The sequence below is a fragment of the Hoplias malabaricus genome, chromosome X1 (genome assembly GCF_029633855.1).
Source record: "Hoplias malabaricus isolate fHopMal1 chromosome X1, fHopMal1.hap1, whole genome shotgun sequence".
Taxonomy (NCBI): domain Eukaryota; kingdom Metazoa; phylum Chordata; class Actinopteri; order Characiformes; family Erythrinidae; genus Hoplias; species Hoplias malabaricus.
This window is the reverse complement of record NC_089818.1, coordinates 17,689,003-17,830,423: the sequence shown is the minus strand read 5'-3', so window position 1 is coordinate 17,830,423 and position 141,421 is coordinate 17,689,003. Positions and strand designations below refer to the sequence as shown.

The 141,421-nt window shown below is 40.7% G+C and overlaps 13 protein-coding genes across 16 annotated transcripts; 5 read left to right on the top strand and 8 right to left on the bottom strand.

Annotated features, from left to right (window-relative positions):
• Positions 1-43,467: 43,467 nt before the first annotated feature.
• Positions 43,468-46,654, top strand: LOC136675474 (uncharacterized). Its single transcript, XM_066652023.1, has 6 exons — positions 43,468-43,564; positions 44,419-44,447; positions 44,606-44,669; positions 45,393-45,527; positions 45,989-46,092; positions 46,286-46,654. The coding sequence occupies exons 1-6, from the start codon at positions 43,468-43,470 to the stop codon at positions 46,652-46,654; spliced, it is 798 nt and encodes a 265-aa protein (XP_066508120.1).
• Positions 46,655-48,307: 1,653 nt separating this feature from the next.
• Positions 48,308-51,922, bottom strand: LOC136675782 (splicing factor 3A subunit 2-like). Its single transcript, XM_066652531.1, has 8 exons — positions 51,847-51,922; positions 50,755-51,008; positions 50,466-50,512; positions 50,256-50,365; positions 50,110-50,159; positions 49,854-49,994; positions 49,642-49,710; positions 48,308-49,248 (listed from the first exon to the last, which is right to left on the bottom strand). Exons 2-8 carry the CDS (start codon positions 50,950-50,952, stop codon positions 48,955-48,957), a joined length of 909 nt encoding a protein of 302 aa, XP_066508628.1. The 5' UTR covers positions 50,953-51,008; positions 51,847-51,922; the 3' UTR covers positions 48,308-48,954.
• A 261-nt stretch (positions 51,923-52,183) lies between these two features.
• On the top strand, positions 52,184-57,417 carry LOC136675854 (pleckstrin homology domain-containing family J member 1). The gene is made up of 6 exons (XM_066652632.1): positions 52,184-52,708; positions 52,827-52,894; positions 53,735-53,801; positions 54,780-54,870; positions 54,962-55,025; positions 55,592-57,417. Exons 1-6 carry the CDS (start codon positions 52,615-52,617, stop codon positions 55,676-55,678), a joined length of 471 nt encoding a protein of 156 aa, XP_066508729.1. The 5' UTR covers positions 52,184-52,614; the 3' UTR covers positions 55,679-57,417.
• A 4,834-nt stretch (positions 57,418-62,251) lies between these two features.
• On the bottom strand, positions 62,252-64,274 carry LOC136675896 (tubulin polyglutamylase complex subunit 1-like). Its single transcript, XM_066652696.1, has 2 exons — positions 63,782-64,274; positions 62,252-63,420 (listed from the first exon to the last, which is right to left on the bottom strand). Exons 1-2 carry the CDS (start codon positions 64,114-64,116, stop codon positions 62,874-62,876), a joined length of 882 nt encoding a protein of 293 aa, XP_066508793.1. The 5' UTR covers positions 64,117-64,274; the 3' UTR covers positions 62,252-62,873.
• A 2,130-nt stretch (positions 64,275-66,404) lies between these two features.
• LOC136675800 (inositol-3-phosphate synthase 1-A-like) lies at positions 66,405-73,863 on the bottom strand. Its single transcript, XM_066652557.1, has 11 exons — positions 73,702-73,863; positions 73,011-73,134; positions 72,696-72,857; positions 71,920-72,049; positions 71,183-71,376; positions 70,811-70,960; positions 69,108-69,323; positions 68,426-68,590; positions 68,195-68,308; positions 67,160-67,377; positions 66,405-66,891 (listed from the first exon to the last, which is right to left on the bottom strand). Exons 2-11 carry the CDS (start codon positions 73,125-73,127, stop codon positions 66,693-66,695), a joined length of 1,665 nt encoding a protein of 554 aa, XP_066508654.1. The 5' UTR covers positions 73,128-73,134; positions 73,702-73,863; the 3' UTR covers positions 66,405-66,692.
• Positions 73,864-76,065: 2,202 nt separating this feature from the next.
• On the top strand, positions 76,066-78,337 carry LOC136675511 (ankyrin repeat domain-containing protein 34B-like). Its single transcript, XM_066652068.1, has 2 exons — positions 76,066-76,470; positions 77,360-78,337. The coding sequence occupies exons 1-2, from the start codon at positions 76,066-76,068 to the stop codon at positions 78,335-78,337; spliced, it is 1,383 nt and encodes a 460-aa protein (XP_066508165.1).
• A 2,149-nt stretch (positions 78,338-80,486) lies between these two features.
• LOC136675829 (uncharacterized) lies at positions 80,487-83,009 on the bottom strand. Of its 2 annotated transcripts, none has more exons than XM_066652596.1 (2): positions 82,583-83,009; positions 80,487-82,090 (listed from the first exon to the last, which is right to left on the bottom strand). In XM_066652596.1, the coding sequence occupies exons 1-2, from the start codon at positions 82,860-82,862 to the stop codon at positions 81,111-81,113; spliced, it is 1,260 nt and encodes a 419-aa protein (XP_066508693.1). In that variant the 5' UTR covers positions 82,863-83,009; the 3' UTR covers positions 80,487-81,110. The 2 variants fall into 2 exon arrangements, with proteins under 2 accessions (XP_066508693.1, XP_066508694.1); XM_066652597.1 differs by having other exon boundaries at positions 80,487-82,087.
• Positions 83,010-83,843: 834 nt separating this feature from the next.
• On the bottom strand, positions 83,844-87,577 carry LOC136675894 (zinc finger protein 287-like). The gene is made up of 5 exons (XM_066652694.1): positions 87,055-87,577; positions 85,510-85,571; positions 85,352-85,421; positions 85,195-85,263; positions 83,844-85,018 (listed from the first exon to the last, which is right to left on the bottom strand). The coding sequence occupies exons 1-5, from the start codon at positions 87,332-87,334 to the stop codon at positions 84,447-84,449; spliced, it is 1,053 nt and encodes a 350-aa protein (XP_066508791.1). The 5' UTR covers positions 87,335-87,577; the 3' UTR covers positions 83,844-84,446.
• Positions 87,578-88,332: 755 nt separating this feature from the next.
• On the top strand, positions 88,333-106,701 carry LOC136675605 (uncharacterized). 3 transcript variants are annotated; one of them, XM_066652244.1, is made up of 6 exons: positions 88,333-88,446; positions 100,527-100,582; positions 102,106-102,310; positions 104,027-104,169; positions 104,309-104,393; positions 104,775-106,701. In XM_066652244.1, the coding sequence occupies exons 3-6, from the start codon at positions 102,136-102,138 to the stop codon at positions 105,836-105,838; spliced, it is 1,467 nt and encodes a 488-aa protein (XP_066508341.1). In that variant the 5' UTR covers positions 88,333-88,446; positions 100,527-100,582; positions 102,106-102,135; the 3' UTR covers positions 105,839-106,701. The 3 variants fall into 3 exon arrangements, with proteins under 3 accessions (XP_066508341.1, XP_066508342.1, XP_066508340.1); XM_066652245.1 differs by lacking the exon at positions 88,333-88,446 and having other exon boundaries at positions 100,426-100,582; XM_066652243.1 differs by lacking the exons at positions 88,333-88,446; positions 100,527-100,582 and having other exon boundaries at positions 101,793-102,310.
• On the bottom strand, positions 88,761-98,594 carry LOC136675473 (rho GTPase-activating protein 30-like). Its single transcript, XM_066652022.1, has 13 exons — positions 98,332-98,594; positions 97,867-97,969; positions 97,511-97,655; positions 96,691-96,773; positions 96,488-96,595; positions 95,879-96,009; positions 95,618-95,783; positions 95,413-95,510; positions 95,166-95,237; positions 94,045-94,740; positions 92,710-92,876; positions 91,954-92,592; positions 88,761-90,709 (listed from the first exon to the last, which is right to left on the bottom strand). Exons 1-13 carry the CDS (start codon positions 98,417-98,419, stop codon positions 89,186-89,188), a joined length of 4,020 nt encoding a protein of 1,339 aa, XP_066508119.1. The 5' UTR covers positions 98,420-98,594; the 3' UTR covers positions 88,761-89,185.
• Positions 106,702-108,030: 1,329 nt separating the features above from the next.
• On the top strand, positions 108,031-110,301 carry LOC136675607 (uncharacterized). The gene is made up of 2 exons (XM_066652247.1): positions 108,031-108,437; positions 109,048-110,301. Exons 1-2 carry the CDS (start codon positions 108,176-108,178, stop codon positions 110,199-110,201), a joined length of 1,416 nt encoding a protein of 471 aa, XP_066508344.1. The 5' UTR covers positions 108,031-108,175; the 3' UTR covers positions 110,202-110,301.
• Positions 110,302-110,362: 61 nt separating this feature from the next.
• On the bottom strand, positions 110,363-127,862 carry LOC136675604 (nectin-4-like). The gene is made up of 11 exons (XM_066652241.1): positions 127,403-127,862; positions 123,713-123,907; positions 122,688-122,855; positions 121,471-121,749; positions 120,811-120,928; positions 116,746-116,897; positions 115,401-115,572; positions 115,217-115,292; positions 113,309-113,371; positions 112,538-112,726; positions 110,363-112,274 (listed from the first exon to the last, which is right to left on the bottom strand). The coding sequence occupies exons 1-11, from the start codon at positions 127,446-127,448 to the stop codon at positions 112,017-112,019; spliced, it is 1,716 nt and encodes a 571-aa protein (XP_066508338.1). The 5' UTR covers positions 127,449-127,862; the 3' UTR covers positions 110,363-112,016.
• Positions 127,863-130,054: 2,192 nt separating this feature from the next.
• On the bottom strand, positions 130,055-140,699 carry LOC136675608 (polymeric immunoglobulin receptor-like). Its single transcript, XM_066652248.1, has 7 exons — positions 140,594-140,699; positions 140,140-140,454; positions 139,734-140,042; positions 134,396-134,487; positions 132,768-132,797; positions 132,286-132,312; positions 130,055-130,446 (listed from the first exon to the last, which is right to left on the bottom strand). The coding sequence occupies exons 1-7, from the start codon at positions 140,625-140,627 to the stop codon at positions 130,381-130,383; spliced, it is 873 nt and encodes a 290-aa protein (XP_066508345.1). The 5' UTR covers positions 140,628-140,699; the 3' UTR covers positions 130,055-130,380.
• Positions 140,700-141,421: the final 722 nt, after the last annotated feature.

The window sequence follows — 141,421 nt, the reverse complement described above, 5'->3', positions numbered from 1 at the left end:
CATATAGAGCGACATGCTAGCTCTAGACACCCCTACTTTACTGGTCAGTCTTATAGATGTAAAGTTAAAGACAGTAGTTCCGATTGTGCTGTTCACTCTATAGATTAAAGGGGATTAACAAAGTATGCAGAGCAACAGTGGACTACAATGTTTAATGGTAAAACTACAAGGAAATTATGTTAAGTGCAGCTGATAGAATGGTGAGTGCATATACTAAAGCGTTTTGTAGTTTTTTTTTTAAGGAATGGCTGACCTACTTAAGGGCGGCACGGTAGCGATAGCTAGTGATGCAGTTACACAGCTCCAGGGACCTGGAGGTTGTGGGTTCGAGTCCCACTCCGGGTGACTGTCTGTGAGGACTGTGGTGTGTTCTCCCTGTGTCTGCGTGGGTTTCCTCCGGGTGACTGTCTGTGAGGAGTGTGGTGTGTTCTCCCTGTGTCTGCGTGGGTTTCCTCCGGGTGACTGTCTTTGAGGAGTGTGGTGTGTTTTCCCTGTGTCCGCGTGCATTTCCTCCGGGTGCTCCGGATTCTTCCGACCGTCCCGCCCTTAAGTAAGTCAGCCATTCCTTAAAAAAAACTACAAAACGCTTTAGTATATGCACTCACCATTCTATCAGCTACACCTTACATAATTTCCTTGTAGTTTTACCATTAGACATTAGTTTTACCATTAAACATTGTAGTCCACACGTTGGTAGGTGGATTGGCGACTCAAAAGTGTCCGTAGGTGTGATTGTGTCAGTGAATTTGTGTGTGTATGTGTCACCGTGCGAAGGACTGGCGCCCCCTCCAGGTTGTCTGCCTGCCTTGCGCCCAATGATTCTGGGTAGGCTCTGGAATCACCGCGACCCTGAACTGGATAAGTGTTGGGGGCAGCCATCCCCAGTGCCCAGGAACCATTTGTGGGTTCAGTGCTTTGCTCAAGGGCACTTCAGCCATGGATGTTTCTGCTGCTTTTGGGGATCGAACCAGCAAACTTCTGGTACCAAGACCAAGAACATAACTGTCCACAGAACATAACAGACACACACACCAAAATAGGCTATTAAGTATTGCACAGTACAATTATGTTGTTTTTAATTATTGTGTATTTACAAAGTTATAAGTTTAGTAACTAGTTATTGTTTAGAATATTTTGGGAACAAACTGTGTGATGTTACTTTTAAAGTCTGAATTAAAAGTATGGTATAGCTGTTCTCACACACTCACACACACAAACTCTACACACACACACACGTGTGGACAGTTATACACAGCCAATGTGTGTATATCAGTGAGTGGAAAGGCCTGGTTTGGGAATGATAGCAGTATATCTGGTCATTTTTAAGGAATGATATACACCTGCTTTGGGTGGCATTTTTGCTGCTTTCATTGTGGCACAGTGTGGTCAAAAATACTCCCACCCCTAATCCAGTCGCAGGCCAAGTTTCCTGCTTTTAGCAACAGTTCTGTCCAGCACTAAATTCCTTTCTCTGCACTTTGGGCTCTAAATTTGTCTCCATTAGTCCTCAGGATTCAGTGCTTTTCCGGGAATGCCTGGAATCCTGTATCCTGTATTGCCAGGCTCAGCTCTGTGTTGTACTAATCCATCTGACTGACCAAGGCATCACAGCACTGTCATTGATTGATCTACCTTATTTATTTCAGGGAAGTTGACTCATGTCCTCTTTTGGGGGGGTAGGAACCCCAATCAGCTAATTTGGCTTCGTGGTTTCCATACACACTGTCCATTCTCTCAGCTCCATGGACCATACAGCTGAACTTTGTAGCGCTACAGTTACAGACTTCTTGATGAGCCCCCTTTTAACCTGTTCTTCAATGGTCGGGTCCATCAGAGATGGGTCACTCTCAGCGCTTAAAACACAGAAGCAATGCTGTTGATAAAATATATATACGACACAGTGGACCAGTGAGAATTGGAACTAGACCTTGGGAGAACATAAGAAAGAACCACAGACCAGGTGTACTGTGGGAAGAAGACAAGCCAATGGAAACCATGTGAATTTCAACCTAAAGAGCACATTAGGCAGGTGGTCTTATTGTTTTGGCTCCTGGGTGTATAAAGTCCATGGAAATTGGTGACAGAGACACATCTACAGATGAGGTTTAAAAACACTGGAACACTCCTTTATCTGATGACCAAGCTGGACCAAGAGTCACTGGACTGGGTTTAGTGTCCAGACATCTGGCTTAAACTCAAGGATAATAAGCAAAAAAGGGGTTTAGTTTGTATAAAGGTCCAAATGGAGCGTGTCCTAAAGCCTGGCCAGACGAGAATCTTTGGGGAGGTCATTTGCCTGGACACAGTAGCACCGAGGGGACAGCATGACTAACCAGTGGTGCAGCCGTTAATTTAAAGGTGTTATTTTTGATTTCCTTTGTGTGAAAATCTCCCAGACTGTAAGAAATGTGTCCACCACATATATGGTTGTCCAACTGTCCCCAGCAGTGTTCTGTCACTCAGTGGGTAATTGGACTTCCAGGGAGATGAGTATTCCCAAAACTTAATTCGCAGTTCAATGAAAATAGACCTCTGAAGGTGTGTGGTGTCACTGGGAAGTCAGAGACATGCCCGTGTAAGATACTCTTGTTCGAAGTCTGTCTGGAGCACCCTGTGATCAAAAACATGCTCCAGATAAGATACACTTTTTTGCCTCAGAAAATAAGAATAATGTTGTGTAAATATTTCAAGTAAATTAAGAAATGCGAGTCTTTAACCAACAGCACAATTTCAAACTGTAGACTAAACCAGAGCACCATAACCTCTACATTGAACAAGGTTCTGGGGTTGGGTGGGGCATTTTGGAGAGGTTATCCATGTTATTCAGTGTGCAGCAGTGTTTTTCACTAAAAGACCATTTTTAGGATCCATACAATGTGTAAAAATATAACATTGTGAGGTGTTTTTATGCATTTGTATTATTTTTATCTAGAAAACAAAAACAATCATCAGTGAGCCAATCAGCACTTCATATACACTCAAGAGGACCAATGAGGTTCTGCTTTTTTGTAGTGTTGCCCAGTGACTGCAGGAAAAGGAGCATAGAAGAGAACCACCCGGTCTCACACCTCCTTGTGATATAGTCCCATAGATAGGAGACTGCAATTTGTGACATAGTCACATATTTTCGACATTTTATGCGACAATATCACAAATATAAGTTTGTAATTACCACACAAACACTCATATCAGTGCCCCGTGTTATACGACAGTAACACAAAAACTCCTCCTCATTAAGGCGTCATTACTATTCGTTAATACCACCATCTTATTTTTATTTACAATAAAAATAACGTTACTAATTCATTATTTGCTAAAATATCGAAATGTCCTTTTCAGTATTAACCTTTTGAAAATTAGTCAAAATAACGCTAAGTGAAAGAAATGTTCTCGTTAGAGTTAAAGCTAAAGTAGCACATCAATAATAAGCATTGCTTTGGAGAAATAGTATAATAAAATACTTTATAACTTTGTTGGAATAAGAACCTTTGTTATGTAATTCACATTATGCCCATTTCTATGTTATGAGTAATGACACCTGTAATGAGTTAGAGTTTTCGTGTTATTGTTTCATAGTGTTTCTATGGTAATAACCCATACACTTATGATTGTGATAATGTCGCATAAAATGTCGAAAATATGCGACTATGTCACAAACTGCAGTCTCCTATATATGTCACTATATCACGAGGAGGTGTGAGATCGGGTTGAAAAGTTGAAAACTTTATATTTATGCTGTCAGTGAAAAATCCTGACTGCTGCAGTTTACAGCACTGTTTCTGTTCTCTTTACACTAGAAAAGTCTTTCTGGAGATAAATTACAAAGTTTATTAAGTTAAAGGGTTTAAACTGGCTTCAGAAGCAGAAATGTATCTCCTGCATCATTTAAGGTGGAATGAAGAATAAGAAGCGCTCTGCTCTGTGTAAATACTGTCACTTACCACTGACATTTTTGCTAATGCAGCATTTTAAGGAGGACCTGAAAATTTGACAGAGATACTGGTGAATTTCAAGCTAAACTCCTCCAACAAACAGCTAAAAGCTTGGGACAGTAAACCGTGTAGTAGAAATAGTAGCTGAGCTATAAGTGTCGACAGCCTTGTGAACTACACACTGCAATACTGTCTTCTACAAGAGATAGTGGATTAAAAGCCAGAAATACACTGACAGAAGCAGACAAAGACACTGTGCTGCATGTGTGTGTGTTTATATCTGTGTGATTGAAGCCCCAGCCAGAACACATACACACACACACACACACAGCTCAGCTGCAATCGGACTGAAACTGAAATCCAATTACACTGTTAACACTGAAACACAACTCCCACCAGCACACAGCTGCCCACCTCTCACAGCTCCCAACACACACACACACACACACACACACACTCCAGCCTTTCATCACAAACATATTCTCACTATAGCAGTGACAGTGTGGACAGTTTATTAGAAACCCCTATTTCATACCTGGTGTGTACTCCTTCTTTTCAATGTCAGAACATTGCTGTGAGGATTTGATGGCATACATCCAAAGTGTATTAAGTGATGTCAGGTACTAATGGATGATTAGTTCTATACAAATGCCACATCAGCTCTGACCATTCTGGGGAGTTTTACACCCTGTTAACTCATGTTTAGCTTTGAGCAAGTGACCTTAGGCTCATGTGCAGTTGCTTCAGAGTTCACTGCTTGTATGGACTAAGCTCTCTAAACACATGTAATGTAACCTGGCTTACACACACACACACACACACACACACACACACACACACACTCTACATCCCCAGTGCCATGACCCAGTCTAGTATAAGCGACTGTAATGACAAATTTATGGCAGTGTTAGTGAAAACTTTATATGAGCCACAGCAGCCAGGGGAAATAAACACAGCATTTTCCATCACTGCTGGGAGGATGCCAAGCTCAGGGCCAACATCTGCTGTGTGTGTGTCCCATTTGGCACCCTGTACCTGGCACCTCGAACCACAATATGCTACAGTAGACCTGATATCTGCTGGGACAGATCTGAGAACTGTACCTTGTAGGTGATAACAAACATTAAACATGTAAGAAAACAACTACAGTGGGGAAACTAAAAGTTACTGCATTAAAGGTGGCATATTCTCCCCATTTTCCCACAATGAACCGAGTTAACACAGTTCTGGGTCTTAATGAAACATGTAAGACCTGCTTTGGTCAAAGTACCACAAGGATCAATAACCACAGCAGCTTTTCATTGTTCACCCTGACCCTAAGCACACAGCAGTTAGAAGTGAGAAGCAGAAGCTCTGGGTTATAGCCATTTTAACTCAGTTCTCTTCTGTATTTTCTCATTGCTCTTATTTCTCCATTTGCATTGTGATAGTTTGGCTAGATTTAACCTGGTATTCGAGTTCTCACATAAACAGAGGCTGCGGGCTGTGATTGGAGAAACTCAGATGAGTGGGCAGGACAGTTCTAAAAGGTCAGATATCTATGGAGAAAGCAGAGCTAATTCAGAATAACACATGTTATGCCATGTTTTCTGACTTTTGGCAGCCAACAGAATTGACAGACTGGGTGGGCTTGTTTCATTATATTCTTGTTTTTACACAAGTCTCAAGTCCAAGTCGAGTCGATCAACACGTGAGTCTTATCTCTGGCTATGAGTGAGAAATAAATATAAAATGCAGGAAAAGAGTTTCATAGCGCATGCATCATAGGGGACCCAGGAGGATTAAGGAAAATCGGTAGCAGGCGTATCAGTTATGGTCTGCAGACATAGTTGTCTGTCCGCCCCAGCGAGGCTTTGTATGCAGGCACGCAGTTGAATGTATTGAGGCAGAAAAACAGCTCTCTCTCTCTCTCTCTCTCTCTCTCTCTCTCTCTCTCTCTCTCTCTCTCTCTCAGGCAGATACAGCATACAGAGCTGCCAAGCCAGAGGCAGAAAACTGTGTATTCCACAGTATTCGAATCCCTACTGGAGCGTAATGCTGCCAATCAATCACCCACGACAGGCCAATGATGGAGCGATCATGGGCATTTGTTCATGGGTGGGAGAGAGAGAGAGAGGGAGAGAGAGAGAAATGGGCTTCTCACAAGTGGACAGCTGAAATAGCCACCCTCCGTCTCTGTCATCTACTCAGGCTCGGAGGGAGAAAGGCATTATAGGAAACGTCCTCAGTGGAGACAGATGGCATTGAGGCAGTACCAAGGACAACCTGCAAGGTGGCGCTGGCAGTTTTCTGTGATCACTACCGCAACGCATCAATCAAAACATAGCACTGTTGTCATTTCCAGTTGTCCCCATTCTTTTGGCTTGTACGTTTAACACCACTTGAAAACCCCAGCTGCCCCTCAGTGCAGGTCTAAAGTTATGAAGATTAAATTATAGTCACATTTACATACAATAAACATTGATTTGACTTTGAGGTTGTTAAAGGAACACTATGTAGTATTTATCCATTCAAATTACAGCTTCAAAATCATTGCGATGTTTCACTGAACTGTACTGTAGAGAATAGAGCCTCTGTCTAAGCCACTTTGGATTCACCACTGCAGAAACTGCACTATGTAACTTTGGGAGGAAGGCAGGAAACCACACCATCGCCTTTGATTTAGAAGAGGATCAAAAATACCAAATCTTACATAGTGTTCCTTTAAATAGCTATCAAACCTAGAACACAGTGCACGCAGGGACCAACACATGAGCCTGAGGTCACCCTGCCCAGGGCTAAGCATTGTTTAGGGTGCTATAAAGCCCCGCAGAGTAGCCAAGCTTCTCCAGTACTTAGGAATGAGTTGGAGTTGGAGTTCAACATCAGTATTCTCACGAATGGCTGACTGCTATCAAGTCCTCACAGCAATGTTTCCAAACATATTCTAAAGCCTTCCTAGAAGTCTAGAAGCTGTTAGTGCAGCGAAAGAGAGGCCATCTCCCATTTAATACCCCCTCGTTTCTGAAGTGACTCAGTTTTTGTTTAATTCTGAGTTTATAAAAAAAACAGGTTAGAAATTGTATAAATATAAATCCCATGAGATTTTATTACTGCAGCGACAATATGACAAATGACAGAAGGCTGAGGAACCGAATTGGGGTCTTGCTCTAAAAACCCCAGAGGCTTAGAGAACTTTGGGGTCTAATGAACTCTGGTAATGAAGTGATTAAAGCTCTTTATTGAATCAGGGTGATTAACTGGCGGCGGCTGCATTGACTCAGTCGTTATTGACGGGCTCTTGATATTTTTGACCACCTAATGAAGGCCATCAATCATAAATCGGAAAAGGGCCCAAATTTCTCCAGCAGCTCGGCCCAGTATGCCTGCTCCAGTCTGAGTGCAATTACTTACCGGCCACACACACACACACTCACACACACACACATACAACTGCCATGGGCTACACTGATAGTGTGTAACCCTCTGGGATGGAATCAGGCTTTTTATTTTCGGTAATTGGCACTGGATGATTGGCTTTGATTGAGGTGGATGCCTGGGGAAGCGAGTGTGTGTGTGTGTGTGTGTGTGTGTGTGTGTGTGTTCACTGGGGATTAACGTGGTGTGCAGGGCTGCCTCTTGGCCCTCTCTGGTCCTTGTTGTATTCCCACTGGAGTATCCCTCTGTACCTTTAGAGACTCACATCCCCACTAGAGGTGGACGATATGACGATATGTTATTGCTATCGTGATATGGAATTGGTTGGTACTTCCACATTGACTATTGACTTTGGAGGTGTGGAAAAAAAAAAAGTTATTTTGGAGCATTTCCATTGGTCCGTCTGAGCAACAGCACATGATGTGTTCAAATGGTGTAGAAAAATGGAAATAGGGAAAAGAATGAAGAGATATGGGTTGCTATAGTCACTGAAGATATGCAAAGATCTTCAAAGACCTTCGCTCATTGGCTGTGGGTGCTTTTGGGAGGGGCCTTGAAAAGCGTGTGTGGTTTGTCCCGAGGCTAAGCCCAGCTCTCTGTAAGTGTGTAATTCTCATGTTTAACTGTAAACATTAGTGTGGGCTCTGTTAGATCGTGCTGCATTAATGAGTTCAAAAGCCAAAGGAACCACAAGCATCTCCTGCAGTCACATAGCAACACTGCACATCTCCTAGCTACAGGGCCTACATCTCTCTCTCTCTCTCTCTCTCTCTCTCAACCAGTCTCTCTCTGTTATTCTTCTCATTTCTTTCAATTTCTATCTCATTCTTTTTACTTTTCTCATCTCTCTCTTTTTCTTCCCTCCATTTTTCTCTCTCTCTTTTTTATATTTTTATATTTGTTTCTATATTCTTTCTCTTTTATATCTCACCTCCTTTCTTTCCCTCACTCCAGCCCTTCCCTATTTCTTTCACTCATTTTCAATCGTATTTGTCTCTATTTTCTTCTCTATCTCTCACTCTGCATTTCCATTTGAGTGGGTTTCTTTTACATAACTTATTTACAGCACATTAGTCTCTTGCGTAACTTTGAGATGCAATGAAAAGTATTTCAATGTGCCTCAGTGTGCAGCAGGAACTGTGTCACAAACTGGACTTCAGAAAGACCACTGTCCTGAAATGTCCATCATTCATTCATTCATTCATTCATTCATTCATTCATTAATTCATTCATTCATTCCATGTATCTTTCAGAAGTGCTCAGATCTCAGATCAGGCTTGTGAGGGGGAACACACCCTGGACAGACACCATCACAGAGCATCACACACTCACTCACACAGGTGTGGACAGTTTCACACAGCCAGTCCACCTACCACCACGTGTGTTTGGACTGTGGGAGGAAACCCGGGAGCCCAGAGGAAACCCATGGAAACACTGAGAGAACACACCGGACGACAATCTCTTTGATCTCAAAGCAAAGATGGAACCTGGGACCAACAGTCCCAGAAAACATTATTATTTCTTTTACACAATTAACCAATTAAAATAATTCAGCTCCTACGTATCTTCTAGCTATGCCTTGAACAATCTGTCGCAATAAGGTCATGGATGATATAACATTAAGGCCTCTTCTACTGTGTTCTGTTGGCATTCTCATGTTCTGCCCACATTAGTAATTCCAGCTCTGAGCTCTAATCACTCACTGTGGGAATCTGAGCGGAGGTCTCCAAAGTGTACTGCTATCTCCTTCTCCTTTAGTGAACAGCCGTGTTCCAAAAACCATTGCCCTAATGTCCACTTCTCATCCCAATAGTAGCAGAATTTCAAGAATTCATAGCAAGGTTATTGTTCTATTCTAATATTCATACCTTAAACATGTGGATTATATTGAATTACCTCAGGGTAAAGAAAAGGATTTTGAAATGAACAGTTCTTTTTTCTCATGGAGTAAAGCAGCCTAAACTGGAACTCCTTATATGGGCATGTTCCTGACTACAAGGGTTTGTCATAGAGGGGTGTAGTTTGATGAAAGATGACTCCACACCTCCGTAGCCCTAACGCTGATGGCATCTCACTGACTGAATCACTGCGGAGCTAATGAAGATAAGAAATGTCCTGTGCCTATTTTTGGTGATGGCTGTGATGCTGGGTTGTATGATGTTGATGTTGGAAGCTATGGGTCATTAGCACAGATCAGTGTGTGTGTGTGTGTGTGAGTGTGTATGTGCTGCAAAAGTGACTGTAGGCTCTCCGCCTGCAGCTCCGCTCCACTGAGCGTCCTAATGACTGTTTACTTACAGGCAGAGCCACGACAGACGGCCATGCGCACACACACACACACACACATACACACACACACACACACACACGCACATCATTCACACATAGAGCACAGTGACATCAGACAAACACAGGCGGTCTCCACCAAAATACGTGGAACAAAACGTTCCAGTACACACAAACACACAGCACTGACACATCACACAAACACACACACAAACACAGCTGACACTTTTGGAACACACATTCATGCAGTCCTTCTGTCCCTGGGTCCTTCCACTCTCTGTTCCCCTGTCTGAGTTTGTCTTTGTTTTCTGCACGAACAACTTTATTCCTCTGAAAAGACTAGATGTCAGAACACTGCTGTGAGGATCTGTTTGCATTCAAGCAGAGATAAGGTACCTGTGTTGTATTATCTCACGGTTACTGGACGGAGCGCAGTCTTTTCAGAGAACACTGCTCCACTGCCTAATGCTGCGAGGTGTCTTTTGTAACACATAAATATGATTCAAAATTCAACCATCCTCCCTCTTCACTGTTATGTCATTTTATGGTAAGTGCTGCATAGTATTAACAATGACAAATGTAATTTTAGGGTGGCGCAGTGGCGCAGCAGGTAGTGTCACAGTCACACAGAGGTTGCGGGTTCAAGTCCCGCTCCGGATGACTGTCTGTGAAGAGTTTGGTGTGTTTTCCCTGTGTCCACGTGGGTTTCCTCCGGTTGGTAGGTGGATTGGTGGCTCCAAAGCCGTGTGATGTGTGAGTGTGTGTCGCCCTTTGAAGGTGTTCCCGTCTTGTGCCCAATGATTCTGGGTAGACTCCAGACCCACCACGACGCTGAACTGGATAAGTGGTTGCAGATAATGATTGAATTAATGAATTGAATTATTGTCACTTTAAAATATATATATTTAATACACAGTGTTAACAATCATTCATTCATTGTCTGTAAGCGCTTATCCAGTTCAGGGTCGCGGTGGGTCCAGAGCCTACCTGGAATCATTGGGTGCAAGGCGGGAATACACCCTGGAGGGGGCGCCTGTCCTTCACAGGGCAGCACACACACACACACACACACACGGACACTTTTGATTCGCCATTCCACCTACCAACGTGTGTTTTTGGACTGTGGGAAGAAACTGGAGCACCCGGAAGAAACCCATGCGGACACAGGGAGAACACACCAACTCCTCAAAGACAGTCACCCGGAGCGGGAATCAAACCCACAACCTGCAGGTCCCTGGAGCTGTGTGACTGCGACACTAACCTGCTGCACCACCGTGCCTCCCGTGTTAACAATCACCATCTTTAAATCATTTAAACCAAACTTCACACACATATATTTCGATACAACCTTATCCCCAAAAACATTACAAATTGATTTGTGTGTGTGTGTGTGTGTGTGTGTGTGTGTGTGTCTTTGTCACCTCAGGTACCATTTTTAGTTTTCATTTTCTAATTAGGGAATGCACCCTCACACACACACATCTATATCTATCTATAAATATATGTTGGGTTTTTTTTTTCAATCACTCACAGAACATTAGGGGGCACTGGCTCCAAAACATAAATGCATAGTGTCACGCTTTGGAATCAGCTGTGCAACACACACACACACACACACACACACTTTCTCCTCACCCATGTAAACACTCTCTTTCTCCGGGGTACAGTGAAGAAAGGAGCCGTGGGCTCCACTCTGTAATCGGGCCGTCACGCTCTGGAGTGCGATTAATAAGCAGCTCGTCCGAGATGACGCTCCAAATGAGATTCTACCAAACAGCATGAGAGGAGAGAGAGAAAAATTATAATGAAATCCAATATGGAGCCGGCGTGTGGGGGAGCAGTGTCAGGACGGATTACTGTTTCTCTTCCATCAGCGCCTCTAAGGTGAACAGCAGCCAAGCTCTGTGTATATGTGTGTATGTGTGTGTTTGTGTGTGTGAAAAGACAGCGCTGTAATTTCCACAGGTGATGGTGTTCTAGATAACAACACACATCCCTCACAGCTCTGTGTGTGTTTATCGACTCCTGAGTCTACAGACTGCAGGAGACAACAGAGGCCTGTGTCCCTGAGCCACGGCCCGGATACGGAAAGGTTCTGTGAATCCCTGCTTCAGGAACAGCGCTCTGACTCTACAGATAAAGCACTTCAGCACTAGAGAAAATAGTATTACACCATTGCAGAAGGCCCCTTGTAAAATGGACAGTTACTGACCTAAAAACAGTGTCCAAACAGGATACGTGGCCCCATCATTCACTCGCCTGTACCCAATGTGCCCAGACACTGCTGTAATGCCTGAACTAGAAGCATTGTCAAGTCTGAAAATATATGGTATTTACAGCAGGTTTCCAACAGATGTTAGAATACTTCTGTGAGGATTTGAAGGCATTCCACCACATGAGCATCAGCGAGGTCAGGTAAAGGTAAGGCTGGATATATTCTGGGTGCAATTAACTTGCTGTTACTGCAGCGAAAGGATACAGACCGTATACAGATACAGATAAAAATATACTTTTGTATCTCCATGTAGTGGAAAACTAACCACACACACCACAGTGCAGTGAAGTCCAGAACTGTTGCTGACACTCTGTTTCTGCAGATACATTTCTGCTCCACACTAATGCACAGGGTGGGTCAGGAGATGCAGGCAGGGGCTGGACGCTGCTTATGCTCTGAATGCTGTGAATGCTGATGAAGCGAAAGAGGTCACATTCAGAGGCAGAACTGTGCTACGCTGCAAACAGCTGCTGTAAAAAAAAATCAATACTGTTCTAATGCTGCTGTTACAATAAACATTTTTGGGGGGTGGGGGTGAATAAACACATATCAAAACACCCACACATACATTCTCACAAACACACAATCCAGCAGACTGAAAATCTAAAGGTGAGCTGTTGATCGTGTGTGTGTGTGTGTGTGTGTGTGTGTGTGTGTGTGTGTAGGTATGTGTAGGCACATAAACACATATCAAATACACCCACACATACACACTGAAATATACAGTAGTGCATATTGACTGCTAAAGCCTTCACTTGAAACATAAATGTCAGCCATAAAGTTCTAAATTACCTTGCATTCACTCATTTGTTCTTCTAGATTTAAAAAAGGCTCCCAGGTTTAACTGAAGCTGGTAACTATAGCAACATACATTTCAGCAGTTTTACAGCAATTCCTTCGGTAAAAGAGTTTACTGCTGTTTTCTATTTCTAACACATGGATGGATGAATGAATGAATTAATTAATTCATTAATTATTCATTCATTATCTGTAACCCTTATCCAGTTCAGGGTCGTGGTGGGTCCAGAGCTTACCTGGAATCATTGGGCGCAAGGCAGGAACACACCCTGGAGGGGGCACCAGTCCTTCACAGGGCAACACACACACATTCACACATTCACTCACACGGACACTTTTTGAGTCGCCAATCCACCTACCAACATGTGTTTTTGGACTGTGGTAGGAAACCGGAGCACCCCCACGCAGACACAGGGAGAACACACCAAATCCTCACAGACAGTCACCCGGAGGAAACCCACGCAGACACAGGGAGAACACACCAACTCCTCACAGGCAGTCACCCGGAGGAAACCCACGCAGACACAGGGAGAACACACCACACTCCTCACAGACAGTCACCCGGAGGAAACCCACGCAGACACAGGGAGAACACACCACACTCCTCACAGACAGTCACCCGGAGCGGAATCGAACCCACAACCTCCAGGACCCTGGAGCTGTGTGACTGCGACACTACCTGCTGCGCCACCATGCCGCCATGAATTAATTAATTAATGCATATTCTTAGTTAGTGATATATCCCTAACGCTAACCCAAACCCTAACATTCAGAATGTGGTTTTAAATTCCACAGTCTGTTCCTAATTATAGTAATCGTTATTCTGGTAATTCAAGCCTTCAGTTCAGCTCCCACCGACAATAACATTCAATCTGGACAATTTTCTATTGGATAATTTAAGAATTGTTTTTAAATATTTTTTCCAACCATAATTTTGCAGTTTAACAAGATTTTTAACAGTAAATAATGATTCTGCTTAATATAAATAAAAGATCAAAGCATAATTTAGGTCTTCATAAACTGGGCTGAAAGCTTAAATAATCAGAAATACAACAAAAATAGGTGTTTTTTTGCAGGTTTATTATCAAAGTAAACTCAGACCTCATCTGGTCACACTGGGGACGTTTCAGTTACCTGTAAATGGATCCTGGCCAAATATGAAGCAGATGTTAGAGCTAGGTGTAAACAAGATAAACGGTATGAAGCTATACACACACACTCACACACACACACTCAAAGAGTCATAAAAAAATAATCCATCATCATGACAGGGTGCAAATTTATCTTGCTCCCAACCTCACACAGTGTCCCACAAGACCAGAGTGTAACTCACCTCACACCTGACTAACATAACAGAGTGTGTGTGTGTGTGTGTGTGTGTGTGTGTGTGTGTGTGTGTGTGGAATAAGATGCCTATGGCATAGATAAAACCAGTTGACTGAGGCGTTTTCAGCTATGTAACATCACCTTTGCTTTATTACACAACTAATTCTCTTTAATACGTATAGACTATCTATAAGTAATAACAGTAATACGTATGATCTATAAACTCAGTACATGTATGGGCTTAGAAATTACACACACACATTGGCCCTGGCTCCAGACAGATCTGGGTTCTCTGTACGCCTGTGTGAGAAAGATAAAAATGTGGATGACCGGCTATTTATCAGTGTTAGTGTGTGTGTGTGTGTGTGTGTGTGGCTGCCAGTTGCCAATTAATCATGCTTCTGCTCCTGAGATGACTGATCTGACTTAGTGTGAGTGCAAAGGAGAGAGTGAGATAAGCAGTGTGTGTGTGTGTGTGTGTGTAAGTGAAAGTAAGTGTAAGGGAGGGAGGGAGAGAGAGAGAGAGAGAGAGAGAGAGAGAGAGAGAGAGAGAGAGAGAGAGAGAGAGAGAGAGTGTGAGAGTGAGAGAGAGAGAGAGAGAGAGAGAGAGAGAGTGAGAGTGAGAGAGAGAGAGAGAGAGAGAGAGAGAGAGAGAGAGAGAGACTATTAAACTCAGCAAGTTTCATAGTGACGTTCTGACAGTTCTGGATTGAGAACAGAAAGAGCAGCAGTCCGTTGTAGAGCTCAGACGAGACTCGAGAGAAGCATCAGAGTGAAATTCTGAGCTGCAGAAACTTCTAAAAGATATGCAGCATGTCTACCCTTGTCTTGGTTTCCAAACTTTCTGGAAATCAATACAACAACACCAGCAGAGGGGTATGGATAAATACACAGGCTTTAGAAGCAAGTACACACACACACACACACACGGGTAAACGTAACCTTATGTTGTTAATTCTTTGAAACACTCACAACAAACTGTAACAAGAAATGACAAAAAAGTGGAATAACAACTTAATAAAGGACCTAGCCCCTCTATAAACCCCTTATAAACCAGCACCTACTCCTACACAGCTTTGAAGAATCTGCCATGAACAAGGTGACTTTGAGATGGGCTGATTTTTGAGTGTTTTGAGAAACAAACTGAACTTTGGAGATGTGGGGATGTCTCCTGAAAATAATGGCAGCTATAAAAAGGCGCAGGATAGACACTGAATACTGGAGAATGTGAGAACTGTCCGCTGGAAGTGTTTTCAGATTTTTTTTCCTACTTCTAATATGACTTTAACTTTTAATGGCAAAAGAAATCCGTGAAGGGTGGTCTCTGAGTTTTACACTGTGCTATACACAGTCTATATGGGACATATGTAGGACACCTGCTATTGTATTAAACCGTGTGTGTGTGTGTGTGTGTGTAGTCCTAATTGTCTGTCTCAGGAAACACACTCATATCCCATCTCTCTTTGATCTCAAGTCTTCAGTAGCTTCACCCATGGGGTGCAGCACACAGCTGCCTGGGTGTGGGAGTGTGTGTGTGTGTGTGTGTGTGTGTGTGTGTGTGTGTGTGTGTGTGTGTGTGTGTGTGTGAGTGTGTGTGTGTGTGTGTGTGTGAGAGAGAGAGAGAGAGAGAGAGAGAGGGGGGAGGGGGAGGGTAGATTTGGGGGGGCTGAGACATTTCTATTCATCTGCTCATCCTCTGGGTCCTCTCTCTCATGCTAGATCTCCACACTGTTTACTTAGTACAGACAAGATAACTCTGTTTTCTTTCTTCCTGTCATTTTGAGCTGGGCATAATTAGGCCAGAGCTGCGTGTACACTTTCATTACGGCTTTACGTCTCATTTACTGCTCTTCTGACTGTTCTGACTATATATCAGATCTGTATAATTCAACTGCCTTAAAGGAGAACCAGCTTTTCCTCTCCACTGCCATTCTGATGCCTGTGTTATTGTACCAGTACTCCAAGAGCACTTTTATTAAAACCTACATTTATTAGAACCTAAAACCTCGAGAACACAGGACCTTGGGGAAAATGGCCAGCCCTGGGAACCACGGTTCTATGAATATATCAGTTCTCCCTTAAATAATGAGTGCATCTTTTAAGGTGGAGCAGTATGTTTGAGTACGTTTTTATTCACTGTTAACTCTTAAGGTTAGCACTTTAACTTTCACGGAAAGTTTGGAATCAGTTCCACCTTAATGTAATCCGTCTGAAACAACAAAAACAAGTAAATATTACCCATGTATGGAGAAGCTATAGTGCAACACCTTCATCTGTTTTCATGCTGTTCAACGTTAAGAGGTTGAACCTTGAATATCACATTTAATGATCAAACATCTGTGTTTGAGGGCGGCACGGTGGCGCAGCAGGTAGTGTCACAGTCACACAGCTCCAGGTTGTGGGTTTGATTCCCGCTCCGGGTGACTGTCTGTGAGGAGTGTGGTGTGTTCTCCCTGTGTCTGTGTGGGTTTCCTCTGGGTGACTGTCTGTGAGGAGTGTGGTGTGTTCTCCCTGTGGCTGCGTGGGTTTCCTCCGGGTGACTGTCTGTGAAGAGTTGGTGTGTTCTCCCTGTGTCTGCGTGGGTTTCCTCCGGGTGACTGTCTGTGAGGAGTGTGGTGTGTTCTCCCTGTGTCTGCGTGGGTTTCTTCTGGGTGACTGTCTGTGAGGAGTGTGGTGTGTTTTCTCCCTGTGTCTGCGTGGGTCTCCTCCGGGTGCTCCGGTTTCCTCCCACCGTCCAAAAACACACGTTGCTAGGTTGATTGGCGACTCAAAAGTGTTGGTATGTGTGAGTGTGTGTGTTGCCCTGTGAAGGACTGGCGCCTCCTCCAGGGTGTATTCCCGCCTTGCGCTCAATTATTCCAGGTAGGCTCTGGACCCACCGCGACCCTGAACTGGATAAGGGTTACAGATAATGGATGGATGGATGGACATCTGTGTTTGATGTCTGACCTTTCTAATGTTCTCAAGGCTGAATGCCATCATATACTCACAGAAACGTTCCACCATGTAAACCTTTGCCAGAAGAGTAGCAGCTGCCACAGCAGTAAAGGAGGACAAGCGATGTGTATAGTACACTCAGTAACCCTGGTAACATTACACAACAAGTTGTGGCTAGAACATTAGAACCGTATTTCAGCCTCGGAGCTAGCCTACAACCACCAGTAGTCTACTTATTAAATCCATTCCCATAAACTATTCTAAACCCTTCATAACCCAATATGACTAAGGGCTCAAAAAATAAAATAAAGAAATAAAAATCACACAAACAAAGGATGTCAATCACAGAAGCCGCCCACTCCCTGTTTACTTTCACTTAGCAATCACCCACCCACTTACTAGCACGTTCACAGCCCTAAAGCAGTGTGTGTTTATGTGTGTGTGCCCAGGGTAACTGAGAGAGCTGTCGAGTTGGTGCGGGGGATTTGTCTCACTCTTATCATCCCTCCCACACACACACACACACACACACACAGATAAGAGGAGTGGGCTTAGACACACATCAGACACACTATTTAACAATCACTCGCGGCGAGCATCAGGCCCAGCCCAGAGATCAAACCCCAGCTCATCGCAGCACATGGAAAATCATTTTGCTGCCCCCGCTGCTGCCGCTCTGGGAGACGATGAAGGATTTCTCAATGTCAGTCCATCTGTAATTACCAGAGTGTGTTAGACAAGAGACAGCCCTCGCCACTTACAGCACACTTCTCTTAGAAATGATCATCTGTGAAGGTATATAATGTGTGTCATATGTTCGACAGGAGGACTGTGTCGCCAATAGCTTGTAAAGCAGGTGGAGTAGAGTAGTGGATAACCACCGCCCTCAGTGAAGCAGACAGGGGTTTGATTCTCCACCCAGGAGTCTAACTCTGAAACACGACCAAACTGTGAGTCGTTCTGGATAACGCCTGACATACATGTGTCCACAAAGGCAGGAATCTATACAACATCAGAATCACAAGCTGTAAGAACACCGGTGAACCCAGGACCCTAAATATTACCTTATGAATGCTTTCATATCATTCTTTATTTATCCTTTTGAAATATAAAAAGTACTGGGTTCTCAAAACACAGGACAGGATAGAACATTTCTGCTCCACCTTAAATGATGCATCTGACAGGTTGTTGGGTGTGGCTATGAGGGCTGGGTTGGTGGGAGTGGCTGTGGCTTGGCGAGTATGGTTGTGACTTGCAGGGTGTGGTTATGCTATTAAGTGGGTGTGGCTAAATAAGTTGTGAGTGTGGCTATGGTTGCTGGAGTGGTGGGTGTGGCTATGTTGGATGTTGGATGTGGTTATGTAGGATTGTGGGTGTGGTTACCAAGGATGGGTTGCTTGTGTGGTCATGTGGCTTGGAAGATGAAATCGTGAGGGTTTGTGCATGAGGTTCGTTGGAGGGTATGGCTATGGTTATATGGGTTAGTGGGCATGGCTATGATTGTTGGATGGGTTGTGAGTCTTCTTGAGGTTGTCAATGGGTGGGAAGCCTCAGCCTCATGCTCCACCCACAAGTAAACGACAGGCGTGACATTTCCAGTGTGTTAACCTGATCTCACTGTCAGTGATTTGGCCTGGCTCTGCTACTGGTCCGGCATGAATCATAAAGGCTGACCCGTACTACATGTCATGCCAAATTAGAAGACTTGTGATTGGTCCTTTTTTACGTGTCTGTCAAATTTAATTTCCTGAAGGAGCAGACCGTTCTTGGCCATGTTAATGCAAGAATAGTGGGTGGGTGAGGTTGATCTGGTAGTTATGGTTATGAAGGCAGGATTGGTGGGTGTGGTTATGTGGGTGGGTGGGTGTGGTTATGAAGGCTGTATTGGTGGGTGTGGTTATGTGGGTGGGTGGGTGTGGTTAAGTGGGTTGGTGGGTGTGGTTATGAAGGCTGTATTGATGGGTGTGGTTATGTGGGTGGGTGGGTGTGGTTATATGGGTTGGTGGGTGTGGTTATGAAGGCTGTATTGGTGGGTGTGGTTATGTGGGTTGGTGGGTGTGGTTATGAAGGCAGGATTTGTGGGTGTGGTTATGTGGGTTGGTGGGTGTGGTTATGAAGGCTGTATTGGTGGGTGTGGCTGTGTGGGTTGGTGGGTGTGGTTATGAAGGCTATATTGGTGGGTGTGGTTGTGTGGGTTGGTGGGTGTGGTTATGAAGGCTGTATTGGTGGGTGTGGTTATGTGGGTTGGTGGGTGTGGTTATGAAGGCAGGATTTGTGGCTGTGGTTATGAAGACTGTATTGGTGGGTGTGGTTATGAAGGCAGGATTTGTGGCTGTGGTTATGAAGGCTGTATTGGTGGGTGTGGTTATGTGGGTTGGTCGGTTATGAAGGCTGTTGGTTGAGGACTTTAGAGCAAAGTAACACTCCCAAACCTACAATACATTGTGAGCCAAATGCAATATCACAGGAGTTGCGTGTACTTGCAGCTAACAGACAGCACACTGAGGCCTAGCCTCTGCTGCACAGTGGGCTTTCAGAAGCACACAGCTCCAGCAGATGTACTACAGTCTGAGTGATTTTTCTTTTTTAGCTTTCACCACAAAAGAGGTAGCATTGTGAAAGCGCTTTTTTTTTTCAATCACAAGTCAAGACTTCACTGCACTCCACCGGTGGCAAAACTGAAAAGCTGCTTTCAAATAGGTGCAATTATCTGCAATCAGCAGCCTGCGGCCCACTCGCTGAATGGAAGACTTACGGAAAAACTCCATACTGGGGAGGGGGCAAGTATAAAAGAGAGGACAGAAGAAATGGAGGGGAGACCGTGGGAAGGAAAGTGAAAAAAAGCAAGAGGTGAAAAAAAAGAGAGAGAGAGAGAGAGAGAGAGAGAGAGAGAGAGAGAAGGAAGCCCTATTTGGACAGTATTAGTTTTACACAAGGAGGAGGGGTAATATAATTTGTAATATTTATGGCCAATTCTCAGGGGAAAAAGAAATCTTGCTATAAATGACAGGGATGGGAGTGGCCCCTGGGTTTACACACTGCCTCACACCTCAAAACAGATTACAACCCATCTGTTTCTCTGCTTCATCAGGACACCACAGAGCAGGTGGTATTAGGGTGGTAGTTCATTCTCAGATTTGTGGTGGTCCCGACCTTGAAGACAAGGGTGAAAGCAGTGAACAAAGTGGACTCTGTCAATATGTATGTTCAGAGGAGCTGAGAGAATGGACGACGAGTGAAGAAACAAGGCGGTTCATGATGTTATGGCTGATCTGAGGTTGACCAGAGGCTTGACTGACCTGAGGATGTGTGTATTTCTTAACGAAGGTAAAGGGCGCTAGAATAACAACTGAACACAGAGTTGATAAAAATGACTAACATGGTGCATTCGGAGAGGACCTATTTCCTTAAGGAACTTTGGTAATAATTACACAACTCTTCATGTAAAACTAATGCCCTTTAAATAGAGCTTAGAGAGAGAGAGAGAGAGAGAGAGAGAGACATGATCCTATAAGTAAGAAGAGAGGCAGATGGAGGCTGAGAGGGCAGATACTGTAATAGTGTGATAAAGTGCTGCGGTGTGGAGTGGAATATTAAAGTGAGCATCAGTGACCTCTCAGAATAAATCTGCTCTCCTCCGCATCACTGACCCGCCCCTAATGCAAATACCTCAGTCATTGATTGGTCAGTGACAAACCAAACACAGGAAACATAACCCTCCTACCTTTCACACTCAGAGTGGGTCAGTGTTAGATCTGCAGTGACCAATCAGAGACCGGAGAAAATAGAACTCTCTCTCTCCCCTGTTCTCATTCTCTCTAATTCTCCTCGGTCTCTAATTTTTTCTCTATTTTACTTTTTTCATTCTCCTCACTTCTCTCTTTCCTAACTCACCTCTTTACTTGCACCTTTTCTTTTTCCTATTCTTCCCTCTTTCCACCTTCTACCTTTCTGCCCTTTCTCTCTCTCTCTCGCTCACTCTCTCTCACTCGCTCTCTCTCGCTCTCTCTCTCTCTCTCTCGCTCACTCTCTCTCTCTTGCTCTCTCTCTCTCTCTCGCTCTCTTTCACTCGCTCTCACTCTCTCTCTCTCTCTCTCTCTCTCTCTCTCTCTCTTTCTCTCTCTCTCTCTCTCTTTCTATCATGGATAATGTCAGTTTTAATGGTCTCTGGACGTCAGCTGTGGCTCTGCTGACATTTCAAAGGCTTTCTACTTTACTCGTATTCTCTCACTCCTGAACACTCTGTTAGTGGACCTGCAAACAAATGGTTCACCAGTGTGTGTGTGTGTGTGTGTGTGTGTGTGTGTGTGTTTTCAGGAACAGAAATATTTTTGAATTTTGAAGCCAGAGAAAAACTTTGCAAACTTTTGCACCAATCATGAGCCAGACAGGACATGGCTTACAACATTAACGTACAAACCCCATTTCCAGAAATTTAAAAATGCAATAAAACAAGAATCGGTCATGTTTAATTCTCTTAAAACATTTAACAACAAAAGCACAAAATTGTTTCCAGTGTTTTTACTGTCTGTGAGGAGTGTGTTATGTTCTTCCTGTGTCCACGTGGGTTTCCTCCGGGTGCTCCGGTTTCCTCCCACAGTCCAAAAACACATGTTGGTGGATGGATTGCTGACTAAAAAGTGTTCATAGGTGTGAGTGTGTGACTGAATGTGTGAGTGTGTGTTGCCCTGTGAAGGACTGGCGCCCCCTCCAGGGTGTATTCCCGCCTTGCGCCCAGTGATTCCAGGTAGGCTCTGGACCCACCGCGACCCTGAACTGGATAAGCAGTTACAGACTACGAATTAATTGAATTTATTATTATTATTACACAGATATTAATCACCATCTTACTGTATTAATTACTTATAGTATTGTATACATATAAATACATTTTTAATCTGACTCCTTCAAGTTGCTCCAAAACGTTGGGATGGAGCAAAAGAAGAGTGAATAAAAGTTATAAAAAGAACATTCACCAAAAGCTCAGACCTTGAAAGAAAAAAAAACACAACACTGCTCATCACTTTATGTCAAACATCACGAGAGAACTGTCAGAACGTCATATTGTAAAATACTTCAGGACACCCGGAGCAATACCAGTCCATGAAGGGTAAGGCTGGACACCAGACCCACTGTGACCTGAACTGAATAACAGTCACAGACAATGGACACCAATGTTAAATAAGTGTGACCTTCGAGCCCTCAGATGGCACTGCATAAGAAACTGTCTCCCTACAGTGATAAATAACCACATGGGCTTGGGAGTGCTTCAAGAAACTGTTGTTATTTAACAGAGTCCGCCACTGCATCAGTAACACAACATGACACTCCTGTTACGCAAGTAGAAAGCCATGCATTAATCCTGTGCATAACGAGTTCTCTGAGCCCAAGCTCATCTTAGATGGACCAGAAAACAGTAGAAACGTGTGCTGTGGTCAGAAGAGTCCATGTTTCAGCTTTTTTTCATATAAAATGTATGTCGAGATTTCTGTGCTAATGACAAATGTGACCATCCTTCTGTCAGCAATAGCATAGTCATATCATCACTGTCCAATGAAAAACCTGCGTTTGAACACAGCAGCTGCCCTTGTGTGAGCCCTTGGGTTTCACCATGAATCGATCAATAGAAATGCTCCAAAGTTTCTTGGAATAAAATGTTTTTCGATGTGTTGTCATCGAACTCCATTAGAAGTGAAGAAGGCTTTTTTCCCTTCTCTTGTACAGTTGTTATTTTGGAGAAAGATGTGTTTCACTGGACAGTGATGATATGCGGGAGTCGTGTTGTTCAGTGAAGAAATAAAACATCACTGTTGCCACACTAACGCTGTTAGAAGCCTGAAGGGAACTAGCTGAGCTGAGGGTTATTCACTTATTTTTGAGTTTGCATGTTTCACAGACAGAGCTGAAGGTCGGGCTCTAACAGCCTCTGTCTCTCAGAGTCAACGCTTCGGAACGAAAGTGTTTAAGGTGGTGATGTATGTATAAACAGATCCATACGGGACGTGAGTTTGTGGAGAGGCAGGTGGAGCAGAGATAAGCGTCTCGTTCTCCTCCCGCTAAGCTCAGAGAGATTGTGGTGTCAGGAGAGACGCATCCGTATCTTTACCCCCATCACACACTCCAGCTGATAGAGGAATGCCCAGCAGACACACACTTTCTTTCTCTCTCCCTCTACATCGTTTATTCACTCGCTCTCACCTCTTTCACCTTCATCTTTCTCACCCTTTTCTTTCAATTTGCTTCTGCTTACTCTATCTCTCTAACCACCCTCTTTCAACCCACTCCGCCTCCCTTATTCTTATTCTCCCACTCTTTTGCTGACTCTCTCTCATTCCCTTTCCCCCAATATTTCACCGTCACTCTCCCTCCTCCTTTCTCTCGCTCTGTGAAACGAAAAAATGCACAGGGAAGTACATGTGATGGCGCATACACACTATATGCATGAGATCCAGTACAGCCTTCATCAGAACACACTCACAGAACACTTATTCAGCTGCAGAAACACACTCCATAAAAACCCCTCTAGCTTTTGGCCTTGAGCTGTCAATCAAACCACAACAAATTTCATCTACAGCTTAAACACGAAGCCAAAGACTGAAGCTGTTAAAGTGAAGACTCAAGAAAGGGCTCAGAACAGTAAACAAAACATGATTTAAAACTCTTTCCCAGGTGAGAGGAACAGGGCTTATATTCCCTAAAGAGGAGAACCCTTATAAACGCTCAAAATCATCACTGTCCACATTTTTACAACAGAACTGGAGAACCAGGAGAAGTGACACTAGTGTGTTTGTGTGTCTGCTGTAATCATTTCCTGCTCTTTGTATGTGTTATTCAAAATATGATAAAGGACTAAACACAGCAGTAGGATTCTCCACCTTTCAGCACCTGTTCCTTTAAATGATAATGAGCTGCCCACTGTTCACCAGGTTCTGTTTTTTTAACCGTTTTTGCTTGGTTCTCTTTCTTTTCTGTTCTTGTTTTCTCCATTTTTGCTCAGTGTTCGTTCTGATGGTTCGTTCTCAGATTAACCTCGTCTTTGTGTCCTCACGTAACCATGGGTCCAGCACTGTGATTGGTGAGACTCAGAGGGGGCGGGGCAATTCTAAAGTCTCAGCCCTTGACGTCAGAAGCAGAGCAGAATCGTGAGCAGAGTAGGTCAGGGTTTTGTTTGTAACGCTGAGGGATGAAGACCACCTGGGTTGGACTAGTGCTCTCACCCAGTGGGTGTTTGTTGTTAGTGCACTTCCTAAAGGATTTCGCTAATGGTCCCAAAAGTTCAGAAGAGTGCGAGAACAGGGCTCGGTTTGGCTTCACCTCTGCTAATAAATGAGCCTGCTGGCGGCTACAGCTTAGCTGGTTTATAACAGCAGACTCCATTAACTTTAACACCACACATCAGATCTCTCAGCAACGGTAAATGAAGGACCATTTCCTCCCTCTCTCTCTTTATTCCCACAGGGAACTCTTTTATACCCCTCGCTTCAGTAATCAATAGCCCATTTCACCCTTCACTGCTATTTGTACGCTATTGATAAACCCCGCAGCTTCAGTCCAGCTGTCACTCAAAGTCCAGTCCCAGGAAGTATTCTGTGACGAGAGCTAACATGGACGATGCTGAACCATAGTCTAATCTCAAGTAAAGGTAAGATTCCTTCACTGGCTCAGTTTCACATCTGTGTTGGGATCCAGCTCATGAGCCCATGGTTGTCAAGCTAGCTTGGGTCCTGTTTACACTTGACATTAACACCTGACCCCATGATTTAATCATAGTGATAGCATCATCGTCCAGTCAAGGCCCAGAGTGTTCATACTTGACACCTTTTGAAATGCTTCTGCGTCAGGATACGGATCCAATCTGCTTTTCCCCCCATTCAATATTCAAATTAGGTCTTGTTCTCCCCAGCAGATTGGCCTCCATATTTTCAGCAAACATAAGAGTGGGAACTATAAGAGGATGAGGGTGAAGATGCAAATGCAAACAAGCCATGTATGTGGACAAGCTGTTTTGTGTTTACATGGTGAGTCTTGATTGGATGAGGATCAGATCATGGTGAGTGAATGCCCTCCTCCAAAATGTACATAGTGCAATTTCCGCAGATCTGAGCCCAAAGGAGCAACAACTGAGGCTGTGAACAGCATCAAAGCACCTTGCACTAATACAGTGAATAATCACTCAATCACTGTGTCTACAACCTTTTGGATTTAGTGAAATATCATGGAGATTACACAAGTACACAAACGTAAAAACCACAGCCGATTTAATGAACAACTGAAGAGCACCACATTCGCATCACTGACCGAGAGCTGAACTGATGGAGGTCACGGCACCAGCGGGTCGCCGCAGCTACCACAGAAACATCAAAGGCCAGTGAAGACGAAGCGTGTTGTATTAGAGCTTCACGTACTGATACGAGAGCAACACTCCAGTCTAATGAGCTCCCCATAAAGGGATTATAGCGGCTTTATAGAATAACATGCTGATTAACTCAGTCCGAAGCCAAAGTCACACTAAGGTCATGCACAAAAAGGAGAAAAAATGACTTGAACGCTCATGTACTAAGTCGCTGATGTTTTGGAAGCAGCTGGATAAGCGGTTACAGATAATGGATGGATGGATGGATGGGCACAGCTCTGGAAGTTGGGTTTGTTTTTTCTGAACTCACTGCAGAATTTCCTGTCGACACTGAAGTAATGGTTCTATACAGAAGCGTCTCAGTTTGGTCAAATTACACATTGTGTCGATCTCTAAGTCAAAATAATGAACGCAGCATTTTTCTGATTTGTATGACAAATAAATGTGCGTTGCTTTATTACAAGGTCCACATGTACTAGTACTGTAATAAGAGTGGTTCTGATTTTATACTTTGCACTTTGCAATCCTAATATAAATTCTGCTGACAATCCAGAAACATTACCTTTAACTGATGTTAAAAAACCCCTATCATTGGGAGACTGTGAGTTTGAACCTAGTGATGCCTCAGGCAGCCAAGGCTGGGAGTCTGAGACAGCGTAATTGGCTTCACTCTCTCTGGGTGGGCAGGATGGCATCACTCAGCAGAATGCCAACAGCCATCTGTTACCTAACACACAGAACTGAGCAATTTGTGTTCTCCTCCAAGTGTGTTCAGCCGTCCAGTTTGTCCAAAAGCCTGTGGTGGCAGGAGGAAGCATGGGGTAGACTTAACATCCCCATCCAAATGATGTAGACCTAGCAAACAAATGGAATTAAAAATCAGTCCCCCCTCCATTAAATAAGGTAATGTTTAACTGATGCCTGGAATTCAACACGCAGATGTGTGTTTTTATGAAGCGCTCTTAACAGATGTTCTTTCAAAAGCCCTGAAGCTGAGAGAGTGTTCTCTCTGGCTGAACAATGATAAGCCTCGGTCTCTGGCTGAGAGAATGGGCTGGAGAGGGGCGGAGCTTTGGACAGGTAGGAGAGAAGGAAATGAGGTTCTTATCAACAGAGACAGAGCGCAATAGAGAGAGAGAGAGAGAGAGTGAGCCCCTCTTCACAACACCACACTCAGCACTCGGTGTACAGTACACAAACAGCTCCAAGCCTCTTCACAAATAACAACCCCTTCACCTGCCAAGCCCACCATCTCACTGCCAGCCTGGCGCCAGCCTCGCCTTCATAGAGAGACAGAGAGAGAGAGAGAGAGACAGAGAGAGAGAGAGAGAGAGATAGACAGAGACAGACAGACAGCTCTCCAGATTTTTTTTTATTGTTATTATTAAACTGCATAAACCAAAAGCATTCCATATCAGCTTCAATCTACTCATATAGTTAATATTTCTCTTCTTGAAACTGTTGTAAGAAAATCATAAGTATTTTTTATATTTTAAAGTAACTCTAGCCAGTATTTTTACCTTCAACTCACAGCTTCAGTATCATGGTGATGCTCCACTGACCTGTAACAGAGAGAATAGAGCCTCTGTCATTGCTGGCTCAGCACTGAAGAAACTGGGGAGGTTCGGATGCGGCTGCATCATCCAGAGTGTGTCTAACATTATTGGTGGGGGTTGTGGTGACTTTGTGATGTCACAAACAATGGAAAGTGGTTGGGGGCTCTAGAAAAGCACTGTATAAGTGTAAGCATCATCCATTCATTGTTCATTATATACAGCACACAATTTTCACACTGAAAAAAATGATATATATATATATATGTACACACACACAGTGGAACCTCTGCCTACGAACTTGATCCGTTCCGTGACGTGGTTTGTAAGTGGAAAAGTTTGTTTCTCAAGTCAATTTTCCCCATTTAAAATCATGGAAAAGCAATTAATGCGTTCCAGCCCCCACCCCGAAAGTCACCTTTTTGCACTGATATGTGTTTACAACACTCTCAAATTAGTAAAAAAATACATGTAGCGTTACTAAAAATAAAAGAGAAATACAGTGGAAACAGTAATAAAAAAGAAATAATAAAGTTTAAAGTGGTTACACATCGCTACCTTGAAGACGTGACGACTGGCTGGAGGAGTAACACAGGCACTGACTGTATGACGGGAGGTGGGGGGTGGGTGGAATAACGGAGAGTAGGTGGTGAATGTGGGGAGATGAAGCGTAGATACGGCTTAACTTAGCACGAATTTCGATGTCTGCTATTTACACTAATGCTAAATTGCTAAAGCTACAATTTGCTAATCTTAAAAGCTCACTCAAGTCTGGGCGCTGGGAGACTCGCCTATTGGGGTCAGTGGCCATTCCCAGTCGCCAGCTCGGCGCAGGCTCTGGTTCGTTTCTAGAGTCATGGTTCACTGGTGGAGGCAAAAAATATTCAAATGCCCGGTTCGTATCTTGGAAAGTTCGTTAGTAGAGGTTCCACTGTATATATACAATGCATTCTGTTTCACCTTCAGATCCATTCTTTCCTGAAGCAGCCCTAACCTCTTTTGCCCCTAACTCCAGCATTTCAAAGACTCAAAAGTGGTTAGGGTCCCAGAGCCGACATCTGGGTTGCTGATTACGTAGAGCCAGCCCTGTGTATCGTGTGTGTGTGATGATGCATGTTCTCAGCTAGATTTAGCTGCTTTGAAACTTTGATCATATCCCTGTCCCCCAAGCTGAAGTCCATTCACACAGGGAAGGTGGCCACAGCTGTGCTCTCGGACACTCTCTGATGATCCCCCTGATTGAGTTCTGGGTTCCAGTTGGCTCTCAGCTTCACAAGAGCGGATGTGGTGAAAATGAGCTCTGACGTATTTCTCTCCTAACATCATCTGGCGATTTGGAGGTACACGGGGGCTCATGGTTAATGTTATTGCTGATGACAGAGAAGCTCATCTACAGGCTGCTGACTTTTGCTGTGGCCCTGAGTCTCTTTGGTCCAGATGCAATTTAAAGAAGTTGCAGAGGAAACACTGGCCACAAAGGAACAAACTGCGTTTGAGAGAGTGAGTTTTTCTCAGGCTTTAGTGGGCTGGCTGCTGCAGGAACGTCATTTTCAAACCAGTCACGTTTCTCCCTCACTCACACACACACACACACACACACACACGCTCCTCCGCCCCCCCACTGAGTTAGCACAGGATTTCTCAACCACTGCTGGGAACTTTCGGATCTTAGCACAACGGTCTCCATCTCTCTGGGCCTGCTGTATTTTCCCTTGCTCTGTTTGCCTGCCGTCAGATTCTGTCTCTCATCGCTGTGATAATTTCCTTCTCCAGCTCACGGATTGCAAAGCATCAAGCTCATAACTCTTTATGATGTAACGTTAGCATCCTTCAGCGCAGGATTAATCTCCCAAGTCTGCAGCGGCTAAAAGAAAGAGAAAGCTGTCATTTTGTCACCCGTGGGGGAGGTAACTACTTCTACGCCAAGCCAGGCAATGTCTGGAAGTATGCATATATTTATATTATGCACTTATGCATATTTCATTGCATAACTTCAAGTCTATTTTAACCCTTAGGCTTTTGAGGCTGCAGAACAGGGCCTGGACACTAGAGGGAGCTAGTATGTTGAGCAATGTATGTAAAATGTACCGGGAAACATGGTAGCGTCGATAGAGATTTGCACAACGTCTGAAATGGCTCACTATTCCCTATAGTGCTCACTATATAGTTCATTGTTAAAGGAGACTGAATCCAGAAGAGTAGTGAATAGTTTCGGACACTGCCTCATGCAGGTTTTTAACCAAACAATGCAGTAGATTATTGGTATACACTAATATAGATGAATTGTATACTACAGGGTGGGCCATTTATATTTATACCACTTTTCAAGATGGGTGGGGACCATGGCGGCCATTTTGAAGTCGGCCATTTTGGATCCAACTTTTGTTTTTTCAATGGGAAGAGGGTCATGTGACACATCAAACATATTGATGTGTCACATGACCCTGTTCCCATTGAAAAAACAAAAGTTGGATCCAAAATGGCTGACTTCAAAATGGCCGCCATGGTCACCACCCATCTTGAAAAGTTTCCCCCCTCTCATATACTAATGTGCCACAAACAGGAAGTTAATATCACCAACCATTACCATTTTATAAAGGTGTATCCATATAAATGGCCCACACTGTACTTTTTTTGCAGTGCACTGTGGGATTGTTTGACTGCGCTGAAAATTTTCCACTATTTTTCAGACACTACTACAAAATGGAAGAACCCCAAAATAATTTACTATATAGTGAATAGGGCACAGTTTCAGACGCAGTGTTGCTTTTTTTCGCGATAGCTGCTAGACAAGGGAATAAGGCCTAACAAAACTTCTTTTAACTCGGAGCATTCAGAATTATAGCCGAACAAAAGCCATCCATCCACAAGTTTTCCTTGTCCATTGTTCCTTTGCCTGTCTCCCATAAATATGCAGACCGTCTGGAAGGTCTTAACTGTTAATGCCAGAATGTTCTCACATTTACACACAGCTGGTATTTACAGCCCCTGCTCTGTGTTGATATATGGAAGTGGCATTAGCCAAAGCTCAGAGCAAAACAAAACTGCACAATCCTCCAGCCGCCATTTCTGAGGCAGAATCAACCTGACACCTGTTCCTTTCAGAGCCATCTTTACTTCACTGCTAATGACAGTGATTACTGAGCTCCAGTCTGCTCCCATCACACCAGCCGTCGCACGCAAAACACACACACACACAAGCACATACCCCAACCCGAACAAAAGTCACCTCACTGATGCCAAACCCATCAGCTCAGACCAGGAGCCTCACACTGGGTGAAAGCTGCCTTTAAAGCAACGATGTGCACAGCAAGACGTTATCTGGGTAAAACTGCTCCAAATGCCTGTGTCTGAATGCTGATAACACAGACTGGTCCCCTCCTGAAGTTCTCTTCTCCACTCCAAGTGATAGGAAATGACACCAGAATTTTAAAAAAAGATATATACCAAAAATAAACCATTTTTGTTCTTGATATTGCCAGGTTTTTTAAATTTTATGTGAAAACCTGTAATGTTGGGATCAGACTATAGGATATTTTTGTCTTTCATGAAGGTCACAGTGTCAGATTCGTCAAGAACTGTGTCATAAATTCATGTTTTATTTTGGACAGGCGACTGGCAACATTACATCTTAGATGTTGACTAATCGCCACGTTCTTGCATGAAAAAGAAGAATTAACTTCAAATTATTTAACTATAGCTTTACACCTTTATAAAATCCACTCGAGTAAATGTTGAGCTCTATCATTTTATATCATTATATGTAATTTTATTTACTCTTCACCCCAAATATTTATCATCTCCAGTTCTCCATCATCCAGCTTACCTCTGCCCAAGTGCCACCAACCGTGTCAGCAGATACTGCAGGATAAATGCCCAGATCTGTTACATCAGCTGACAGATGCCTGCTCTAGCTAGCACCACAAGGAGTAGAAAAGCCATCCCAACCTCCAAGTGAGGCCAGTAATGATTGGTAAGACTCTGATCCAATCGGGGTTCTCTTGGTGATGGAGCTAATGCTTAGACCAGGACACCATTCAGGAGCTCCTGCTAGCTTGTATAAAAGAGCAGCCTTTTTGAACATTCTATTCTGATGCAACTGAGCTTCAGATTGCACAAATGAAACCTAACCTTAACATTACCTGGACATTTCAACCTTAAAAATGAATGAAAACAGACAGACAGACACACACCTACACACACACCATAGATCCTTCAGGCAATGGAATGACTCATAGTAGCAGCTGGAGCTTATGAAGACAAACTGAAGCATCTTTCTCTCTCTCTCTCAACATGCATCTCTCTCAAACTTCTTCTTGAACTTCTACTGCTTTATTATTCAGGTGTGGCTGGAAGGGGTCCAGTGAGGTTTCCATGACACTGAATACAGACCCCAATCTCTCAGTCCAAACCCATGATGAAGCACATCTCTGCAGGAAGTAATTGGGGTTAGCAGAGTCCCTCGCTCTCCTCCGAGGATCATGTGTGCGCCAGCTTTAACGGACCAGTAGATATTAATGTAGATATTAAACTACGACAGGCCCGACCTAATGAACGGCTGCGAGGAGAATGGAGGCTGTTCGGCTCGGCTTAGTCCCCTGTCACCTCATTAATCTCCCGCTCATTCTACCACATCCCCACAATCAAACCCATAAGCCTGAGTGGGAGGCCTTGATTTTTTTTAATAGAGTCACTGTTTGTTTCCTGATGGCTGTGGTGGAAAGCAGGAACAGAGCTATGCTATGTTTTTTAAATAAAAATCTTAATAACAATGCCATTGTGAAGTACAGCTCATTATAAAAACAGCACTGTCACTTTTTAATCAGGGACAGAGATGCGTGAAATAAAAGGAACGGCAAGAAATTAGCTACAATAATATTGGAGGTGTGGGTTGCTTTTTTCCCATCTTTACAAAGAGCTGTTCCCAGATAGCAATAAATATTTGGCCCAAATCTACAGCTCCCTTATGGAAGCACACATTTGGCCTTGTCACTGTTGGGTCTGGCTGCCTCAACTCAGCCAAAGGTCCACTTTATATGGGCCAGATGTCAGGATGTGTTGCGGACCACATATGGGCCAAATCAACCGGCCCAAATCTGGGCCCCAGACCGGCCCAAACAGCACATGCTCTAATGTCAAGCCCGGCTCATGACAGCTTGAGCAAGGCACCTAACCCACTCCTGCGCCATTGGTGCTGGGATGTCTGCCTGGCACTCCGGGTGAGTGTGTGTGTGTGTGTGGGCACTGCCCCAATGCACTTGTGTCTGTGTGTGTGTGCTGATTGCCACAGATGGGTTAATTGCAGAGGCAAACTGTTGTTGTACTGCTGCACAAAAACAATAAAAGCATGTTTAAGTTTACACTTTAATGTGTTACTCATTACTCAAGTCTCTAACCTAAGTTACATAGTGCAGTTTCTGCAGTGCTGAGGTTTGATTCTCTATATTATGGGTCCGTGAAACGGTTTAAGGCAACAATTAGGGTAAACTTTTGTGATACTTTAACTTTCACCAGATTTTGCTTCTCAGCAGATTTGTTTCTTTTTCCTGTTTTTTTTCCCCTTTTTTTTTTTTTCTTGAGGCACATCTCCATCTAACTGCTCTAAACCGCAACACAAACACAACCATACACACATACACGCTTTGGTCTGCAAAAGCCTCAAAAGTCACTTCAGAAGGCGCCCTGCTGGGTGAGGTTGCCATGGTTACATTTATGCACAGCTTGGGTTGCCAACACCTCTATGAAAATTTAAACAGAGAAGCAGCCTAGAGAAACTTTCTTCCTTTTTTCTGGGACGCACCCCCCAAAGGAAAGAGATTTGGAGAGTGGGCTCATGTAGCCCTTGTCTTTTCCTCTGTCTGTAGATCTAAAGTCTGTTCTCTGAACTTACGAATCTTTTTGGCCCATGATGTGCATCTCTGTATGTGTGTGTGTGTGTGTGTGTGTGTGTGAGGGCTGATGGACAGGCTGTTGCAGTGGATCAGACATGTGAACACACTGTAGCCTGAGGGTTGAGTCCAAACATGCATGCGCTCCATCTGAAACACACACACACACACACACACACACAAACAAACTCTCACAGACACACACATCATACTGTGGACAGGAAACCTCCAGAGGCGCAGTTATATAATCAAGGAGCCGTGGTCGGCTGATTTTTGGGTCTCGCTGTGGCTTTGTGTTTCATTTGGACAAAACTCTCCAATACAACAAGCATAGGGTGCCTCAAAGGTTGATGCTGTTTAAATTGAGGTCATCGTTATAAAAAACTTGGGTAGACATCTTTAAAATTCTGGGCAGAATAGGATACAGAATCCAGACGTGGAAAATACATTATATTTTGTTTACAATAATGAAATATCATTGATTTACAAAGAAAACTATGCATAATCTACATAATTATTAAACACTCTTTAGCCCTTTAAACAGCATGACATTTTCTCAATAGATGGACGAATAGGAATGCTCCAAAATAAAATTATTTATATATATATTTCTCGATATAAAGAGTTATCTAATTAGCACCATGATTTCCATACAGAACTATTTGTGTGCTGTGCTTAAATGTTTCTTTAGACATGTTTCTAAACAGAACCTATTGTAATTAAAGGAACACTACAATCAAGAACCCTTGAAGAACCATCTTTATTAAGATTAAACATAACTGAATGTGAAGCCGGCCTGTCTCTACTGGAGTCCAGAATGAATTGCTGTTTTCCCTGCTCAACTGCAGCTAATTACACATGGTAATTAACAGATGAGTTGAATTAGATGTGTTTAAGCAGGGAAATTACTTAAATGTGCTGGATACTGGCCTTCCATCCAACCACGACCAGAATTGATGACCTCTGTCCTGATCAGACTCCCTGCCCGAAACAAGCACAACGGAGTTCTGATCTGTTGATGAAACTTGAGCCATTTCTTTAGTATATCCAGGTCATCTGGACAGCTGCAGTGATACGTTTACTTCCTGACAGACAGGAACAGCACAACATTTAAAATACTCTGCAGTTACAAGAAGTCATATGTATGGGCGGGTGCAGATATGTTTTAAAACAAGATGATGAGCAACATATGTGTGACATCACAACCATAAATTAAGATATTTTGCATCTACTTCACATCTACATTGCCTGTGGAGTGGGGTGACCAGACGTCCTCTTTTACCCGGACATGTCCTCTTTTTTAGACTTAAAAAAATGTCCAGGCGGAATTTCACAAACGTCCGGGATTTTGTTTTTCTAGAGCTTACATAGAACTTCGAGAAGTTTCGTTCACAAACTAGTCCCGCCCTCCCCTACTCCGATTGGTTCACTTGAGTGTGAAGGGGGCGTGGTGAAGTAGCCTAAAATCTTCTGATTGGACGGTCTGACTGTAGAGCTACCGTTATTGGTCGATAACCTTCTCTGTAAACATTTAATTGGTCAGTCTGCACGTCAGTAGTCCTTGTTTACGTCAGGCAAAGCTCATGTACCTACCCTCATCTCGAGCAGCTATGCTGAAACGTAAATGTAAGCTCTCGGATGAATTAAAAAAGAAATGCCCATGTTTTGTGTAGCAAATAAAGGTGTAAAGGACCTAAAAGCACACATAGGTTCAGCTAAGAATACAACGGCAGCGAGGGGCAAAATCACCACCACCTCCTACTGTGGTCACCCTACTGTGGAGTGAATGATATAGTTTGATATGGTATCACAAACTTTAGCATCCACAATGCAAAGTTCTTTAGGAAATGAGTCTTTTCTTACACTGAATATCACCACTTTCTTACAAAAGCTGGCCTAAGAGCTTCCAAATATATCTAAAAGCCTTTTCTTTCACTTTGTCATCTCCCATTCAGCGCAGTCCTGCTGGAAGGTCAGCTATTGCTCGACCCACAGCGGTCTACCTGAGGGACTGCAGTGTTTACAAGTAATGTCTGCACTCAAGACTTGACCTTATGCTAACGCTCCCTCTCTGCGTTTATGGGTATTGTTGATAGCACTGTGCTGTTATTCATGTCTCTGTAAGATCCCTCTGAAAACATTCCGAGACCAGGCTTGTTTGTACACAGCAGTCGGGTCTCTGATCTTTCCAGAAGAATTCTCTCAGAGTTACCTAATAAGCCTCCTGCTACCACCGTGTGAAGAGAGATGAAGTGGTTTTGCGCTGCTGTGGCTCAGTACAGGGTGTTTCCTCCAGATATAAAGCACACCAACAAATCTATTATTAATTCAGTGGTGTAACTAGGATCTTATGGGCTCCACTGAAGAAAAACACATTTTAAAATGGTTCTGTGGCCTAACCTTCAGAAAACCTTATTTATACATAAATGACACCTTGTATCAACAGATTACAGTATTAAGGCAACACGTAATTCCAATCTGATATGTTGCGTGGTGCTGGAGTTAGGGGCTTTTAGGTAGGATTCCTAGACAAATCTGCAGAACATAAGGCCAAAATGTACAGACATCCATCCATTATCTGTAAGCGCTTATCCAATTCAGGGTCACGGTGGGTCCAGAGCCTACCTGCAATCATTGGGCGCAAGGCGGGAATACACCCTGGAGGGGCGCCAATCCTTCACAGGGCAACACACACACTCACACCTACGGTCACTTTTGAATCGCCAATCCACCTACCAACGTGTGTTTTTGGACTGTGGGAGGAAACCGGAGCACCCGGAGGAAACCCACATGGACACAGGGAGAACACATCAACTCCTCACAGACAGTCACCCGGAGGAAACCCACGCGGACACAGGGAGAACACACCAACTCCTCACAGACAGTCACCCGGAGGAAACCCACGCGGACACAGGGAGAACACACCAACTCCTCACAGACAGTCACCCGGAGGAAACCCACGCGGACACAGAGAGAACACACCACACTCCTCACAGACAGTCACCCGGAGGAAACCCACGCAGACACAGAGCGATCACACCACACTCCTCACAGACAGTCACCCGGAGGAAACCCACGTGGACACAGGGAGAACACACCAACTCCTCACAGACAGTCACCCGGAGGAAACCCACGCGGACACAGAGAGAACACACCACACTCCTCACAGACAGTCACCCGGAGGAAACCCACGCAGACACAGAGAGATCACACCACACTCCTCACAGACAGTCACCCGGAGGAAACCCACATGGACACAGGGAGAACACACCAACTCCTCACAGAGGACTCAAACCCGCAACCTCCAGGTCCCTGGAGCTGTGTGACTGCGACACTACCTGCTGCGCCACTGTGCCGCCCAATGTAAAGACAGTATTTATTAAATTGTTACATATTGACTTGGCCTTTCATAATCTCAAAGTCCTGCACCCCTAATATTTAATACCTTATTATGTTGTGCCTTAGCATCAATTACTATTAAACAGCTCGGTTAAACTGCAATAAATACATAGGAAAAGGTCGACTCCAGCTGAAGCTCTGTCTATTATTGCAATTATAGAAAAGTGTTTAATTATTTTAAATGCTCTGGAGCAGCTGCCCATGAGTTTAATGTCACCATACCCATAGCCAGTTGTGGGGTGAAAGGGTATAAATCCTTCAGTACTGGGCTGTGGACAATGGAAGTGCATTCCCTGACCGAATTAACCACATTAGAGAAATGTTAAAGCATGGTATGAGATATATTCATCTCATCCAACATTCATCCAACATCAATATCCAACCTCTGAATACAATCAAAGCCTCACAAAATTCTAGACAGATTCTGTTACGGCTGCATAGTGGAACAAACTACATATTAGGGGGACGAAATGTTGGATGAGTAGTGTATACTTAGTAGCACTTCTTGCAGGCCACTGGCAAGCATTACTACTTAAATGAGACACACACTGTAATAATGACTGTGACTGCTGTGATTAAAGAAAGAAATAGTTCAACAGAAAATCTCACCCAGGGCCAAATGATCAAAGAAAACACATTAGCTTTTTGGCACAGTGCAATGCCAGAAGTACCCAGGAGACACAGCATTATTATAGGGTTACGCCGTGGAAGCAGGATGCATGCTTATGGAATACAAATACAAAATAAAGAAAAAAAAAGTTTGTGAACAAGTATAAACAATTATCTCTGTGTGATTTAAGACACACATACTGCAGCTGTTTTTTTGTGAATTAAATTAATATATGACCACCTACCAGGACTGAAACAGGTGCAGCACATTACACATCAAACAGCTAATATGTGTGTGTGTGTGTGTGTGTGTGTTTGCTATAATTCTGGCCAGAAGGTAGGTGGGAAGAGCTAAACAAGAAAATCTTGTCATCTTTCGCTGGAAATATGAATAATGAACTGGATTAACACACATCTACACACAGTCATGCTCGTATACACCTACCTTGTTACCTGCTGTCTGCTATTCAGTCACATGTGATTAGCCTAGCAACACAGCTCCAGTAGCATCTTTCATTCAGCAAAGCAAAACCATCACTGATGAACCAAATTATTCCACATCTGCTCACAAGGGAAACAATCATTCAGTGATTCACAAACTCATAATTAGCAGCTCAACTTCAGCATGCGTTTCTCACAGTAACAGAATGCTAACAATTAGCAGCAGTCATTCTACGCTAGTATTTTCAGGCAGCTTCTTATATTACTTAGCTTCTTATATACTCACCTAGAGCAGCCATCTAGTTCCCCAGTTTCCCCAATTGTAAATAGTATATTTTAAGTATTAAATATTGTCTTCCAACATCTTAAACTGGTATGGTTATCAACCAGCATAATCCTTCTAGGTGATTAGCTAAATTATCACAAAACTAGCATAACGCACACACATAAATAGAGCTATAAACTTAATTTTTATTGTTATTGCACAACAAAATACAATACTGTGCCTCTGATTTAATTTAAACATGGCAGTGAGCACAAACACATGGCAGTGGAAGAAAAGTTTGGGGTTAGATGCTAAAGCACACCACCACCAATTTTCCTGGGGGGACCACTCCGATCCCAAGCCCACTTTTCTAACCACAGTCACCCCTTAAACCAACTTCCATTTTCTGTTGGTTTTATTGGAAAAATATTTACCATTAGTGAGCTCTTCTTAGAACTATGAGAAGATGAACATAAAAAAACTATTACTTACATTCCCTTTAAATGTCCTTTCCTGGGCAAAGTTGGTTATGATCCACAAAGCTAGTTCAAACAGCTGACTGACAAAAGGTTAGCTGGAGATCTGTGACGGACCATGATGCAAGAGCAGCTCACTCTGAGACTTTCGGAGATTTTCTCACTGCTGCATTAGAGAGGGTAAGACCACTTTCTGCTGTACTTTGATGTTATAGGGCACATCAAGATATTAAAGAGGGGTTGACCTTGTCCGCCCCTGGCCAGCAGCCTAGTAAGAGAAAAACCATTTTGGAGGAAAGAAGGATAGACCACCCCTGTCTACACTCTGTATACTTGACCTTGACAGTGAACCCTTTAATTACAGTATCCTCCCCTTAGGCAAGGTCTGCTTGACCCATACTCACCGTCCCATTGATGCTTAGCTAGTGCTGGGTATGTAGAGCATGCGGATGCCCGAAGCTACATTAGCCTAATTTCTTAGCCAGTGCTGTGCCCTCACGGCCAGCTACAGCAGGGACATGTAGTCCTAAGACTCTGCAACAAACTTGGATGTATTTCAGGTCACCTACAGCTTTGGCTTTAGTACAGAACAATCTTTTGTCCTCTGACACCTCACTAGCCTGAATTACATAACAAAGAGTTTGTAATGAGGATTCAGCAAACTGTACATATCATTAATACAGCAAAAACATACACTGAATTAGCAACCCACTTTGAAGTAATATGGTCCTGCCTAGTTAGTCACCTAGGGTGACCAGACGTCATCCCTTCGCCGGACATGTCCCCTTTTCAGGACCTCAGGATTTCAAAATCTCCAAAACTGTCTGGGATTTACCGTTACTTACTTTCTGACGAGTTAATCAAGTTACATCTGTGCAGTTTGTCTGTTTAACATTACCTTTAGAAGAAAACAGGCCAACTCTCCAGATCATGAATTATAGCTCTCACATACAGCATGCTTTATCATCCAGAACATATGAAAATATGAAATATAAGTATTTTCACATAATGTCTGGATCCCAGTGATGCTCTGATCATTTATCAAGTTTATGTCTGGTTGGTAAAAGGGGCGGCACGGTGTATTATCTGTAACCGCTTATCCAGTTCAGGGTCACGGTGGGTCCAGAGCCTACCTGGAATCATTGGGCGCAAGGCGGGAACACACCCTGGAGGGGGCGCCAGTCCTTCACAGGGCAACACAGACACACACATTCATACCTACGGACACTTTTGAGTCACCAATCCACCTACCAACTTGTGTTTTTGGACTATGGGAAGAAACCAGAGCACCTGGAGGAAACCCACGCAGACACAGGTAGAACACACCAACTCCTCACAGACAGTCACCCAGAGCGGGAATTGAACCCAGAACCTCCAGGTCCCTGGAGCTGTGTGACTGCGACACTAACCTGCTGCACCACCGTGCCGCCTTGATAAGAATATTATTTTATGAATTTTGCTTAGGGACAAATATTGAATGGAAAGGAATCTGTCCAAAAAGGCATTTGTTATTTATCTTGTTAATGAGTATCTGTTAATATATTATAGTTGCATGGTTATGGAATCATTTGTGCTGCCCCATGTGTCCTCTTTTTTGAAAACTCAAATATGGTCACATATAATGATATATTTTGTGTGTTGCCATTCTGAGTCATGAGCACATAATGTGTATGCCGGCTAACAACAAAGCCTGTGTATGTTGCCTTGGAGAGTGGTATATGGGTCAATCAGAATGACCATGCTGGGAGACTAATAAAATCAGCCTTAACCAGCGTGTAATTTGATCCCAGTACAAAAGTCTATGTGTTACTTGTGGCATGTTTGTGACCAAATAAAAACTGAGGTTTCAAATGGTTTCACGCTGCTAGACTTTACAACTAAACCACTGACAATGGAACAAAGTGCAGCTGCAAAGGTCACTGAATTCACTTAGACATGTCCACCCCTGATCCCCCACCAAAAAAAAAGAAGAAGAAAAAAATTACTCCTGGCTCTCATCCCCCAGGGCTCATTTAATAAGAACAGACAGCTGAAAGCTCTCAGGCCGAGGAAGCTCGGCTACGCTGCCGGCTGCTCTCACCTTCCCAGCCTTCGTCCATCAATGAAATCATGCATGAAGGGTAGACACTGCTTTCTAGTTTTTATTTTATTCTTTTGGATATTTGGTTTGTGATGCAATAACTGCCAAGGGAAACAGTAGTAATACTCTCTTCATTTCAGCAGGGAATAGTCAACATTAATATCGAGATTGAGACCCAGAGCAATGTAGCCATGATTCATTGCTTACATGGTTTTGTTTCCAGAGATATCCACAGCAATAAAATCACATTTGCAGTCAAGGCCAAACAGAGTAGACAGTTTACTGGGGGTTTAAACATTTTTACCACTGGGTATTCATATCCTTTCTCTCTACATTTTCACTGCTCACCCAGATTTGTGCCACAACCGTTTATAATTAAACAGCAGGATGTTTCTGCCCTCTGGTGGTGATAATGTGCACTGCATATAAGAAATAATAGAATATAAACAACTCTATTAATGCTGTTGATGAAGTCAAGAGCCAGAGTGGTACATTTGTTTTAAATGTCTGAAAATCTTAGCAATATTTTATTTAAAAAGTATTTCCTTTCAATCAAATGTCCCCAGTATCCCATTTTATTAATTTAATAAGTAAAGTTGAGTTTCAGGACGGCACGGTGGCGCAGCAGGTAGTGTTGCACTCACACAGCTCCAGGGACCTGGAGGTTGTGGGTTCGATTCCTGCTCTGGGTGACTGTCTGTGAGGAGTGTGGTGTGTTCTCCCTGTGTCTGCGTGGGTTTCCTCCGGGTGACTGTCTGTGAGGAGTGTGGTGTGTTCTCCCTGTGTCTGCGTGGGTTTCCTCCGGGTGACTGTCTGTGAGAAGTGTGGTGTGTTCTCCCTGTGTCTGCGTGGTTTTCCTCCGGGTGACTGTCTGTGAGGAGTGTGGTGTGTTTTCCCTGTGTCTGTGTGGGTTTCCTCCGGGTGACTGTCTGTGAGAAGTGTGGTGTGTTCTCCCTGTGTCTGCGTGGGTTTCCTCCGGGTGACTGTCTGTGAGGAGTGTGGTGTGTTCTCCCTGTGTCTGCGTGGGTTTCCTCCGGGTGACTGTCTGTGAGGAGTGTGGTGTGTTCTCCCTGTGTCTGCGTGGGTTTCCTCCGGGTGCTCCGGTTTCCTCCTACAGTCCAAAAACACACGTTGGTAGGTGGATTGGCGACTCAAAAGTGTCCGTAGATGTGAGTGTGTGTTGCCCTGTGAACGACTGGTGCCCTCTCCAGGGTGTATTCCCCCCTTGCGCCCAAGGATTCCAGGTAGGCTCTGGACCCACCGCGACCCTGAACTGGATAAGGGTTACAGATAATGAATGAATGAGTTTGGTTTTAGGGGTGCACAGGGGCACTATAGGTAGTGTCACTGACATACACGTGGCTGCAGGATCAATACCCACCTCGAGTCACTATCTGTGAGGAGTTTGGTGTGTTCCCCCTGTGTCTGCATAGGTTCCCTCCGGGTGCATCGGTTTCTTACCCAAGTCCAAAAGCACATTAGTGCAGAGATGAAGGGACTCAGGTGCAAGGTGGAGTTTAATAAGATACACAATCACAAATAAGACTAAACTGAGTGTAAACATAAATAAACAAAGAACTAACCACTAAACAGAGACTGAGAAGACTCTAGAAACTAACAGAGCTAAGCAAGAAACAGGCATAAAGGGGACACAAACAAGGAGCCATGGCAAGAGATCAGAAGAAACACCTATGAACAACCGTCACATGACACAGAAGGGGGTGTGGCAAGAGATCACATGAGGAGTCACATGCCCATGTGCAGACATAAACAAACACAGATACAGGGTGCGAGACAAAACAAGACCAAGCACAACATTTTAGAAAGTAAAAACAAAGAGACAAAGCATTACAGGCTTCAAGTGTCCACAGTTGTGAGTGAATGGGTGAGTGATTCAGTGAGTGAGTGATGCCCTGTGAAGGACTGGCACCCTGTGCATTGCGTGTTCCTGCAGTCTTGTATGCCACAGGGTCTGACAGCAACAATATACAATACTCAAAACACCATCACTTTTTCTAACAGAGCCAGAATTCCTAATATGGGCATCAGCATATCTTCATTAATTTCAGGGAAATCCAGGGATATATTTCTATTTAAAGTGGGACAATATTCTTCATGGCATCTTTCTGAAATCATTCTCCTTGTTATATCATGTGACAGAAATAAAAAAAATAAGAAATAATATAATAAATGAAAACGCTAAGACTACAATTGGACGATCTGAGATAAATATGGGTCCGGCTTATGTAGTTTATTTGTATCTGACTGACATTGCTGCTGACATCAGCTGGTTATTCTGGCCAATCTGACCATGGCATCATGTTTTTTCAGCTAAGCTCTGCGGTGGGATTTACCCACCTCCTGCAATAGCCTTCAGGCTTTTTCATCCCATTTGCACCTGTTCTTAGCAGTCAGGCCACAGCCTGTGTGCCGCATGCCTGCTGTGTGTGTGTGTGTGTGTTTGTTTTACACAAAGACCACCACATCAGAACCCTGGATGAGGCTTCCTCCTCACTGACCCCTCCTCGTGTCCAGGCAGGTAAGTCTCACTATTGGCAAGTCAGAGGTCGTGATGTGGTGGAACAGATAAATGCTTAGGCCCCTGTGTGTGCCTCTGGATGTCGATGGGATCTTTAGTACAATAGAGAATGGACTTAAAAAAACACAGCATTGTTTCAGAACACAGCATTGTTTTATTTGATCGCAGCATGTAACATCTGTTGACAAAGGTTTGTTATGAAAATGTGAGATTTTTATGCCGTGTTTTCTGATTAATATTTATTACAAATTTGCACAGCAATTACTTACACTGATACAATAGCATGGGGTATTGAGCTAACATTGCATCAGACTTGACTTGACATTTCCCTAAACCCTGTTTGGCTGCTCATGCCTGATCCATTCACTTGTTATAGTCACGTTTCTCCTGATACTGTGTGAATTATTCTAAAATTGTAAAGATTTAATTGGAGCATTAAAGGACAGGTTGATATTTAGATTTTCCTTGAATTTTATTTTTTTTCCCCCGAGGTCTGACTGGATTATGTCAGTCTCTATATCAGTGTTTACACGTTATGTCAAACTACGTTTTCCATTAAATGGGTCATTTAACGGCTAAATACATTGTGTGTTTTGAGGTGGCGACAATTAAAAAGTCACTTCTTCCACAATATAACAAAAATTAATAAATATGCTGTAAAACATAACTGCTTGCCTCCTACTTTGCCACAATAATAGATCAAGGGTTTAAGACCGGTTTTAAGAAAATCTTCAGTTTCTTGTGTATCGAAGGTAGGAAGGAACGAGGAATATGACTCTAACTATAAGCACAAAAGTCTTTGAGGGAATAACTGAAGGCAGACCATTAGATTTCTTTATTCCTAGCTGACTAATGCAGAAGACAACAACTTCTTTTTACATGTCTGGGGCAGGATGGACGAGAGTACATTTGAGACATTTGATGAGGAGCTTGGGACGTCAGTTCAGGATGTTCCTCCCCAGAAACTTCACAGACATTCTTGCCGGACAGGTACAGGTGCACCTCTTTGACACCAGTCTTCAAAATGTCAATCAGCCATCTTTATTTTTTATTTTTTTTTTGGAAGGAAACCTGTGTAGTTGTCTTGAGGGAAGACATAGACAGAAAAGACCATCTCAATCTCAGTTGTTCTGAAAATCTGATTTCTTATACATTAGAATTTGTGGAATACCACAAGATGTGAAATGTATTTAATTTCTGGACATATTCTGAAGTATATTACAAAATATTTCCTAATATTTTGTTAATTGATGGAATTATACTAGATATTGTACTACAACAATGATTTTTTAAAAAAAAATCATATTCAAGAAGAATAAAAGGAAGCTATTGGTTAAAAATACTGAAGGTTTACAGCAGTGGTGACATTTCAGGACCTGAAAGCACCTGTTTCTAATTTTAAACTAGACTGGTCATGACCAACATTAGTGACATACTGAAGCATAGTCACACAGCAATGGTAACAGGACACCAGCTAACAAAACAAACTCAAGTTTCAAAAAAAAAAAAAAAAAAAAAACTAGCTTAACCTAGCATGACAAAGTCTAGCTTTAGCTAGCATAACAGTTATCTTTCATAAACACCACAGATTTTAGCTTCAGTTAGCACAATACCTTACAGTCAGCTCTGTCCCTCACTCCACCTTGTACAGTTTACGCTCATTTGTTTGGCCACCTCTGGTCAAATAACGTTTTTTTGAATTTAAGTGAAATTTGTGAAAACATCCTCTACAGGAGATACTTAAATATGGACCTTTTTCTAAAATTGTATTGCACACTTGTACAGATTATTTTTTGTTTTGTGTACTATCATATCACTAAGGTGTAACATCTCTTGTTATGCAGAGGTGTATGCTCAAAGAAGATTAAGAGAGGTGAGGTTTGATGTCACAATATTTGCATTTATATCATAAAAAACATATATTGGCAATTTGACTCTTTATAGCTGTCTGTGCACTCTAATTATTTGTAATATCATAAGAGTGAAGTTTGTAAGTGTATGTGAGTGTTAATCATTTTTAATGATTTATAGGAAGCAACAATCGTTCAGCAAGTCCCAATGTCCGTACCCCAAGAGACGCCCTTCTCAAGAGACAGTAGGTGTTTCTAGGGTATAATGTTCATATTTATGATTTAACTGCATATTCAATGACTGAAAGAATACTCCAGTCATTTTAAAGTGTAGTATGAACCTATCTATGCACAGCTCATATGTCCTCATTGCTCCCTAGCAGCTCAACACTGTCATAGCATTTTACACACAGTAAAGGTTCATTTATGCTCAACGTTAAGGAGCCTTCTGTCCGTACTCTGCGTTCATTTCGTACATAATTTGCATGTTTTCGGAAAACTTACGGATGCAGACGGGACGGAGCACACCACTGGAGACCGTGGGGGCAGTGCAAGTTGCTAATAGTGATGCTAATCGCTCTGCCTCACTCACAGGCGCACTGTGTGAGTTCTCATGCAAACCAAGTTATCGAATGTCCGTCATCCTCACAGACCACTGCCGTTTAGAACTCTGCCTTTTTGTTGTTTTTTAATTAAATATAGAACTATAAGCTCCTCTGCCATTGCCATGTTTGATTTTTACTCCAAACTGCCCTTTAATGGATGTGTTGCTCAACAACCATGTCAACGGAGCTGACGAAAGGAAGTATGTGGGCAGTGGCGGTTTCCGTACGCAGAGGGAGTATAAATGCCTTAAGTCTACAATGTTGAACCTGATAAAGTTACAGACAAAATATTATATTCATCTCTATAATAATTGATATAGCAAACTTATTATTAGCAATACTCTACTTCATCTTCTATCACAGCATCACTGCGGAAAGGCTTGCCCCATCAGAATGTGTCCCAGATTGAGGTGCCATGGGAGGGAGTGACACTTAACCGCTGCCTCTTCATAGCCATCACCATCCTGGTCATTACCTCAGGCTGCCAACGACTAAATGGTCAGTGCATCTACTTTATTGTGGTGTATTGTATTGTTTTGTTATGGTCCTGTAAGGCAGTACACCTGGAGGGCTAGTTTGTTGATTTTTCTGCTTTCCAGTTACCAGGTCTGAATATCTGAAACATTTATGTACATTCTGTATAATAAATTAATAAGTTCTGATTAAATATTGAAAGTCTGTGAAATAATTTAGAAAAATGTTGACTTTTAGTTTACTGCCTCATTTGAACACAGCAGCTGACTTTCATATTCATTTTATGATGTATGGACCAATAGACTCCAAAGTTACTTGGAATACAATCTTTTTACACTGATTTCCATTGAAAGAAACGTTTTTATTCTTCTCCTGTAAAGTTACTCTTTTTAAAGATGCATGTTTTTCATTGGACAGCATAAGGATCTTTAAGTAATCAGTTCTATGGCATGTTTAAGTGTTAAGATTTCTGCTCTTTCCCTCAGAGGTTGTACGAGGTCATAAGGATGTAACTGAGGTAGATACTGTAGGAACGGTGCTTAACATGAGACACACTGCGGCCAGGAAGGCCTGGTTACCACCTCCTCAGGTCAGGAGCACCACCAGAATTCTTATCTGTCACAGTATGTTTGCTATAGGTTGGTGGGGGATACTGAGAAAAATGATGTAAATATGCTTTCTATATTAATACACAAATGTTAGTACACAAATTTGTTTTTGTGAAAACTACAGCGTAGATATGGGTGTGTACACAAAATTGATTATCTTTTTTTGTTTTTCAGTCCGAGGCCTCGCTGTGGGACACATTTTTCTGGTGGGTCAGTGACGATGATGAAGAAGAAAGCAGACGTGGCAAATCAAGGAAGACAAATCAAGAGAAATCTTTCAAAGGCCTCAGACACAAGGCCATCCCCAAAAGAAACCTGCTGAAGGGTAGAGATGATAGATTTAAAGCTCGGAGAGAAAAGGGCAGACGGAACAATGAAGAGAAGAAAGAAAGTGTGAAAGGACGAAGAGAGATGGAGAGGAGACTCAAACAGAAGAAGCTGGAGGAAGAGGAGCACGAGGTTGAGAAGGAGGAGGAAAAAGAAAAGATACAGAAGAGGTCAAAGGAGAACAAGAAAAAAGATGCAGGGGTGAAAAGAAAGTGATCAAAGGCAAGGTGCTGTAATATATAAACCAGCAGCAAAGAGGTGGAATGCCAATGAAAGCCTGGAAATTAGAGGGAACGTTTTGTAACACATTATCATTGTTTATAAGGTGATATCACACATGCATCAGCTTTTCACAATAACTATCTTTAACAGTCTATAAAGGCTTATTCCTACTGACACTTACGGGAAAGCCATTAATGATGTTTGTGTTTGTCATTTGTCATGAAAAGGCTATGGAAATGTTATATAGCTTAACTATTAATATCATATAGTAATATGTTAAGAGGAATTTTATCCCATTATAATGTGATGGCTATGACAGGTGCTATGAGTCTCTCAGGAATGGCTGTTACTCGGCTAAACAAAGCATCTATATTTTTGTGCTAAAGATGCAATGTGGGGTTTAACACCAGTTTAAAACTGAAATTTTAAGTCGCTTTGTTTTGAAACCTACCTACCTTTCACTACATGTCACTGCACCATTTAACATTAAAGCCATTCTAATTGACTTTACATCACACCAGAAATTTCAGTGTTGGTAAGATTTACCTCTTAGACACATTTTAGTTGAGATTTACAGCGAGACTAAACCATGATTGTGCACTGAAAATTACTTAGTTTTACCCCAGCCTTGAAAACCTTATTTCCCTGTAGTCTTTTTGTTTGTTTGGTGTTATTGGCCAGGTGGCGTTATTCGATTTCTTGCCTTCCTTCTTTTGTTGTTTCTCAGAGGACTGAGAGTTTGCCACAATCTTGGTTATTTGAAAAATGAACAATTTAAACAGATCACATGGCAATACATGTGTTTTTGGGAATACAGTGGAACCTCTGCCTACGAACTTGATCCATTCCGTGACCTGGTTCGTAAGTAGAGAAGTTCGTTTCTCGAGTCAATTGTCCCCATTTAAAATAATGGAAAAGCAATTAATGCGTTCCAGCCCCCACCCAGAAAGACACCCGTTTTGAACTGATATGTTTACAAAACTCTCAAATTAGTAAAAAAAAAAAATACATGTAGAATTACTAAAAATAAAAAAAGAAATAGTGGTAACAGTAATAAAAAAAGTTTTAAGTGGTTACATATCGCTACCTTGGAGACGTGACAACTGGCTGGAGGAGTAACAAAGGCACTGGCTGTATGACGGGAGGTGGGTGGAATAACCTCTGCTATTTACACTAATGCTAAATTGCTAAAACTACAATTTGCTAATCTTAAAAGCTCAGTCAAGTCTGGGCGCGCTGGGAGACTCTCCTATTGGGTTCAGTGGCCATTTCCAGCTGCCGGCTCGGGTTCGTTTCTAGAGTCATGGTTCGTTGGTGGAGGCAAAAAATATTCAAATGCCCGGTTCGCATCTTGTTAAGTTCGTTAGTAGAGGTTCCACTGTACATCTATTCAGAATGCATTGGAATATACTGTAGCATATTTCAAGCCTTTCTTTCAAATGTTTGTTGTTTTGTTTGAAATAAACTTTTTCAGTACTACGTGGCAGAAATGTCGTTAGTGTCAACAGATAAGCTTTTTCCTCATAAATCTTTCATTTTCACATCAAAAAGGACACCTTGTGTTGGAATGTAGGTAACTGCATTTCAACGTAACTGGCATGTAATTAAAATTTTAATTTCCACCTGACAGATACTTTATATGAAACAAATTTTCATCTTGTAATCATAAGTGACATCCACAAAAGTGGCAGGAACAAGGAAATGCTACTTTAAATTAACAGACCATTTTTATAAAACAACACACACTTTCATAAACAAAAATCATTTGATGTTTTAGATTTTAATAGAAAAAAAAAAACAACTAAAACAAAACTTGATGTTATGGTACGTATAGGCTGTGCTACCCTTGCAAAAGAAGGTATACAGTTAAAATGAAGTCATATCTGGATTTGTGTGGGGAAAACTAGACTAAAACTGGTGGAATTTACTGGACCACTTAAGTGTTTTAACACCCTCTCTCTCTGCTGCACCTGCAGGACACAGTTGATTATAACAGAGAAAAATATTGTTTGCTTCCCTGATCTTACTAAAAGAAAAACAACCATGTCCTTTTGAAACATTTATAATAAAATACAGGCAGGTGCTAAAGCAAGTGACCATCGCCCGTCAAATTGACATGTGACCATCAAATAAATTCCTTACAAGAAAGGCTGTAAAACATTACAAAAATATTAATAACCATGACATCATGTACCTCCTCTATGTACAAAATGAAATTGGTTTGTAAAATATCCTCAGATCACTGAACATATCAATTCCAATGTCAAAAAAAAACCCCATCTTCATTGTTGACTTCAGTTGCTGAGGGACATTCCTTCGGCAGGCATCGGTGGTCTCAGGTGGGGTGGAAGTGTGCCGGGAGGCGGCATGCCAGGGTTTTGGCTCATCTGTGGAGGCGCAGGGGCATTAGGGGGCAACGGGGGCATGCCTGGAATGCCTCCAGGAGGTGGAGGAGGCACAGATTCACTGGGAGGACAAGGTCCGAGGCCAGTCATCAGAGGAGGAGGACGCTTCACACCAACAGGGGGTGGCTGCCCACTGGGCTGCTGCATGAGCTTCTCCATCTTAAAGTGGAACTGCAGAAAAAACTGGAACAGAAAGGAAAATCAGTTTTTAGCTCTGTTGCTAACATTACACTTAACACTGTGTCAACATTTCATGATGCCTAGACCCAAAGGTTTAGGGTGGCAGAACATGAATGTCTGTTTGGTGTAAACCGCTCAAAATGTTTGGGAATTGTAGGATTAATGCATTGAGGAGAATGACCTAATTTTATTCTTCTAATTCACAACTTAAAAACAAATGAATTTTTATAAAATGAATGTACATTTAAATGTATCCAGATCTAATTGTACATTTTTATTACCAGGACAAACACATTGCCCAAATAAACAATATAAAATGTTTCTCAGTTGGCTTACAGTGTTGGTGCAGCCAGTGTAACCCTCAACATGAAATCAGAGTCTCCCTTAGGCTCTTACTTGTTTCGTTTCCCTGTTCCAGTGCGTCCAGAAGCGACTTTCTGATTTGTCTATCTCTCTGCTTGGAACCTGGCAGTGTGAGAAGACAGTTATTTTTAGAAATAAAAGGACTGCTGTGTGCTCTTTCAAACTGCAATAATGATCAGTGCAGAAGAGCTGTAGATCTAAACAGCACCCAAACAAATGCAAAAGGATACGTGTAAGTCCAATACCTTAAATGCTATTGTTTCATATGGCTCTGCTGCCAAGAGCAGATACTGCCAGCGACGGTCTGGAGGCTCAATACGCTGCTCATACGCAGACATGAAGCGATGTCTAGGTCCAATACCTTCTGCAATCTCAGGATAATCAATCTGAGGTACACAGATTACAGCATCAGGGGCAAGTACCTTCAATTTTGTTTTCAGCTTTATTATAAACGCTTAATTTAACGGGGAATTAAGGCAGACTTGGTGTTGATTGTGTTACCTGGAAAAGAAGGCTTTGTTGACCAGTTTCTGGGTCCCTCTGTTTTGTTACTGTGAATAATTAAAAAAGGAATAAATCACCAATATCTATTTACACCAACCAAAATCACACCATATTCAGCTTATTACAGCACACTGGGCTTGTACCTTTGTAACCTGGTCGCCCGATCTTTACAAATTTTTTGACTTCAACTTTAACTTTTTCAGGGGCTGGTTGGGCAGGGGCCTCTTTTGCTTCTTTCGCTGCTCGTCTTGCTCTGATTAAAAGAACAAAAGACAACTGTGAGTAAACTTTTGAGTAAGTTAAGAATTCATAGAAGGTACTATTCAGAAACCGGGTGTGTTTTGTACACTTACAAGTTAGTCTGATGCTTCTTTCCCTGTGTATGGGCAAGATAACTCCCCTGAAGAAGAAACAATTGAATTAATATGAGAAAGAGACTACATTCAAATTAATATTTATATTAGTAAGAAGCAGGCCAAGATACAGCGCATTTCTTTTGCTGGATATTTCAATAATTGTGTGTCTTATGATAAAGTATATTAAAAAAAAAACACATTCACCTTAACTTGGTTAAAAATAAATGCATATAGTAGTGGGCTGCTAAGCAACGGTACTTGCATAATGGCACTACTTTCATCTTACCTCGTTATTGTGAAGTGTGAGACACAGTTTGCATTCATATGAACCCAAGTGGTTTTTCATGAAGTATGGATCCTTGTTGATGTCTATTGTTTCCAGAGCCAGCTGCCGTAAACGTTCTCGCCGGTCACGGTTGCTCTCCGAGGCAGAGGCTACCCCTCCGCTGCCGGTTTTACCACCGGCTCTGTGTTGGAAATCCATCTTCACAATCCAGAGGACTCAGTGGCACTCCCTAAATATCCAAATGCGAAGCTGACCTGTTATAAACGACAGATATTTGAGTTAAAGCGTTACATTCTGAATTATTGTGACATTCCTTATTTATTAATTCAATTCTGAAAGAGAAAAAAAATACACAATATATAGAATGGTTTTGCTTAAATTGTGATTGCTGTAAACAAATTCATAATAACTTTTAGTAGTGTAATGCAGTGAGCAACAAACTATTATCCTTTCTAAATGTACTTCTGTTCTTTATTACTATGCCACCTGATTGTCGCAAAAGCTAGTCCTACTATTACCTCTTTAAAGGAAAGGTTCTCTCTACATAAGTTTGGGTTTAAGGTGGTCTGGACACGTCGGGGAAATGATAGTTGTTTTTTGTTCATCTAGTTATATGTGACTAATACTGTTAAAACTCCAAAACATCGAAGAGTGCACTGGTAAGTGTAAATATTCACTGAAATACCTTTCTACTGTTTGTAAACTTTTAGAAAATATTAATATTATGGTTGATATGCACACAAAACTCCTAAACACTTAAGCAGTTTTCTGATGTTTTTTTTTTATTATTATTTTTAGTAGCTAAAAAGGTTATGAGTTATAATTTCAAATTAAGCACATTTCTGTTGAAGTCTAACTCTGACACAGTGCTACATAAACGATGTAGCGGTGATTGGTTTGGCTAACATTAGCTCAGCAGCTAAAATAGACACAATTCATTCAACCGCAGCAGCTAATTCCCAAAGTTAGACTCCGGTTAAACACATTTAGAACCCCATATTTAAACATTGGACGTGTCCGCCATTATCAGCGTTACAGAAACAATTAAATATTATGTAAAAATGGGTTCATTTATCGGTTGTGTTTTGTTACCTTAACGTCCTCCTCACGCGTTTACCACCGCCACTGCCGCCCTGCGCATGCGCTCAATACATTCGTTTTCCTGTTAAAGTTTTTGGTACGAATATGCACTAATAATAATAATAATATAATATATCTCACTCATAACCCTTTACTTATCACTTAATATATATTTTTTATTAATAACTTTATAATTAAAGGGAATGCAAAATGTTTAACGTTATCTAAATATTAAATATATAGCACTAGGCATTAATAAAACAATGACAATATTTTAATATATATATTTGTATTTCTATACATTTCCAGATGTGTTTTTTTAATACAGTTCCTATTTTATTCTAGTACCTATTTTTTATTTGATTTTCGTGTTGTTGTGTTTTTCGAAGCGGCTTTTATTTTGAAAGTCCTCCTGGTTCGACTGCCTAGTGGCAGTGTGTATTCAGTGCTGTACTGAGGTACAGAGCGTTAACAGAGGTAACAGTGGAGCAGTAACGTGAAGGATTCAAGGTTTTAATTACTGTTCTTTAGTTGTTTGTTTGTTTGTTTGTTTTTATTTAGAAAGCAGGAGAAACAAACCGATTATGAAAGCAGTGTAAAATACCTTAATGGAGTGTCTTTTATTTTTAACTTATTGATAAAATAGTGCCGAGGTAGAATAGGAGGTCCATTTTAACCATCCCATCTTCAGTGTATTAAGAATGGTGACGGTAATAATAACTCACACAGAGAGCTAGAACACTTTCAGAAGGCGAGTGTTGTTATAAAGCGGATTTTAAAATGCGCTTTAATGAGAAAGAGCTGGTGTTCCTGAGTCGGCAGCCCTCAGAGAGAGCTGCGGAGATGGGGATGAAGGGACCCAAGAAAGGAGACGGTAAGACCCGTATCAACATCAATACACCGCTATTTATCACTCAAACTAGACACATACAGGATTGTTTAGAGCCTGCTTTGTCTGAGGCAAACTGTCAACTCTTCTTTTCCCCTGGCAGTCATGAAGAGGAGACTGGTGAAGCTCATAGTGAATTTCCTGTTTTACTTTCGCACAGATGAGGAGGAGGTGGGAATGCTTTTCTCTCAGTGTTTTTATCAATAGGTCAAACACTACAGACCCATAGAGAACAGAATATCCCTTAAGTTCAAACAAAAAACCTCTCCTTGCCCTTACAGCATTAAGAAAACAGGTAACACATAGTTTTGTGTTTAAAAACCCTGTCCCTGATTGTATGTCCTTTTAATAAGCCCCACCGCCCAAATTTGTAGCATTAGTAGTTCCACAGACTGTAGCCTGTAGGTTGCACTGCTTACATTAATAACCCCCTTTCACCCTGTTCTTCAATGGTCAGGACCCCCAAAGGACCTTCACAGAGCAGTGATGTAGTGATGTTGACAAGGTGGCAGTGTGTGTGTTGTGCTGGTACGAGTGGTTCAGACACAGCAGTGCTGCTGTAGATGTTAAGCACCTCAGTGGATTAGAATAGTCCACCAGCCAAAAATATCCAGCCAGCAACGTCCTGTGACCATTAATTTAAGACTAGATGATGATCATCAAAAAAGCAAAAACTGAGCTAGTCTCTAACTTTACATCTACAATATGGACCAACAAGGGCGGTGTGTGTAATAATGGCAGAGGAAGAGACACAGTGTTTAAAAACACAAGCAGCACTGCTGTAATTAGTGTCATTGCAGAAATGAAAATGATCCTCTACACAAACAATACAGACTCTGTGGTGGTTCTGTCCTGTGATAAAATGGAATTGAATACAAGTCTTAAAAATATAAAATGTTGCGTGTTCTTAATCATTTTGTTTGTAATATTTAGCTGAAGTATGCACGAGTTGCTGTAACATGATTGTTTGAACAGTTATATACCAATGCTTGCTTTTGTGCATATTTGCAGCCAATTGGAGCGCTGCTGCTGGAGGAGTGCCGTGTCGAGAGAGAAGATGATACTGTTTTCTCCATCGGTGAGCCTCATGACCCACTCAGCATCAACAATGGTTTATTTCATAACAAATCCCATAGGGCGCATATTAAAGGGTAATTCCACAGAGGACACTGATATTTCTATCTATATTTGTGTCTGATGCATCACAAGTGTTGTCTACTGAGGCACTATTCCAAGAGACGAAGGCTCTGAGTTATGTCTGAATCGAATGTTTGTATAAAATCCTGTGTGCTCTAGATTACTCTGTTTGGCTGAATTTGAAGGCAGCGTAGAGCTATCCTTTACTGCATGACATTCCTCGTTTTCCTGTGTGTAAACCTGGTCAGATGCACTCATGTAGTGTGGGCTGCAGCAATGTGTTGGGCCCGGTTAATGTTCTGTACAATTGTGAGTTAGATTTATATTACGTCTGACTAGAAATAGACAGAGTAATCAGATTTATGACTCCGTCACCTTCAATGGTTGTAATAATCCTGGCTGGCGAATATTAGCATATCAGTTTCCTGGCAATGTCATGATTTATTGCTGCCTTTGATACATGTCACAAACACATTTCAGTTACAGGTAACTTCATGTGAAACAATGTCTTCAAAGGCACTGACACATTAAACAACAGTGTATTGGGCAATAATTGACAGGTTTAGAACAACCACAGCGGATATGACTCTGCATGGATGAAGACACAAGTGTAATCTTTTAAAGCAGAATGGTTCGAGTAGCAAAGAACCCCCGTAAGGATCACAGCAGATGGTCACGTTTTGGGTTGTCCAAAATTCTGCAGACATATCGAATAATCAGTGGAATTACCCGTTAATTAGCTTTAGTGCTTTACATGGCAGACTGCACTGTGTCATCGAGTGTATAAAAAGCCACCTTGAATTCTCCACTTCCTCTTTTAGGCTAATCAGATAAACCTTTATCATTGAAACGCTGCAGCAAGATAAACATGAAACTATTGACCACATACGCATATGTACACTGTGTTTAATTCTGTTAGCTTTTCTAGAAGAGGCCGAGAGGAAATACCTGTTTGAATGCGACTCTAAAGAGCACTGCCTCGAGTGGGTTGATGCAATCAACAAAGCTAGGTTGGTACCGTAATGCTTTATACGTCGCATTATTAAAATGCAAAGCAATCATATTCCCATTCCAATTTAATATATTTTTTTTTTTTTGCAGCTATGAATTTATGCGCAAAAACCTCATCTTCTATCGTTCTGAGATCCATCGACTCACTGGGAAGGTAAAGGCCACATTCCTTAATTCAGAGGAGGAAGCATAATTTGCCCCATGTTTTTAATAAGTAGTGTTGCAGTCACACAGCTCCAGGGACCTGGAGGTTGTGGCTTTGATTCCCGCTCCGGGTGACTGTCTGTGAAGAGTTTGGTGTGTTCTCCCCGTGTCAGCGTGGGTTTCCTCCAGGTGCTCCGGTTTCCTCCCACAGTCCAAAAACACACATTGGTAGGTGGATTGGTGACTCAAAAGTCTCCGTAGGTGTGAATGTGTGTCTGTGTTGCCCTGTGAAGGACTGGCGCCTCCTCCAGGGTGTATTCCTGCCTTGTGCCCAATGATTCCAGGTAGGCTCTGGACCCACCGTGACCCTGAACTGGATAAGGGTTACAGATAATGAATGAATGAATGAATGAATGAATTTGATCCAAATAAATCAGTGAATATAGAATTAAATGTTAATAAAATAGCTTAGAATTGGCTCTGGAATGTACAGAATTACATTTACCTTCTGATGCTTTGGATCATATTACAACACTTTACCTTTTTTGTCTTTTTATATTTGCTCCTTCATGATAGGACCCACTGGAGCAGTATGGGATTTCAGAGGAGACTCGCTTTCAAGTCAACAGTGGATTTCCTCCTCTGCCCCCTCCCCCCATTTAACCCAGCTCAGTGAGTGTGAGCATAGATGACCCACCGCATGTGTGTAGAGCATTTTCAAGAAAACAGAAAACCTGCTGTTTTTCCTTCTTTCCTCATCCAGATATTTCCAAATGTAACGTTGCCACATCTTTAATTCCCATTTTACGGTCTGATTTACAGAATTTAAAAAGGCTCTATCACTGTGTATTCTTTTTTAAACGATTGTGTAATTGTATGTTGATATAGTTAGTAGGTTTTATACACAATGGCACTGTTATGAATATCAGCTGAGAATGAGCCAGTAGCATTTGAATGCAATTTCCCGTACTATGCGCTTTAACTGACACTGTGATGTGCTTCTTGTCAAGATTTCACACTTACAGACATCATCAATTACAGTTCTGTTTGACGGAGGCGATACTGGTCACTGCTTCTTAATATAGCAGAAGTAGGAAGCTTTCACATAACTAGTGTTGACTGCTTGTGGTTTCACTTCACACAAAAGTGCCTAGTGCACCCTTGTTTTGCATTCAGTGACATTTCAAACACCACTTCCCCACAACCCATGCCTAATGGCAGGCTTAGTTTTATGATATATGTTGCTTTAACGACAATATTTCAGCTGGACTAATATAATGACACTATGTCTGTTTACTGTAGTTTGTTAACCCAAGCTGAATGTCTATTAATTATGTCCTAATTTTGCACACGTTTCCTTTCTCTTTGAAATGTATCTTTTAAGAATATAATGCTATTAATATGTGTAATCACACTGCAAGCACAAGAAAATATGACGAATGTCCACACACTGTATTACACGCTTATGCTTAGATAAATTAAAGAACCGTGTGTGGATGCTGCTCATGTTTTCTTGCGTGTGTACATCTGTGTCCTGCACCCAATCAGACTCTGGTGGGGAGCATGCACACAGCTCTTTTGAAGACCATCAGTGGCTTATCTGAGTGTATACATTACACAGCCAGCTCAGCTTAGAACAGGCATTAAAAATGAAACTCAGAGCAACCATAGAGTCTCTCTCACATTTACTAACACATCCTGTCTCCAGGAGCTCTAAGAGCTGGGGCACAATCTATGACCAATTGTTCGTGGACACTCATTTTTGTCCAAAATGAAGAGTATTAAATAGATTTGCTCGTATTTCTAGGAAGGCTTTGGAGTAGATTTTGGAAATTTTCATGTGCATTCTGTCACATGAGCATTAGCAAAGTCAGGTAGTCTTTTAACAGTTATTATAATGATAAGGAGTGTCTACAAACTGGGAAAATATTATATAACACATTTCAGGTTCATGTAATTATAGGATTCTTTTCCCAAGTACATGGTTGTGCCCAAAGTTTTGCTTCTTTAGTTTTCCATCAATGGATAATGTCATGAAAGTCTTTCACTTAAAGCCTTTTGCTCAAGTCTTTTTGGGTGAGACCCATGTTATATTACTTCTGGGTGAGACCCAGTGCGAAACTGAGAAGCCAACTTTGCATACAAACATGCTGTGGCTACAGTAAGGGGGAAACGGTGGGAAACTGCGGTGGCAAAATCACCCTCTGAGAATAATCATGTGTGCGATATAACGGCACTTTTTATAATTTCTGTTGAAAAACAGACTTCAGGGTTACACTCTTTAATCATAATTCAGTTACTGTTACTCAACTTGAACCGTCCTTCTCAGAGAAGAGTCTTACAAACAGATGTTTCACAGCTGTAACCCTACAGCTGGATCTGTGCATGTTGTCACTGTTTATCTTTTTGTGTATGTTTAGTTTTCAAAATCTTCGTTTTATTTTTTTAAATAAAATTCCTTTCAAAAGTATTTTCTGAGATTTTGTTTCCATATTTACATTTATGCATTTGGCAGACGCTTTTATCCAAAGCGACTTACAAAAGAGGATCTAACATTCAAACTACAGCACAATTTATACAAAGTACCTTACATTGAGTGCAAAATGCCAGGACGTAATAAGTGCATTAAAGAAAGACTTTCAGTGTAAGAGATACTCTCGGAAGAGCTGGGTCTTCAAGGATTTCTTGAATGCGGAGAGGGTTTCTGTTGCTCTGATTGTGTTTGGAAGGAACGGAGAGGGCGGGCGCTAACGTGGTTTTAAGAGTCTATTGAGGTCGATGGGAGCAGAGCCAGTGAATACTCTGAAGGCCATCATTAGTGATTTATATTTGATGCGAGCAGCTAAGGGTAGCCAATGCAGCTCAACTAATAGGGGCGTGACGTGTGCTCTTTTAGGCTGGTTGAAGACCAGGCGTGCTGCAGCATTCTGGATCATCTGTAGTGGTCTCACAGCACAGGCCGGAAGACCTGCCAGGAGGGCGTTGCAATAGTCAAGACGGGAGATTACCAACGTCTGAACAAGGAGCTGTGTTATACATTTGTGTAATATACATTTCAAAATGGACGTCACATACAGCAGAAGCTGAATCATGTGACCACTGATTTCAGCATATGTACGTGTTTTAATATGTGGGTTTTATGGTTTATTTTGACTGCCTTTAAGCTTCTGCATTTGCTGTGGTTGATCAGTCACTCAAACCTTTTTACCCACAGCTGGACTTTGGACAGGAGTCCTCTAGGCAAGGACAAACAGTCACTAGACTGTGTTTTGAAGGGTCTTGGTTGCAGTGTGACTTCACACTTCTGTGCACTTACCAGTGATAGACATGAGGTTTTTGCTTACAGCAAATGTCTTATCAGAGAAGTGTGTTGTTCCGGATGCAGAACTGTAATTGTGCTGTGTGAAGTTCATTGGAAAGAACTTGGAAGTGTTTGCTTTTCTTAACAAGCACACACACCTTCTGTATACTAGGGCAAGTCTGGCTTTGCTGGAGCATGTTACGTTTCCTGAAGCACAAGGAGGTAGATGTCATTCATTGTGAGTAATTTGGCCAGCTCCTCTTTACATTGTCTGAATATTTCATGATCCATAGCAATGGTTAAAAAAGTACTTTCAGGATCATCCCACAGAACCCTGTTCCATTTCTTCACAGTCTGGGTTGGGGTTATAGTTGGTTCACACTTGGCATTTGGAGGTCTTTAACTCACATTTTGTCAGTAATAGGTTCAGCCATTCATCGAGACTATCAGCCTTTGGAAGCTCTGTGTATGTAAAGGTGCCTGTGTTCACTGTATTCTGGTGATTTCCTGTGCCCTGCGACCTTGAAAAACCACTAGGTTACAATGAGTAACTTTCTAAGGAAAGGGCTGTTCCAGACATTGTAAACAGTACAGCCTTTCTTCCTCTAAAGAACAGAAGCCAGACAGAACAAGCAGGTTTATATAAATAAAAAATCCAGGGGACACTGACCAGGATTATAATTGCTGGCCCACACTAGGGACAAAGCTACATTAACTTTAAGCCTGCAGTCTGGCCCCAGCTGCAACGAGGATGACTTGGTAATGAACACCCTGCTGAATTATTGACACACAGATCCTCATTAGGTTTAATAATGACTGGACTAGTGTGTCCTGCTGCCTCCAGCTCTGCGAGGCCCAGAGCATGCTGACCCACTGTCTACAAACAAACACAAGGTCCATGACAGGCCCTAATGTGAGGGGTGATGCAAGGGGCTCTGCCCAAATCTAAAGGGGCAATGTGTCATTTTTAACCACCAAAAGTATTTCTCAGAGTGATCTGTTGTTTAAAAGTGCTACTCACGAAGAAGAATCAAGTTTCTTTGTCGTCCCAGAAGAACCTGTTTATGCTTCACAGAGCGTGCCCCATAGGCTGAGGGTGTTTATATTTATAATACATTTAGTACAGAATCTCTGGAACAGTTCAAGTCATTTCAAAACATGAAAGAAGAAGAAAAGACTGACTTTTCAACACTACAAGTACTACAACAAGTACAACACTATACCAAAGGACAGCGGGAACTGGAGCTGAACACAGAGGTGGAACACAGGTGGAAAGGAACTGATTGGACGGTTAAAATGAGGTATCCACTGGTGTCTTTGTTTTTTTACTATTTTTATACTCTGGAAATTCTGGAACTACTTATCCCCCTGGACCCACTGTTATTGTGGTTGGAAGTGCTACCTAATTACATGTTTACAACTAACCAGTGCTAAATGCTGCTTGTTTTACTGGTGGTAGCATAAAAGATAATTACTGTTAAAGGAACAATAAGTAATTTACCTTACAGTTACAGCTTCAAAAACATTGTGATTCTTCACTGACCTGTAATAGGGAGAACAGAGCCTCTGTCACTGATTACACAAGCTGCGGGTGCACATTTGAATAAGTGTACAATGCTTTCTTAGTTTAATTATTATAAGGGCTGTGTGCAAACACATGGTCATACAGTACATTCTGGAAACACATAAAGCTAACCTCCAGCATCAGAAAGTAGATATGTGTGCTGTGACCTTAAGGGCTCCTCCTAGCAGTGGAACATTCCCTTTCCTCTCATTCTCACTTCTTCCTTTCTGTGTTGGTGGCACAAAAGCTGTCTGTCCTGACCCAAGACGCAAACCACTGCCCTTGTGAGACAAAGGGAGAAGAACAAAAGCCATTGAGTGGCATGTGGTTGTGGAAGGAAGTTCAATTAAAAAGCTTGATAAGCAATACCGTGGCCTTTGTGCTAATGAAACGGAGTTAAGGGCTACACGATCCAAATAATTCTTTCCTATTACATTTAATGCGTCCCATGTTGCTCTATTAAAAGAGCAGTACTGATAACCGCAGCAGCACATTAATTTAACTACTGGCTAAAGGCAAAGCCAAAAATAGGCAGAGCAATAGCAGAGCTCTGTGGCTGATTCTATTACAGACAATATTAGTGTGTCGCAGCTCCTCTCTCAAGGGCAAGATATGGATCAGGTTCGCTAAGTTGTTCTTCTCATTTCAGCAGCTTTTCAAAAATCAATAGCTAAACTCTCTATACATCAGGGAAATGAGGGGAAAGTTCTAATCAAAGACAACCAGCGCTTTATGAATCATTGTTCTTCTGGGTATAGCTGTATTGCTTACATGTTGGTTGGCTTGGTGTAACTTTAATGCCTCAGTGAGTTAAGGCTGAAGTGAAAATGAGTTCACCGCAGTGTCCAAGAAGTTTTAAAAACCGTTTGAAACTAAACTGAAAAGGAGCTTTGTGTTTGGTGTCACAGAGATTTTCATTTCAAGTATTGAAAACAGGATCAAGACCTTTCTGCTTTTCATTACACACTGATATTCTTTCTACAGGAACAAAGCACTTGGAGGTGAATGTATAAGTAGGTATTCCTTGGAAGTATTGCATACTGTAGCAAACTTTTCTCACAAACAAATCACTAATAAATTCACCCTGGTTTTTTATATAGAATTTTTCTGCACAATTTATTGTTAAAAGGTAAACAATCGTTCAGAGGGACATTTTAAAGCATTCAGCACTTTCACCAGACGTCTGGTTCCTATCCAAGTGAATCTCCGATCTGCAGCATTACCTTTCCCTTCCTATCGCCACCACTCTCAACGGTTCTGACTGAAAGTTACTTTAGAGTGGAGCATTTCACATCAAACCAATGTCAATGACTCTGTTTACATCCTAGGGATTTAATCATGCAGCTTCATTGCACCTGTGTGTGTATCTGTGTGTGCGTGCATGTGCAGTTGGACTTAAATAAAACAACCTTTGACACCCTCTGCTGGATAAAAGAAAAATGCATTGTCCTGTGTCATTAATGTTTCTTGTATGTCTTTGTTCAGATGTTTCACAAAGAATATGAATTATTCATTACACGCAGAACAATGGCACCTCATTGATATGTTTTTCACAACCCCAGGCAAATAGTTTACTCGACCCAATTCCAAAACTAATCCCAATTCATTAATCCCAAGAGTTATTGTTAGATATTGTTAGTTTCGCAGATTTAAAAAGCTGTTCACTCCATAGAATACATCCACAAACAAGCACACAACGTAGAGGATTTATGACTTTACCAAGTGTGGGAAATACACTGTGAGCAGCACTGCTACCATTCTTAGAGAACCACATGGTGTGTGAAAACTAAATCGAACGACTAAGATGCATATCACTGACAACATGGAGAGCTAATGAAGTGTTTGGTATGCATTATAATGCTGAGAACAGCTCAGATCATTCTGACAGTTTACCGTTATGAACATTTAAGCAGTAACACAATTTCTAAATTTAGATATTATACATCCATCTATTCATTATCTGTAAGCGCTTATCCAGTTCAGGGTCGCGGTGGGTCCAGAGCCTACCTGGAATCATTGGACGCAAGGCGGGAATACATCCTGGAGGGGGCGCCAGTCCTTCACAGGACATCACACACACTCACACATCAACGTGTGTTTTTGGACTGTGGGAGGAAACCGGAGCACCCGCAGGAAACCCACACAGACACAGGGAGAACACACCACACTTCTCACAGTCAGTCACCCGCAGGAAACCCACACAGACACAGGGAGAACACACCACACTTCTCACAGTCAGTCACCCGGAGGAAACCCACACAGACACAGGGAGAACACACCACACTTCTCACAGTCAGTCACCCGGAGGAAACCCACGCAGACACAGGGAGAACACACCACACTTCTCACAGACAGTCACCTGGAGGAAACCCACGCAGACACAGGGAGAACACACCACACTCCTCACAGACAGTCACCCGGAGGAAACCCACACAGACACAGGGAGAACACACCACACTCCTCACAGGCAGTCACCCGGAGGAAACCCACGCAGACACAGGGAGAACACACCACACTCCTCACAAACAGTCACCTGGAGCAGGACTCGAACCCACAACCTCCAGGCCCCAGAGATATTATGCAAATTAGATACATTCCTAGTGTGGTTAGCTATACTTGATTATTAGAGCCTGTTTCTGATTAATAGTAGTTTCTATTTTTTGCTGGATTCCTTTGTTCAGCTTTTACAGAATTAGATACACATTGCATTTCATGGAAAATTAATTCTAGAAAAGAAACCCCTTTCTAATATGGTATTTATCAGCTGTCAAATGTAGGTAAATGTAAATATTTTACTTACAACTGTAGCTACATTCTCAACATGAGCACTACATTTTAGTGACCATAATTTAAAGTAAACACCTAAAAGAAAACCCACAATGTCATCCAGGATCAATTCTCAAAAACATCTACAACATGATCTGTAATAGACATGGCCCTTTTGGCTTAGCTTCCAAAGACCTTTCCTCATTCAGTCTCCTTCTGACTCTGGCTCAATTGACCACTCGAACCCTGTCAATGAAAAGTGCAGCAGCAGCATCTTCAAACTCCTTAGCGTCCATGGTTGGTCCTTCCTGCTGCTCGCCAGTGCCACTCGCCTCTACCATGGTCTGTGCCAGCTTGGCTGGAGAGATCTTGGCACTGGCCTCCAGGAACCTTGCAGAATCAGCCCCATGCGAAGTTTCCAATGCCTCCTGGAGGGTGGACAGAACGGCACGACACAGGTCTCTCTCCGCTGGCCGCTCGGGGCGACTGGCCACTGCAGCATATAGGCACTGGGACTTGCGGATATAGTCTGCAAACGCTGCGCATGTTTGGACACCCTGCCGAAAAAGCTCAAAGGGCACAGCCTCGTGGTCGTGGCATCGGATTCGGCGGAGCAGGGGCGCGGCCGTGGTGCCGGACAGACCTCCCTCACTACACAAGCACCGCAGCATTTCACTGTAAAGACGGCCTCGGACACAACTGGGAACACGCCGACGGGAGCCACACTGACTCAGCAGGTCATAGGCCACACGGATGTTGTTGTTGAAAGCTGATCTGAAATAAAACAAGGACAAATTAAAGGCAATGTAGACAATTGCGTACTACTACAGTTTTCACAGAAAAAACAAACACATTTTCATTTGTGTTCACTCAAGAGCTCTCCATCTTTAAAGGTGGAATGTTATGTTTTAATAAGAGGCTCTCTCAAACATGGAATCAGTTCCACCTTAAGTAATGTAACTGTAACAGCCAAAATAAGTCAATATTATGTCCCTCAGGACACCCATTAATGCAGTGAGGGAGCTCATGAGCTGCTTTATGGCATCCCATATTATTATAGGACTGCCACAACGAGTGCACCGTACGTTCTTGGACATTATGTACTGGATGCAATGGTAAAGTTGTGTAAGTTTACCGCTGGGAGTGATGAGCCAGACTCAGATGCCACAGAGCTCTGTTAAGCTGCTGTTGCTCCTCCACCCTGTTCTCCTCCTGTTCTTCATCTCCTCCGTCTCCTCCTCCTCCAGGCAGCGGGCCGCCCTCACACTCCGTGCCCAAGTTAGTGAAGTGCTCGGCGAGAAAGGCTATGGGGTCCTCGGGCCTGGCCTCCAGGAGCTTTAACAGAGCGTCTCTGAGCAGCAGCCCGACCCCGCATTGAGAGAGAAACTCTCCGTCTTTATCCTCCTCCTTCACCGCTTTAGACTCACCTATGCCCACCGTTCCGACACCCGAGCGCCTTTTCTCCGCCATTACAGCATCCGCCCCTTAAATGTAAACCTTAATTAAGGATTAAATCTATCCACGAGCACGTTGTAAATAAAACAACGACATGCCAAGGTTTAAAATGTGAAGTAAGCCAGTTTGTTTTGTAGCATAACTGCTAAGATAGCGACTGCTGTTGCTATGGGAGCTGGAAGCAGGCGCATGCGCACACTGTTTGCACACGGGAGTCAAGCCAGCATCCACTTGGAAAAGCTTGGTCAAACTAGCCCCCCCTCATTGTTTTGGTAGAACTGCGTATTCTGAACATTACGGTAAGAGCTGTAGGGGAACGGATTTCAAAAGAAAAGCCAAAAGTCACTGACAAGAAATGAAATAAACTAATATATAAATAAATAATAAATAAATTAAAAAATGACATTGCTATTAAGTGGATGTAATGAAGATATCAGGACATGTCAATTCAACATAAATTATATTTAAATTATTATTTTTCTGTCATTTATATTCTAAATGTTATTAAGAGAAATCCTCCAGTTTGCACACACCATTTTCACTTCATAATAATAGTACAACACCTGATTGTCACACACGGCAAAATAAAGGTCCTTTGTATGGTCCCATCTCTGTAACTTTAATTCCAAATTTAGATAATTATTAAAAGGAAACTGTTCACAACAAATTCACTACAAAATGAAAGTACACCACCTGATTATGTCACTCAGAATGACTTATCTATAAATATAATTAAAAATTTAGATAAATATTAAAAGGAATGCTTCAGTTTGCACAGAACAATTTCACTTTATAATAATGATAGTTCATCACCTGATTTATTATAATGTTATAAAGATAGGAAAAACAAAGGGCTTTTACTTTGAAATGACACATAAGAATGACATAATATTAAGTGAGTGACATATTCAGGTGGTGTACTGTTATTATACAGTGAACCTGTTCTGTGCAAACTAACAGTTTCATAATAATGATCTAAATTTGGAATTAAAATAAAGATATAGAACAACTCAAAGAGCCTTTATTTTGAAATGACACACCAGAATGATGTGATATTGAGTGACAATCAAGTGTTGTATCATTATGAAGTGAAAATTCATCCATCCATCCATTACCTGTAACCGCTTATCCAATTCAGGGTCACGGTGAGTCCGGAGCCTACCTGGAATCATTGGGCGCAAGGCTGGAACCCTGGAGGGGGCGCCAGTCCTTCACAGGGCAACACACACACTCACTCACACACTCACACCTACGGTCACTATTGAGTCACCTACCTACCAACGTGTGTTTTTGGACTGTGGGAGGAAACCGGAGCACCCGGAGCAAACCCACGCGGACACAGGGAGAACGCACCAACTCCTCACAGACAGTCACCCGGAGTGGGAATTGAACCCTGGAGCTGTGTGACTGCGACACTACCTGCTGCGCCACCGTGCCACCCATGAAGTGAAAATGACGTGTGCAAACTAGGCTTTCTTTTAATAACATTTAGAATAAAAATTACATATAATTTAAAGATATTTTACATTGAAGTGACATGACCTGATATCTTCATTGCATTCTCTAAACAGCAAATTATTTTTAATTCATGTATTATTTATTTATATATTTACATATTCATTATATTAATTTCCTGTCAGTGACTTTTATTTTGAAATCCGTTCCTCTACAATGTCTTACCATAAGGTTCAGAATAGGCAGTTCTACAAAAACAATGAGGGGACTAGTTTGACCAAGCTTTTCCAAGTGGAGACTGGCTTGACTCCAGTGTGTAAAACAAGAGTTGGTTTAATACACATATAATTTTACCATGGTTTTAACACATTTTTGTATCTAAAAAGTTTATTTGTATTAGTATCCACTGTATCTGCAGTGAATCACCTTCTGTAACTGGATCATCATTATTTGAGTAAGTTCATGTTATTAATTACTGAACTTCATTTCAGGTGGCACAGTGACACAGCAGGTAGTGTCCCGGTCACACAGCTCCAAGGACTTGGAGGTTGTGGGTTCAAGCCCCACTCCTTTATTGAGTTAGGTGTGTTCTCCACATGGGTTTTCTCAGAGTGCCCCGGTTTCCCTCCCACGGTCAAAATTTACGTTGGTAGATGGATTCAAGTGTCCATATGTATGAGTGTGTATCCCTGTGAAGGACTGGCGCCCTTACAGGGTGTGTTCCTGCCTTGCGCTCAATGAATTCTGGGTAGGCTCCAGATGCACAGAGACCCTGAATTGGATAAGTGGTTACAGACAATGAATGAATGAATTTCAATAATTTCACATAAACAAGATGGGTCTTCATGACAGTTTGTAGTATTCATTTATTTAATAATTCATCAAACCTTATATAAAATAACACCACAGCCTTGAACACATAACAGTTTTTGTGAATACTGTAATTATTTTGAAAAAGTACAACCAACCAGTTTTTTCCTACACTGACACTTTTTTTGTCAAAAAAAAACAAAAAAACAAACAAAAAAAAAACAATACTCAATGTGCTTATAAAGTGCGCACGATCCTAAACCACCAAAACAGCAATAATTCAAGTCACTGCTTAAAAATAACCCTTAAAACATGAGAGACAAGTTTCATGCAATAGTTTTTATTTTTGTAATATTTTCAAGCTCATTCATCTCTTTATTCTGGGCACAGTGGTACCCGTTGGGTAAATGGATGTTCTTTGGGAGAGCAGTGTTATGGACCTTGTTCTCATGGTGATGAATGAAGCTTCTCTCCATCTTATACTCGAGCTGCATATGGTTCTGAGGAGGCAGTCCCAGGCATGCCCTGTTTGACCAAAGAATATGTAAACATTAATTTTAAAAACACTATATTGTAAAATATTCTACAATGTAGGCTATTCTGATATGTCTAGACAATCTTCCTATCTCCAAAAGGTACCTACAGGAGAAGGAAAACACCCTTCTTAATTTGAACAGGGATTGATAGAATAGGAAATGGTTTTGCCATATTGCACAGTATACTGCAGTAATGGTATAACTACAGCATGCGACATTGTTCATATTTTACAGCCCTATTATTAACTCGACTGTACCTCATGACATTCTCGATGCAGGCTCTCTGGCGGAAAAAGGCGTTTACTACCGGCGCCCCCTGTGGGACGAGTGGAGCCTTGCAGAGGAAACTGAGCAGGGACAGGACACTGTGGAAGGACTGGAAGGTCAGGTCATCTTTTGTGCAAAACGTGATTCTCTGACACAGCTCTGTGAGGATTACCAGGTCCAAGATTATGGGGCTGGCCAGCAGGGAGTCCTTTATTTAAATAAATAAATAAATTCAGATAATATTCAAATCAATTAAAAATAATATTTATATCACAATACAGGTTTCACAGAATAGCAACAATAACCTGTTTATCTGTCCCACTGTATTTTCAGTGCAATGCCGAATTACTTTTGTGCAGCCATTTTATAGAAATGTAGTAATACAAAATGAAAAAAAAAAACAAGGCGTGCAGACCTTAACCTGTCTATGAAGAATATAAACTGTATGTATAATTAATTATGTAACCATATATTTATTATGTTATTACATGTTATGTATTGAAGTTATACGTTTAGACACCTAGGGGATAAATTAAGATGCCATATTTAACTAGCAGTCCTCACCTCATACACAATATGGACTCATGCTGACACTCCACACACCAGGGTTATTTATTTATGACATTAAATAATTTTAAAGGGTGTATGTGATGCTGTGTCTTTTTAGAAACCAAAACATTTAATAAGCATCTCCGTTTTATTCACACAGGCTTTACATTATGTACAGATGGCCTTGACTACACACTTCTTGTGTCTTAAGATCAGAAGTGAAGCCAAATAGCACAGCTTTTTTCAAGCTGTAACATTTTTGTTCTAATCTTATTATGTTTAGTGGGTGTGCTGCTTTGTGATTGGTTGACTACAACTTTCTAAAGCTACAGAGTTCCAACTCAATTTGGGTTTTGATACCTTTGCTACCTTTGTATTTCTTTGCACCACCACACCCCCCAGTTCATTTACTTGTGAATAGATTTAGGCTGCTTGTCTCACCTTGGGTTTTTCTAAACAAGCAAGACAGAACTTACCTCACAGGTGTTGTGCAGAGCAATAGTGTTAGTGCCACCCATCATTATCTCCGATGTGTATTCATCCATTGCCCTTTTACTGTCTCCCACATATGGAACGTATTTAATCACCACCTGGAGTGAGACAAATTATACACAGCTCTATTAAAAACGTCAGCCAAGATGGCCGCCAAACAAGTGCATTAAATATTGACCAAAAACACTCCCAGTTAAGGACTCTGGTTTACTCACACAGTGGTCTGGTTTCTCTCCTGGCTTGTAGAGCACAGGATTGGATTGCACCATGTCATCCACCACATTGCTCTTGGAGATCTCTTTAGAGCGGAACTGCTGTGGTGCAGACAAGTTCATGCCATCGTTATTCCCAAGGTGATTGTAGCTCACGATGGAGGTTGGCTGCAGAGGTGGAGGGGCGTGGGAAAACAGTAAACGAGACTGCACACTCAAAAATACATCAAAAACTTTGACTCAAAAAAGTCCCAGCATCTACATTTTTGTTTTATTTCTTTTTTTTTTAATTCTCATAAATGGAATACAACAGCTGCTGTTTACATGGAGAGAAATTTCATAACAAACTGTGCAAATAAATGCTCCTAAATGAAATTATTTCTTGTTACATTAACTTACAATAAGTTTATTTTTCCCTTCTCCTGAAAAGTAAATTTTTTGAAGTTTTACTCCATCAGTTATTTCATACCTCCTCGTCTGTCTGTTTGAATAAACTATGAGAGAGACAATGCCAAACTGCAACATAATACTTTTGTTATAACTTAATGAATTCTAAGTTAAAAAGCTTTCTTCTACATGGACAAAAGTATTTTTACAAATATTTACTGTAGGTTTTCACATCTAAACAATGCTTTAATTATTATTTACATCCACATAGCAGGTTTAGATAAATCTAAATACTTACCTTGATACCAGCACTGACAAGGAAATCCACTAGAACAGACTTCAGTTTGGTCTGGCCTGATTTGAAGTCGTCTCCCCCAATGAAGACCCCCCCTTGAATGGCCAGATCCACGGCTCCAGAGACGAAGGTATTCTGAGGGGAGCCATTGATATAGGCACAGCCTTCCAGAATACTCGCCACAGCAAAGAGTGTTGATGGAGATACCTCTCCTCCAGTCTATGATGAAGAAATGAAGAAAGGAGTTTGATTGGATTGCATGTGATATATTATTTACAAATAATACAGCCATTAACAGTTAATTAAATATAACTGAATATTTCATTAACACTGGGCCTTGATAAATGTTAATAATTCACAATGCCACCGTCATTACAAAATGATAAGAACATTGTAAGAATATGTACTGTACATTAAAATAATTCATTCATTGTCTGTAAACGCTTATCGAACTCAGGGTTGCGGTGGGTCCAGAGCCCACCTGGAATCACTGGGTGCCAGTCCTTCACAGGGCGACACACACTCACACCTATGCAGACATTTGAGTCACCAATTCACCTATTAACAAAAGTTTTTGGATCATGGAAGGAAACCCGAGCACCCGGAGAAAACCCACGCTGACACAGGGAGAACACACCTCACAGACAGTCACCCAGAGTGGGGATTGAACCCCCAGATTGAATCCCAGGACCCTGGAGCCGTGTGACAGCGACACTATCTGCTGCGCCACCGTACCACCCAACAATAATTGAACATTTTTTAAATAGAAAAATTATTTAGATCCATTTCTATTGGCCGATATATCATGAAATATTCACACAATGTTAAGGGGAGCTGACATTTAAAAAATATATAATAAAATATACAAGAAAGTTTTTTTTTTTTTTTAAATCAGCATGTTTATACGTTATTGCGCTAGCACCACTGCAAGAAGAAGAGTCTGAGATGGAAAACTACTGATCTCGAAACTCAAACTAATAAAGGTGAGGCAGGGTGTGAGAATACATTTGCCTTCAGGCCTTATGTTCCCAATAACTAAACAAGGCCACTCCCAACTATTTTCAAATTGCTCCAAAATATGCTTTCTCTGAATAAACACATTTTCTCACTACATACTATTCTTTTGCACATAAAAAAACTGATACGATTTTTGACGTAGTGGAACTACACCGTGTCCAGTGTGTTTTTTTTTCTCAGCGTTCTGAAATCGTAGAAGATGCTGCAAGAGGAAGAATAAATTGATATACGGAGTTATTGAGAACAACACAAGGAGTTCAGAAGTGTTTCAGAAGGTCACTGAGGGAGTTTGAGACTGTTTCTGTGTGTTGTTTCTCTCATTAAAAGGGATTATATTTTCTTTAACCTCTTTAATCATTTTAGTTCTCAGCGTGTTGATTACGTTCTAAGCTTTCGTGTTCTGCTACGAACAAAATGAGCTGTTCATCCGTCCATCTTCCTGCTTATTTATTTGGTCTGTAACCATGTCAACGGTGCTCTGATTGGTCTGCCTAATTTTTATACATCTGTCAATCGCAGAAAATAGACTGTAACACTGCTCCGGTGAGTCTAGTTCCCATATGCTGCTTTCTAATTGCAAACATTAGCCTGCTGTATTGTGATTATTCAGATTTTTGTAATCTCTCTCTAAGCTCACTGGCTAAATGTCTCTGTGTGTGTGTATGTGGAAACAGTTGCCAGTTTGTTACCTGAATAGTATTGAGAAGGTTCCTGGCTGTGTCATTGACACCAGGTACAACATCACAAAATTTCTCTGTGTTTGCCGTCCACAGCACAATCACTTTTTCTACACCACTCTTCTCCTTGAAATCACAAATATCTCTGCGGATTTGCTCCACCTGGAAGAGACATTCATACAATCAAGTCAGTCTGTTAAAATCAGCTGCTCTTTATTTTATATCAAAAAATGTCATGGAAAATGCAATAGGATTACTGCAAATGCAAATAGAAAAAAAACTGTGAATTAGCTTCAATTACAATTTAATAATGCTTTTGTCTTCTCGGATTAAAACATGATTTTGGTAGTTTTTCTGCTCAATTATCTTATGCTTGTTTGCTACCTGCTCTGCCTTGGTGCCTCCGAGCACATTGTCAGCCCTGTGTTCCTGGTTAGCAGCAATGAACTCTGGGATGTAAATGGAGGGCCTTGGTTTGAGCTTGCTCATGTGTGGACGAAGCTTTTCCTGAAGACTCCAGTCCAGAACCTGAGCACGCTCCATAGCAGCACCAAGGTCCATGCAGGAGATGTCCCAACCTGAGAAACATGCACAAAACTAATTTGCACAGTGCCCTCCTATGCTGGAAGAACAAAGGCACAAATCCTGCCAAACATCACTCGTAATTATTAGTCAGTGTAAGCCCATATCGAAAAGAACGCAGCTTAATCCTAGAGGGCAAATTTGCTTTGGTTTTGTTCCAAGCTTCTCTAATAATTATGTCAGTTATTTTGATCTCCTAATGACATCAAGCAAAGGGGATCATTGAGGTGAAATGGTGTTGGAAAATTCCACTATATTCACAGCTTAAAGTCTGCACTAGTATTGGACTTGAATGGAAATTTCCACTGGTACGATCTCCTGATTCACTGAACAAACCAGTAAAACTGCTGTCTTGTTTATATACAAAAACAAACAGCATAAAAGCTGAAGCACATAACCTTCAGAGGCTGATGTTAAACATCTCCCGAATGTCATTATGTACTCTGTAGAATGCTATTTAGATCTACAGGTACTACTGTATTGGAAATAGAAAAGCGTTATTGCTGCACCCATGCTTCCGAAAATATTTTTCTATTTACCATCAAATACAATGTCATTGGGATGCACCATTGGCAGCAGATCTCTAAAAGGCACAAAGACCTCTCCATTGGGTCCTGATCCCAAGGATACTGTAGAAGCCTCAAGCAAGGAGCCAAAGTAATTGGCGCTCTGAAAGAAAGAAGGAAGAGTAGTGAGAAATACAACTGAGATATTTAGAGCATGAATATGCACTTTATAATCTCCCACATTTTCCAAAGCAGTTTACAATTCACATCTTGTGTCTGAGAGACATTATTTATAAAGGGATTAGCTTCAGATATTCATGGGAGTGTAGTAAAAGTGACATGGAGACAAAGGGATGCCAGTCAAAATCATATGTAAAAAAAATAATGCAATACAAAGGCAATGTGGACCCATATCGTTGAGTAAGATACAGGAGCAGGATACAGAAAAACTAAAGGATTTCTTTACAACGTTTGAACCACTACAGTCTCCATCAAGGGAAATAATAAATGAAGACCATATCATTTGAGTTGTGAGCTGTAAATTAAAAATTGAGCTTTGATTTAACAATGAACAGAAACGTCTTTTTTTCTGTCATCCCAGTGGTTCTCAAAATGCTGGTAGTCCCTAGGTGGAGCTCGGAGCTCCTAGGTGGGGCTCAGAGTACTTTTGTGCATTCATATCATGCGTGTCGGAGTGGGGTGGCTCGAAAATATTCTTAGCCTCAAAAAAGAAGCTTTACAGAAAACATACAATCACCAGTGCTTTATTCTATGACTATTTCATTAGAACTTGGATTAGTGTGCTTTACCTTGAGTCCGTTCTTTGTTCTCCAGGTCAGGCCAAGTTTATTGGCCAAAACAGCAGCTGTAACAGTGCTACCATTGTTACCCCCCCAACCAACCAGCATCACCCCCAGCTTGGGCACAGCTCTCTCCGTCCGGAATGTGAACTCAGTTGAGCAAGGCGTGACCTACTGGCACCAAGAGAAGAGAACAAAAGCCAAAATAATCACTAAAAAAGTTCTAAACAAACACATACATAGAGAGAGCAAAAAAATTATATGAAAAGGATTTTCTCGTGTATAAATCAGATTTGAGAGTGTGGTTAAGTGTCAGATGCTGACCGTGTATGTGTCTCCATCACTGGACACAGAGGTGGTGTGGTAGTTGTACTGAGACTCAATGTATTGCTCAGTGTACCGCACGTTCGAGCTGTTGATCTGAATTTTCTCAGGCATCATTCAGTGCCTGCAAAAATAAATAATATATTTTAAAAAATACATAGAGCAAATATGAAGCACACAGCCTGACAGAGTAGTGTTATCATCAACTTGCAATGCATTCTCATTATTTTAAATAAAATGTTTAATTATTATCAGAGCCCCTGAGAGGTCTGTGTAGATAAATACGTATTTTTTTAGAATTAAATTCTTGCCTACATCGAGATCCTACTGTAAATTGGAAACCTGTCTATCTATGGCCGAAAGGGGCATAGGTCCTAAGGTTTAGAGGCTTCAATATGCTTTTCAAACTGAAGCAATGCTATCCGCACTGATAAAGGGAGTTATTTACATAGCTAGGATTGATAGGTAATTTGTTAACGTAGGACCGACGTTCAGTGTGCGCCGTTACAATTCTAAAAGGCTACTCCTGCACACTAACGCCACATTTGTAAAAAAAATTATGAGGTAACTCTATCTCAAATTGAGCATATAATATTAAACTATTCTTACTGACTGTCGTCTTGTCGATATTATTATACCGACATTTTGTAAAGTCGGTGGAGTTCACCAAATGGGGAACAATGTTACTCACGTTATAAAAGTCTCCTGCCGTCAGCAGCGGTGCAAGCGTATGGTCTGAATCTCCAGCCAAAGAACTAAAAACACTCTTCTGTCTCTCGCAGCATAAAAACGCGTCGGAAAAAAAGTCTTAAGCGGTGTTTTGAAGCCGGTCTGTGTTTCTCGTTCTCGGGTTCTCAGCTGTAAGAATGCAGGTGTTTCCAAACGTTTTCGTCACTTTATTCATACGCTCACGTTCAGAGCGCGCCTAAGCCCCGCCCCCGAGCCAATCAGAAGCGAGATCTCGAAAATTCTCTTAAAGATGTACAGTCTGTGCACATGAGATAAGCACTTAAAGAGTTTATTACATAACAAAATATTAACTAGTACAGAAGGTGTCCCCAAATGTTCCAACATCTTTCAGGCAAATCAACCATGAACTCAAACAATCTGCTTTTGTTACCCTGCCTTTACAGCCAAGACACACTGATACACTCCCATCTTTGTTTCTACACTCACTGTCCATTCTCTCAGCTCTCGCTCACCATAAATGTGCACTTTGTACTTATAGCGTACAACTACAGAATGTAGCATACCCCTTGCTCTGCATACTTTGTTAGCTCGTTAGTGGTCAGGACCCCCAGAGGAGCACTACAGAGCAAGAAGGCTATTATTTTGGAGTTGGATTATTTTTAACGCTACACTGACAATGATACGTTGGTGGTGTGTTAGCGCGTGTTGCGTTGGTATGAGTGGATCAGACAAGTGCTCAGGACATTAAACACCTCAGAAATCAGGTTTCTACAGAGCACTTAAAGTGTGTGTGTGTGTGTGTGTAGTTTATTTAGAGAATTAACAATCTGTTCCCACAGTTAAACAAACCATTCCATCATTTTAACCCATTGATTTGAGGAAATAAACTGAGGAACAATTTGAGTCTCTAAATATGATTTTTACGACTTTACATTATAATGTCTCCATTGGTTCATATAAAAAAATTGGTTCAAAAAAAAAAAGAAAAAAAAAAACCTAGAATTTTCTAAAATGGCACCCTGCCAAAAAGGAATTTTCCACTGAAGCCTTTGTACAAGCTCCATATTTTTGTTTGTTTGTTCAATACATGACAGAAAATTATTAATTTTATTTATTTTACCTTAACTGTACACTTGCATACACACACACATTGCAGGGTCATTCCCCCCACCCTAAAACACACACAAACACACACACAAATGCTCCCTTGCGGAAACATCACAGCACAGAAAGACCCCAATAGCGAAGAGGATCTATTTGCTGCTGGTTTCATACTATATCCAAGTCAACAGGTCAGTTACAGTTCTTATTTATACTCAATGGGAAATGTAGCCTATGTAATTATCAAAGACAGTTTGCTTACTAATCCAAAGGGCATAGTATACGGCAAGGAATTAGAAGAAAAAGAGTTATTACTGAAGTAATTATACCAAAGTATCAGAGACAATGCTGTCAGCATGAACTGAAACATCAATGAAGCAAGACATTTTTAAATGAAGAAATACGCCATATTGTTTGGTGAACTGTTGAACAAATATGTCCCTGATTCTCTTTTGCGTGCCGACAATATTGTTTTCATGGAATTGACAACATTTCTCTGCATTTCTCTTCTTTTAGATTTCCATTTCATGCTTGTCTCATTAAAAACTGCATGAAGAACTGTATATTGTTTTTTAAAAATGGTACTCCCTTAAGTAGTGTTAATATTAAATTTTAATACAATTGTGGATATATGGAATATAACTGATGTATACAATTCCCTCAATCTGATATTTTCTCATGAAAATGTAGTGAAATAATATAAAATCATGTGCTATAACTGCATGGACAGAGCTCAGTCAGTTACCCAATATTTTAAATGCTGACCTGGCACCAATGACCTCTTTTTCCCTTTCAACTGAAGTGGCTCTCCTACTGAGATGAAGCAGTTTCAAAGCAGCCTGCAGTCAAGGTCAAGCTCTTTAATAGCAGTGCCTTGATGGCTTGACATTTTAAGCTTGAAATCATTATATGCTGCATTTAGAACAGAAACAACACTGATTTTTGCATCTAAATTAGAATAACTTTAGTATCTTTACTTGAATATAAAATGAGCAGATTCTGAATTTTCTCTGTTGAAGACGTGTACTATTTTAGACTTAGAAAATCAAATAATTCAAACAGAATCAGACCAGGGGTGTCCAAACCTTTCCATAACTGTACTGATATACTGCATAAATGTCTTTGAGGGGAAAAAGTTTGATATTCTGCTGATAGCTTCCCTTTTTCCTTCCTCTGAAAACTAACAACTAAAAAGAGATTAATTCTGAGTCAAGCTTCTTCAAATAAAAATAGACTTTAAAAAATCCCCATCACAGCTCCAGCTATGGCAGAAACACATGAGTATCTTGTGGATGGGAGCCCCCTCATAACGGCGGCCCAGCTGGGCAAGCTCCGTTTGGTCCGGTTGCTGGTGGAGGGAGGAGCACATGTTAACGAGCGTAACCAGCGAGGAGAGACCCCTCTGCTGGCTGCCTGCCGGGCCATGAGGGGTGACCAGTCTGGAAACACCATGCTGAGGCTTGTCCGCTTCCTCATCAAGAACCAGGCTGACCCAAACGTCCAAGACAAGGCTGGTCGTACTGCATTGATGTATGCTTGCATGGAGCGGGCTGGTGCAGAGGTGGCTGCAGCCCTCATCTCTGCCGGTGCTGATCCCAGCATGGAGGATTATGCGGGGGCATCAGCACTAGTGTACGCTATCAACTCCCAAGAACAGGATACCATACAGGTCAGTGCTTGAAGCTGGTATAGCTTGAAGCCAAGGAGCTACTAATCCTGCCCTTTAACACTAGATCCTTTGCCTAAAACTAGAGCTTAATTACAATACCCAGCTTGCCACTGCAGAAACGGCCCTATGGATGTGTGCTAAGTGAATTATTTTCTGCAAATATAGGGGGAGCCCAGGAGCAAAAATATCAAATCTTGCCTAGTATTGCTTTAAGCAAATACATCAAATGTGCACTGGGAATCCGTGTAGTATCAGTCAATCCTGGCTGCAAGTCTAGCCGCCTATCTACTGGTTAATTAATAACAAATGTAATATAAATGTAATGTCACTTTTCCACTGCAGGGTATTTGCTCTACTCACTTGGTACCTGGTAAGTTGTCCACTCCCGTGAAATGTAGCAGATGACATCACAGAACATTATACCAAAACAGGGACCACACGCTTTGGAAACTATGACAACGATAGCAGTAAAATTAGGTGCAGTTCACTCATCATGTATTCGCTTGTTGTTATTGTTTTTTGGGAAAGAACACATCAGATCAGACAGATCCATTCCTTGTTGCACTGTCCAGCTCTTGCTGGAGTCTTTTGTTGACCACCATGCCAAGAAGCCTTTCGACCTCTTTAAAAGTCCAACAGAGCTACTGTGTGAGTCTGATAAAAACTAATGTAATTGCTACTGTATCTTGGGCTGGACATCTACATCTAAGCCAGCTTGTGAACCGGAAGCATGCAGTGCCAAAAAATACTTCCAGGTACCAGATTTGCCTAATGGAAAAGCAAAAGAGCCAATCTGAGTCAAATAGGTACCATGCAGTGGAAAAGACTTCCATCAGTCATGAAACAAAATAATACAAAAACAATGATTCTCTTTACCAACTCTAAACAGGTGCTGCTGGATGCCTGCAGGGCCAAGGGCCAGGACATCATCATCATCGCTACTGATCTGAGCTCAGACGGCGCTACCGTGACCCGCCGCTACCTAAACGTTCCTCCCTCGCCAAACACTTCTCCCGTCTCCTGCATGTCACCCTCGGATATTGAACTGAAGACTAGCTCACCAAACTCAGAAGCAGAAGGAGAAAACATCTTCAATTTCAGGGCTTCAGGAAAGAGAGGAAGCAGGGTGGGATCTCCTTTGCCTCAAGAGTCAGAGATCATGAACCGCCAGCGGCTGCATTCCGAGCCTTGGTTGGCTATTCATAACTTGGCCCACCTCAGCCGCACTTACGAGGAAACAATGAGGCAAGAACCCATGCAAGAAAAAGAGGAAGAGGAAGGAAGAAACATGTTTCTTGTTAATCAGGGTGAGCAAACTGATGGTCCAAAGGCAGCAGGACACAAACAGACTTCTGGGAAAGTGATATCCAGAAGCTATGTAGAGAAGTATATCCTCGAGTGTCCAGCGATCCCAGAACGTCTGCAGAGTCGAAGAAACACTCTACCTGCTCTCACTGGACAGAACTTACTTCAGTTGCCCACACTTTCCTTTAATCTGTCCAGCTCAGACACTCGCTTAAATGACCAGCCAAACAGTCTAACTCTACCCCCGGTTCCCAACAGCAGGAATCTCCACCAGTGCTCTAGAAGCTCCAGCTCCCTCTCTCTAGTACCACCTGAATTTAACACCATGACAAAATGGAAGCCCCAGGAGCAGCTTAGTTTAAGAACCCAAGTTCGTAGCGGCAGCTTCTTGCCCCCTCTCCCAGGCACAAGCACACCCAGACGCTCCTGCACCGGAGAGCAAAGCGCTGCCCCAAGACCCGAAGAGCAAAAAGTCCACAAACAAGATGGTCAGAGGAGCCGAAGACCCCCCCGCCGTCACTCAATGCAGCTTGAACAGATGAGGCAGGAGGGCAGCATTTAGAGATTCTCTTCATCCTGTGAAATCTGTAGCTTAGGATTTTTCAAATCATAACAAGCATAACTTGGCATTAGTCAGTGTTAGGTTTTAGAGTCACTTCGTTCTTGGCAGCTTCAAATGACTGATAGCAGCGTCTCGCTTGTGTTAAGATGAATCTGCCACTTGTGGACTGGCAGGTGCCACTAAGTGGAGAGTGACTGCCGCTCATGATCAGATGGGGCATCTACTGACAATGAGTAGCTGCTAATTATGTGACGGACTGTTGGCTGCTAGCTCTCATTTAGAGATTTACCCTGCTCACTTTACAACATAATTAGCATTCCAACTTTGGAACAATTGTTTTCAACAATATAAAACCAATTTTGTGATTGGTACATGTCTGAAGGGTTCCGAAATAACATAGGTAATCAAATTTACCAGATAATTTATAGGAAGCTTTGCAGAATTAAACCATGTTAGATGAATGTTGAACAGAGCTGTAGATGATTTCTAAAACATACTGAATAATATCAAGTAATAATATCATCAGGGTGTATTTGCTATGATTAGCAATGATTAACATTTGACCACTTTATATAAATAAATAACTAGAATATATTATTTATCATTTGATAATGTCTTTTAGATACTGAATAAAACATTTAATATCTTCTGGTGTCTAGTGTATGATATTTCAGTCTAATATTTATTAAAATGACAAGCGATCCTTGAGCAAAAAAAAATGTTAAAGAAATATGGAGCTATTAGGGTCAAAAATTTTGTTCATTTGAAAAATCTGAAAATGAAAGTTCAAATCTTGAGATAAAAATACACGTGTATTCAAAATTAAAATAAGTGATAAGTGTAAGATGATTTTTTTTTCAGTTTAAATTCAATTTTGATTCAATTATTTCATTGTTTTGAATAAAAATTGTTTCATTTTTCATTTTCCTATATATATTGATATTTGAAAAGTTATATTTTTCAGTTGCAGATTTTATGTTTTCAGATTTGTTTTAGTTTCATATCCTTTTTTGGTCAGATCTTATTTTCACTATCAGATTCTTTTTTTTTTGTTTGTTTGTTTTCCAATTTTGGACTCTTGTTTTAAATCTGAATAAGCTCCTTATTCTCTAGGTTCTTATTGTGATGTTCTGTTCCACCTTAAATCATGCTTTAATTTAAAGTGGTTCAGTTGCTGTGCATTTTCCTTTATATTTCTTATGTTTACAGTTTTTTTATTTACATGTGCTTTTCTCAATGTTAAAACGCAAAGCTGCTGCAGTAATATTTAAGGTGGAATGGGAAATGTAATTAAGAAGCTGGGGGTTAAAGAAGTTAATTTCCCGATTGTTATCCACACACTGGAGCCAACAGCTTGTCCTGATGGAGCGGACGCCATCGCCAGCAAAGTGCATTGTAGTAAAAGAGCAATAAACTCTGTCAGATTGTGTAGTTCTACAGCCACTTTAGTTTCCCCCAAAGTCTCCAACTAGAGGATTCAGACAGCCAGGGTTTCTTACATCATAAATCTAATGAACCAATCCCGAGAGCTTGTGGGTTGAGCTTCCCAGTTAAGCTCAAATTGCAAAGGAGTGCTGGATGGTTGCATGGACATAGAGCTGCACGTACCAAATGAAAGAAAACATGTAGAGTTGCATCTGTCATTTAACCCATGACATGGCTCAAAGAATTAAAACATTGCAGTTTTCTTCCTACTTATTTTTTTAACACACCCAGAAGACATGGTGAGTCTGTGCCAACAAATGCACTGTGCACATCAGACAACATTCCAGCTCCAGACTGACCTCACAGTAATTTTCCTGCTGTAACATATCCTCTAGACAGGCCTGAACAAATGGGTTTTGGGTTAAAGAACTGTTTTCTAAAACAAATCATCCTACTGCATCTTTAATTTGTGATTTCCAAAGGCAAAACTTGGTGTTTCCCAGTATTATATTGTTCTTTTGAAATTAATAGAAAATACATTGACTCACAACTTACCATTTAAAGCAGAAGCCTGTGGGCATTTGCAAAAATCAGAGATTAATGTTTGGTGTGAAACCTGACACGTTGCAATCAATCATCAATGGATTTTAATAAATATGTAATAATAATATCTGAGGCCAAACTCTTATCTCAAAACTTTTACAGACCAGTGTTTCAAGCGTCATAAAGCTTTATTTATTAATTGTTGTAATAATTTCAAGCCACATTTATTTAAATAGCAAATTTGAAAGACAAGTGTGGACCAAAGTGCAGTACAAGAAAATAAAGGCCATCCAAAAATAGGACAAATACAAAACAAGACAAGAATGACAGGAGAAATCAACAGAGGCTGTACATCCTGAAACATTCAAATGTCTAGGAGAATAAGTAGGTTTTCAAACCTCATTTAAATTCCTTTAAATTGCAGCCAGGGAGTGCAGAAAAGTTAAAAGCAGTCGATTTCAAAATCTCAACACTCTGGAAATGGAAAGTGGACAAAGTTTAAAACACTTCAGGTAGTATAGTAGGTGTAGCACCACCGCCATCTACACAGAAGCCAAGGGTTTGGCTCCCTGCCAGGTACATACTTACACTACACCAATTACTACCTACAATTGAAATATGATGAGAATTGTAAGCCACTCTGGATAAGTGTTTCTGCCAAATTCTGTGTTTATATGACATCCACGGAGCCCGGAACAGAGCATTTTTTATCAAAAATGTCCGAAATGTTATTTATTTATGTCAAAGTGCCTGAAATCTCTCATTTTTTTCCACTTTACTGTTTTCAAAAATATTAGACTTAACGTTACCACCTCTGTCCACTGTGGAGACGCACATGCCTCAGGCAGTTATCCTGTCTAGAGAACATTTTACCACAGAGCTGGCAGTGGTATGGTTTCTCTCCAGTGTGGATTCGTTTGTGTGTTATTAGTCGTGTTCTCTGGGTAAAGCCTTTCCCACATTCTTCACAACGGAAAGGCTTTGACCCTGATTGGTTGGTGGCAACTCTCCCCCGCAGAGGAAGCAAGTTTGCTAGTGGGTGAGAGTTATTAGGTAAGTGTACATGCTGTCGTGGAACTGAACCAAACGAATGTCTGTGTTTTACATTGGAGTTTGGTGGCAAGCTGGAGGAGCTCTGACCTTGCTGTCTTTGTGGTGCCACGTGACTCAGAGTATTACCTAGCTGTCTATACTGAGCATTATTCGTAAGGACTGCACTTTCAAAACACACCTCCCTCTCCAGCCTTACATGTGCAGGACCAAAGGAGTCAATGGGTTTGCTGCTGATGCTCTCAGAGTTCTGAGGAACCTTCAACACCGGTTCTAAGCATGGTTCTGATGGAAGCTGCTGGAATTGCTCCAACCCAGTACATCCACCCTGTCCAACAAAATCCTCCACTGGGTCATCTTCAACCGGTGACCACATCTGAACGTCTCTTTGGTCAGTCTTGTGATCAGATCCAGCGTCTGGATGCACCATCCTATAATCTGTTCTGGGCAGATTGAGCTCCTGATCTACCAGCTCCTCCACCTGCTCGATCTTCATTTCAAATTCCAGTCCACTGAACTCATCTTCATCACACACCTGATTTGGCTGTTTGCTTGGCTCTGGTCCATAGACCTGGGGTGCGTCTGGCTCATCCACTCTGCTTTGAGTGGGAGGAGGTGGTGTCACTTTGTGACACATCTGCGGTTTCTCTTCTTTGAGCTGCTGCACCAAACTTTTGTCAAAGGACTGGAAATGGCGCTCAGTTGAGGATGCATTTGTGGACGTCATTAAGTCTGCTAGATTTATAAAAGAAAGTGGGGTTTTGTTAAATGGTGGTTGTAAGACTGGAGACATTCTAAAAACACTTAATATACACAAAGGCAGTTTTCTTTTGTATACTTTCTAAACTGACTTAAACTAAACAAAAACAAAACATAATTTTAAAATAGTTACAGCCTAATAGTACATTCTGTGCCTATAGAACCCTGGCCTGAAACAGCTGCCTTGTTGTTGTGGTTTGCCTGCTTGCCCACTGGAGGTCGCCTTGATAAATGGACTAGTGTGCTGGAAGTGATTCAATATGCACAACACCTGGTGGCTGGGTAGGTAAACCACAAAACTGACACTTTAATGAAATAGCCCGGTGCCCCAGTAGTTAAAACCTATTTTTTAATTTCTCCTGAACTGAGCATTTTACATTAAATAAGCCAATATTACACTGTTTTGTATACGTTTTGAGATGTATGTAAAATGTCTCATACAGTTTGAAGAGCAGTAGAGACGCTTACCCGAGGCCACTGTGGTCGTTATTTCGGCCTGAACTGCGACGGAACACATGTCCGGAAGAGTCTGGGCTTTTTTCAGCTCTTTCTCTGTGACCTGGAGGCGTTTTTTCAGTCCTTCGATCTCGTCTTCCCTGCGTTTTATCTCATCTTCTCTTCTTTTCATCTCGAGGTGGAGAACAACGCTGTTGTCCTGAAGGAGCTGACTGATTTCTGCCACCGCTGCTTTCGTTAAAACGTCCATTATCGCAGAGACACGCGTTTGCAACACGACTGCAGACGCCATCGCAATTGTTCATGAACACCGTCGATATACTGTGATAAAACACGCTAATAATACTCTCTGCCTTATGGATAACATTAATATTTAATTTGTTTTTACTGTATTTCCTATAGAACACAGCAACAGCTAACGTTCACCTCCTACACTCTGCAGTTGAATCCTGGGAAAACCCCCGCCAACACACAGGCCTTTCATCATCTAGGGTTGTGTCCCAAATAGTCCCAACACCCTAAAGAGTGCACTAAACAAATCCACCGAACATCATTTCTTTTTTAAATAACAAAACAGTACATTAAGTGTCCAACAGGGAGAACGCATATTTCGACGGGATTTCCAAATGTATCTTGTAGATGTTTATTTAAAGGTTTGATTTGTTGTTGAATCCACACTTGATAGGCAATGGGGAGTCATTTGAGACTCGGATTTTTTCCACTTATCGTATTAAAAAAACGTAAAATATTGCTGTCTTGTTTATTTATTTATTTTAAATAAAAAACGTATTTAACAGTCAATATATTCGAGCTATATAGTCTGTATGAGACTAGTATAATGTTATTATTAATAATTTTTTATTCAAAATATAAATCTCAATGTATGTCTCATAAAAGTCCTCCTAGACAAAATATTTTCAGATTTTCAGCTTGTATTAGCTTGTACTTGTTGTTCAAAATAGTATAATTCTCAGTATTTTTGTGGCATAGCATGGGTAAAATGTCTCTAAAATTCTAAACCTCTTTATTATTAATATGACACCAAACCTGTAATTGTTTGATTTATATTTGAAGATGTAGTTCAAATAATTAACCGAACAAACACTGCTACATTTTCTGCCAGTAACAAATTATTTCACTGTAAATCAAAACTCATACCTGCTTATACAGTTACAGTTGAACTTGTAAAATCAAACACTTTCTTAGTAGGTGGGTAAGGACATCACAGCATTTTGTTTGATTTAAAAATGTTTTATTATTATATTCAGTGCACTAAAATTCTCATAATTGAAAATGTAAATCCTTTACATATTAACAACTTTAACATCATGTATCAAACTGAGGCATTCCTTTATCAAATCCAAATTCACAATTGTGTGTACTCTTGCATCACTGTATTAGCCACCAGTTAGTGTGTCCATGGATACTGTTTTCAATCCATATTTAAATAAGAATTCAAGCAATTTCCAACCTCAACTCTGCCAAGTGGTGTCTGCTATAGACAATTATACCAAGAATAGAAAATGACTTGAAACAACAGAGACCACTAGGCGCACTGACTGTACACATTACATTTCATACTGTGCAAATATCAGAGACATTCACTCATGTTTTTCATTTTATATTTTAATCCTTTTTTCTCCAAACTTGAACTTTTTCCTTATGCAAGTGTCATCTTTTATCCAATCACCTCTTTAAGGTCAAGAACAGATTTGTCTTGAAGGGTGGTCTCTGATTTTTGTCTCTGCATTGTGCATAGTGATTAGAGCAAAAAACAGGATTATTCCCTTCCAAAAATGTACATTTATTCACTAAAGCACATTTTTTAAAACCTGTAAACAGTCTGAAAATAAGCAAATACTCTCTTTTTTGCCAGTCACCAGTAGGCATATGCCTCCTCTTCTGTATGGCTGCGTTGGTGCAGTTTGAGGGAGTTTAGATGCGAGTAGGATTTGCCACACTCCTTGCAGTGGTAAGGTTTTTCCCCAGTATGTGATCGTTGGTGGGAGATGAGATGCGAGTTGCAGTAGAATCGCTTTCCACACTGAGGACAGGTGTATGGCCTCTCGCCCGTGTGGATGCGCTCATGAATCTTTAGGTAGAAGCGAGTGGTGAAACTCTTACCGCACTGAGGACACCGTGCCCCTGTCCCCGCTCCATCACTTCTATGCTCAGTTCCTGGATGAACCATATGGGCAGCTGTAACATTATTGGACCGACCAAGTATGTGTTGGTTGATGGCATCACATTCTGTGGCTTGATGAAACTGGATGGTGATGTTCTCTCTTGAGCTTGGGGATATGTCTATGTTCTGTTGGACAATACTTGTATTAGGAGCCTCTTGTGCTGGCTCTGCCCTCTGAGCTGTGTTCATGTTAAAATCTCCCATCTCTGGTGAATCCCATATAACACCAGGTTTGGCATCGTTTGTAAGGTATTCATCACAACCTACAGGAGACGTTATATATGATATGTGCATAACAGCGGCAACAGCAAGCACAGATTTGCAATGTTTCATGGGCTTGGTGGGAAAGACTGAAGACAAACAACAGCTCTATGGCTTGTCATAAAATGATAAATCAGAGGGAAATAAATCTATTTTACAGGTTTAATCGAATTGTTACCATCTCCAAATTTGTTGGGTGAATCTGGTTCTTCTTCCCAGCATCCTTGGCTTTCTTCTACATGTGCATCTGAAGAACAAGATTGTTGTGTAGGTTTTCAACAGGAATAAAGAAATGTGATGTTTCCTCTATATGCTCCAGGACATGATTGTTTTACCTTCTCCATTGTCCCATGATAGCACTTCAGTCCTTTCCTCTTTGACGTGAAATCGCTCTATTGCAGCCTCCTGGAAAAACGGCAAAAGACATGAGTTAAAAAACGGCAGCATGAGTTACTTGAAGAAAGTTAAAAGATTAAGTGAAATTAAAGTATACCTCTGAAGTGGATTGCTGCAGGGTTTTCTCTCTGTGCTTGTGCTGGTGTCGTTCCTTGTAGTCTACAGTGAGGAGAAAATTATGAACTAAATTGTCATCATGCCATTCTTAATAAATATTGAGAGAGTTAAATTATTCCCTCAATTTATTACTTTGTACTCTCAATTTTTTAAAAAAAAAGCATACGTTTAATTAAATTAGATTTTACAATGAAATAAAATGCAATTATAATTATTAATATTTTATAATAATTTATTTTCTTATCCATAAAAAAGTTTCCGTAGTTTAATTAGTTGTTCGCACTGTTTAATAAACCTTTCCCAAAACTTAACTATGTGGTATCACAATAATGCCTCGTTTCATTTGAATTATAATATTGAGGAATTAAAATAATAAACTGAGGGGACACGGCGTAAACTCAAGGAACAGTTGATTAAACGTTTGTTCCTTATTAATGTGGTGTTGTTTATAAACTAGTTGACATATCATGAGCAAAGTAATGGCTGAGCAATTCTGCCTCAAAGACAATCTCATGGGGGCGAATTCAGGGAGACTTCACAAACCTAAGGAACCAATCCCATCTGTTTACATAGGGTGACCAGACGTCCTCTTTTACCCGGACATGTCCTCTTTTTTAGGCTTAAAAAAATGTCCGGGCGGAATTTCTCAAACATCCGGGATTTTGTTTTTCTAGAGCTGACATAGAATTTCGAGAAACGTTTCGTTCACAAACTAGTCCCGCCCTCCCCTACTCCGATTGGTTCGCTTGAGTGAGGAGGGGGCGTGGTGAAGTAGACGGTGAAGGACGGTCTGACTGTAGAGCTACCGTTATTGGTCGATAAACTTCTCTGTAAACATTTAATTGGTCAGTCTGCACGTCAGTAGTCGTCCACCCACCTCCCCGCCGAATAATCGTTTATTCGCTGATCTTCGCGGACTGCATGGACGCAAATATGAAAAAGTAGAATCATTAGGGTTTTATCGATGGTCGGAGGGGGATATTTTACGGCGCACACCGTAAAAGGGTGTAGCTTTTAGTGATGTAGGCATGTGTTTTAAGCTTCTAAATATGTATATATTTACATTCATTCATTTATTTATTCATTATCTGTAACCGCTTATCCAATTCAGGGTCGCGGTGGGTCCAGAGCCTACCTGGAATCATTGAGCGCAAGGCGGGGAAATACACCCTGGAGGGGGCGCCAGTCCTTCACAGGGCAACACACACACACACATTCACACCTAAGGACACATTTGGAGTCACCAATCCACCTACCAACGTGTGTTTTTGGACCGTGTGAGGAAACCGGAAAACCCACGCGGACACGGGGAGAACACACTAACTCCTCACACACAGTCACCCAGAGCTGGACTTGAACCCACAACCTGTGGAGCTGTGTGACTGCGACACTTCCTGCTGCGCCACCGTGCCGCCCTATATATTTATATTGTGAGACTGTATTTATTATGAGAATATCAGGTTGAATTTCACTTGTAAGTAGTGAAGTTTCACTTGTAAGAAATGTGGACCCTGATGGAGCTGACCTCGTGCTGTGCAGCTGCTGCTGGCCTGTGTTCCCACTGAGCGGAGATTACTGGGGTTTTGGCGGTTGGCCGCTTGCCTCGCCGACCTCAGCTCACTCTCCGCGAACTGCAGCTTACACATCAGCGACTCGATCTCCATCTGCCTCCGCGAGATCTCCGCGCGTAAAAGCGCAGAGTCGTCGTCGATGATCTTGGTCATTTCCAGCAGCGCGCATTTGGCGAACCTCTCCATTATAGACGCCAACTGCGCATGGACATCAACAGGAACGTTTGCAGACATTGTTCTAGTTAAGCAAAGGGTACCCAGGGCTTCTGTTAATGAAAACAGTTGAGTTGTTGCCGAAACCAAATCTATTTATTTTTAAAGGTCTAAACAAATACAAGGCCCTAGTACTCCACCAGGTAGAAGTTAGCCGTGTTCTGTAATTCACAATAAACCTTTAAACTACTATATTTTTAGTTTTATGCCCCGTTTCCTGAGGCTGAACGTTTCACGCAGCATCCAGCGCACCAATGTTTACATTAGTTCCCACCATCGGTGACCACTTCCGCAGTCCGTGACGTCACCCACTACGCCTTCCAATACATTTTCATGCGCTGAAATATTACCGTAAACCCAGACAGTTCGCCATTAAAGGAGAATTTCACCATTTCCTCAGAAGCTTTCGTTATAACGCATCCTTTAAGTCAAGTAATTGTGGGTGGTATAAATATTCCAACGAAATGTTTTTTTTTGTTTTTTTTACAGTGCTAGAAGCCAGTGGGTTGCCAAGCCAACCATCATTCACTGTCTGTAACCAATTCATCCTGTTCAGGGTGGGTTTATTTCATTTTACAGAGTTCTATAATTAGAGATATTTCACTTCTTCTTTTGGAAAAGAGAATGTAATATACGTTTGAAGAACTTTAAAATTTAGGGGCAATATTGCACCTCAACCGTACCTTTTTCTAAAGGACCGTATGGACACTTTTTCACAGCCAGTCCACATACAGTGTTTACAAATTGTGAGAGGAACCCTAAGTACCCAGAGGAAACCCACTCAGACACGGGAGAACACACCAAATTCTTCAGTGACCTTATGCAGGGTTTGACAGGAACTCTACCTGTTGCACCAACATGCTGCAGAAACAGGAATCTGTGGTTTGTTAATTCTCTTGAACATATCTGTCAGAATGACAAATCTAACAAATTATTTCCAATGTGTTTACTGACTAACTTGATAGTATTTGTAAATATTAACAATTGTTTACTTTGATGCCTGCAGCATAAAGAAAATATTAAGACAGAGGTATGTTTACAACTGTGTTTTGGAACTGCAGTTCTTGTTAGTCCGTGTCTAATTATTTTCCTATGTCTCTATCATGCACATCACAAGAAGATTTCAACTGCAGGTAAGTCAGTCATGCACACACTCACTGCCTATGACGCCACGCTGTTGTGGCATGTGCAAAATCTGGCATTGCTGGAATACCATGAATTTCCTGGAAAAAGATGTTGTCTTCATGGGCACTGATGCACCATGACAGATAACAATGTGAATGGTTACTTTGGGACAAGAAATCAGTGTCTATTTTTCCAGAAAAACAGGGATACACTTGTATTGTGATAATTTAAACATGCAGATACTGTGAAATAAAATAAAAGTAAATGTTTTTTAAAAATATTTTAAAATGTTTTTTAAAAATGAAACATTTTATTTGATAGGTTTAATGATAATACTGTTAACAGAATAGAGCACATCCTGTCAAAATATCTATTTTTAGAATGTGTCCACATGACCATATGCACTTCCAAATATACATGTAACATTTAGGGCAGTTATATTTTTGAGATAATGGTATACAATCAAATCCAGTTTGTGTACATTTGTAGATTTACACTGGATCCTTAAATTAGCCAAAAAGAGCAAACTAAAAATATGTATGTTACACCTGAGCTCTGTTGGACAAGTACAAAAGCATTATTGTATAAAACACACACTGTCAATGTGTATTGATGGATTCAAAAGAATAAAGTATGTTAGGATAGAAATTGAATAGCAACAATACAATTTACTTAACAAAGAATAAAGTCCATGGGTGAAACATCTCATCTATAAACACAACCTAATTTACAACCTTCTTACGCTTGTCAGTCTATTTTCCCTTCATCCTCTCTCTTTCTCTGAATGGATCCATCCTTCTGGTCACATCGTTCTTTATCTTTGCACCTTTTACCCGTTGCCCTAGCCACGGCTTCATCAAAACATATACTAATGCCACTGGCTCTTTTTGTCTCTTTGTCTAACTCCTTCTGTCCATCTTTCTTCCAGCTCCCTCCATCCCAGGTTCCTCGTCTTTCCCCCTGTTGTTCTCTGTCCTCCCCCTTTTTTGTCTCCCACCCCAAACTAAGGTACATTTCTCCTGATGATGTATCTTTCATCTTGGCCTTGTCTTCCTCCATCTTGTGGCCATCGGTTCCATTCCCTTGCTCATGATTTTGCCTCAGATCTCCCTTTTCCTCCTCTCTTGGGTCTTTTTCTTTATCACTACTTTGTAACTCTAGGTCCTTGTCTTTTGCATCACTTTGCTGTGGATGCCTCATCACGTCTCTGTGTTGAAGGCTTCTATCTAGATTTGGTCTGTCATTGTCTCGCTGCTGGAATTGTTGTTTAAAGGCTGTGATTTTGGAATGCTGGGGTTTGGGGGGTACCACTGGGACAGCTTTCGCCTGGTACAGTCTCGTAGGAGACTGTCTCGATACAACCAACGTCCTGCCCACTCCTGGCCCCAGGCCTGCCCCCTTTCCCCTTTCTATCTCTTTCATTCTTGGATACCTCACTGGCTTCTCACCACTCGTCTTGGAAGACTCAGCATTTGCCTCCTCCTTTATTCTTTCCTCACACTTGCTCTGTTCTTCCTCCAGAATAATTCCAGGCTCCGTGGAGTCAACACTGTCCTCTAAAGATCTGTTCTCTCCGTCATTCATTTCACTCGCCATCTTCTCTTCAGGAATACTTCCCTCATTTATTTCAGTACCCTCCTGTAGATGACTCTCTTGGCTGGCTTGAGTTTCCTCCTGTAGGTCATATTCCTCTATCTGTTCATCGCTCTCTTCCTCTCTTTCTCCTCCCCCCTTCCCCTTTTCAAGAGTCAGTTTTTCCACATCTTCCTCATTCTTCTTAAAAACAGCCTGTTCCTCTCTTCCACCCATTTCAATCTCCTTAACAGTTTCGTGTTCTACGTTCTCTTTAACACCTTCACTTTCTCTTTTGTCTTCCTGTTCACTGGTAGCTGTTTCATGTTCTTTCTCACTCTCTATCTCACATTCTTGGTCAATGACGATCTCTTCATCTTTCTTACTTTGGTTCTCCTCATTGACCGGTGGGGTTTCTTCTTCTGTTTTGCCTGACTTTGCATCCACAGCAATCTCTTCTTTCACAATGTTCTCCACTGCAGCTGAGAGTTCATCTACCCCCTCCCCTCCTTCTCCACAAACTTCCGTTGTTCCACCCTGTTTGTCTACTACTTCACTACTATCGGTTTCACCATGCATATCATTATTCAGGGGCAATATTTGCTCAACTGCTTCATCATTCTCCATTGTATCTGGACTAGCTGATGGTGTAGCTATGCTTGCTTCATCTACTAATGTCAGCTCACTAGCTTCAATGCCCTGACAAATTTCAGAATCAGCCTGTTGACCATTCTCAGTAGTATGTTCCTCTTCTATAAGATTGGCATAGGAAGGCCCAGTGTTACTAGGCTCTGGTGAAATTACATCTGGACCAAAATAAGTGTCTTCTTCTTCCTCACTTTCTACAGAATGGCTCTCTTCTTGGCTGCAGGTCAGATATTATGCAAGAACATTAGCTCACAAACATTTTCAACTGTAGCGACAAAAACAAATAATATTGTGGTACACATACGTTCCCCATGACCAGGATTTAGCCAGTCAACCAATCTATGTTTTATATTTCTTATATGTGTCATTAAAATAATTAAAAATTAACAAAGACCTATATTCTGCTAGTTAGCTCTGTGCAAAATCCATGGCTTACCCATAAAAATAAATAGTTCCATGAGTATAAGCAAAATTAAATGGAATTAGGTAAAAGTATGATATGGTCAGGCAAGTGTTTGATTACAAATCTGCTTCCACAGTGCAATGTAGTAAAATCTTCCATTACTTGTTAGCTAAATTTAATTCAATGCTAAATTTAGGAAGCAAATTTTAGACAACAGACAAATTTTTGTCTAATAACATCCAGTTTACACAGTTTTCATGAAGACCAGATGTAGCTGATAAGCCAAGACATGTCCATTGTCAAGCATATAGTGCCCAATTTGAATAAACATACACCAGCCTCAACAACCTATAGATAGTTTGCAAGATGTTTGTTTGGGGTGTGTATATATAGATATACATAGATTTGAAATGCTTTAGGATCATTGTACAACTGTACCACCCAAATTGACCACTGCATTTAACCCATCCATGGCAGTGAACACACCCACACACTTCCTATTAGTTTTTAGGGGCAGTGAACACACACATCCGTAGCAGCGGGCAGCCATTCTCGGCACCTGGGGAGTATTTTGACCTTCCAGTACCAAGCTCAATCTTCTAAATATTAGGCCACAGCTGCCTCAGATTTGAGTGACTGTTAATCTCAAATGTGTGCAAAATTAGCCCCAAGGGTCCATGTGCTAAATCAAAGAAGCAAGATTTGGACACCAAACATGTCTTGGCTGTCTGTGTCTGCATGGAAACTGTAGCATGTTCTGGATAAGAGTGGCTGCCAAATGGTGTTAAAGTACATACCTGCAAATTTGTGCCTCTTCTTTGTGATCAGTACTTTCCATCTCTTCATTATGTTGCCGTTGTTCAGCCTCCTTAGATGCACTTTCCTCTTTTACATTCTCTGTGCTAATGTTGTCAATCTTTGTCTCTTCCACATCTAAATGCATCAAAGATTCCATTGGAAGTGAACGGAGGTCAACTTTGTTCTTGCACTGGTCAACAATATGGATGTCCATCCCATTATTGGGAGTTATTTCAGTGTCTATCCATGTTGTGTCCTCTGATTGGTTGACAGAGGGTGAATCTTGACTACACTCTACACAATCTTGGCATTCTGATTGGTTGTTGGTGTGTGAATCTGTGCTGATTTCAGTGGAGTTTAACACGACCGTCTCAGAGCACTCCCAGTTCAGCTCCTGGAAGTGACGAGCCGATGGGAGACTTTTACAGAACATGTCTTCATATATTCCTTTATCAGAGTCATCATCATCATCATCTTCAGGCTCTGAGTATTCATCTTCATCAGAGGAAAAAGATTGGACTGGTAGGAAGGGGCAGGACTTATAAGGTAAACTGTGTGATTTGCCTGGCAGTGGCCTGTGTCCAAGATTAGGAAAGTCTATGTTGGGTATGGAATATTTTTCCCTATCAAACAGACCCCATGTTGTACAAGGAGCAAGCTGATTCTGTGGGAAGTCCTCTTCCTCATCTTCCTGCTCTTCAAAACCAGGTGGCTCCACTGAAAATTCGTTTATCTGGGAAAATCCAAAGTGGCATTGTAACTGATTTAATGATATAATTTGAAAATGAAAGTAAGAATGATGCAGTTAAGGTGGAACAGGTAAAAAGGGTAATTTCTTTCACCCTTATACCTGGCTTGAAGCAGATGTGTCCATCAAGTCCAGAAATCCAAAAGTATCCTGGAAATCCAGGGGAAGGTCCTGCTGTAGGTATTCTTCTTCCTCACACTTTGGATTGTAGGACATCACCCCTTCATCTAGAGCTGCAACAGGTGCCAGTGCCACCCCTGGTTTCATATCTGAGGAAACAACATTGGTGGATTTAAAGCAACCAAATCAAAGCATAAACCAGAAAGGTTCTTTCTCCTTACCACAACTTTTAGTAAGTCATGCTAACAAATCGAACAAATCATCCAATTATAACATTTCATTCATTCATTGTCTGAAACCGCTTATCTAGTTCAGGGTCGAAGCCTACTCTGAATCACTGGGTCACATTTGAGTCACCAGTCCACCTACCATCATGTGTTTTTGGACCGTGGGAGGAAACCGGAGCACCCTGAGGAAACCCATACGGACACTGGGAGAACACACCGAACTCCTCACAGACAGTCACCCAGAGCTGGACTTGAACCCACAAGGTCTCAAGGTCCCTGGAGCTGTGTGACTGCCACACTACCTGCTGCGCCACTGTGCTGCCCCAAAATATCACATTTGTCTTTTGTAATTCATGGATTTACTTCAAACTGTTTCTTTTAAAGGGACATATTCCACCACTTTTTCACAAGTGTGACATTCTTTGTCAAAATCCGCACAGGCATGTCACATTAACCTAAGGAATGGTTTGGTGATAAGTCAAATTTATTCAGCTATTTAAGTACACAAGATGACGTCATTTAACCAAGACATGTTTGATGTTAAAACCCACATTTCTCTGGTGAAATATATTTGATGTAAAGTACTTTATCACTTTAACATACTTCAGTATCATAAATTATATATTATTATATAATAATAATAATAATAATGTTATATATATTATAATATATTATTATATTGGGCGGCACGGTGTCGCAGCAGGTAGTGTCGCAGTCACACAGCTCGAGGGACCTGGAGGTTGTGGGTTGGATTCCCGCTCTGGGTGACTGTCTGTGAGGAGTTGGTGTGTTCTCCCTGTGTCCACGTGGGTTTCCTCCGGGTGCTCCGGTTTCCTCCCACAGTCCAAAAACACACGTTAGTAGGTGGATTGGCGACTCAAAAGTGTCCGTAGGTGTGAGTGTGTGAGTGAATGTGTGTGTGTCTGTGTTGCCCTGTGAAGGACTGGCGCCCCCTCGAGGGTGCATTCCCGCCTTGCGCCCAATGATTCCAGGTAGGCTCTGGACCCCCGCGACCCTGAATTGGATAAGCGGTTACAGACAATGAATGAATATTATTATATTGTTTTCTACTAATACTTCACAGTCTTACCCATATAATCACCTTCCACTGTGTCTTCACTGAGTGAAGGTCTATCTGCAGCATGTTGTGCCTTACTTGACTCTTCTTTCTCATTCGGATGGTCAATCTTTTCTTTCTGAGACCCCTCCTTCTCTTCAGGCCCCACCTCCTCCAGCTCTGTTTTAACTTCTTTCTTTTCTTCTACTTCACTTGTGCTGCTTTGGACACTATCCACCTCAACCACGTCTTTAGTATCATCCACTTGGTTGCCTCCTTCTTGATTTTTTCCTCCTTCTACTTGCTGTTCCTGCTCCGCAGTGTTTAGTTTCTTTGGCTGTTCTTCTTCTGTTACCCCCTGTTGGGACAGGTCCTCTTCGTTTCTCCCACCTTGGAGGACCCCTAGTGCCAGTCCAGAGGTTATGTGGAGAGGAACAGTCACTGAAAAAGGCCCAGAAATGTGCATTCCTGCCCGACGCTCAGCCTTGCTGGTTACTCCATGCAACGAAGCTGGTGACCGGTCTCCACTGACCGGGCCTCCAGGTTCCAGGCTCTTGTAAGTGCCTTGGGTCCCGCTCCCTCCACCTACCATACTCACACTAGCCCCACCTGTGCGCCTATATGTCACTGCATATCCACTACCAATGCCCCCACTGCCTGGAGTCGCACTCTCTGAGGTTCCAGAAGGAGTGACAAGAGGAGCAAGGTGTGTGGAAGAATGTCTGGAATCTGAAAAACAAATCCATTTTAACCCCTTTAAAACACTTTGGTGATTATTATCATGATATTGGCATTTGCCATAATAACGTGTGTGCAATATGCAAGGGTTTTCTATCAGTTTTGTGAGCATGCATTTTGACTAATCACAATTTCAGATGGGTGTTTTAATGTTTGTAATGGGTTCTTTTTGGTCCATTACCACATCCCTGATCATGTCATATGCATTTACTATCATATTTCTAAGATATTGTGCATCTGCACTAGTGCTTTGTCCAGAAAACTAAGCGTTAACAATGCAGTGTGTCATATATTGATAATACATTTAAATATATAGCACTTTCGCATACTGAAGCTTGCAAATAAAAAGGGAAAAACATAATTGTATCATGATATCCCAAGTATCATAGACCATATTCATCTGCTGTATAATATACCTTCTGTTGCAGAGGGTCCAGAGCTCAGGGAGTCCATACTCTTAGCAGGCCTTAGGGACTGTTTTTCTTTCTCTGCATAGAGAAGTGGTTGAAGAAGAAAAAAAAAGATTAGAAAATCTTAAATAGATAATTATTGAGTGAAATTACACACTCAATTTAGCTTACATGGCGAATGTGGACAGATAAAGGGGTGACCAGAGGAATGTGTCTTGCAGTGAATGCATTCATGTGAGGGTGAAATTCATACCCTTTGTTGGGTACTTCTGTTTCTTGCGGGGGTCCTGAAGTCTCCCACCTAAATTAAAGATAGACATCCATTTTCTGCCCTTTAGAGATCCTTTTCTCCTAAAAGTTAAGCACAGTGGGTCAGAGACATATAAGCATATATATATTAAAACTCATATGTAGTCCAGAATTAATTACATAAGGAATCTCTGGAAGGAGGTTCTTACTTATCTGTGCCATCAATGATGGCATGGTATGGCCTCATGGCTGGAGGGCCATCTCCAGGGCTCATGTTGCCTGGAAACTGGAAGGGCAAGGCCTTGAAAAATTGATCATCATGACTGGAGAGCGCTGAGGGTGAAGGGAGGGACTTCCTGCGCTCAAGAGCCATTCCTATGGTCATATGTAGTGGTGATATATATGAGTCAAATACACATGACATCTAAAGGTTATGTGTATATTGTATGTCAATTTGATTGACTCACTACCTGGTTCAGTGTCTGAATCGGGGAACAATTGTGCCACATGAGTTAGAATGAATTCCACCACAATAGACTGGACTCGCACCTCCATGAAAGCTGCTGTGCCATTGAAACCAGAAGCTTCAATGTCTTTTGATCTGAAGTCAGGAAGCGTAGAACATTTTAAAGGATCAGGTTAATAAACAATAAACTTTAAAAATGTACCTATATACCCAATAAATGGCAAGTCCAAGCAACTGAGGATTTCATCTTCTTTGCACTGTTACACAGCTAGAAACAGAAGTACGTCACGCTTATGAATAAAAACAATAGTAGTAGCCATTTTGAGAAACCTGAATTTGGTCTGAGCTTTTGTATTTTTACAGACAATAAAATATGATTACAATTTCAGGAACCACACAAGCAAATGTGCTAGGAATAACTTAATAATTCAACAGAAAAATTTGCAGGTGCTATGCTAATGGTGGTATAAAAGCTTTTTATGATATATTAGCATCATTAGCCTCTTAGCTTAAATATAAACTATTAGCCAACTAGCTGAGTGACTATATTTGGGGTAAGAGGAAATGTTTCTTTGTGTAAATCTGACTTTTGATGACCTGACAGCAGACATACCTGAGGAGATTTGGAGCCCAAACAATAGCAAGGTTTCTGGCATGCATGTTAGTCTCATCAGAAAACCTGGACATCTTGACTAAGTGTCTCATCAAATATTCCAGTGTCCTGCAAATGAAACAAGATTAGGACACAGCTGTTGTGCTCTGATATCTTGCTATTGCCTGATTTGACCTATTTCCCATGCAAGTGTATGTGTTTACCTGTAGTGGGGGCCTGGCAGCTCCTTCAGCACCTCTTTAATTTTCACTAGCCTTTCATCTTCCAACTGAACAGCCACAGCTTCCTAATGAGGAGAAGAGTTTGTTCATACAGTTTATACTAAAGATAAACCTCAACAGTCCTCTACTGATCCATAGCTATAGCTTAACTCAGGATGCCCAGGTTCACTAGCATACTACCATTGAAACACAGATATGCTGGAATGCTAGCAGTTAGAATATAGTTTTTCTACAATGTTTCTGTTTGTCTCTATGTAGTAAACTAAAAATATGGTAAAATGTTTTCTCAGATGGCCTCAGATCTACTGAAACAGTTAAGATATATTTGGTGCCATTTGTTTTCATTTATCTTAACTAACTTCAGAATTAGCACTGTACAAACCACACACCTAAATTAGCATAGCAGCCTTTGTTCATAGTTTATAGTTTTGCCCATTTTTACCAATAACATACTTATAAGCTATGTCAGAAACCACATAACCAAGCCTATTTGAGATTACTAAACAAATTGACACACTGTATAGAAAACTATGTGATGATTTAGTCATTCATTCTGAACAATGCTAACTTTTTGCTATAGACCTCCATTTTTTGTTTGCTACATTGACCATTAAATATGAAGCAAATTAAAGAAACAAACCATGTAGACTGAACATGTATAAAGTATATCCGGATCTGTTTGCCCCAAATAATATATTTGGTATTATCAAATCAAAGCAAATTTTAGTATATATTTTTGTCAAACTATTGCTTTAGAGTTGTTGTGTGTGTTGTATATGTTCTGTTTAGATATGATACCCACAGCGAAACGGTCATACAGTTGATATGTGAGCAGAGGGTTGGGCAGTTCTCTGAAATACGCTTTACACAGCGAACTGACACAGTGAATATCCTGCAGATACACATCCTTATACAGTTCAGGGTTGCCCTCATTGTCAAACTCTGACCTGCAGGGAAAACATTAACATAGCTTTACATTATAACTGACAGTTATCTACATGCACATGCTCATGCACTGATTTTAAAAGACATTGGTTATGTTGTGTATGTGTATAATCTTTGTGATAAGGGTGTGAATAACTAATGAGGTTTAAATAAATCTAATCAAACAATATTTGCAGAGTTGTATCAAAGCTATATTTGTAGCCAAAAACACACCTGAGTTTTTGTGTGTTAGATGACACTCCAGACAGTCGGTAGATCCCATCAACAATTCCATGCTCCTCAATAAACTCACTGCAGCTTCGAAGAACTTGAGGAACTAAAAGACATCGAGAAATTTAGTGAAAATTATGAGAATTGAAATATACAATGACTACTAACATAGGCCAAAGCCACTGGTGAAGTGGAAATCTATTCTACAACTTATTTTTTAAATGAAAATCGAATGCTGTGCTAGTGAGCACTTGCTGAACCACTTTAATGTATGTTGATTTACTTTTTTTCAACACTCAAAACTTCAGAGCCATGTGCTTGCAACAAACAGTGTGACTGTATGACTTTTCATATGTTGGTTGGAGGCAAATACATGTAAATCAAAAATCAAATATCCTGCATCTTTTAAAAATGTTCTGACATGGAATAACACTCTTTTGACATTAGACTTGAACACTAAGTACTCACTTTCTTGATTGGTTGCATTTAAGTGTTCCAACAGGTCACAGCCAAACACTTTATCTTTGCTCCCTCCTTTTCTTCGTCCTCTTTTCATCTTGTAGCCCCTTTACCACTGCTCTCACCTCCAGGACTGGGTGGGTAAGTTTGTTGTTTTAATGAGTTCAGTGATTTTTCCCGCCTAAACCAACCATGGCTACTGTGCTAGAACATACAGAGGTTTGCCCTTCGAGCTGAACCTTAACTTATACTGCAATTATGATGTGTTTGAGAAAAGCTTCAGCATGCTGCTGCATCGTGCATCACAATTCCCATTTTTCTTCTGATTTTGCTGAAAGGTACAATGTGCAAAGTTGGGTGGCGGTGGTTTCTGTAAAAAACGTAATAGAGGAAGTACATGGATATATGATATTTAAATGAACACCTGTGGGAATCAGTGCATAACAACAATGAGAATATATTATATGTTCGTTAATAGTTATAACATCTTTAGTCACTCCATTTCATTGCCACTCAAATATACCTGTACCAGGGTTCTTGTAGTGGATGCCATATAGAACCAGTTTTGGGCCACTAAGGCAATATGGTCCTTTAGGTTTGAAAACCTTTGCCTAGAATATAATACATTTCTACTAGTATTCTCTAGTAATACAATTTTTATTTGTATTTATTTATTAATTTATTTAGTTAGTATATCTAAAATGCATAAATCTTCATGAGGTCTATTCTGATATGCTAGCTAGCTACTATAGTATCTCTATTTAAAAAGCAGTCTGGGCTAAACATTCCTTATAACATCAGTATAAATGTTAAAATATAGGCTGAATAGTCAAATATTAGGTTTATTTTTTCTTCATAAAAAAACAATAACTCCAGAATGGGCCAAATGGTTTCCATATATGACCTGTATGGAGCTGAGAGTGAACTCACATTTAGACATTTTAACAAGTGGGTCATTTGCCATGAAATCAACAAAAAAAGATATAAAATATTAAAAACCATGTTAAAACTGAAAGACCTTCCACATGATTTAAAGGTCACATCGAAGGTTAAAAGTTTTTTTATCATGTATTCAAGGCAGCAACCCTTTAAGAACCTGTATGTTTTAATAGTGTACCTGAATATATAAATGGGTTTTTACACAAACGTATACATAGAACATGAAACCGTCTACACAGAATCAAGGAACAACAACAACAAGAAGGATGTTGTGGTTCTTGCCTAGAACAAAAAGAAATCAAGAACTTTTACATTCGTTTACATTATCACCTTGACATCTGCCAACACTTTACTTAGCACACATTCAACAGTGGAAACAAACTATTAAGAAAGTTTAATGTTTCACACTCACCAAACAAGAACATTCTGGCACCCAATGTCATCAATCTGAGGATCATGGCAGGGCACGGTGATGAGTGCCACTGTCTCTACTTCCTACTCTCGCTTTGTGAAAGTTCTGACTGATATCACGGCCACACCCTCAGCCTCAATAAATATCCAAAGTATGGAATCTTAACACTTCTCATTTAATGGCAAATATCTGTTTTTGACAATATACCACGTGAACCCGTTATTTAAGGAGCGCTGATTACTTGAAATCTTTGTCAGCACTCATGGCCACGTCCCTCATTTTCTTTCTCTCTGTCTCTTGTGCTGTCTGCGGAAACGGACGATCTCGGTGCAAGGCCTGCCTCTCGCTCTGCATCAAGCAAATGCTGTTAAAGCCCTTCAAACCTCTTCAAACCATATTATACTCAACAAGAAACAAACCATTGACGGACTGACCTCAACTCCACTGACATCTACAAGGCCACGCTGGTTTGAAAAAGCAGCAAATTGAGAAGAAACTGGAAGAGAACTCAACTCTACTTACCTTTTTGCTGCACCGGCACAAGTAGTACCCCAGCAGCGTTCGTGACGCAAGAAACCACTAAACTTCCCTTAGTGACTTCCTGACTCTCTGCTCTCTCTCTCTTTTTCTGTCTTAATTCTCCATTTTAATCCACCCTTCCACTCCTCTCAGTGGTTTTAAATCTGTATCTGTCTGTCTATCTGTTTATATATTTATCCATTAATGTGAATACCCATGCTTTTTAACACCCAAAGGGCTGAACAGGCCTCAGTTGTAAGCTACATTTTGCAGGTTTATTCATGCTTGTTTATGACTTTTGATTTCCTGACTTGTCTTCTGTTGTTGTGTGCAGCATAAAGACTGAGGGCCAAAATTTAACAGATCAACACGGGACTTCCCATTAACCAAGTAATTATACTTTTCCTTTTGTTCTGAAGCATGAGAAGTGAGGTCACAATAAAAACTTAGCAGCAAACAGCAGATTAGTCCTGCCTAATTTTGTTGAAATTATAAGGAGTGTTTCAATCTGGATTAGAACATGAGTTAGGTAATGTACAATACAGCTATTTAGAACAGAAGCACATATATCAGTCCTGGGATCACAGTAACAGAAATAGCCTGCTAGTTTTTGGTACATAAAAACATAATAAGTACTGTAATAACTGTGTAATAATTTTAATTAAAGACCAGGGAAAATGTAGGCCTTTTTAGGACATTGTTTCACTGTGGTAACTCTATGGGCCATGTGGTAGTTGTTCTGAGAATTATGTTAGGAAACATCTTCTAAATATTCTTTCCCTCTAATGTAGCTCAATCTGTAGAGCAGCATTTCCCAAACAGCAACCTGGAGAGCTCATACTTTGCTCATAAACAATGTGGTCAAATTAAAGGTGGTTTGATATAATAATTGGTTAATTTCTGGTTTTAGAAATATTAAACATGAATATATCAGGTTGAAGTTTGTGAACATTTTGTTTTAATATATTTAATCACAGATGATGTGTATAGTGTTATGAAATATAGGGAGATAAATAAATAAATGTCAAGGTTTGTCTGGTGTGAGTGTAATAAAACTGGTATGACAGATAGATCAATACCATAGTGGTGCTATTGTGTCGACATTTATATGTGGGGCCCAATAAAGAAATCTGGGGACTGCTAAGTGTGGGCCCTGTTGTTCTCATTTGTCATGAGGTTCAAATCTCACCCATGTCTGCTTAGTTTTCCTTTAGATATTATGGCATCCTCACACAGTCCAAAAACATATGCTGATTGACTTAGCAAATACCTCTACCAGTGTGAGAGAGTGTGATGCTTTGCAATGGACTAAAGCCCTGTCTGGTTAGTGTTCCTGAGGGGCACACATATTGCGTAGAAAGTACCATGCCCTCAATGAGGAAGAAAAAGAAGACGAATGAATGATTTGCTTCAAAACGTAATTATTGTTAAAAGTTTTAAGTTTAAAACATCAACAACAACAACAAAAGTGCAGGCACAATATCTCAATTGAGCTTCTCCTGTTGGTGAGATTTAATGCAACTAAGACATGGGAAAGAAAATGGCGGGAGAATGTCTATATTTCATTTTAAAGTTCCCACATCTTAACCGTCTCGTTCCCAGAGATTTTATGTGGGTTTGAAGGGATATCAACAGCTGAGCACTTTATCATTCAAAAAATGGAGTGCGATAGTAATGTACAGATTACGGTAATGACGCGAGGGCTCGGCCTGAGGAGTGAATATGTGAAGAGCTGTTCGTTGGGCAGCTGCTGTGTTTACTAACGGTGTAGTTACCTCACTAACTTTATTTATCATAGTGAGACTCCTATATGAAGAGGATATATAGGGGCCTAAGCTGCAGTGAGGACTCCAATAGCGCTCAAATACAGAATAAGGTCTACAGAAAACAAAGAGTTATTTGAAATGGCCCAGAACTCTTTCCAGGAGCAGTTGGTGTCCATCATGGAGATCGTGGCCCGGGCGGCTGCGGCGGAGATAAACCGGAGAGTGGAGGACAGCTGCGCCGTCATCCGCCTCGAGCTCAGCCGCAGCCAGAGGGACATCGACTCGCTGAAGAGGAAATGTCTGCTAATGGAGAACGAATTGAGGAAGGCTCGAGTTCGAGGCAGAAGGAAAGGTAATGTTACCTCTGTATTTCCTCTTGTTCATAAAGCACTTCTGTTTTTGCTTCTGTTCTGTTGCCAGAACAACAGGAATACAACCCAATAGCTTTATAAAATCAATTAAAGGGACACACTGACCAAACAAATAAACTTGAACATCCACATCATTTGTTGTAAATGTAGTGAACATTCCCCGTTTCTCCAATAGTTGTCTCTAGGGGAGATCTTCTGGTTTAAATGCCATGTAGGTGATTAGGCTTAAAAACAGATTTATGTCTTGATAACATTTAATAAATCAAATGCTCTGATGAAGTAAAAAAAATAATAATTTTCTATATAGGCCACAGGACTGTAAAAACACAGCAGTCCGGCCGTCCAATCATTTATTTCATTCATTGTAACCGCTTGTTCGGTTCAGGGTCGCAGTTGGTCCAGAGCCTACACAGAATCATTGGGCGCAAGGCTTTGGCAGGGAGACACACATTCACATATTTGGACACTTTTGAGTAGACAACCTACCAGCGTGTGTTTCTGCATCATGGGAGGAAACCCACACAGACACAGGTTGAACCTACCAAACTCCTCGGAGAAAACCCGGAGCAGGGCTCGAACCCACAACCTCAGGACCCTGGAGCTGTGTGTCGGTGATACTACTGGTTGTGCCACCGTCATTCCATTCAGCTCAAATTTGATAGGATGACTTCATTGCTTGTTTCCCTACCTACATCATCCTGCACGTATTTATTCATTTACACATGCACATAGACTAAAGACGGTAGGAAAGGCTTCTAACAAAGAGGCTGGATATAGCCAGAGGGAACATCGGGGTAGCTTTCAATGGCGGAGGAAGTGGAGGGCACAGATATACCCTCTTGTGAATGAGACAAGAGGTTGGTTGAAGTGGGTGAACACTATGTGCCATGTATGTTTATGTGTTTTAGGGGTGGCTTTAGATGAAAAGGTGAAAAGAGGGATTGAATCTTTTCTGAACACTAGATTACACTTACTGGGTTCTACAAAATCACCAGCTCCAGTTTTAAAGACTGGAAACCTAACTTCTGATGATGGATCTTGAAGGAGAGAGGAACTTTAGAAAAGTGATAATAACACTTACTAGTCAGTTGTTTGGGGTTGAGGTAAATCTCTAATTTTGGTGCGATTCCTTCATTCACTTTTTTGTAACCGCTTATTCAGTTCCGGGTCGAGGTGGGCCCAGAGCTTATACCTGGAATCACTGGGCGCAAGGTTGGAACACACCCATGTAGTGGGTGCCAGTCTTCACAGGGCGACTCACACTCTCACATTCACTCACACCTACTTACTCACAAATTAACTTACCAATGTGTGTTTTTTGGACCGTGGGATATAACCTGAGCACCCAGAGGAAACCCATGTGAAGGGGAACACACAGCTCTACACAGATAATCACCCAGAGCAGAGCTTGAACCCACTACCCCAGGTTCTGGAGCAGTGTGACTGCAACACTGTTGCACTATTAGTCATGTACATGTGCAAAAAAATAAATAAATAAAATAAATATATCCTATAAATATGGTCTCTGAGGAGGGTCTCATATTCTTTTGTTGGAACCACATTGAAACCTAGCTAACTGCGTTCATTCAATCTTTTTTAATGGTTTGTAACAGTTGAATCAAATTATGATCATATATTTATAATATTTTATTTATGTAAATATAACTAATTAGAGTGTTTTTTCCCCTTGTTTATAGTCTTTTTCTACAGGACTGCGGAGAAGCTTCCCACAGCATTTCCAAGTGTGTGGGTCAGAGATGGTGGTACAGAGGTTTGTAGAGCTGACCAGACTAATAATACGCAAGAGGCAGATCCTGGGCCGTCTACACATGTCCACGAAGTAAGGAAAAACAGCTTACTACACCTTGACCAATAAATGTAGATCATTAGACCTAGTACGATCATTGCTTAGAACTTATATAACACAGGTATTTGCTGCTCCATGTTCCATGAAATAAGTTGTTTGTTCTGTGTTGTAGGCTATCCAGATACTTGAGGACTCACCTAAGAGACCTGTCATCAAAGAGGAGGGAATAGAAAAGGAGACATGGAATAGTGGAGAGTGTAAGTAAATAAGAAAGTAAAAAAGGCCAGGGGATGCTTTTCAAACTCTTAAGTATGCTTCTTTTCACTGTTGTCTATGGAAGAGTTCAGCCTTACATGTAATTCTTGGCTCTGCAACACACTTTTTCTTTTCCTACCTGTGTGCTAAAGTTGACAATCCAAATATGTAGCTGAGCTCCCGCATCACAGCTATCACCAGCGAGTGTAGGAAATGCCTTCTAATACAAGGCAAGCTAAAATTAGTATTTTGTCACATGTTCTTCAATCAGATATGTTTATTACCCTCTACCTAGTCATATTTAAGATCCAAATGTTGCCAATATATCTATTCAACATAGAGGGTCATAGTGGTTAATCATAATTTCATTTATTTTCTTGTAGCTACAGGACAATTTTCTTTTGAGAACCAGGACTTGCCACACAACCTGCCTCAGGAGACCCCTGAGGACCAGAACCAGCTTCATGAAGGCATGGAAAGACAGAGCATGCACTTTACATGTGTTCTGTCTACACCTGAGCCACTTAAAAGTGATGAAGAAGGTAAACTGGGTCTGCAGGTAAAAGCTGAGAAGGAGCAGGAGGAAGAGAAAAAAGAACAAGACGTCATCATAGTGGAAGGGTCTGAGCGAAGCATAGACGAGACAGAAGATCACATGGAGTTTGCTCAGAGGGATGCACAGCTATGGCCGTCCACTCGTGAGCTGGGAGATGAAGGTGAGGCAGAGTGGACAGAGAAGGCCTTCACATCTGCTCAGCTTTCTCGTGACCTCTCTGCCTTTTCCCAGCCTGTGGACGCTACCGCAGATAATTCTGGAGACGATGCCCAGATGGAGGTGTACAGTGCTGGACAGGTCAATGCACAAAAACAACTACAGGCGTCCTGGCATACAGAAAGACAATCCAGTTCTTCTGGGGAACAGTTAAACACGCATCTAACTACACAGCAGCAGCGTAGGACCCCGCCAAGATCTGGAGAGGTTGTTCTTGGAGGGAGTATGGCTGCACAAACAGGATCCACCATGGCTGCCCAGGCACTTTTGGGCTACAGTCGCAGTGGACTTAACTCTGTTAAGCGTTTGCGGACTCACTGGCGCACAAATGTTGCTGGGGAACGGAGGTTTAGCTGCACATACTGTGAAAGACGGTTCGTTCGTTTTGGTCAGCTGAAGGAACACTTGCGTAGTCATACAGGCGAGAGACCCTACACATGTGCCCAGTGTGGACGCAGTTTCACCAAGCAAGGAAACCTGATCCGGCACGCAGTGGTGCACAGCGGAGAGAAACCATACCAGTGTAGCCTCTGTGGGAAGTGTTTCACTCAACGCTCCAGTCTGAAATCCCACCAGAAAACTCACATGCCGGAGAGAGAGAACGTTCTGCAGGGATTACCTGTGCATCAATCAGGCAACAGCCTCTCCATAACGCAAAGCAGGGGTTTTGTATAACAGTACATTTCAAATTAAAAGTATGTTTATATTGTGTTGTCTACAGTACAGTGCAAAAGTCAAAGAAACTCTTCATTCGTTTCATTTCCCTTTAGTGTTTTGCCCAAATGGTTACTTCCATTTTTATAGAATAAATTTATTCATATTCTGTAGTTGCTTTATCTTGTTCAAGGTTGAGGTTGGTCTGGAGCCTTTCTCAGAATCACTAGGTGCAAGGCTGAAACACATTTAAGGACAGTTTCACACAGCTAATCCACCAACCAGCATGCGTCTGGGCTTTGGGAGGAAACTGGTGCACCTGGAGGAAACCCATGCAAACACAGGGTGAACACAGGGTAACTTTCAGGTTGTGTGTATGGATCTGTCTCTGTGATTTATTCCTCCAAATTTTAGAAGTAGACAGAGCAGGGACTGCTTTTAAGTTCTTTGTATGTTTAAGAATTCCTTTTATTCTTTTAAAAGCCAAGTTATTTCTCTGACATAACCTACCCCTTCCTTATGCAAGTGGATTACTTTTTATGTAAATATTCTCAGAAATATCTCATGAAAATGTGTTTTAATGTCTGTTGTTTTGACTAAAGGTTAAATAAACGAAGGCTCTTTGACTTTTGCAAATTACTCTAGATATTGGGACAATGTTTATGAGTAGAATTTAGAATCTGTATTCAGTTCAGGAAAATGAAGATCCAAGTTTGTGGGTTTTTAAAATGACAATTTGTCCTTCTTAATGTCAATTAATGACCTCTGGTTAGTGTCTGTGCTTTAATTTATGTTTTGTGCCTACTGTGTAAAATATTTTTTATTCTTATAATTTATTGCTGTTTGATTTTTGATTCAGAATTGGACTTTTTGATTATTATTTTTTTTTCTGTTACATACAAAACAAATAAAGTCATTGATATATGGTGCTTGGTGCGTTACTGTTAATTTATTGTCACTAAGAAAATCAACAAACCATGTTGTTTTATTACACAGGACCATTCATATGAAAAGTAAACGTCAACTGACGTTTTAAACATTGGGAAAGTTTTCCTCACAAGTATTGGTTTCAGCAAAATACCTGGATAAACACATGGCCCTAATCTCGTTATGTTGTCCATTATAATTTTAAGAACCCCATTTAAGAATTGAGCAGTCAAAGTTGGCTGAGCGTTTCCGTGTTGAAACCGCACCATTCCAAAAGCAGTTTTCAAAATGAATGAATTCATACAACCAGGGTTTCTTAGGTCATAAACTTCACCTAATTTCATCATCTTGGTGTGTGAATGGGTAAGAAGACGAAGAGGTGGGGACTTGCACATGAGCAATTTCACACAGTTTTTTTTTGGAAATAACTTTTAAATATGTAATTTTTATGAATATAGTTTTAAGGGATTAATCGATGACTGAATGCTCCCTGATACAAGTTAGTTACTTATTAAAAACACAAGGGTAATGTCTGATGTAAACACTAAATAGCACACCCTAGCAGTTCCTGTGCGTATGTATGAGAACGAGTTACAAACCAATTCCATGAGATGCACTATATCTCAAATTTAAAGTAATCAGAATGTCAACGTCTGCATCATAATAATGGTTTCATTTAGACCCTTTATCAAATTTAAGGGACTAATTAACAGTAAAATAAACATCCACATACAGGGAACTCCCCTGTTTGGTAGGTAAAAAAACTTCCAACCACTAAGTAAAAGTCCCTGGCTTGTGGCTTGTCAAAAAATCTGCTAACATGTTGACAAACTACTCCACTAGGCCTAACTCAGTAGACAGTAACTCCTTTAGAGCTCATTCGCTGCAGTGATGGGTCTGATTTGTTAAATTAGTGTTTTTATTTATTTTTCTTTTTGAATTTGCTTGAGATGTGCAAGTATAAAGAACACACATTATAAGAATGATTGATTTACAGTTTAAATAAAAGGCCACTCTGTGTATAGATTTGAATTAAATTGGAACAGCTCTTCATAGGAATTTATTGAGTGAACTCTTCTTAACACAGAATTTAACAAAAGCTGGTTTCTGTCGGGCTGAACACATTGAATATCGAATATTAGGGTCTACTTTCAAAAACATATTGGTAAAGTTGCTAATGAATATATATTACCGATGACGTGCATAAAAAACACTAATTCCGACTAAGGCCAACTACAACCTAAATGAGGTCCCCGCTTTTACAGTATTTACGGTCGACCGGAAAATACCGTTTGTCCACAAGCTACTGTTACTTGAGGACCTCTATTTTTGATTCAGATGTAGAAATGTTAAATTAGTCTCGACATTTAAGAGGACAGCTGTATCCGAGTGGTTGGGGTTTTATGATTAGTTTACTAACAGAAGTTAACAATGCTGTGTGAGCACGAAGTGGCGAGTAACAGCGGTTCTTTCCCCAGCAGACTCGCCGCGGTCCTGGCCTCGGCGGCAGCGGAGCTCGGTAAACTGTATGACGACGACCTAGTGGAGCTTCGTCTGGAAATGTGCCGCAAAAACTCAGAGATAGAGGCTTTGAGGAAAAAACTGGAGACGGTTGAAAATGAACTGAGGTCCATTAAAGAGTCCCAGAGCCCAGTGAGCCCGACCCGAGCTCCACTTTCTGGAAAAAGAGCAGGTAAACAGAGCGTTGCTGCCTTCCACGGTACACGATACAGCAGCTGGATTAAACCGCTGGGGATAATTATCAGACACCACTACCACAGTGATTTCGCGGGCGAAAAATATATATATACTTCAGAGGTTAAAAACGATTTCTCAGTTTAAAAAAATCATTGTCACGATGAATTATTAGAATTTTTAAATATTATCTTAAAAGTCAGGCCCTATTTTTAACTGTAGTGTTTAACAAATATATTTATGATTAGGAATAAGTTACTATTAAATATTGAGTTATTTAATTTGTCAAATGTATTGAGGAATTCTGTGAATTTACTTACACTGAGGGGACAATATAAAGAAATCTCTAGTGAATATATTAGTGTTATTTTAAATTTATTTTCCAAAGAAAAACCTGCCTCCAAAATTATAATTTTACAAAAATTGAAATTGTGCCGTAGCTAACATTTTTCCAAAGTTGAGTATTTAGTGGATGATCAGAAGTGTTTAAATTTGAGAGAATATTTTATATGTATAATGTATATACTACAAAGTGTTTTGCATTATCACAAACAGAATAAAGCATAAATATAACTAGTTGAACTTACATAGAATTCTTTTCCCCTCAGGTCAAGGAGAGAGCATAGAGAGGACCAATCCGCAGATTGTTTTGAAACATCATCAAGCGTCTGACTCTGGCATGAATAGCAGGAAAACAGACATTCCACCTGGGAACAGTCATTGTGCTTCTGCTGAAGTAATTGACCTACAAGTCACCCTTGTTAATAACGGAGATTTAGATTCAAATACCTCCCTTCACCCACCTATAGAGGACCTTAGTGATGAGGACTTTGGTGGACTGGAGCTTCAAATGAAAATGGAAGAGGCTGCTGTTCTAGGCCAGACTAATGAGTCCATGCCAGAATGTGTTGAGATTGAAGAGAGTGAGACCCAAACCTGGTCCTCTGTTTCTGTAGTGAATGATGTAGATAGTACAAAAGATACAGATGATTCTGACTGCAATTTTGTAGATGAACAAGCTCCTTCATGTGCAAACATGGAAAGAAATCATTTTCTGTCTAATACTGAAAGTGTGAGTGCTTCCATGCCTGTTTCCCAAAGAACAGTTTCTCTATCTGGTTCACAGAGGTCAGGTTCCATACCCAGTTCCCAAAGGACCAGTTCAATAACAGGTTCCAAAAGGACGTGTCCTATACCAAGTTCCCAAAAGATACCAGGATCTGAAAGCACATGTTCCATATCCGGTTCGCAAAGGACAAACTGCTCCAACCCACAGCCAATGAGACAACAGAACCGGATCCAACCCCCATGGAACGAAGCATCATCAGCAGACTTTAACCCTTTACAACAAGCTCAGCGGCCATTATTTCAACAGCAGCGAGTAGACAATATAAACCAGCAAAGGTTACTATTTCCTGTCTCACCAACAACGAACACTAGACCTCAAGAGTGTCCCACTCTCTCATACGATATTCTCAACCACAACCACAGCAGAGGCTTATTTACAGTGGATGATATCAATTTAGGCAGAGCCACATCCCCTCACCGGAGAAAGCCTCTGAAAGAGAAATGGTTCATCTGCTCGTTCTGCGGGAAAAGCTTTGACCGCTTCAGCCACCTACAGATGCACCAGAGAATTCACACAGGAGAGAAACCCTTCAGTTGCAGCACCTGCGGGAAAAGCTTCTCCCAGCAGAGTAACCTCCGCACGCACCAAAGAACACACAAAGACGTCCAGTTACCTCAGACTAAAGCGTTTTGAAATGGAAAAGCAAGGACAAATGAGACCTAGAACACTGAAATGTAATTTCTATTCAAGATAATTAAACCCAACTTCCAACCATTTTGGTTTTCCAAATATTATAGGTTTCTTTTATTAATTAACTAATTTTATTTTATTTTTACAATAAACAAAAATGTTGACAAATTCTGTTCCAGTGTCGTTACAAAATGTACAGAAATATACAAAAAAAAATGAAAAAACATTTCTCTTTATGCTTTCATCTTATGGTCATTTACTCATATTTACATCAACACATTGATCACAACCAAATGGAACTAACATGATAACAAAAATAATAAAAATTAACTATTAAAGTTTCTACACTCAGCAGTGTAGTGCAAACTAATTCCCCAAAGTAGGGAAGGTACAGGCAGTGACTTAGTTGCACTGGAAATAAAAGAATTATGGAGGAAAATGATACAAAAAGTGGTGGAATATTTAGCTTTTCCATAAATGCCTGGGAGAATTTTCTAGTAGTAATTTCTAATTATAAATTTTATAAGGAGTACACATTTTAAAAAAGGAATGAGAAAACAGGAAATCAACAAGACAAACGATATTCACAGTATCACAAGAGTTTTGCCATGAGACGACCCAAAGTTGCACCACTGTAACAGCTGGACATTCCTCAGCCAGGGCTGCCTGTGCTCTCTGTTGACATTGTGTGGTTTAAAAGCTTTTGACCAAGCACCTGAACAAACTCCAATGAACTCAACTAGATGATGTTTAAGGATCGCTCTGTGGTGCTGGTGTTTTGCTTTAGGGTCTCTTATCTCTCTATTTAGGGTCAGACTGCCAGATGTCTGTCCTGTGGCTCCACAGTAGAATTGGATAAAGAAAATATTAACACAGAAAATTGTAAACTATATTTACACCATTTGTTTTAAGGTTTCACAGACGTTCAACTGTGGATCTCCACAGATGAGCAGTGATCAGCTGCACATGAGTCTGTAGGACAGGGATCAGCTAGAGTGGTGTAAATCCCTTTTTCTTGAGTGACAGCAGCATCCAATAACCTTGGGATGAGTTGGAGTGGCACTTGTGATCCAGAACACATCTTCCAGTAGCACCACTTGACCTCAACATTTTTTTTGTTGCTGGATACAGTCAAATCTTCACAGACATATTCCAGCATCTAAAGTGTTCCTGAAGGGTAGAGGCATTGCTACAATAAAGGAGGAAAAACCATGTTGATGTGCAGGATTTCAGCAGTAACAATGTCTGCAAACTGTGGGCCATGTGCGCCATGTAATTTTTCCAGTGTCATAAAATCTTGACAAAGTAGCCTGGTAATGTACTGATAGTATTTATTGGCTTTGGAGTCAGTCGGTGCCTGTATTAATGTAGCATTTTCGTATTTAAATGTGTGTTGATGCTAGTATTTTTCCTTCTTGCAGTTGTTTTTCCCTCATTTGCCTGTGGGAGGCACTTCAGCGATGCCTAGAACAGACTATGAGGTATATCTTGTACAGCAGCTGCCCAGTATAAGTTGTCTAAACGGCAAGGGCTGGTTGAGACCACTGGGTACAAAAAACACATTACATTATTGTTCCCTTCTGAATGGGTTTTAACAGGCATTCGTTTTGCCTCACGGAATGTAGAAGAAATGTTGGGCATTTCCAAAGATGCCTTGGTGCAGCAGAAAGCCAGCGAACCTAATAACATCTCTGTTCACTCCTGGAGATCCTGGAGGCTAAAAGCAGGTCAAAAAAAGATCGCAGAAGTGAGATGCCATGTAGAAGAATGTCCTCTTCTTCAGCCCTGTGGCCCACAGTCAAAGTAAGCTGATAACACTCAGATGATTTGACCTCTTGGGTGTAATATTATAGCATTGGGATGAGGCTTTGGCCTGAGGAAGCCATTACTGTAATGGAAGTGGTTTGTGAGCGCCTCTGATATCTGATAGGAGTCGGAAGTGCAGTCACCCTCCTCTCCCTCGGTCACTCCCTCTCTCTGTCCCCATCCTTCTTTCTCCATTCCTCCTTCTCTCAGAGGCCCTGAACAAACAGACAGTGATGGGGGGCTCTGGTCTTTGTGAAGCGAATCTGAATCCTGAGGGAGTAAAGGACAAAAAAGAGAAAAGAAACAGAAAAAGAGTTAATTGCAGAAGTCTTTTTTCCGCTGTGTTGTTGTTTCATGACAGAGCTGAAAGTCTTATATTTGTAATAGAAAATATGAATTATTTGGATGCTGCCTTTGCAAAAAGTGGGATAAATATGTGGCTTTCAGCTTTATTTGATTTAGTACTTTCACAAATATTTAAATGCAATATCCTTTAAATGTCCTTTTAGTAGGTTTTAAAAGAAAAGCCTCACTAGAGCCACAGTGCTGTTTGTTACGTAGGACTCCACTCTGCGCCTGCGCTCCTCTCTTTCTGCCTCCGTCTCTTTCTTCCTCCCACTCCCTCGATCTGAGCGGCAAGCCGGGTAGATGGCAGGACGGCCAAGGCTGTCGTATTCGCCTTCTCTGAATCCATCTCTCTGGGTACAGAGTGTGGAGTTCCCCTGGAGGAAAGAGGCCACTGGCACATTAGGAATTATCCAGTGATCATCCAGTGAGTTCTTATAGCATCCGCAAATTACATTAACATACTACACTTAAATATAAAGGTTCTATAGAGAGACATCATGATAGAAGCACTTTTCAATGGGCATTTATTTAGATAACCATTTGAGTAAATGAGATGTGTGTATGATAAGCCTTATTAAAGATTAAAGGAACACTAGGTAGTATTTCTACCTTTAAAAGGTACAGCTTCAAAACCACTGTGAAGCTTCACTGACCTGTAATAGTGAGAACTGGGCCTATGTCATTGCTACTCTGGGCTCAGCACTGCAGAATCTGCACTGTCTAATTTCTGGAGGAGGTTAGCAGACATATGCCTATCCCTCGATTTCAGGACAGGGCTGTAAAAGTGAATTACACTCTACAACTGTAGGGGGAGCCCAGGAGCAAAGATATAAAATTTTACCTAGTTTTCCTTTAAAGGTATTCTACCTAATTAATATAAACTGCATGTAAAATAACTACAAAATATAACCATTATAAAATACAGACAATAGATGAAACAATGAGTGGATGGGCACCTCTAGAGATAGGAAGCTGTTTTTTAAGGCACTGTCCAGTCTGATAAGGGCACATTCCTCCGTCTGAGAAAAGAAGAGATAAGCACACATTGGAGTAAAAGTTTGAACAGTCAGTCAAAAAGAAGTTCAAGCATTTATGACATTTACATACCATTTGTGATAAAAAGGTGTCAACACCTTTTTGAAAACTAGTCCATCCACATTTTTATTTTAGGGCCGTGACCTTTCTAAGCCAGATATTCAGCATTTTACATACAGACTGCGGGTGAAGAAAATAGTTCCTGGAGGTCCCTGAGAACTGAGAAAGTTGCCCTTGTGCTGAGGCCAGGCAGTTTATTAAATATATCTGGAAGGATGCAGTGAGAGACTACTACCGGAGCAATCCCAGTAAACATTTAGCCGTTGATTCAACGTTGAAATAACGTAATGACTGCTGTCTAATCAACGTTCTCTTAAGGTTGAAAATGAAAGTTGAAAAGACGTCCAAACACAGACGTCCCGAAATAAATTACTTGTATAAAACTCATTTTGGACGTCCACTGACGTTATCGATTGGTCACCACTTAACTAACTTATTAAAATGGATTTTGGACGTCCACTGATGTTTAAAATATGTCCTTGACGGACAGACTACTTTTAGACCTGTTTTGAACGTCCAGGGACATTCCTTGTTACTGGGATCACTCAGTTCCTAAGTTGTTTTTTGAGATGCTGCGTAATCAATGTATTTTTTTTACTTTTAGCTCGGTCATTGTTTTATCAAAGTATTAATATTTTACTTGAGTGTTCTTTAAGGCTACTCAGCCAATGAAATATCTGGTCAGCAGAGGTCCTACTGGGTAACTTTCCATTGATGGTTGAGTTAGAGGTGGGATTAAGATATTTGAGAGCAAGGGATGGGATGCAACCTACAAAGGGCACTTATTTGGCAGGTATAAACAATAAACTGTTGACTAAGAGTAGACCTTTCTCAGTGTGATGTCAGGTTCTACAGACAAATGTTTCATGGTTGCAGACAATACAAACTTTGTTTGCCAGTGTTTGAACTTGTTTTGTAATCTAACACCATTTGTCAGTGTTCCATTGGTGCTTGGAATAATACCCGACAGCTACAGTTCAACAAAGAATGGGCTTCTGAAAATAGTTTAGAAAACAACTACAAATGATATATTTGAGGGCTCAAAGGTGAAAAATCCTCTTTAGTTATGGACTATACATTGTGACGGGGGAAAAAGTTGCTGTTGGAGTAAGTTTCAGTGATGTGCCTTAACTTTAGAAGGATTACCTTTTTCACCTTTTTCATAAAATCACTCACACCTACGGACACTTTTGAGTCGCCAATCCACCTACCAACGTGTGTTTTTGGACTGTGGGAGGAAACCGGAGCACCCGGAGGAAACCCACACAGACACAGGGAGAACACACCACACTCCTCACAGACACACACCCGGAGAAAACCCACGCGGACACAGGGAGAACACAGCAGACTCCTCACAGACAGTCACCCGGAGGAAACCCACACAGACACAGGGAGAACACACCACACTCCTCACAGACAGTCACCCAGAGGAAACCCACGCGGACACAGGGAGAACACAGCACACTCCTCACAGACAGTCACCCGGAGGAAACCCACGCGGACACAGGGAGAACACAGCACACTCCTCACAGACAGTCACCCGGAGGAAACCCACGCGGACACAGGGAGAGCACACCAACTCCTCACAGACAGTCGTCTTCCCTGTCTTGACTTGAAAGAACACCCTTGAAGATACCACCTCAGTGATGGCATTTTTGTGACTGTGCCTCCATAAAACCAGACATTATTTGAGGTAATGTCCTTAAACAATTTAAGCAGACCATTTAAACCTGAAAATCCATTTTAAATAAAAGTTAGTCAAGTAGTACCTGCACCCTGGGGTCACTGCTAAAAGAGTTGAGTCTTCTCATGGAGGCTTGTCTTGAGAGATTATTTATCTCCTCTCTGAAACAAACAGAAAATAAAAGAGAAGTGTGTTTATAAAAATGTAAATGATTAAAGTATTAGTATTATGATGACTATAGATGTGTTGATGATTGTTGGGAGACTCACTTTCTTTCACTGAGCTCCTTCTTGAGTTTTCTGTTCCTGCGTCTATGGTGGCGATTAACCAGAAGGATAATAAACACCATGATGACCACCACGCCACCAGCCACTCCCCCAACTATGATCATTAGGAGCTTGGGGGAGGATGGGTTCATGTACTTAGCAGTTTCAGAGGCAACTTTAAATATAAAGGTGAAAGGAAAGAAGTGTTAAAATGCATTTGTCTACCACTAGGGGGCAGTACAATTCAATCTGGCCACTGAAACTGACCCACTGCTTGCAATTTAAACAGAGAAAAGATGATTTAAAACATTCATTTGGGGAATACTACACAGATTGAAGAATCCATGTACAATTTCATGGTGTTGTGTGTATATATAGAAATATATTAAGTGTGACATAAAAAAACCCTAATTCCTTAATAGGCTGGTTCTCTATAAGAATTGTGTGGATTGGGGATTACTTAGCACCCTGATACGTTAACAGAGTTACAACTTTTAAATAAAAAAAAAGCACTGAAAGTTCATTTTCCACTATATGGGCCCTTTAAGGGCAAGTTATATCAATACAATAAAGCCCTTAAATGAACAAAGAGAAAGCACTTAAGATGTAGAGCAAGGTGTCTGTTGCCAGTGGAAAAAGAAAATGCACTCTGTCTGTAATAATATACCAGGACTGACTCATAATTGTATTTCTTTTTGTTTACTCTCCTTGAGTATTCATAATACGGCTATTGTTCCAAAGAAAGTAATAGTCTATAGTAGTACAATAGCATCACATTTAGTGTGGACCAAATTCTTAAAGCTGAAAGAGGAGCTTGAGATAAAAGGATCATCGATTTCTTTCCATTATCAGGCAGTGATAAAGTATGATTATTAAAAGCATTATCAGTCCTTGTGGTTCTTCCATTTTTTTTTCTGTCACTTTTATATCAAGCAATAAACGCACACACACACTCTGGGTCATTTTATTACAGAACTCATCCGATAATATAAATAAAATATAAGGAATAAGCATCACAACGCTTGTGTGTTTGTAAAGTTATTTTTGTCACTGAGCCTTTTAGACTGACGCATGTAAATGGAATTTTCTGTTTGGTTACCCTGTATTGTGCCTCATTTGAAAAGTAGTCTAGGCTGAAACACTCCTCAATGTATTATCTTGTCTTATAACAGGTAAAGCTAAGCTGCTATAAGTCATTTATACATCTTTTTAATTTTTGTGATATCACAAAACAAATTGAATCCAGAATTGACCTGAATTTGCAAAAAACAACAATTTATAGGATGTCATTACAGAATACAAGGTTAAAATAAAAGCTTTTTCGTTCTTCACACAGAGAGGCTGTTACCTGGAATTGCTACGTTAACTTCCGCTCGCACCGCCCCCATGCTGTTTCTGGCTTCACATTCGTACACACCCTCATCCGTCTTATTCAGTGGGTGATTAAAAATGAGCCGGTGGCCTTCCACTGTCACACCTTCAGGCAAACTGCTGCCCTTTCTACACACCGCAAAACAACAACAACAAAAAACATGCTGGCCTTAATGTTTATTATTTATTATAATGATAGTTTGACGGATCACACTCTTATACTGCATATGTGAAAAAGTATTTGTTTTCTGACAACCTCTAGCTGCCTGACACCATGTATATAAATGATTAGCTCATTTCCTCCATGACGAACAGTTGAAGGTGAGATGCTTATTTTTATTCATACCACCTCATGTGCTTAGAGTCGTATCAGTAGATCTCTGAAATAATCAATACATTAAAAAAAATTATGAAATGTGTGGTGCCCAGAGCTAGCTACAGAAATAACGTTAATCCCAGTCATGTTACAACTGTGACATAATTTCATTTCACATACAAACCAAAATATTCTTTATGTTTATTTACAACTCCAATATGTTTATATTATACATTATTAAAAATGTTATTTTACATGATTAAATAAAATACTGTTATTAATATTAAATTACATGATTAGAAAAAAAACAAACCCAACTAAGAGCACATATTTATGTGTGTTGTAGTTATTACTCACAGGAAGTCATGATATAAAACAAAAGAATAAATAAGGTTTAACACATTTTTAACATTCCTATATGAATCATTATTAAAATATTATAGCTTCAGTTAAATATGAACGTGAAGCTTTTAGTCTCCTTTAGTTTCAAGCCATTTATATTTAATTATCCATTAAACCCTGCAGAGCTGCTTTCTCAGACATGGATTAAGTCTAGTCTTGGACTAAATTGCAGAGTTAATGGTGATTAATCCTTGAGAATTATTTTCAGTCTAAGCTTAGTCTTAATCTGGGTCTGGGAAACTGGCCCAGTGGAACAATAAAATCACTATAAAGTAAACGGTGGTGAAAAAAGTAAATCAAATTGACATGGTTTAAACAAATGCCACAAACGTAATCGCTCAGACTTCCGACGCCGCTGTGGGTGGCAGCCTTTCCAGTAACTGATTTGTTTGTAACGTTTTCTTGCTAAATTTCCTTTGGGATCAGTAAAGTATCTGTCTATCCATTAATCTGATTGGGGTCTCAGGTTTGCTTCTTTAGTTTGGCACTTCTGAAGCTAACAAGGGCAAAAACTATTGAAAATATTGTTGGGGGATGTACCAAGCACATTTAACTACACTCAGGATATCAACTGATACAATGTTTCCTTTTTCAGTATAAGATATGTATGCCTTATATGATGCATTGTGAATAAATGAAGTGTACATTACAACATGCAACAATTACTGAACATTAATAAGTTTTAAAAGTAGTCATGCACCTCCTTAAATAAGAACATAAAATTAAAATATTTATATCATTTTAAATGTAATTTGTTTTGAAATTCTATTTTTTCCAGTTTGGAGCAACTGAGTATAACACCAAATATTGATAGTGGACCGGCCACATCTTTACACCAATAAACTATGTTTATATCAGTATCCAAACTGAACCTATGTATCACTGTTGTGCTAAAATAATGTATAAGTCATATGTACATTTGCCAAAAGAGGCCTGATTCTGATTATATAAACGATTAACTCACTTCCTCCATACCATACTATAGAAGAACACATACTAATTTGTCTTTGAGGCACCTCTTTTCCCTGGAGCCAGGAGATCTCTGAGCTAATGAATGACTTCACTTCTAATATCTCCCCAGTGTTTTTTACCCTTTGGTCTGCCCAGCAGCTTTGTAGTGACGATCTGTGAGTAACGCAGAGAGTTTGAGAACAGGAGGATTGTCTTCAAACCCTAAAAACCACCACAAACACACACTGCACTTAGCAGGACACACCCCGATACTCGGTGCGTGCGCACACACACACACACACACACACACACACCAGCAAGACCCCACTGTTCTAGTGAAAGGGGTCATGTTGCCAGGGCAAGCATAAGACCAAAGGTTCTCATATTCCACCATCTTTAACCAAACATATGAGCATTCTGTGCTTAGGTCAAAACATAGAACAAAGCTTTGTATTTGTCATTAGAACAAAAATTTATTCTGAGCACATTTTTGTATTTGTATATACTGCCATATAAATACTTGTTTATATATATATATACTTTATCAAACATTATCGAAGAGTTCAACACTGCTGGAACAGAAGGCTAGACCTCTATTTTTCTCTGTGGAATAGTGCCCAAGCATGACACAGCACAGCCAAGTGCCACATCAGCGTGCTGTAATAATGTCTATCCCAGGAGATGAAAGATTGCTACTGTAATTACAGAAGCGTCTGTGCCGATACCCTCCTGCAGAGTGTCTCTAATCAAAGTAAAACCCTGTCTTTTTAGGCTTCCATTAAAACAATATTTACGGTGCAGTGTGGTCATTTAAAGCTTAGGAAGTGTCTCCCCCTGTGCTCCTCCCTCTCTTCTTTGCTCTCGCTCCTCTTTTCTCACTCTCTCTTGCTCCCCCCCCTCAACAGCTTGTGTGAAACCATCTCCTGCTGAGTCTTCACTCGCAAGTTGTAACATTACACTGTGGCTTTTATTTTACCCTCAAAAGAGCATTTGAATAAGCACGGCTTCTGGAGTTTAATGCCTTTTGTGTGCATGTAGTGCGATCATGTGTGAGGTAAAGTGAGAGTGCAAGAGTGAGGTCATTACAGTGTGCGTTTACTCCTGATTATGCAGAGATTTCTGCAGTGTCATGGATTCTTTAAGCATTAGAATAAGAGTACACTGGAATTAAACGGTTGTATGAGGTCAATTACAGAGGAGAACTGAGGAGTGCAAAAAGTGATATAATGTAATATATACTTGAATTTGGAATGTTTGGTATGAGTGTTTGAAACAAAAAGGCTACAATGTGGAGGGTAGAGGTAACTGTTGTTTACTGGTTGGGTATTAGTTTCCACTGGCCCTCAATTCTATATGAACAGACTTAGGAAATATTGAGAACATTTGTTTATTTGCTTTTCAGCCAAACTATCACTTTAACAGTAACTGATGGGGTAACTCAGTATAAGTCCAAGTCTATCTCAGTGATCCCTAATTATTCATTCATTCATTATCTGCAACCGCTTATCCAGTTCAGGGTCACGGTGGGTCCAGAGCCTACCTGGTATCATTGGGCGCAAGGCGGGAATACACCCTGGAGGGGGCGCCAGTCCTTCACAGGCCAACACACACACATTCACTCACATCTACGGACACTTTTGAGTCGCCAATCCACCTACCAACGTGTGTTTTTGGACTGTGGGAGGAAACCGGAGCACCCGGAGGAAACCCACGCGGACACCGAGAGAACACACCACACTCCTCACAGATAGTCACCCGGAGGTTCCTGGAGCTGTGTGACTGTGACACTACTTGCTGCGCCACCGTGCCGCCAGATCCCTAATTACAAATATCATAATAGTATAGATAAGTATCATATATTCTCAATTTGCTATAATATCAGAATAATCACTTGTATAATGCTATGCTACATTTAGTGGGCCATGCACCTGTAGCTGGTGGTTTATTGTTTTCATTAGTAAGCTTCTTATTTTTACTATTACTCCAGTTAATAATAAAGTGAATCATAAGTTGAACAGACTCAAAACTGTTGACAGATTTTACTCCTTTTAGTAGCTGAAGAGTAAGAGATGAACAGCTCAATCTGAAGGGGGCTAAAAACCAACAGTGAACTATGTTTTTCCTATTTATACCTTGGTTTCAGATTAAATAAATAAGGCCATGCTCTGGGTCTGTAACTATAATATCGTTATGGTATCAATGGCAATGTTATGATGCACAGGTGACCCAATCAGCCTAGTCATTTATCTACAAATATGTTGTTCATTCTTTAACACGTTTGTGGAGATCTGCACATGGGAAAGTAGACATATAGAGATTCACACACACAGACAAACATTTTGGCAGATACAAAGACAGACAGGCAGACAGTACCTGGTCCAGGTGAAGTTTTGTGGTTGGGGATTCCCTCCACTCTCACATTTGAGTTCTGCTCCTATCCGATTAACCAGCCAAGTCTGATCATACCCAACAACCACAGGATCAGGAGGAACTAAACACACACACACACACACACACACACACACACGATGTTATAAAAACATACTGGAATTTACAGGCTACATTTGCATTCCCATCTTTGTTTTCCAATACTGTTTTCTCAGGTTACACCTTTCTACCACAATGGCCCAGATTTGTGTTTCTAAGTGATCCATATCTGTGCGTGAAAAAGTATGTAGGCTGTAAACTGGATGCACATCTTCTACTGAAGAAGCATTAAAATGGCACTGATGTTATTTGAAAAGTTTATCTTTTTTTAACTGGAAAAAATCAAAGGTTTCAGTTTCACTTTGTGAAAACATACAGATTTGCATCTCTTCAGTCATGTAATGTGAAAGTACACTTGAAAACACCTACAGTGCTGTACATACTGGATTAAAATCACTGGAATTATTACTGGCAGCCTACACTGACTTCAGATGCATACTGGATCAACATCTTACATTTACACTAGTTCATTTCCAACAGTGCTTAAGAGTCACATCAATATTGCCAAGTCAAACAGCTATCTATTGACTGATCAAGTGGACTCACAGTGCACTACCAGTGTGTTGCTGTGCCTTTGGGGGCGTTCTAGAGCAGGGTGCCACACCAAACAGTCCAGCCGCCGGCCATTCAGGCTCCGTAAAGGATGCAAGGAGTAGTAGGATGTGATGACTTTATCCTCTGAGATTTTGTTCTGTGACTGGCCAGGAATGTCTGTGTCCCAGGAGAGGTGGGGCCGAGGCAGACCAACCGCACGGCATGTAGCCCCTACACGAAATGTTTGACCTTCCTCCAGAATTACAGGTTCGAGCATGGCAATAGGCATCCCTGGAGAAGAGTAAACACAGAATGAGGAAGATTACATACACTACATGGCTAAATCACACACTTGCCCCAAACCATGCAGAGTTACTAGGAAATTTAAAGTACACTTGTTTACATGGTATCAGACACGTGTACAAAACGAGTTCATTGAATTATATATAAAAAAACATATCTAATTTTCAGGTATATCAAATTATATAATATTGCAGCTGTATTATATAATAATTACAATTCTATAATATGTAACTGATGTTGTTTATATTCAGGTATAACTATTATATTTATATTCAGTTCTAACTGGTGGGGTAAAAGCTATTATGTTTTCGACATTAGCCTTGGCACCTACAGTGAAAACTAAAGTAAACACAACATATTTTGACTGATTTGTGTAGCTATTTTCCCATACTAAACTAAGTATTCACTAAATAGGGATATGTCAGTGTTTAGTCCATGTGATCAAGCACGTTTCATCTTGCTTTTATCACAGACGTCATCGTCAAATTCTGCAAATCTGTACAATGATGTAATATTTTCAGAACGATTAGATCTAGGTAAGTATAGTAAACATCGTGATATTAATGGTATCAAAACATTATCCTCTCATTGTTAAGTTTTAGCTTCATCCTGTGAGGTCATACATTCTGAACTCTAAATACGTATCAAATACTGTTCATGACAAGAGCTGCAATTTTATTTATATATAATTAAGAACATTTTCTTTTTTAATATCTTGTTTCAATAACATAAATAGACCAATCAGAGGTAACAAACAATGTGCATTGTTGATGATAACCATCATTAATTACAGTTTGGCACGCTACCTTCAGTTTTCAAAATTAAAGCCAGATTCTCTTGGTTATATTATTAGTCCTCAATCTTACTTTACAGAAAACAACTGTCTTTTATATCATATGAGAGAGACAGAGAGAGAGAGATCTTACTCCAGACAGTGAGCGTGATTTGTTTCTCAAAGTTTCCTGATGGAAAGGTAGTTATGTGGCATGTGTATGTGGCGTTGTCCGATTCCTTCGTGTTCACAATCACCAGTGTTGAGTCTTTAAAAGGGTCAGTACTCTTGAAGTGGACACGGTTACTGAAACCTGGAAACTCTACACACACACAGACACACACACACACACATATTTAGAGAGGAAGGGTTCTATTTTACAGCACTTTCTGCCAAAGGGAATCTCTACAAGAGATCCTTTGTTTCATAGCATTCATTGGGTATCCTTTCTTTGTGTTTTATGGATGGTTTACCTGTGTTTCTCTTTTATATCTGACGCAAGATCAAAGAAGTTACATTCAGTTTTACTAAAATCCTATTAATTTTATTGTATTCTATTGAATAAATTTTATTGTCCACATTTCAGCATTATGTAGTTGTACTCATATATAATTTAAATCTAAAACACCAAAATGTATCAAACTGAACTGGGACTAGGACAACATTCCTCCATTTTATTAAATCCTTTCCTAAAGAATCATTAACGACATCAAAGAAAAAAACTCACTTAAAATAACAAATAACACTCGGTTTACACACACACACATATATATATAAAATCAGTGGGAAAGGGTTGGGTGTGGTTGTTTCCTTCACTCCCCAACAAATTACATAGTGCGGTTTCTGCAGTGCTGAGCCCACAGTAGTGACAACAGAGGCCCTATTCTCCCAATTACAGGTCAGTGAAGCATCACAATGATTTTGAAGCTGGACTTTTTAGGTAAAAAAGTGTTCCTTTAAAGACATTTCCCAATATTTGGAAGACATTTTCCGGATAAAAGTATTACGGATAATTAGTCTTAATTGATAAGGACACATTATCAGCACATTTCAGAGAAGCTTGAGGGGTGTGTTTTAAGTAGTGTCATTGCTTTATAATGAGAACAGCATAAACAGGATTTAGAAGTTTCAGAGGGAAACTACACCCATGCTTGTGTGTGTGTTTATTTCTGTATGTACCTTGAAGTCCTTCAGTCATGTGTTTAGTGATGATTAGCTCTTTAACTCCATCGGTTCTCTCTCTGGACCAGGTCACCTGCACCACTCTGCTGTCATCCTGAATGCTGAACTCACAGGGTAGCTGTGTCTCCTCATCAGCAAATGCACGCAAGATCAAAGACTGGACGGGCTGCACAGACTCCCCACACACACTCACTGTCAGGGAGAGAAGATTATTATTAGCGCTTTTTCATCAGAAAATCTGAAAACAATAGTAGACGGTAATCTTAGATGTTTTGCTGTTTTGTACCAGTGCTCAACATCTGGTCTGGTCTTAATTTTGTAAGACACCATTTTGTAAAAGAAACCTGCATGAATATTTCCTAAAATCTCAGCTAGTTGGATTTTCTGCTTCTCACGATCCATATTTTTACTGAAAGCTTAATATGTAATCTCGAGGTCTTGGCTCTGGGGTGTATACTGTTGTTTGTTTGTTTGTTTATGTCAGGAATGTCTTCTGAAAAGCTTGGTGGTCTACCAGGGCCATTAGGAATCCCATTTTCTCATCTTATAATTAATTTTAAACCCAGTTCGGGAAACTCTTACCAATTTTCCTTCGGCTTTGCCCTTATTTAGTAATGAATAACTTTCTTGGAAAATAAATAACTTGTCCTTAAAGGCCATTTTGATTGGAAATTAAATAAAGGGTAAATAACTTGTCCTTAAAGGCCATTTTGATTGGAAATTAAATAAAGGGTGACCAAACATCACAGTACTGTGAATCACAGTACACAACATAGCAGAAGAACAGAGGAACAGTTGTGCAGCTGTGAGAAAAAGGTGGGGAATCGAAACTGAGTTACTGAGTGTAAGTGTGAGTGTATGTTTGTAGCTGTAGTATTGTGAATGGTGCCGTGAGAATAGTGTGTGTGATTTGTTTTGAGGTGAATAACCAGACTTTGGGTTAATGTTCAACTCCTTCTATCATGATTAATTACACTGGACATACAGAAACCTGACGGACACACACAAAGTACAAAACATGAATAACGGGCAATCCCACACTTACGAGGACATTCCCACACACTGAACACGATTTGAATCTCTTCATCGGTTGAGTCCAATTTTTTTTTTTTTGTCTGAGAGAAACACACTGCAATATTTGTGGTGGGCCAATGGCATAAAGAACAAAAGGTACCAATAAAAAGGAATATTGGGATCTTAATGAAGACCTGGGCATGATTTAAGAGGTTTGAGGAATGTTTTGTGGACGTATTTATGCAAAGGCTTGGGTGACTATTGACATTTAATGTTTGTCAGTTGCGTTGACTGCAGAAGCCCAACGCTCAACTGAAATGCAAACTTTTGACTTGAAACATATAAACGTTTTCCCTGACAGACTTCCACTTGACTCATGACTGGAATGTTTTCTGTCATGTTTCTGAAGTTATGAAATGTCCCCAGATGTGAACAAATTGTAGCTTGGGAGCCAAAGCTGTCTTGTAGAGATTTTTAATCTGGCTGCCACAAGCTTTACTCGAACCGCCTCACCTACATTAACTCCACCCTCCTCACATGCTTTCATCGTGTTAGATATATTAAATGCGACAATAAACCATACAGACGCCCCTGTTCAATTCACTTAAATCACATTCTTCCGATACAGGGCTTTCTTCAGTGCACTTAGTAAACTGAATGGGCTAAAACTATTAAAGTCTGACTTCCTCTCATACTACTCAGCTTTCACTTACTGGACAAGACAAAAAGAGCTTTTTGTTGCCTCTCATTTTTCTTCTTCTTCTTCTTCTCCTCCTCTTTCTGTGTGTGTGCTTCTCATTCTTCATCTTCTTATCTGTGTGTGTGTGTGTGTGTGTGTTGTGGCTGTCACACTGGCATTTCCTTTCATATTGTTATTTACCTAAGGATCCCACCTGTCACACAGAAACTCAAAAACTCAGACGCCTCTCAAACACAAACATGTTTGTCATCTGATGCCTCAGTGTTTCCAGAACAATGCAGGTGAGCACAAATATACACTGGAAGTGTGACCTGCACACCCAACACAAACATACACACACACACACACCCAATACACACGCACACGCACATACACTAAACTCAAAAACATCTGAGAGGAGAAGCAGGTGTTTCATAAGTAAAGTATTACAATATTAATCATTCACTCTTTTACCACAGTCACTCGTGGCGTCCCTTGCAGGAATGTCACTCTGCTTCTTACGCATTTCCTGCTCCCTCACCCTCACTCACACACACACACAATCACATACACACACTCAGACCTAACCTTAAATTTATGGAAATCTGCTTTTTAGGTTTTCCAATGATACAAAGTGGAAACAACATAGACAGCGTTCTTCTGAGTGGCATTTTCCTGACAATTAGCCCTCAGCAAATCACAGACACTCAGAGTCACTGTCATAAAGACATAAACCTGCTACGTGTAATAGGGAACCTCTAAAGAAAAAGGAAAAGCATCTGAATTTTCAAAGGAAGTCCCAGACAAGTCTGGACTCTTTCTGTAATGCATTAGTTCCATAGAGCATTCTGTCTGTGTTGTGATCACCACCATGCCTGTCAGTTTATCGTCACTGTCCAAGGGAAAAAAACATGTATCATTATTTATTTATTTATTTATTTATTTTTACTACATCATTTGAACATAACAGCTGTCCTTCAAATTGTATGAAAATTTCATGAATGGACCAATAGAAATGCTCAAAAATGTCTTGAAATAAAGTGTTTTTACTTTGACTTCTGTTGAAAGTTAGATGTTTTTTTTTTCTTTTCCTATAAAGTTTATTTGTAATATCATTCTAGACCTGGGGCTATGACATAAAGCAGGATTTCCCAGTTAGCCTGAAAACGTAAGACCAAAACTGAGGATAGTTCGGTATTAAAGTGCCTGCTATTTTCCTAAATTACAACTTGTTTTTTGGGCTTAAGTTATCTCTCTAACTGCTCTGTCATATTCTCACTTTGACATATTTAATCTTAAGTGTTATCCTATTTAACATTAGTAATTAATAGCTAGAGAAATCAGATGTCCTGTTATGAAATCTGTCAAGAGATATCTCAGAAACTGAATTGTTGTCACTGAGTAGTGTAATATAACTGATGTGTAGCGCTATCACAAGGAAGACGGATATTATTCAGGTGACTGTAGACCACACAGACGTTAATGTGTACTCTACATGTGTATGCGTACCCAGTAAACATTTAGCCGTTGATTTAACTTTGAAATAACGTAATAACTGCCATCTAATCAACGTTCTCTTAAGGTTGAAAATGAAAGTTGAAAAGACGTCCAAACACAGACATTGAAAAGACGACTATTAGACGTATTTTGGACGTCCATTGACGTTATTAATTGGTCCCGAAATAAATTACTTGTATCAAACGCATTGTGGACGTCCACTGACGTTATCGATTGGTCACCACTTAAGTAACTTATTAAGATGGATTTTGAACGTCCATCGACGTTTAAAATATGTCCTTAACGGACAGACTACTTTTAGACCTATTTTGAACGTCCAGGGACGTTCCTTGTTTAGGTCCTGGGTATGTACCTGCCGTATTTCATATGTTTATAATTCTATAGTTATATCAACGGGCAGATTTGGACTCTGTACTATGTACAGTCAGTATAGCCTGAGGTTAACTTGTGTTTGAATTGTACTTGTTGTTACTCACCTATAAGTGCCGTCAGTAACAGACCAAACCAGACCAGACGAGCCATGTTTTCTCAACGGTTCAGAAGTCCAACTTCCTCGGGCAGACAGAAAACCACCAGCAACAACAACAAAAAACAGTGTCTCGTTGTTTTTAGTCGCGTCAGGCGAAGCTAGTTTGCTATGGCAGACTCCAGAGCACACATATCCCCTTTTGAATTGACTGAAATTGTCCAACAAAGATTATTGCTACCGCTGAATCCCCCTCGCGCAGGTTCTCCATAAAAAGCAGGTTCTAGATTCCCACAATTTCCCGAAACATCCTGGAACTCCAGGCCAACTGTTTAGTTAAGCGGGTTTAACCGTTCCGAGGTGTTTGCCGTTTCACCGCCTCGGAGTCGTCCGCGTGCTCACCTGCCTGCAGGTGGGAAAGTAACTGTGTGCGCGTGCACCGCGCGCTCCACCCCCCCGCCACGATTTCCTTCGGTGTCTCTGGCGCTGAAACGCTACACCGCGGATTGTCGTTTGACCGGTGCAGCCAACCGGCCGCGTATTCCACATAGCAGGGTCTCTCAGATTAGCCAGATAACTTAAGCCCAAAATTATGTCTCTACTATAGGAAAGTATCCTAGGAAACTCCTGTTGAAAAACATTCAATTTCGGGATTACGTTATATGGCTAACTCAAATATAACTGAGGGCTACACCACAGAGCAGGATGTCTGTTTTTAGCCGTATAACTTAAGCTCAAAGTTTGCTCAAGCTCAAGATTGTCCAATAGAAAAAGGAATATTCCTATTGGATAATCACAATTTTTGGGATTATCTGGCTGAGTTTTTTTCAAATAGCCCCTGCTGTAGTGAGCACACCTATTACTATCACTGGTTAAAGCAGCGAGCAAAAACATTTTTGCTCAAATATAGCAAATATTTTCATTCATTCATTGTCTGTAACCCTTATCCTGTTCAGGGTCGTGGTGGGTCCAGAGCCTACCTGGAATCATTGGGCGCAAGGCGGGAATACACCCTGGAGGGGGCGCCAGTCCTTCACAGGGCGACACAGACACACATTCACTCACACACTCACACCTACGGACACTTTTGAGTCGCCAATCTACCTACCAACGTGTGTTTTTGGACTGTGGGAGGAAACCGGAGCACCCGGAGGAAACCCACGCGGACACAGGGAGAACACACTCCTCACAGACAGTCACCCGGAGGAAACCCACAGACACCGGGAGAACACACCATACTCCTCACAGACAGTCACCAGGAGGAAACCCACAGACACCGGGAGAACACACCATACTCCTCACAGACAGTCACCTGGAGCAGGACTCGAACCCACAACCTCCAGGCCCCTGGAGCTGCGTGACTGCGACACTACCGGCACTACCGTGCCGCAAATATTTTCATCTAGAGCACAATGTACAATGTCCTCTATGGATGTTATGCTCATTTATTTTCACTTACAAAATCAAACCTGTCATTTGAAAAGATGTTTCTAAACTTTTGAACAGGTCCTAAAAAAAGTTCAAGATGGTGGTGGATTTAGATGCGTGCTAAAGACCGTGAACTTTTCAGACGTGTTTGTGTTTGCCAATAGCTGGAGGACCAGACAGACCTGTTCTGATGCAAATCACTCACAGTTAAACCTGCACGGATAAGTTGTTGTAAATAAAACCCCATACCTCTTTGAAACTAGTGTCCAAATAGACCCCAGGGTTCAGCAAATGTCTGGTCACACCATTTTTTAGGTTATAAACATTTTCAAGGGAATAAAGAGGCCACCTCCCTTTTGCTGCAGTAACAGTTTCCACTCGTCTTTGAATGATTTAGTGCTTTTCAACAGGTTTTGAATTTGCAACCTGTTTTAATTTTACACCCAAACCAAAGTTTTTTTTTCTAATCATTTTCAATTCGGACTGGTATATATATATTTATTTTTATTTTTTTGCACAAAGGTTTTTTATTCTACATACTTCAGTATCACTATCTAGCTGGGCAGATGTTTCTCTCGCTATTCTCATGTGCTAGTTTTCTCTTGCCCAGTTGTTAGCTTTGTGAGATTGAGGGAGATCTAGCAAAAGGGTGAACCTGGCACTGCTTAAAACGGATGAGACAGAGAGCAAATAATCACAGAGGGAATATGTGCCGCAATACAGTAGTGCAAAGACCAATGTGAGTATCAATGGTCCATTTATAAAAAATACCCATGCAGGGTGTGTTCCTGCCTTGCGCCCAGTGATTCCGGGTAGGCTTGGGCCCAACCGCGACCCTGAACTCAATAAGCGTTTACAGCACGAATGAATGAACAAAGCACTATAACCTGTGCTAATACTCTTTCCTCTGTAAAATAGCGACATCTAGTGGCCGCATGCTGGCACTACATTCCTTGCAAACGTCGATGAATGTACTGTATATATTTACGACAGTCCAGAATATAAACACAGTGATCTTCTCTGGGCCTGACCTCAGAAACCTTTTTGTGGCTGAGAGCAATCAAATTCTCCAATGTCCCAGAATACTGTAAATATATACTTTTATTGATTTTCTATAGGGTATTGCTATAATCTCCCATGGTTGTTATGGTTTTGCTTGTGCACCTGATAGCGTTTATTTCAGTCAGTCCCACACACAGACAGACTCTTCTGAAATGTATTTTCTTTAAAGGTTTTATGTTTATTAAGTTAATGTAAGTTTATCAATGCAATATTTTCACTGTACATTTATCATTTCCACTTCCTTTTAAAATGAATTCTATGCATCTAACAGGCAAGCAACCTGCAAAATATTCCTAATCTAGAGAATCTTTTTATGTAAAAAGTCTAGTTTTAGTTTCTAGTAATATGTGAATCTATTAACTATTAAAACAAGCATTATATAAAAACAAAAGTTAAAATACCTTAAACATTGCATATAAAACAGAAGCATGAATGCAGTATTATTATTGGAACAGTTCTCAGTAAATAGTGGGGAAGAAAAAAAAGCAGTGGAATCATTTACGCAAATCCCTTCTTCTTCACGTTGAGGGTCTCATAGGTGTCCTGAGCATGAGGCTTCAGACCCTGTTTGTGTGTGTGTGGTGTGTGTGAGTGTGTGTGTGTGTGTGTGTGTGTGTGTGTGTGTGTGTGTGTGTGTGTGTGTGTGAGAGAGAGAGAGAGAGAAATATATTAGTCTTATATTTAAATCTTCATTACCAGATTTCATTAAACAAATATTTTACATATTATAGTTATGATATATGGATAGGCCTGTCACACTAATTACATTACCGACATATCATACAACATATGAACATTTCCTCAATACTTATTGCTGACCTCAGTTTCGCTCTCTGTGTTTACTGGCATGTTTGTTTCCTTAAGAATGTAAAGTACTTCTTCAAACTGTTGTTCTGTTATTTATTTATTTGGGAAGCAGGGGCTATTCCACAAAGCAGAATTTATTAGTTTAGCTCAGGGGTTGGCAACCTTTCAAAGAGCCATTTGGACCCATTTCACACAGTAAAGAAAACACTGGGAGCCACAAAACCCTTTTGAAACTCTAAATGAAATAACACTGGGTTATTTCATATTATAAAACAGGGTTATTTTTGCCTTTGTGCTGTGTATAAACAAACTATACTGTGTTACATTTATGAAATCAATGAACGACTGCTGAGAAAATGAAATAACATTTCTGCACGCAACAAAATATTTTTAACTCCGAAAAATAGATGTTGTGTTGACGGTTAAGTAAAAAACTTAATGTGTATTTGAGTCTTCGTCGTAATGAAAAAAAAAACATTTTTAACTAGGAAAAAGACGTTGTGTTGACGGTTATGTAAAATACTCAATGGCTATTTGAGTCCTTGTAGTAATGGGGAAAAAAACCCGCCCAACTTAAATTATCCACTGGCAGCAAACAAAAATGCAGTCAGCTGTCAAAAAGTACAAGAAACCGCACACTAGCGGGTGTCGCACGTTAGAAGTTGTGACGTATATTAAAAGCGACAAAAATATTTCAAATATTAAAATATTTTAGATGTTACAAGATCGCCATAATCGTCATATAATTACATTGTGAAAATAAACGAACTAACATTAAAAACATTTTAATTAAATACTCATTAATTATTTTCAAAAGCTGAGGGGCATCAGAGGGATCAAAGAGCCGCGGGTTGTCGACCCCTGGTTTAGCTAGATAAGTTAAAGTCAAAGTCAAGCCTGAATATTAGGAACAGAGCTGAGGGAGAAGTAAACTTTGGGCTGAAGTTAGCTGTCTACACTTTGGGCTTAAATTTGAGACTTTACATTTAATTTACTTAAACTCCACCAAGTTCAGATTATTTATTTTTTAGGGAATATTTCTCAAGAGGTTAGATTAAATATTCCACTTCCAAAGAGAATAAATAAATAAAATTATATAGCAATAAAATAGACAATAAAAATATATAGCAAACAGGCTAATAAACAATCAATTAGCCTGCCGTTGCAAGCTTGCTAGCATTGTGAGACTGAGGCAGACGTAGCCAGTAGAGGGAAATGGCAGTGACCATTGATTGGGTGCCTAAATCTTTTGGACAGTACAGTGTTCACATGTTCTGAAAGATTAAAACTTAAGACAATCTTCAAATGCCTGCTTCTTTTGTGAACCATTCTGGTTGAGACATTTCTGTAGGACAGAGCTAATCACACCAGACCACACTGAATGACTTTGAATTTTTTTGTGGAAATAATGAAATAAAATAAATGTATTTGAATGGAACTGCTTTTATTTTTGGATTGTTTCTACTTGTTCATTTGTCATTAAGTGTTCACATGTCGTAAAAGCCAGCATTGTATGAAAACAGTGGAATTATTGAGATTTTGACTTGATGACAACAATAAATTGGGAATTGGGTTTTTTCTGTACTGGTAACTTACCTGGTAGATGCCTTCTCCTTGTTTCTCCTAATTTAAGAGAGAAAATAAAAAGTTTGATTAAAATATTTCTGTGACCAAAGTTTCTCAAGACTATGTGGCGTGTCTTGTTCCAGTTTTGTGGTAAGTGGTGTCATCTTCCTATCAAAAAACAAGCATCAGTTCCTGTTTCTATCTCCAAACTTTTTAAAGGAGTGTTATTTTGGGATGATCTCAGACAGAATGGCGACATAAGTAGGTAACAAAGCGCAGTCTTTTTAATGCTCTCTCTGAGTTTAGAGAGCAGCCATATATTTGTTGTGGAGTTCTGTGGAAACGCTGAGGTATGTGTATATGTGTGTGTATATAAATATCTGTTAGTGGTCAGTACTCACACAGGAAGCAGAACCAAGAGCACACAGCCTCACAGAGGAAGTGAGGAACAGACGGTGGGGACATAGACCAAAAGATTAAATAGATACCCTTTTAAAAGGGTGGGTCCCTACCTCTGCCTGGTTGCTTGTGTTTCCACGCATCTGCAAAGCACAATAGTCATTATTATCATTGTTGTAATGGGGTTGTTATTATTGTTGTTTACAATAGTATACACACTATAAAAACACACAAAATAGAGTTTTCAATCAAATGCATTATTTAAGATTATAATTCCCAAGGTTTGGGCTTAAAACATATCTTTAAATACATAATATATAATGAAGAAAAACACAATATGTCCAGATATTTCTAGATATTTCTAGACACCTTCTGTTGACACAGACATTCAAATTTGTGTAGAATCTCTGTAGAAACGCATGAAATAACATGAGATGCTCTGTAGCAGCTGCGAGTGAATTTTGTGATTCAGATCTTAAGCAACTAATATTATGTACCTGGCCGCTCTACAGTAGTCATGTCTGAATGCCATCAAATACTCACAGAAATGATTTAACATCAAGTCTAAAGCCTTCCCAGAAGAACAGAGGCTATTACTGTGTGAAAGGGGAAGTGATGGAGCTGAATGTTACCAGAAGAAGTTTTTGGATGACTTGTGTCCACAAACTTTTGGCCACACAGTGCAGTCTCTGCCATAAATGTAACTCAGGGTGAGTTTATATTCATAGTTCTGTTTCCTTTATCTACTCACCACTAACTGTGAACTCAGTGGTTCAATGAATCAAACAGGAACACACCCTGGATAAGGTGCCAGTCCATCACAGGACATCACACGTCCATCCAGTCACACACGCTCACACCTACACCACTCTCCTATTCACTCACTCAATCAGAGTGATTCAAACTGACACTCAGACCTGTGGACAATTCCACTCCGCCAATCCACCTAGTCTTTTGGACTGTGGAAGGCTACTAGAGCATCCAGAGGAAACCCACGTAGTCACAGGAAGAACACACCTAACACCTCACAGAGACCGAGGAAAACATCGAACCCAGGGCCCGGGCCCCTGCAGCTGTGCAGTAGAGACACTACCTGTAGGACCATCAAGCCGCCCTTCAATTCTTTCACACTCTCACATCAATGTTCACAAAGTGTTCTGCTATATTTTGAGTATAACTTTCAAGTTAAAAAGGAGCAACGTGTGACATATTGCAGCATGTTATTTTCTGCAGATGAAGTCATCGGACATACGCAAAAAAAAAAAAAAAAAAAAAAAAGAACTAGGTGGTAGTGCAACCCTATTTCATGATTGCTGCTTCACACACACACACACACGCACACACACTCACACATACAGAGATACTGACCGTAAAAAGGCTGCTTTTGCCTGTGTCGTTGTCAGTAAGTCAGTGGTGCCTCCATCATCTGAAAGCTTTCTATTGAAAATGCTTCTGTTTTGGTTTTTTAAAGGAACAGTAACCTTAAGTTCCCTTAAGTCCGCTTTGTGCATCTGTGCGACTTCATGAACCAAAAAAGAATTCCGTTTTTACACAACCATTTCCTAGCTTCTCCTTTAGAAAGGAGCAGGCTGTTTTTCTCACTGAACCTTTAAGACTGAAGAAACTAAATCCAAAATTTGTTAGGATTCTGTGTTTCTGATTTAAAAATGTTAAAATATGTAAATATATGTTTAATACGAACAGTGCTTTGACCACTAGCTGTAAATGAAGATGGACTCACCCTCAGTCTGCAGTAGAGGATGGTCAGAATAATGCCGTAGATGACCAGAATCCCATCCAGAATATAACACACTCCTCCGTTTTCAATAGCGGCTGAAAAAAAGTTTCAAATTTCCTTAGATCCTTTACTCTCTGTACACAAACATATGTAAAATGTCTGTATACAAATATATATAAGGATTATGTAATTACAATAAATTTAATTATATTTTATGTTTTAAAATTCAATTTTCAACTCTCTGAGTAACATTAAATGTATATGTTTTTAACTGAATTGTTCATATAAGACACAATAGACATTTGCTAAACCTTTATTATGTAATACACAGCCCAGCGCAACAAAAAAAAGTAAAAATATTTTTGGGTTTCTGCGCATGATGTTTCTTAAGCAACATTACAACTGACCTTTTTTTTAAAATGAGTACATTACAATTCTTGACAAAGAGATTGTAAAATATTCTTTAGGCATTCACATGATAAACTGCAGACAGTCTCAGTTTTTCATATTTTTCCTACACAGTTTTTATCCAGATATAAATTCTATTGTTATCATAATTATAAAATAATCATGAAATACACTAAATATATATAAACTCTGAGATCATACAGTTATCTAATTAATTTTATAATTTGAAGCAAAAATGTAAATTATGTAAAAACAGTTCTAGGTGATTTCCATTTTCATTCAAATTAATTTTTTTAATTTTATTTTATGGATTACATTTATTCGTATAATTCTCATAGTATTAAATTTGACTTATTTCCATGTTGGTTTACAAAACTGAGAGAAATATTTAAAATGAAATATCCACAATGTTTCAATACATATCATAATATTGTACTATGTTTTTCATTTCATAAAATTATATTTACAAAATGTTGACGGTGGTGGTGGGGGAGGGGGGGGGGTGTATGTCAGTAACCGAATCATCGTATGTCAGTTAAGGTACAGAGGAACCGCAAAACTAACAGAACCGACTAAATTTCTGAAACTGTGAGAAAAAAGTAAATCTATTTTTGTAAATATGTTTTTAATCATTTTTGACCACAGAAAGTTTAAAACTGACCAGACACTGGTGTCTACAACACTGACTGTTTCAGAGATGAAGAGATATGAAAATGTTCTATTATAAATGTAATCTAATTTAAAATCTAATCAAATCACAAAGAAATAAACCAGGTCTTACCAGCGGCACCAACGTTCAGTAAAAGGACAGTGATCCCTAACGCGTTCATTCTCACAGTGTTGCACTGAAGGCTGTTGACTGGAGCAATGGCCGAGCAGGGTGTTGAGGCTCTGAGTGTGTGTGAGTGTGTATGTATATGTGTGTGTGTGTGTGTGTGTGTGTGTGTGTGAGAGAGAGAGAGAGAGAGAAAGAGAGAGAGAGAGAGAGAGAGAGAGAGAGAGAGAGAGAGAGAGAGAGAGAGACCGAGAGAGACAGAGAAGTTGTGTGAAAGCAGCTCTTTAACAGGAAACTGTGGTTTGTGAAAGAGTAGCCACTCAGACTATTAGAGACTGCAAGGCCTGAGCTTTCTCACACCATTCTCGTGTATTTTTTACCTTTCTGTTTTCTTATTACTTTTTCCTCTCAATTTTTAGTTTCATCTCCATCTTCGCTCTTGTGCTCTTTCTGCCATTTTTTCTCCTCATCACTGTTTCATTCCCTCTTTGCTCTCTCTCTTCTTTCACTCCTATATTCCTCTGTTCTGTCACTAATATTCTCTTATTCGTTCACTGCCTGTACACTTGTGTTTTTTTCTCCCCATTTCTTTTTCCATTCTCTCTGATCACTCTTCTTTCACTCCTCCTTACCTCTGTTCTCTAACATTGTTTCTGTCATAATCTTTCAGTCTCCACGCTTGCACTCTTTTTCCTTCTCTTTCACTCTCTCTTATTAGTTTTGTTTCTTTCTTTTCATTATTACTCTTTCAATCTGTCTGTATTTTGCACTCTTTTGTCTCTCACTGAGTTTTATACATAGTTAACGCACACAAACATGTGAGAAACTGGACCCTTTAAGTCTACACAAAGGTGCTATACTATTTTGTGTTTAAATATATGTGCATCTAAAATAGACTGTGGATGAGGTTTTGTAAGAGGAGGCTATGAAATCATGTCCAAATCATTTTCCTGCTTCATTACAGCTTAAGCTACAACAGTCTGGCCTCTAAAGTGGAAGCCAAAGCAAAACGGCCTGTTTAGACCCTGCTGGGTTTGACCTCTTGTTTGGCGTTTATAAGGTGAAGTGCAGAGAAATAGTCCCAAAAATGAAAGATGTGATTTGATACAGCTGAAGGAAGTAGCTGTGTTATCTAAACCTAATGGGGTGAGGAACAGATTACATTAAGTATATGATAGAATCCTCCTGGAATACACAGTACCCTTCTACCACAGTTAGCCCTATCTGCACAGTCTTGTGGTGAAGTGCTCTGACCATGCTTGTGTAAACGGCACTTTATTTTTTTCACAGAAACCTATGTGGTCATTCTGCTGAGAACCAGTTGCTAAATACTTCATTTATGCTGCAGCTGACGCTACTAATTTTACTAACCTTTCTTTAGCAATTTAGCAAGTAATTAAAAAAATAACGTTAGCTAGCACATGCTAGTGAGGTTTATGCTAGTTCAGTTTTTGATGTGTGTTTGTATTCATGTCATAAAATACATTTTTAGTGTCCGTTTATTAGCCTTTATTTACATGTACATAGTTGTCAGTTAACAAATACAATGCTTTAAATGATAAACAATCTGCTAACAGGATGGGTTATGGATCTTGGTTCCTCTCAAGGTTTCTTCCTCGTGTTCTTGGGGAGTTTTTCCTTGCCACCATTACCCAGATCTCTTTAAAGTAGCTTTGAGATGATGTTGTGTTTTGAAAAGTGCTTAAATTAAAATTTAATTGCTTGCTCGTTTGATTGAACATTGAAACATGACTAAAATGTTTGTATCAAATTATGATACTGTTTTGTCTTAAGGAAAGTGATAGTAATTCATTTACAGTTAAATTAAAGGTTTTACATGTTTCCTACACTTTTTTGGTGTAAAGTCAGTGAATTTGTCTAAATGTTCAAACCAAATGTGTATTCACACTGCACATAAACCAGAACTTAGCTCTGTTTGATCTGGACAGAGACCATTTCTTTAGATCAGACCAAATTTTTCTTTAAAAGTTCTTTATTCTGGACCATGGTCTAAGGCACTGTTTGGACCAAAGTAGGTGTCAAAGCAAAGCTGTTGGAGGCCTCCACCATGATTCTGAACTGGCATTTCTACTCCTCAGTGAGTAACCCGATGGCTAAATGTTACATGTCTGTTTTTACGAATGCCTGGCTGGAATAAACATGATTTGTTGTTGAGCATCATTGTGCTCGTCTGTTGGATGGGAGGGTGGAGATATGGCTGAATTTTGGCTTAAGTGTTTGTTTTGGTCTGAGATTGTGTTGCTTTAGTGTGACAGTTACTAACAGAATGTGAAATAGCATCTTTAAAATAAGGACAGAATCTCTGACACATGCAGGTCACTAGGTGTCCGTATAATTACAGTGACTTGCAAAAGTATTCGGCCCCCTTGAACTTTTCAACCTTTTGCCACATTTCAGGCTTCAAAAATAAAGATATAAGATTGTAATTTTTTGTGAAGAATCAACAACAAGTGGGACACAATCGTGAAGTGGAATGAAATTTATTGGATGTGTCAAACTTTAACAAATAAAAAACTGAAAAGTGGGGCGTGCAATATTATTCGGCCCCTTGCGTTAATACTTTGTAGCACCACATTTTGCTGCAATTACAGCTGCAAGTCGCTTGGGGTATGTCTATCAGTTTTGCACATCGAGAGACTGAAATTCTTGCCCATTCTTCCTTATAAAACAGCTCGAGCTCAGTGAGGTTGGATGGAGAGTGTTTGTGAACAGCAGTCTTCAGCTCTTTCCACAGATTCTCAATTGGATTCAGGTCCGGACTTTGACTTGGCTGTTCCAACACCTGGATACGTTTGTGAACCATTCCATTCTAGATTTGGCTTTATGTTTTGGATCATTGTCTTGGAGGATAAATCCCAGTCTCAGGTCTCTTGCAGACTCCAACAGGTTTTCTTCCAGAATGGTCCTGTATTTGGCCCCATCCACCTTCCCATCAATTTTGACCATCTTCCCTGTCCCTGCTGACGAAACGCAGGCCCAAACCATGATACTGCCACCACCCTGTTTGACAGTGTGGAGGGTGTGTTCAGTGTGATGAGCTGTGTTGCTTTTACGCCAAACATATCATTTTGCATTGTGGCCAAACAGTTTGATTTTGGTTTCATCTGACCAGTGCACCTTCTTCCACAGGTTTGGTGTCTCCCAGGTGGCTTGTGGCAAACATTAAATGAGATTTTTTTATAGATATCTTTGAGAAATGGCTTTCTTCTTGCCACGCTTCCATAAAGGCCAGATTTGTGCAGTGTACGACTGATTGTTGTCCTATGGACAGACTCTCCCACCTCAGCTATAGATCTCTGCAGTTCACCCAGAGTGATCATGGGCCTCTTGGCTGCATCTCTGATCAGTCTTCTCCTTGTTCAAGATGAAAGTTTAGAGGGACGGCCAGGTCTTGGTAGATTTGCAGTGGTCTAATACTCCTTCCATTTCAATATGATCTTGCAAAGTGCTCCTTGGGATGTTTAAAGCTTGGGAAATCTTTTTGTATCCAAATCCGGCTTTAAACGTCTCCACAACAGTATCTTGGACCTGCCTGGTGTGTTTCTTGGTCTTCATGATGCTCTCTGCACTTTGAACAGTACCCTGAGACTATCACAGAGAAGGTGTATTTATACAGAGACTTGATCACACACAGGTGGATTCTATTTATCATCATCAGTCATTTGGGACAACATTGGATCATTCAGAAATCCTCACTGAACTTCTGGAGTGAGTTTGCTGCACTGAAAGTAAAGGGGCCGAATAATATTGCACACCCCACTTTTCAGTTTTTTATTTGTTAAAGTTTGACACATCCAATAAATTTCATTCCACTTCATGATTGTGTCCCACTTGTTGTTGATTCTTCACAAAAAAATGTAATTTTATATCTTTATGTTTGAAGCCTGAAATGTGGCAAAAGGTTGAAAAGTTCAAGGGGCAGAATACTTTCACAAGGCACTGTACCATCATAACGTTAACATAATCATAACATAAAAAAGAGTCATTAAAGAAAATGATTACTGTTTAAACCAGAGGGTTTCTTGACTTTTTGCACGTTACATTTTTGGGGTTAAAAGGATTTAACCCAAATCCTAAAAAACTTCACCAGTCTTTGTAAGGAAATTCCTGAAATCAAATTATCATATGTGGTCGTACCTGGAGGTGCATCGATGACACTGAGATGAACAGGAATCTGTAGATATTTAGATTTACACCAGTACCAGCCAGCATCACTCTTCTTCAGTTCACTCATCTCCACAGTAAAGGACCTTATTCCATCATCACTGAGCTGCACTAATGAATTCTGGGATGTCTTAGACCTCCCCACTGTGTAGCACCTCTCGTCTTTAGATCTGCACCATTGCTTCTTTTCTTTCTGATGCTGAGAACTGTACAGACACTGGACACTGACATTGCCTCCTTCCTGACCAGTTACACTACTCTTCACCACAGACAGATCAGGTTCTGGACACAGACATGGGTGATTTAGAAAGAATGCCTGGGTTCACTACAGTGAAACATCATTTACAGTATGTAATATTTGCTGTTTTTAAATTATTACCTGATTTGACTTTGATAAACATGGCTTCATTAAGATCTGCCCCCATGTCAATCTCCACAACACACCAGTATTTTCCAGTGTCTCCATCCTGCAGATCTCTCATTGTCACTGTAAAGAGACTCTGAACTGGGGAGTCAGTGACTACTAATTTATCATTTGTCGTATTGGCATAAGCACGAATCTTACAGCTATTGAAATCTCCTCCAGCATGATAGCACCAGTATTTCCTGTGTTTGTCATATTCATTACCATAGGGACATGGAATAGTCACAGATGATCCAGGCTGAAGCATTAACATCCTTTCACATTCAATGTCTGGAATAACAAAAACCGAACAGTAAAATTACTTAAACAACATTTTCTTCCAAAAGTGCCCCCGTGTCTCTTCCAATAAATAATATTTGGAGCTATAAACCGGATGTGTACTAAGTAATATATCTGAACGTTTACTTACTCTGAATAAAGTAAATGAAGAACAGAAGGAACATGCTGAAGGTTTTCTTGCTGCTCCTCTCCTCTGTGTCCTTAGAATTGTGGCTGAAGCAGCAGAACCAGTTCCTTTTTGTTATAACTCAAATGAGCTCATAACATAATGGAATACAGGAACTTACTGCTCCACCTTCTGATGTTTTCCACATTTCATAGTGGCAAACAGCTCATTTCTATGTAAAGATGTAGTGGAGTAAAAGTGTCCTAATCAGAGGAAGAAGCCACAGACTGTATTGTGCTGTTCTCAGCCCCTTTTCACTCCCCGTGTTCACTCTCAGGGCAGCTGCATATGCCCTTTACTCACACCCTGTGGAAACGTTGACCTTCCCCATATTTGTTTTGTTCCCGTCATGAGACAAGACAGTGGCCACCCACAAAGCTTTGGGTATGCAAGATGGTGGATTGCAGTGCAAAATGTTCAGGAGAAAGCAACCCACCTCTTCCTCTACTGAGAAAATAACACATTCTTCAACAAAAATGGCCCCTGACATATAGTAAGACATGACAATAATCTACACTGGACTGACTTTTCTGACATGGAGAAGCTAACTACAGCCTTGTAGTGCTGACTGGACTGGTAGTGCTCAGCCCTAATTGCTAGCAAAAGGCCTGTTGTCGCAGTTCTCTCTCATTCTTCAGAAATGGAAGAGCCTGGTTTTTCAATCCAGTGTGTATGGGGGAGCATCTGCTTTTATCACCTTTGTTCTGGTGAAGAGTGCTCACTTGCACTGTTGCTACTCAGCCGTAACCGCAACAGAGGATGACAACATTCTGCCTCCAAAAACGGCCACGC

Excerpts from the sequence above, each read along its gene's own strand:
- LOC136675474 (XM_066652023.1), top strand. The coding sequence starts at position 43,468 with ATGGACGAGAGTACATTTGAGACATTTGATGAGGAGCTTGGGACGTCA. Across the intron at positions 44,670-45,392 it reads GACGCCCTTCTCAAGAGACA|CATCACTGCGGAAAGGCTTG; the intron begins GTAGGTGTTTCT and ends CTTCTATCACAG. Across the intron at positions 46,093-46,285 it reads CCTGGTTACCACCTCCTCAG|TCCGAGGCCTCGCTGTGGGA; the intron begins GTCAGGAGCACC and ends TTTGTTTTTCAG.
- LOC136675782 (XM_066652531.1), bottom strand. The coding sequence starts at position 50,952 with ATGGATTTCCAACACAGAGCCGGTGGTAAAACCGGCAGCGGAGGGGTA. Across the intron at positions 49,711-49,853 it reads ATGAAACAATAGCATTTAAG|GTTCCAAGCAGAGAGATAGA; the intron begins GTATTGGACTTA and ends TCACACTGCCAG. Across the intron at positions 49,249-49,641 it reads GGAACAGGGAAACGAAACAA|TTTTTTCTGCAGTTCCACTT; the intron begins GTAAGAGCCTAA and ends TTTCTGTTCCAG.
- LOC136675854 (XM_066652632.1), top strand. The coding sequence starts at position 52,615 with ATGCGCTTTAATGAGAAAGAGCTGGTGTTCCTGAGTCGGCAGCCCTCA. Across the intron at positions 52,895-53,734 it reads TTCGCACAGATGAGGAGGAG|CCAATTGGAGCGCTGCTGCT; the intron begins GTGGGAATGCTT and ends GCATATTTGCAG. Across the intron at positions 55,026-55,591 it reads TCCATCGACTCACTGGGAAG|GACCCACTGGAGCAGTATGG; the intron begins GTAAAGGCCACA and ends CCTTCATGATAG.
- LOC136675896 (XM_066652696.1), bottom strand. The coding sequence starts at position 64,116 with ATGGCGGAGAAAAGGCGCTCGGGTGTCGGAACGGTGGGCATAGGTGAG. Across the intron at positions 63,421-63,781 it reads CTGGCTCATCACTCCCAGCG|ATCAGCTTTCAACAACAACA; the intron begins GTAAACTTACAC and ends GTTTTATTTCAG.
- LOC136675800 (XM_066652557.1), bottom strand. The coding sequence starts at position 73,127 with ATGATGCCTGAGAAAATTCAGATCAACAGCTCGAACGTGCGGTACACT. Across the intron at positions 72,050-72,695 it reads GAACAAAGAACGGACTCAAG|AGCGCCAATTACTTTGGCTC; the intron begins GTAAAGCACACT and ends TCTTTCTTTCAG. Across the intron at positions 67,378-68,194 it reads CTCTGCACAACACCTGTGAG|GACTCCCTGCTGGCCAGCCC; the intron begins GTAAGTTCTGTC and ends ATTTAAATAAAG.
- LOC136675511 (XM_066652068.1), top strand. The coding sequence starts at position 76,066 with ATGGCAGAAACACATGAGTATCTTGTGGATGGGAGCCCCCTCATAACG. Across the intron at positions 76,471-77,359 it reads AAGAACAGGATACCATACAG|GTGCTGCTGGATGCCTGCAG; the intron begins GTCAGTGCTTGA and ends AACTCTAAACAG.
- LOC136675829 (XM_066652596.1), bottom strand. The coding sequence starts at position 82,862 with ATGGCGTCTGCAGTCGTGTTGCAAACGCGTGTCTCTGCGATAATGGAC. Across the intron at positions 82,091-82,582 it reads AACGACCACAGTGGCCTCGG|CAGACTTAATGACGTCCACA; the intron begins GTAAGCGTCTCT and ends TTATAAATCTAG.
- LOC136675894 (XM_066652694.1), bottom strand. The coding sequence starts at position 87,334 with ATGTCTGCAAACGTTCCTGTTGATGTCCATGCGCAGTTGGCGTCTATA. Across the intron at positions 85,422-85,509 it reads TGCAGCAATCCACTTCAGAG|GAGGCTGCAATAGAGCGATT; the intron begins GTATACTTTAAT and ends CCGTTTTTCCAG. Across the intron at positions 85,264-85,351 it reads ATCATGGGACAATGGAGAAG|ATGCACATGTAGAAGAAAGC; the intron begins GTAAAACAATCA and ends CTTGTTCTTCAG.
- LOC136675473 (XM_066652022.1), bottom strand. The coding sequence starts at position 98,419 with ATGAAAAGAGGACGAAGAAAAGGAGGGAGCAAAGATAAAGTGTTTGGC. Across the intron at positions 96,774-97,510 it reads AACTGTATGACCGTTTCGCT|GAAGCTGTGGCTGTTCAGTT; the intron begins GTGGGTATCATA and ends TCTCCTCATTAG. Across the intron at positions 92,593-92,709 it reads ACACATCTGCTTCAAGCCAG|ATAAACGAATTTTCAGTGGA; the intron begins GTATAAGGGTGA and ends GGATTTTCCCAG.
- LOC136675605 (XM_066652243.1), top strand. The coding sequence starts at position 102,097 with ATGGCCCAGAACTCTTTCCAGGAGCAGTTGGTGTCCATCATGGAGATC. Across the intron at positions 104,170-104,308 it reads CGTCTACACATGTCCACGAA|GCTATCCAGATACTTGAGGA; the intron begins GTAAGGAAAAAC and ends TCTGTGTTGTAG. Across the intron at positions 104,394-104,774 it reads GACATGGAATAGTGGAGAGT|CTACAGGACAATTTTCTTTT; the intron begins GTAAGTAAATAA and ends ATTTTCTTGTAG.
- LOC136675607 (XM_066652247.1), top strand. The coding sequence starts at position 108,176 with ATGCTGTGTGAGCACGAAGTGGCGAGTAACAGCGGTTCTTTCCCCAGC. Across the intron at positions 108,438-109,047 it reads ACTTTCTGGAAAAAGAGCAG|GTCAAGGAGAGAGCATAGAG; the intron begins GTAAACAGAGCG and ends TTTTCCCCTCAG.
- LOC136675604 (XM_066652241.1), bottom strand. The coding sequence starts at position 127,448 with ATGGCTCGTCTGGTCTGGTTTGGTCTGTTACTGACGGCACTTATAG. Across the intron at positions 123,908-127,402 it reads GTTACTGACGGCACTTATAG|TGAGTGTGTGTGGGGAGTCT; the intron begins GTGAGTAACAAC and ends TCTCCCTGACAG. Across the intron at positions 116,898-120,810 it reads CAAAACTTCACCTGGACCAG|AAAGGGCAGCAGTTTGCCTG; the intron begins GTACTGTCTGCC and ends TGCGGTGTGTAG.
- LOC136675608 (XM_066652248.1), bottom strand. The coding sequence starts at position 140,627 with ATGTTCCTTCTGTTCTTCATTTACTTTATTCAGA. Across the intron at positions 134,488-139,733 it reads TGTCATCGATGCACCTCCAG|CCGCTATTGAAAACGGAGGA; the intron begins GTACGACCACAT and ends ACTTTTTTTCAG. Across the intron at positions 130,447-132,285 it reads AAGGAGAAGGCATCTACCAG|GGTCTGAAGCCTCATGCTCA; the intron begins GTAAGTTACCAG and ends ACACACAAACAG.